This window comes from Strongylocentrotus purpuratus, unplaced genomic scaffold (assembly GCF_000002235.5).
Source record: "Strongylocentrotus purpuratus isolate Spur 01 unplaced genomic scaffold, Spur_5.0 spur5_scaffold_1, whole genome shotgun sequence".
NCBI lineage: Eukaryota > Metazoa > Echinodermata > Echinoidea > Camarodonta > Strongylocentrotidae > Strongylocentrotus > Strongylocentrotus purpuratus.
In genome coordinates this window covers 502,163-610,994 of record NW_022145594.1, presented here as the reverse complement: position 1 = coordinate 610,994, position 108,832 = coordinate 502,163, and the positions used below count along the sequence as shown (strand labels likewise).

Below are 108,832 nucleotides of genomic sequence, written 5' to 3'. Positions count from 1 at the left end.
GCTCTTAGAAAAATTTATATTAAGTGCTTTATTAATGTTATTGATATTATTATCATTATCTTTATCATCATCAATATTGATATTTGTAATATTATTACCATTATTATCATTAACCTATGGGCCTATTACTACTATTATTCTTATTACCATTATTACTAGAACCATTATCATCATCATCATATTGATTATTTTTATCGTTGTTACGGTTGCTCTTATAATTTTATGCATGTACACATATTTCTATTTTATCATCATCATTACCATCATCACCAAAATACAAACTGAACTCACATGCGGAATAAAAAAGCGCAAATCAAAATACATTGAGATAAGTTTCCATGATTAAACATGTTTCTAGGTGGCCGAGTAAAGCTCGGTGAAGGGGAATCTTTCACCATCGAATCGACCTCTGACCTTTGGGGTAAGTATGCTGGTGATCAGGATATATTGTGGAGAGTGAAGGTCCCTGAATCATGTGATGTTCTCATCGTATTCGAGTACTTCATCACAGAGACTTATATGGATTATCTGTTCATTGGAAATGGAACGAAGAAATCAGATTCTCCGGTAAGAATCAAAACTATTGTATTCAAAATTGTCCGTGCAACCATCTATACTCTAAATATATATATATATATATATATATATATAACGAAAATAATAGTAAACCTAGTTACAGTAATGCAGATGTGATAATGATGATGATGATGATGGTAACAATGATAATATTTGAAATAACATTTTTAATAATAATAAAACATAATAACAACTAGACATCGAATTCGACAATTGTCACTGCGACAAATCTGCCTCGAACGAGACATAACACATGTATAAACTCAATGGGTGGATGATTTGGTCTTTAGGACTATTTGCTGGGAGAGGATATAAAACATATTGCATAATAGACTCTGTCACTCTGATAATTCTTTTTTTTAAAGTTAAAGTTTGTAACTTTTATTCTTGCGATTAATTTTGTCAAGCATAGCATAAGCCTTGTTTTCATTTTCACATAAATATGCATATATTTATTTGATAAGACAGCGCAATTCAACCTTGTTTTTAACTCGAGATCTCCCTTACAACATTTTAACAAGAACAAAGAACTGTCTCTGTCTCTCTTCGTCGTTCTTTCCCGATTTCGATTTCAGCCATTTGTTTTATTTATTTTCTGCTTTTGTCATTCCAACGGCATTTGAAAGACAATACTAATTTAGAACTTCCCTCAAAACGAAAGGGCTTAGATATGGCTTTTTAGTGGGAAAATAACGATAATTAGTTGTCGAATCGCCTTAAGTGATTGCTGGCAATCACTCGACCCAAGAAATATTCTGATTTCAGACCCTTTAACCGAATGGTCGTAAATTTTGTGCTGCACAATCAGTTTAAATTTGGCCCTTACGAGTATTGGGTTATTGATGTTATTGAATAAAGCAGTTAAAGATAAACTCCAGTACTGGTAAAAAAAATAAATAATAATTCTCACGGAATCAAACGAAACTTACACTGAATGTTCAAGATTACAAATAAATGACATGTGCCAAACAATTTTGGAAGAAAATGTATACTGGCTAAGTAATGAGCATAGAAAGACAAGGAAATCAAGGTAGTACTAGCCCCGACACCATGTGTGTTGTCCCATATATAGCTTTCTATGTGAGTGCTTGTTACTTTACCAAGACTCGGTCAAATTTATTATGATTTTGAGGACTCCAGAACCTCGCAGTGCACACCAATACTTACATGCTACATGATCAACTGTTTCTGATCCTTTCCACACCTTTTCTTTCACAATGCAATCGCGTTACCAGTACTAAAGTTTATCTTTAACCGTTACGGACAAATCTCACGTTAACTAATAGCCGGGTCACTTCAACTGCGATTCTGCAATCACTATAATATCATAGTATAACAGATCTGTTATTTCCTGTTGTTCCTGATGTTATAGACATGGGCTTTATCTGGATACGCCGCGCCATCTCAGATCAGGATGAATTTCTCTGCAGTATGGATCAGGTTTAGTACATCAAAAAGACAAGAAAAACTCGGATTCAGAGCCAACATAACACCTAAATGCAGTCAAGGTAACATACTGCTTCAATAGCGTCGCTAAATGGAAGGGTAACGGGGTCACTACCCCCCCCCAACCCCCCACTTCCTTTGATCTTCGAAAAGGAAGACAAGGGAAGAAAAGAAGGAAAAATTAAAAGGAGAGGAACGGAAACGGGGGGGGGGGGAATACTTAGATTTTCAAGATTTCAAATTTATTCATGTTTCCAATAAAATATTACAAATGAATTATAAGCATTTAAAACAAATATAAGAAATACATGTTGGAAACCCCTAATTAGTAGCTTTATGTGACATGTGCGTCCCAGAAAAAACGAAACCGATAGCTATCGATGTTTTATCATAACTATTAAAGTTACAATTATAATTAATAAACGACACATATTTGTAAGGCTTAGATCCTCCTCTTTCATTTGATGCAACTCATATGATACACATTTCACGCATGGGGGATTAAAATAAATTTGAAGAGAGGAAACCAAAAAGTCATTTGGCGGACGGTATCTGAATTTCAACGAGAAAATGTCATATGAGTAGTATCAAAAGAAAGAGGAGGATCTAAGCTTTTAATATGTGTCATTTATCAATTATAATTGTGATCAAGTTATGATAAAACATCGATAATTCTCGGTTTCGTTTTTTTTTGGGACGCACTGTATATTAGGATTTGTCATTTTTAATTGACTGGGGAGCGTTTCTTGAAACCGTCATGATTCCAAGTTCGCCGGCAACTAACTGAGATGCGTGTATTAAATATAACTCGTGTTTCAATAGGATGTCGGTGTAGTTTTACTTTTCATGAAACGAAGTAGTATTTTAGAAAATATTCCTAAGCTTGTTATCTAAATGGTTCAAACAAACAGTCTTCATGACAGACTCACATCGGATGCAAACTCATTTCCGTCCAAACTGCAATGTCATACCGGGGTTCAAGATTAATCATTTTTACCGACATTAACATTGATCTACAAGGCTCCTCCTTTCAATCATTATTCATTTTTCTATTTTAAATCTACGCATTGATTGATGCAATATTTTAGTTATAAGGCCGAGGTCAATGCTACTAAAAACCTAAATTTCTAATACTATATTTTCCTTTGTTTCGTAGATAGTACATCAGTCGACACGGTGGGTAAGTTATTGAACTATACTTGTTTTCATGCTTATCGGCATTGGCCTATTTAAGCCGCACAAAGGGTAGTCTGCACGCCCCTGTAAACGTAACAACCAATACAATATAATCCCTCACTGTCTTTGCATAAATCATTGCAAGATACATAATCTTAAAGCAACAAAGCTTTCCTGCTCGTCCTTAAAGAAATCACATCAAACTATGTAATATGTTGAGCAATACCTGCATAAGTTTATAGATGATTATTCTAACCCTAAAATCAAAAGTTTGATAAAATGCAAAGTAATACAGATAACTATACACTCTGGAATGTAAAGTTATTTTGACAGACATGAGCGTTTTATAAGGACCCACTTATTATCAGTATCACTTGCTATTATTATCATTATTATCATTAATGATTTACTAGGTTCTGGATTTCAGGCATTGGATGGAGAGACGTATCAGATCGCTTCACCGAACTATCCAAACAACTATCCTCCAAATATAACATTAACATGGGGCTTTCAGCTACCAGACCCACGAGATTGTAGAATCTATGTCACCTTCTTAGACTTTGAAACTGAACAAGATAATGATCAGGTAATACCTTATAGCATTTGATCTGCATTATACCAACTGTCTTCTAGATCACATTTAATAATTACTTTCGATAATACAGAATTGTCTTGTACTTATCAGAGTAATATGCAATGATGGAGAGAAATCCAAATCAACTGGGAACTAAAGGAGAGCTCTTCGTTAATTTCTAACTTTGTATTAAACGTATGTCGTTAAAACAGATTTTAGAATCTTTACTAGGAATTCTAGAAATTTAGAAAATCGTGATTGATGAAAAAAAATTATGATGACAACCAAAACAATGTATCATCAGATCACTCTGGTTCAACATTCGTCCTAGGGGTAAGTAAAGTACTGTAAAGGATGGATAATTTTGATCTATATGTTCATATGTAGTTCCGGTGGAGAAAAGGATGAGTATATGATCATTCAACCTGTTTATTCTCTGAGGGTGGGGCATGGGGTGTGTGTGTGGTGCGCAGGGGCGGCGATTTATTTTCTTGACCGAAATGCGAGGGACGAGGGAGCAGTGGCGTAATGAGCAAAACATGTTTGGGGGAGGGGGGGGGGGCAGAAAAAAATTCGCATCACCACCACTCTTAGATGTTACGCAGGCCCTGGAACGTTTTTCAAAGTGGGGGGAGGGGTGGGGGGGGGGGCGGGCTAACGTATTTTCGATCAGATAGAGCAAGGCAAAGCAAAGTGGAACATAAATTGGCGTGGGGTCCAGGGGCAAAGCCTCGGCGGGTGTCAAGGGGCGGAGCCTCATGGAGCTCAGGGGTTTTAGGCATTTAATTACGGTAAGATGAGCATATTTTGATACCTCCACTGGAATGCAGGTCCCTAACAGGAGTGGGGTCCAGGGGGCAGGGCCCCCAGAAGCTCAGGGACTTTAGGCATTAAAATACGATCAGATGAACATCTAGGGGCCGCCATAGCGCTCCTTGGTGGGGTCCAGGGGGGGGGGGCAGAGCCCCTGGAAGCTCAGGCTTTTAAGGCATTTAATTACGGTCAGATGACCAACCAGGGGACCGCCTTAGTGCCCTTGGTGGGGTCCAGGGGGCAGAGCCCCTGGAAGCTTAGGGGAAAATCATGCCATTTTATCAACATTTGTAAATCACTGGTATCGTCTTAGAAATAAAAACACGTTTGAATTTCATTGGGAGGGATTTGCTCCCCCCCCCCCCCCACATCAGTACGCAAGTGCGAGGGTGCATAGTGAATGAGAGGGTGAAGTTGACGGAAGTGACTATCCCCTCACATGCTTTTGAAGTTAAGTTGCATTAACAAATTACATTCCTTAGCAAAACTATAGTATAAAAAACAAGCAATATAATTTGTTCATACTTTTATTTTCTTGGTATGTACTTGAATATTTTTAAGGATATTATACGAGGGAGCGTAGCTACCGAGAGAGAATTTTTTTTCATTATTATTTGTCTAAACGCTGCCCTCTTGGGCCCTCCAGAGCCTAAAAATGTGTTGCAGTCTTTAATCAGAATTTGCTATACATTTTTTGTTTGCATTTTATCTAATTCTGAGGGAGGGGGGGGGGGGGAGAACGATAACCCTACAAAAATGAGGGGGGACGTGTCCCCCCCTCCCCCCCCCCCCCCCCCCAGAATCGCCACCCGGGTGGTGCGTGTGTGTAAACAAAAGGATGTCTGTGTGCATGTAATAATAATAATACAGCATTTATTTTGCGCCATCGATCTAGTAAACTATTCTTAGGCGCAGAGGGATAGAATTAGAATGAGATAAATAGAGAAATATGCGTGTGCGTGTGGGCGCGCGTGTGTGTATGTGTGTGTGCGTGTGTGTGTGTGTGTGTGTGAGTATGTATGTGTGTTTGCGGGATGACATACTAAACAGTGCTCTTCGGAATTGGTAGGTTGTTCAATATTTAACATCTCAAACAATCTTTGAAAAGTTACGTAAACTTGCTTTTCCCCAAGCTTGTGTGCCTGTGGGCGGGTGTGGGTGTGGATGAAAGTACGTCTTATCATATCCATGATCTTATCGACTACTCATAATAGAAGCATCAACTAGACCCCATTCCAGAAATTGATAACTATATTGTCTTTAATTTCTGAATCATCTTTAGGTTATTATGGGTACTACACCCAGAACTTTTGGTAGTGCAATCAAAGAAACATTTTCAGGAGTGGGCGTTCCCCTCAATCACCCTATTCTCGTGCAACCAGAATACTATTCGACGTACGCTTATATTCGGTTTACATCATTAGAAACATCGTCCACGGCTCGTGGTTTTATGGCTAACGTCACAGCAGACTGCGAACCAGGTTAGTTTATTGATTAATTTTTTTTTTTTTTATTTATTTATTTTTTTTTATTTTTAATCTACGTTTAACTAGACCACAGCATCACAAGGGGGCCATTCATTTAAAATAAGTAAGATATGCCAGAAAATAGCACATGTTCTAGTCTGACATAACCCCCTCACAGCACTCTGGTCATTAAACTTTGAAGAAAAAAACAATTGTTGTAGAATTTCCCGTAGAACTGAGTCGTATTTAAGGGATCGTTTAACAAAGTTAAATCTGAGATACACGGTCCTATGTGTTATCAGTGTCTGTGATATGGTGTAATATTGAAGCCCTAAAAAAATTGCGCTTCAAAATGATCAAGAAGTGCCTCAAAAAAGTAAAAAATCTTTGAGTTACCGGTTTTACCATACTCGTTTTCCCCAATAGACTGTAGTGTTATGAAAACCGTCAGGCGAACGTTTTTCACAATTTGTAATTCCAATCATAAATATCTTGATAATCAGACAAGCGATCGGCTTGTAAAAGTCATGGGGTTCCTGACTGACCTTAAGGTTTATAATTATCATTGCATCATGAGCTAAATCCAAAATTTTATTTCAGAATCTGAGACAAAGTCACCGGATCCCTTTTAAGGTAATGCAAAGTTTTGGGAAATTTTGAAAATTGGATGATAGCAATTCTTTAAAATGTTGACATATATGGATGCCCCTGTGGATGAATTATAAGCACTAGAAAAGTTAGCCCCTAAAACACCTTTGCTTTCGAGAATTGAATAATCTAAAATTTACCGGTGATCCTGGTAAATTTCGAATATTTCAAAAAGCTCCTAAGGCCATTCCAATGTAGCTGCGACCATGAAAATATCAGAATATGCTGTTCTGATATATAATTTCCAAACGGGAATAACAAATTGGTCGATTGTAGTCAATAAATATTGTTTTGAAGCTAAAGTAATATCAGTATTTAGAGGGTGCTATACAACATAAAGAGTTTATTATTTACAATCTCACCACTTTAAACTCGTTTTCAACCACAAACAAGATCATTGAATAAAATCGCATTTGCTTCCGATATGTTTATTTGAACCACATTCATGACCCATACCAAGACTTTGTATTATCTTTAATACAAAATTTGAACTGCAGACAAATAACTATACAATCTCTCAAATGTACTTTGAGGCAGATAGCAGTAAATCGCGTTTGAACAAGGGTCACTATACGAATTTCAACCCAGTTATAACACCTATCGGCTATGATGTCTTTTTCAGCCTGCTTTTCGCCCTCTTTCCGTCTTTTTTTTTTTTTTTGCTTGAAATTCTGCAGTGATAGTCAGAATCACAATACGCGGAGCACCTCGAAGGCGTTTTTTTTCTTCAAAATCTGTCAAGAGGGCCATATTAGACGCCATGTTTTACTCTGTATAATATGTTAGTATCGGCGGGCGGCTGTTAGTGCCACAGCACGTGCCATCACGTGTTCTTCATTTACTGCAGTGCTTGCGAGCCTTTTAGGTCCCACAATCTATCCAAATTTAGTTCGAATTTCGTAGGCGTAGTCTCTAGCATCCCATCAAGGATACTGTGTTCTTCGTTCTATGAAATCACTCGTGCGCCACCGTTTTTGACGCCTTTCTTTCGCCCTACCTATCTCCACTATTACAGAAGCTACAGACTTTTACAAGTTGCTCTGGATAGTGAAGTTATTTCGTTTGATACGCAGAAAGACGGGCCGCATATTGCACTCAGAGGCGGTCCTCCGGGGAAGGGGGGGGGTGGGGACAGTGCTCCCCCACTTTTTCAAGCACCCGAAAAGTGCTCCTTTTTACATAGAAAAATTGCCCCTTTGACTTTTTAAGAAGTGCCCCTTTTTCTACATAGCAATAGTGCCCCTTTTAATTTTACAAGCGCCCCTTTTCCTTCGACAAGTTCCCATTTTCCTTTGCAATAAGTGCCTCTTTTCACTTCTGATAAGTGCCCCCTTCACCTCTGATAATTGTCCTATTTAAATCTGAGAGATACGTGCCTCTTTTCCTTTGTAAGAAGTGTCCCTTGCCCTTTTATAACTACACCCTTTTTAACTCGGATAAGCGCACCTTATATTTTCACATGTGCCCTTTTCCCTTTCTAATAAGTGCCCATTTTCCTAATGATAAGTGCCCAATTAAAAAAGGGCCCCTACCCCCCTCTCATAAGTGCCCCCCTCTCTCTCTCTCTGGTTAATGACTCTTTTCAGGTACGAGAAGTTACTCATTTTCACTTCAGATAAGTGCCTCCTTCACCTCCGATAAATGCCCTTTTAAAATCTGATCTCGGTGTCCATTTTCTTTTAAATAATGCACATTTTCCTTTAATACAAGTGCCCCTTTTTTATTCACATAAATGCCCCTATCAACATCTGATGAGGGCCCCTTTTCCGTCGACAAATGCCCATTTCCTACTCAACTCACAACATGTTTTCATATCATTGTCTTCTAGGTGTTTCAACTACTACGACCACTGGGCTGCCAAATGAGGGAACCACTACCCCTACCTTCAAGGCTACAACACCGGTCCCATATACACCATCTGCAGTAGTTCCCATACAGCAGAAAGTAACGAATGGTACAACGGGTGAGCTTCTTCGCCGCTCCTACGCCATCACAGACCGAGGAATGGTGCAGATGTTCCGTGGGTGGGTCGATGTACAGGGCCAGGGCGCCCCCAACGATTTCTGCAGGTAAGTCATAATCAGTGATTATTATTTGTCTCGCCCTTTCAATTATTTTTGCCGGTTGCATTATATATAGGGTTGTTGGAATAGACTGTGGCTTTGTCAATCCAGATCTAATTGAATTCAAATTGATTTTCTAAGCTTCGATATCCGATCAGCATTACATACAATGACACATGCTGTACATCATTACTCCTGTTATCTTCCTCATTGATTCACAGGCATGCGTAGAAGTGGGCAACAATTTCTTGTACATGAATCCATGTAGGGTCTTGTGCACTTAGGTTATTAAACTTTAAGGGTTATGTTATTTTTACTCAATCTTCTTGTATAGGGTCGTGCGCACCGATGGAAAGCCATTCTTTTCATGTCTTCTCGCTGGATCTGAAGAAGATGATTTACTAGCCTATACTTCACCCAACCCTTCAGAAGAATGGTTTGATCCAGGTTATTCCAATACATGGTACATGAAAGACGAGGATAATGATGGGCGAGACGACTATTGCAGGTAAGTTTTATATTCTCATTTGTCTCTATTTTTCATTCATTGTCTTGGGTAAAATGTTTGCATTGTACAAACAGTTACCATCGAAAATTTCGCAATTTTTGCAGTTTAAGATGTCACTTGACAGAGTCAGAGACATAAATGAGAACAGTTTGTTGTGACATAATGATCCAGTGATTCTTGGACTTTCATTGAATGACATTATTCATCTCCCTCCAATATTTTTCATCGAGTTCAATTCATCTTTCTGAGACTTTTTTTCAAGAACATCTAAATTACATTTATATCCGTGTTTCCATATGATTATGTCATTGTACATTTGCTACGGTGTATTATCTATGTGCTTATGTAATACCAACAACCAAATTTCCAAATGGACCAATAAAATTAATCTGAATCTGAATCTGTATCTGTTTCTGAATATTCAATACCGATAGCGCCAATGGTTATTGGCCTATTGTCGTTGTTTTTGTCGACTGGCTTGAGCATTTATCGTAGGCCTATCCTTGTTAATGTATAACTTATGAATTATCTGCCTTTCAAGGTGACACTCGTATCGGTTTCAAATTACAAAGATGTACTATTCATACTTCATAGTTTCATAAGATTTGGTTAATGATAATGAATACTTGCCATGGTAATCAGACATTGGTGCCCAAAAGACACTATCGAACTGTCAAAGACCAGTGCAATGCTCTATAAAGGCCTACAGAGGTCTATCCATGTAAGGGCTCATATCTAAAATAATGATGTCTATCACAAGCGGGTGTTAAATGGAGATTGAATAGGAAATAACACCAGCTACCATTATTAACAATCTTTTTCTCTTTACAGATGTATTGGTGGTGTGCCCTCTACGTTGGTCGTCTGTTTGAAAGCTGGAGCAAATGGATTTGAGGGACCTGGCAGTGATTTCTTACCTCCTAACTCCCCTGAAGCATGTCTCTTCCACCAAGCCGATCCTTTCTTTGGCTTCTAATCGTCTCCTCATCGATCCAATGCTAACATTGTTGGTATATTAGATCTGATAACGAACTGAAAATTGCAAGCATTAAGTGCGATAAAGAACGAGAGTGATTGCTCTATAGGAAAGCACTGTACGGGTTCATCTTCTTTACCTCTAATTAATCTAACAACATAGATAGTGAAATGAATCGGGGAGGGGTTCACCGTGCACTGCCCCCCCCCAAAAAAAAACAAACATATACTCCTGACTTGAGTGTACATGTATATACAGTACAAGCGTGATTCGTCAGTTGTATTAGATTTCTATCACATGAAAAACAAGATTATCCGACATTATAATGCCTTAACATGTTACACGTCTATTTACTTTAGACTACTGATAATAAGATGTTTATGAAATACGAGACCATAATAAAGGCTTTATACTGAAGAAAAAAAAAATGTTATCATTGTCTTAATGTTATGCAAGTCATTATATATAAAAGGAAAGGACTTATTGAACTCAGAATCAAATATATCAACAGATACACGACAGTTTCCAGGTAGGCCTATATAATGGCTTTAACAGTTCCATCTAATGCGAAATTTGAGAAAGAAAGAACTTTGAGAAATGATCGGGAGCCAGATCGATAGAGAGAGGTAGAGAGAGAGAGAGAGGAAAAGAGAGAGAGAGAGAGAGAGAGAGGGGGGAGGGGAGGGAAAGAGAGAGAGAGTGAGGTAGAGTAGAAGGAAGAGAGAGTGTGAGACGGGTAAACTGGGGCTCACTGGAGAGAGAGAGAGAGGGGGAGATGGGGGTAGTTCTTGCTAAGAGTGAACATAATCCTTTGAAAGGTTTTACACTTGAATTCTAATACTAATGTTATCATACACCACCTGCATAGAATCGTGTTTGACAACAATATTTCGGAACAGGAATATCAAGTAGAAGTTTTAGTAGGGTTTCCCTGTTTTGTATCACACGAGCCTCATCTTTGCCAAATAAAAGAACATTCCATTGCCCCGTGAGGATCTATGGCCAACTTGGTTTTAGTCTGTCACATCATGACGTTTATTCTTCTATTTGTGCTTGCCAAACAAAGCATTCACCATAAATTGCCCACCTCGAACCTAGTTAGTAAAGTCTCCAAATCAATATACCGGTTTTCTAACAGTTCAACTTTATGGAGATTCATTTCTTGGGTACCTATATTGACGAGTTACTCCATTGAACTGTTATTAATGAATAAAATATCATACTTAGAATTCATTCTGCATACGTTACTTGTTGTTATGTCAAGCATGCCTTGGACAAGCTTCCAGGTTATCAAGAAAAACCTTTGTATAAAAGGTATGCACAAAATTTAAATATTTTAGTAAACCAATTCCATTCCTTGTCTTTCAGTTCAATAGCGCCTCCTCATAACAAAGGCTTGATAATAAAAATATAAAAAATCGATATGCGTGAAACGTATATATAGCCATAATTCATTTTGTGATGTATCGGTGGTGGAGTATCCCTGTGGACCAACAGCCTTTGATACCAGCATATTTATAAGGTCTACGAGACAGACAAACTATAAGAAATAGGAGTAGAAGATAAAGTCATATTTCTTTTTAAATGGTGAACATCACGAATCTGAGAAGAGGACCAAAAAAAGCGAATACAAGAAATAAGGAAATAACAGAAGGGTGAAACAGGGAAACACATAACCTAAGCAGATAAAAAGAAGAGTAAAATCACAGAAATTCATAGGGAGAGATACAAGTAAGACAATGTCAGTCTCCTGGGGCCGGTCGGTCCAGTGAACCTATCACACACACCCTCAAGTGTTGGTGCTAAAACGAAAATCATCCCCAGATAATGTTTTCATTACATTGTAGGGGTGTATACAATGTCTAAATATTGTAATTTTACGCTTTAAGTTGACCCATTCTAGGTTATCCCTTTCTTCCCCAGAAAGTGCCCTGTTTTGCTGATGTGTCCCCACTTTGAAAGACGCCCCGCTGACTCTGCCACAAAACCAGTCTGGATCTCGTTAGTTGTAGCTCCCCCCCCCTGTTCTGGTCATCTGATGACTATCAGGAAGAGGGAAGAGGGAATTGTCTTCGAGTTTATTCATAACTATAATAGTTTGTCCATTGAGGTAATCTATTATTCGATTTGCATCACTGTGTAGTGTGGGAAGTTTCAGATGGTCAGTTATTTTGTCATGTTAGACCTTTTTAGTCTTTTATTATATTCTTCACATTACACTGCATATTGACCAGTATTCAAAATACCCCTGGACATGTTGGCATTCAATCGGTTAATGCAGAAGGTAATTAGATCAAAGTGTCAAAGGTGTGCATGAGCCGGCTATCCGTTCACAAACTGACCTGAATCCTCCGGATATTATTTTTACCGTGATCGAGGTTAAATGAGCGACATGTACTTCGAGGTTCCCATCAAATCTCTACTGATTGATTCGTCTTGTTTGTCAAATTATTTTCTCTTCGCTAAGTTCATAGCGCTTATGCCGTTCATAATGCATAAACACCCCCGCTGTTTTGACATTTAAAGATACGATGTCCCTTTTGCAGCCAACATCAAATTACTGTATGTAGAACTTTGCAGGAATTATGAATATGTCATGTATGTCCTATCTGTGAAATTTAAACGTTAGCAGTGTCCTAGTATTCAAAATATGCAAGGAAAACTGTGTACTGTCTATACTTCCCTGTCAGACACTATTGAGTGACTGACTGACATCATTCTTCTTTGGTAATCACATGCAAAAAAAATGAGCTGTAACAGGTACATAAGCATTTGTCTACATCAATAACCCACCATGTATAATGGCCAAAATTAAACGGATTGAATCTTTGTGCAGCACAAAATATACGACCATTCGGTACATGGGACTATTACTCAGGGGATTGCTATCATGTATGTATATTCGACAACTAAAGTTCGTTATTTTCAAACCCTTTCGTTTTGAGGGAAGTTCTAAATAAGTATTGTCTTTCAAATGCCTTTGAAATGTAACCTTTTCATTTTGTTGACCTGCAAATGAAACATAGTACATTTAAAGTTGAGTTCTGGTCATGCGATTGCATTGTGTACTGCAAGATTCTGGAATCATCAAAATGATAAGAAATTGAGCCCAGTCTTGGTAAAGTTACAAGCAATATACACATACAGATGTATATGAGGCTAAACGAACTTGTTGCATAAAAAGCCGTCCATATTTTATGATGTTGAATGCCATATTTAGAATATTACGGCATTTGAAGAGCGATGCTTTTCAAGGAACATTTTTTTATCTGATGTTCTTCCACACTTGCATAATACAATGATAACGCCCACAAATTATTTCTCACCTCTTCCCAGAACTCAAAAAAAATGAGCAATCCTCGAAAGGTCCTCAAAGTATTTCGCTAAATAAAGCCTTGTTGACTTCCAATCTTTTTTTGTTTTTGTTTTTTGGTTTGTAATGCAAGGTATATGGAAAGAACATACGTCAGCCCCGCCCCCGGAAACTGGGCTACTCCCCCTAATAGTGCACATATACAATGTGTTTTGTCTTTTACGAAGAATTGGCCAATCATGACTCGACAATGAATAATACAATATGACGTATACATCCCACTCCCCCCCCCCCCCCCCGCCCAACTCGCCACCATCACTAAAAATGTTGTCAAATCTAGTTTAACCAATCATATCTTTTGGATTACTGGATTATAATCATTTAATTCAGTGCCAAGAGAGAATCTCTTTATTTGCCTCTCAATAATGTTGGCGGAATATAAGGGTTATTTAAACTTGCATAATAGCACATGAGAGCGATAAGTAACGGAGCTCGAAGCTGAGACTAATAGTTTAGGAGTCGTATCTGGACAAGGTTTGTATGTCATTGTGATTGAGGAACTCATTGACCATGGACAGACTGAACCGTCTGGTGAAGCGGATCTCTATCATCATGCTATGGGCAATAATCATCATGGTGGCAGGTAAGAGTTCTATATCATTTTTTTTGTTCTTCATTTCATTTATTTTTTATATTTCTCATATAACATAATACATTTTTGTTTGTTTGTACTGAAATTACAATCAATGTTACATAAATAAATAACATAAAGATAAGTGGTCAATATAAAGTACTGATTTAACTTAGAGAAATATGATGGGACCTACATGAAAGCAAGCTTGTAAATCTGTAGGCCTAGGTGAAATGATTTGTGGTAATGATTGGAGGACGAGTTTGAATAATAACCTATCCAAATAAATTAAAAATTAAAAATTGGAAGAAAAAGAAACACGCGGTTATGTTGTTTATATTTTCCTTCCTTTTCGTACGATTTAGACAAATGAACATCTACGGTTCAGCTAGTAAACGAACATTTCAGATAATAATATAATGACTACATTTGTACATATATTCACTGTATAGATACACACATACAAAATGACGAAGTTAGCAAGCGCATTGTGTCAGCCGGATATAAAAAGAAAGGGTGATTTTTTTTTTTTTTAATGTAGACGTATTTCCGAAAGCACGACAGCCAAACCCAAAAACGCTTGCAAGTAAAAGTTGTACATTGATATCAACTACACTGTCGCTCATATAGTTGAAATATTTTTTTAACCTCAATTTATGGAATTATTTTGACAATGATTTATTCCTAAAAGATCTAGATAATAGTATACATTCTCAGATTTTATTGAATAATATTTTGCCAGTGTTTTTTTGCGTGATTGCTAAATCATGTGTACGCTACTATGCTTATCAACTAGGGGACCTACGCCATTTATTCATAACTGACAGTAATGAGGATTAATGCCCCACAAAAGGACACTAATATAGCACATCGACACGGTTTTGATACTGGGGCCTCACAGTAACGAGGCCATTGCTTTGCCACTGAACCATGACTGTACGCAGCGGGGGCTAGGATAGGGTGCAGTTCCCACAAATAAAGCAAACAAAGAAAATGCAATAATTTCCCCCGGTCCCCAACATAAAAAAATATTCTGTGTGCCCATGCCTTGAGCCATAATGCATGGCCTTAAGCCACAATGCACGGCCTTACAGAGGATTGTTTTTCTTTACATCCGAAAGAGCACCCAAGCTCATGATAGAACCAATAGTTTTATTTCAAAAAAGAAAGAAAAAAAAAACTGAGTGAAAAATGCGTTGACTATAGAATACAGTAGTTGATACTTTTTTCATATTCTCATTGTTCCATACTTTTACATACTTTTTCACAAAATTATAACTTTCTTATTAGTTATCCGATTTTGCTCAAACTTTTTTTGATTGGTTTGTCTGATTTTTTTGCTTCTATTGAAATTAATTTATTTTGGTCCTTTAAAATGACGATCCTTATACTTAAGCCAATGAAACTTGACAGACACATGTATCCAAGCACATGACAAATGTTTGCCACATTTGGTAGAATTTGACGCAGATGACAAGACACCCTACCGTCCCCCCCCCCCTTTTTTTTTGCAAGCGTATTCTGGTTGGCCAAATGCAGGGCATCTCGAAGCCGGATGTTTCTAATTTGTCAGGGGGTTGGGCATTTTACACGCCCTTTTATACTCTGCATAAATGTTAGTATGGACGGCTGTTATAGTGCCGCAGCGCGCGTCACGACGTGTTCTTCATGTACCGAAGTCCCATTGCTTTACACGCAGTGCTTGCGAGCCCTTTCCAGTTCCCTTCCTCTATTCCAATTCCTTTCAAACTTCTTAGGCGTAGTCTCTAGCATCCTATCAAGGTCACTAAATTCTTCGTTCTCCAAAATCACACATGTGTGACCTTTAAGGCGCCATTTTGTCCGTTTCGGGCTGTTTTGGGGGCCTTTCTTTCGGCCTACCTATCTCCACTATCGCAGCAAGTACAGACTAAATGCATCCGCATCGTTCTGATACGATTGCAGTAATTGTTTTTTGTTCTTCATGTGTTTTTTTGTTGCCATATTCTAAAAGTAACGCAAATTTGTGTAAATAACACACATTCATTCAAATGATGTAAATTTGTTATATTATTAAAGTGAATTTGCCTCTAACATTGTCTTTTTTAAAATACGAATTCTTTTACACTTAGTGTAGTGTAGTCTTTCAATTCAATGCCTTCAAACAAATTGATATGAACTACTCATTTGATTGATTATGTCTCTGTTAATAATATCCACGTTTACTTTTACAATTTACTTTGTGAAATTACTGCAAAATGTTAAATATATGTGAAATGTGAAAAATAAAGTGAAACTAGAACTGAATTTATAGATCAACGTGACTTGCTGTAAAATTGACCCTCTTTTAAAGTGACTCGGTAACATTGTTGAAGGTTGATGAAAAAACTGCGTAATTTGTGTATGAAATGTTACTCATTATATTCCTTATATTGTACTATTAGCATGCACACAGTCCTGAAAAAAAATCTCAAATCACAAAGATTTTCATTTTTTGTAAAGGTGTCACTGGTCAACATCCTTTAACAGTAAATTCTCCCAACAATTTTTGAATTTTCCCAACCGTTTTTCCATGAAAATAAGACATAAGACAGGGTTTAAAAAATCTTTCAACACTTAAATTTCTGGAATGGTATAAAGAGCCAATTCATAGATTTGTTACGATTTACATTCACCTAAAATGTAATTAAATTGTAATGTAATCTCTCTTTCTCCTTCCCTTCTCTTGTGTGAGTGTGCGTGTGTGTGTGTGTTGGATGTGTCCGCTTGTGATTATTTTCAATGTTTTACTTATAATTTGTTAATTTTGTAAAAGGGGTACCAGTCCACAAGATCCTTTTTGGTTGCCCCTAACGATATGTTAATTTTATACATGTATATGATTATGTCAATATGTTTTATTGTATTGTACTATTTTGTTTTTATATCGTTGAATAAAGATGAATTGAATTAATATAGTTGGGAGAATTAAGGAATCGATCAGATCAGTTTTCCCAATTTTAATCATTAATAACGGTTTGTTTTCACTCAAACTTTCAGATTATCTTTAATTTTACATCTAGCATTGAAGTCATTACAGTAGCACTATTTGCTCTCATCTGAACAATGTGCCCAAGTCCCTTTGATGATACATTCATCTCTATTCTCTAGTGAGAAACAGATGGGAAACATCCATTTTCAATTCAATTTAATTCAATTTCAATTCAATTTTTTCAGCCAATAATTAAAAAAAAAAATGTAATCACACTGGTAATGGTACAATTATTATATGATGACAGGCTATGGACCCCCTGAGAAGCAAAGCTGGTAAATGGGGCCCATCAACATACAATTACATACAAATATAATAAAACAATACTATAACAAACAAAACAAAAAAGAGTTTACAACAGACTTAACTCCGTTTCGTTGACAATCAGCCATGCATGAAGTCTTTCGTTTACGAATATAATAAAAACAGGCGCGGATCCAGGATTTTCCAATAGAGGGGGCCGGAAATAGAAAATTGCGCAGACCGTTTTTTCAACTCAACATACCAATACTGACAAGGTCATATAAGAAGCACCATACCCAATTTTTGAAATTTTCATCGGGGGAAGGGGGGGGGGGGCTATAGCCATCTTGCCCGAAAAGGTATTTTTTTTGTTTCACAATTCGGTTAGTGAGCGAAGCGAGCGAGAAAAAAATTGAGCATAATATGTATTTTGTGAAAGTGTTATTTATCACCAAAATAAACGAGAAAAGATATCAAAATTCATATTCGGGCAGGTCGCTGTCCCCCCCCCCTACCACCACCCATTACGCACGAAGCGCAGAAGCTTTGATGTTTCAGGAAATTATTAGAGAAAGAAGAGGATTCGTTGTACCATTCTCGACTCTTAATCCTAATTGTCTGAATTCAGTTCCTCCCACCTCCCGCGCAAAACGCGGAAGCTTTGACCTTTCAGTAATTATTAGAGAAAGAAGATGATTTGTTGAAACATTCTCGACTCGTATTCCTTGTCTGAATTCAGTTTTCCCTCTCCCGCGCGAAGCGCGGAAGCTTTGATTTTTCATAGTTTAATGAATTCAGTCTCCCCCCTTGAAGCTTGAACTTTCATAGTTTAATGAAATTATCAGAGAAAGAAGATAATTCGTTGTTTCATTCTCGACTCTTAATCCTTCTCTGAATTCAGTTTCTCCCCTCCCGCGCCAAGCGCAGAAGCTTAAGGTTTCATTAAATCATTAGAGAATGAAAACAATTCGTTGCACCGTTCTCGACTCTTCAATCCTTGTCCCCCCCCCCCCCCCCCCCCCCCATCGCGCGAAGCGCGGAAGCTTTGACGTTTCATTAAATTATTAAGGAAAAGAAGACATTCGTTGTACCATTCTCGACTCTTAATCCTTGTTTGAATGCAGTTTTTCCCCTCCCGCGCGAAGCGTGGTAGCTTTGATGTTTCATAAAATTATTAGAGAAAGAAGACGCTTCGTTGTACCGTTCTCAACTTGTCAGAATTTTCAAAAATGTTTCTTTGTCTGCTCCTTTTTGTCCTCTTACTGCCCCTACCGCCCCTGGCTACGCGCCTGCTTTAAAGGGAAAATGAAACAATTATGATTGTGATAGAAGCAATAATGTAGAAATGAAAGAAGTTTTGTGCTATCGGGCGAGGGCCGGGGCGTAGCGACCGAGCGAGATTTTGCAATGTTGAATGCTGAAATTAAGCATTCTAGAAAATCCCTAAGCCCAATATGTACGTTCTTTCCGCTATATTTCTAAATTTCCAGGGGACGTGTCCCTATCGGGCCCAAGATTGCCGCCCCTGTCCATGATTACTACCAACATGAGTTCAAATACAAGTACAAGCGAGGGGGGGGGGGGGGGGCTTTCTTCTTTTTCTTTTCTCCTTTTGTTTCTTTTCTCTTCTTTCTTTTCTCTTCTTTCTTTTCTCTTCTCTTTTTTTTTCCTCTTCTCCTTTTCTTCTTCTCTTCTCCTTTCTTTTTTCTCTCTTCTTTTCTTCCTCTTTTTTTTCCCCCCTGGATCCGCCACTGAAAAACATACTATAACAAACAAAACAAAAAAAACATATTTGTATATTCATACTTATTACAAAACACTTAAAAATATCTTGCAAACACACTCAGCCACACTCACTCACTCACACACAATGCACTTTAAAGCATATCATAAAAGAGAGACAGAGAAATAGTGAGATAGAGAGAGAGAGTAGAATATTAAAAAGAAAAAAGGAAGAAGAGAAAGCACATGAACAAAGCGAAACATGATATTAAAATGTATAGTCCTACCTAGTTTTACAAATTAATAAATACTTCCCTTTTGCACATAACTTTAAATCTAGACAAACTTGATCTTATGTCCTCGTTAAATAATTTAATTTGCTTATTCCCACATTTCAAAATGATTTCAATGCATGGGTTGGACGTACAGGGGTTTGTGTAATAACATTTTTTGCCTTGTGTTATGTGAATGAACAGATGAATTACTAATAAACATGTTTTGACAAATGTGCGGAAGATTACCAGTGTGGAAATGATACATAAATATACAAGTATTAAATAATAATAGGTGGACAAGAAGAACCCTCATTCAGGTCGAGGGTTCGAATCCCGACATGGCACTAATATCCTTTGTCAATATATCAACCTGCACTTGCTACATACCACTCATATGTTAAATGGGTACCCGGTAGGATGCGGCCGTCAATGTTCGTCAAACAGTTTTTGGGCGTCAAGTAACACCTGGCTGGAATGCTCCCCAGGGAGTGGAGATTGTGCACACAGCGTGTGCGGGTAAGCACTGAATCCAATGACCGGGGTAATAGTATATTTTTAAAGCGCTAAAAGACTTTTGTATTAAGCGCTATATAAAACCTAATTATTATTATTATTTTTATTTTTTTTAATTATTATTATTATTATTATTATTATTATTATTATTATTATTATTATTTTTCTGCTAAATCATACTTTCGTATGAGAACAATACGTTGAATATGTTGAAATTCGAATCGCCTTCTTTTCAAGTATTTTCATTTGTTTTCGATGAGACGAATATGAATTTCCCCACACTTTATTTCAGTAAGACAAATGGGGTAATACTATTGAGTTGTATAATAACATTAGCACATTTCGGGGAACGGTTAAATATAATTTTGATAATACCCCAATAGATACTTTCAAAGTTACATCTTTAATGTGGGTTTTCCAATCCAGGAATTCGTCTACAGTAACTATAGTATTTTGAAATGTGAAATATAGTAAATAGTAAATAGTAAATTTAAGTAAGTGTTATTAAATCTTATGAGGACGACTCTTTCAATGCAAAGGAGTAGGAATTTACATTCAGCACTTTTAGCAGTATGTCAGGAATCACTTCTGGTGCCAGTAGAATCAGCTGCCCCCTACGGCTCCCACTGGCCGTCCAAAAGGCCCACTGGTCTATTATCTTCATTATTATGCAGAGAGGATATTACGATTAGTTTGTTTTACCTGACTTCTAAAAAAGTATGTTTGTGCTTGTAAGTAAGCAACCAAGGGGCGGACGATTTCAAGTCCTCCCAGGGGGATTCGGTAAGGAGGTTTAATACCTTACCAAAGAGCGCTGGCGCATCGACCTGGTTTCGAATCCGAGACCTCCCGGTTACGAGCCATTGCGCCAACTAATCAATCATTTTGATAACGTAAAATAATCTGATGTTTTATTTCAATTAGGACTAACGTCTGGAACCAAGGCTGCGTCTGCCGGAAGTCAGACAGGTAATGACTGTCATTTCATTTGATACTGCTTCCGTTTATTCCAAGCTTTTCAAACTTTTTAGGTCGAGCATGTAAAGAGCAATGCATGAACCCGACCTCAGAAAAAGCCTTTCGGGATACGTTCGAATTTTGAATTTTGAATTTTATTATAGACATCATAAGAATCAAACTTGATGGATATTGTGACAGAAGCGCTTGTGCTACTGTTATTTATGAAAGTATACTGCTATTACTACTTATTTTCCCCTACTACTACTATTTATGATAATAATAATAATACTATTACTACTACTACTACTACTACTACTACTACTTCTTCTACCACTATTACTGTTACTACTTCTACGAAGTACTAATACTACTACTACTACTTCTACTACTACTACTACTACTACTACTACTACTACTACTGTAATACCACTTCTACTAATAGGCCTACTACAATTAACATACAAAAACAAATACTACTACTATACTTCTACTTCTACTTTAATACTTCTAATACTATCTCTACTATAATACTACTACTACTAATAATAATGTTACTACTACTACTACTACTACTACTACTACTATAATACCACTTCTACTATTATTATACAAAACAAATACTGCTACTACTACTTCTACTACTACTATTATTACTACTACTTATAATACTATACTACAACAACAACTACTACTACTACTACTACACTACTACTACTACTACCACTACTACTACTACTACTACTACTACTACTACTACTACTACTACAACAGCTACTATTAATTATACTTTTAATACTATAATACTAATACTGATACTACTACTAATATTCCAAGTTTCCAAAGGTCTGAATTCTACTATTACTATTATCATTAATTGTATCATTATTGTTATCACTATTGCTAAAATAATTGTTATTTTTATTATTATTAAAATTCTTATTCTGATTATCATCCTCAATATTATCATTATTATCGTTGTCAGAGTGGTTGTTTATATCTTAATGTATATCTATTACTATTCTACCGTCATCAATGTGGAATGAAAAAAGCGCGAATCACAATACAATGAGATAAGTTTCCATGACTAATTGTTGGTGTGATTATGTTGAACATGTTTCTAGGTGGTAAAGTAACGCTTGATGAAGGGGAATCTTTCACCATCGAAACGGCAACTAACCGCTTCGGTAATTATGATGACAATCTGGATATATTGTGGAAAGTGAAAGTCCCTGAATCATGTGATGTTCTCATCGTATTCGAGTACTTCACAACACAGTTTAGACAGGATTTTTTGTATATTGGAAATGGAACGAAGAAAACAAAATATCCGGTAAGAACCGTCATTACTGTATTCAAAATGTTCCGTTCAATCATCCTTACCATATATACATGTATAACATAAATAATAGTAAACCTAGTAACAATAATGAAGATCTTGATGATAATGATACACATAATAGTAATAATAATATTAATAATATGAATAATGATAATTAAAATGATAATAATACTGATAATGAAAATGATAATAATACTGATAAACATAAAAATAATGATAATAATAAGAAGGATGATATTAAGAGGAATACAAGTGCTGATGATAATAACTGTTTCTTATATTTCGCCTAAACGTGACCGACAGATCTCATGTTAAATATAAACCGGGTCACTTCAACTACGATTCTACACACACCTTTATTTCATAGTATAACAAATATTTCATTTCATGTTCTTCCTAATAATATAGACATGGGCTTTATTTGGGAGTACCATACCATCTCAGATCAGGATGAATTTCTCTGCAGTATGGATCAGGTTTAGCACATCAGATTTTGCAGGATATCGTGGATTCAGAGCTAGCATCACACCTCAATGCAGTCAAGGTAACATACTTATACAGTGACGTAGCTACAGGGAAGGGGCACGAGGTCACATGCACATACCCCGAAAAGAAGAAAACAAGGGGAAAACCCCGAGAAAAGAGAGGAACGGGAAGGAGAGTGGGGGGTGGGGACGATACTAGATACCTATCACCACCTTCCACCCCCGTCCTCCTAATCAGTACCTTTGTAAATTACAATTTCATTTTCCAAAGAACTTCTGGATCATGTCATTTGTATTTACTTTGTTTTGATTTGTACTACTTCTCGTGAAGAAATAAAACATTTCATGAAACAAAATATTCAATGAGCGCTGCACTCACTCCATGTGACATGTAAATTTGGAGTTGTGATTTTCCTTTGACTTGGGCAGTGTTTCATTAAACCGTCATGATTCCAAGTTCGCCGACGACTCACTGAGATGCGTGTATTATATTTAACACATGTTTCAATAGGTTTTGGGTAAAATTTTCCGAATTTGTTATCTAGTGGTTCATACAGTCTTCACTACCCCCAATGGATGCAAACCAGTTCCACCCAAACTGCAATGTCATTCCGGAGTTCAAGATTAATCAATTTTACCGACATTAAAATAGGTCTACATGCTTTGGTGCAATGTCCCTCTTTTTTAATTTTAATTTTTAAGTTTAAGTCTACGCATTGATTGACGTAATATATTAATTATTAGGCCAAGGAATGCTACTAAAATCCTGAATTTATAATACTATATTTACGTTTGTTTCGTAGATAATACAACAGTCGACACGGTGGGTAAGTTCTTGAAATGTAATTGTTTTTTTGTACTTATCAACATTGGCCTATATAAAAAGCACAAAGGATAATTTGCTCACCCCTGGAAAAAATACCAATTGAGAAAATAGAACACCTCACTTTTCAGTTAAGTGAGGAAATCGTTGCCAGATACATAATCCTCAAATTGATATTTATACCTTATACACCAAGGACATTTCATGAAACATTTCCTGCTCGTCTTTAAAGGTAAAGACCAGTATTGGAAACGCACCAATTTCAAAAAATGAAATGGAAGCTCTCGTTACCAATCATGTGAAAGAATATGTTTTGACTAATACATGATGATAAAAAAATTTGCAGGGAAACCGCCTACTTATTCATAGATTTGGTAAATTTGTTTCTCTCATGGACTGTGAGAGATATAGGTTAGTCCCATATACATCTTTCTGTGTGTAGTGCTTGTAACTTTACAAAGAATGGGCCAAATTTCTTATCATTTTGATGATTCCAGAACCTTGCAGATGCTAGATGCTAGATGATCAACCTTTTCTGATCGATTCCACAACGTTTCTTTCACAATGCAATCGCATGACCATAACTGGTCTTTACCTTTAAAACAGTCATGAGAAATACCTGCATAAGTTCATAAATGAATACTCTAATCATGAAATTAAAAGTTTTGCTAAAAAGTAAGGTAATAAAGATATACACGCTGGAATATAGTTATAGTTGTTATTACATTTATTTCATTGTAGAGTGTCAGGAGTATCAATTGTTCAGACATTAGCACTATAGTGGGAACTCATTACTATTATTAGTATTATTATTATTATTATTATTATTATTATTATTATTATTATTATTATTGTTATTATTATTATTATTATTATTATCATTATTATTATTATTATTATTATAATTGTTGTTATTATTATTATTAATATTAATATAATTATTATATTAATGATTTTTTAAAAATTATTATTACTATTATTATTATTATTACGGTAACTGGTGTATAATTATACTAGGATTCTCCATACCTCTAATAATGTTGGATCTCTTCACGTCTAATTTGATTAATTTCTTAGGTTCTGGATTTCAGGCATTCGATGGAGAGACGTATCAGATCGCTTCACCGAACTATCCAAACAACTATCCTCCAAATACAAGATTAACATGGGCCTTTCAGCTACCAAACCCACAAGAGTGTAGAATCTATGTCACCTTCTTAGACTTTGAAACTGAACAAGATAATGATCAGGTAATAGTTAAATAGCATTTGATCTGCGATATACCAAATTTGTTCTACATCACATTAAAGAATATCTTTGAATAATACAAAATTGCATTGTACTTATCGGAGTAATTTGAAATGATGAAGTAGAAGCGAAAATCAACTGGGAACTAAATGAGAGCTTTTCGTTAATTTCATACCATTTACTTTATCTTTACTAATAGATTTTAGGAAGTTTACTAGGAATTTTAGAAATTTCTCTGATCATAATTGATGAAAATATAATGACAAACAAAACAATGTCCCATCAAAGCACGGTTCATTGAGTGTCTGTCAGTCGATAGTATGTTCAAATGTAGTTCAGATGGAGAAAAAAGAGGATGGGGCATGAGAGTAGTGTATATGAGTGCGTTCATGTGTATTTGTGTGTTGTGCGTGTGTGTGTGTGGGGGTGGATGTGTTTGTTTATGCGAGTGTGTGTGGGTGTGGGGGGGTGGGTGGATGTGTTTGTTTGTTTGTGCGTGTACGTGTGTATGTGCGTGTGTGCGTCTGTGTATGTGTGCGTTGAGTTTGTATAGGGGGCACTCAACAATTTACCTTTTCCCCAGCTTGTGTGCCTGTGGGCGGGTGTAGATGTGGGTGAAGGTAGGTCTTATCGCCTACTCATAAAGGAAGCTTTAATTAGACCCCATTCCAGAAATCAATCATTATATTCTCTTTGTTGCTGTTCTTCAGGTGATTATTGGTACACAGGGTGTTAGAGTCAAAGAAACATTTTCAGGAAGGGGCGTACTGCTGAACTATCCTTTCCTGGTGCAATCAGAAGACTCTTCGACCCACGCTTATGTTCAGTTTATATCATCGGAAACATCGCCCACGGCTCGTGGTTTTATGGCTAACGTCACAGCAGATTGCGAACCAGGTTGGTTAATTGATTGATCGGTTAATTGATTGATTGATAGTTTTTTTTATTGACTTACGTTTATCTAGACCACAGCATCGAATGAGTTCTATTCAAATTATAATAAGTAAAATGGGCAAGATAAAAGCATGACCCCCTCACAGCACTCTGGTCATAAGACCTTAGAAATTGATTTTGTCGTAGAATTTCACGTAGAACTGAATCGGATTAATAAAACATTTCAGATGCAGACGAATAAATATGCCATCTCGCAGTACACGAGATGAATATTTTGTTCTTATTATTGTTCTTTTATTATTCATCTGTTCATCCATTTTTTGTTTTGTTTTAGGATACCACCTAGACTTGAAGCGCAATGAGACATATCAGCTGAAGACGTCGAACTATCCTCTCTATTACGCGACAGATAGTGACGAGTCTTGGGTGATAAAGGTTCCACAAAGCTGTGACATTCTCGTAGAAATCGTTCGATTCGATACACAACTCAACCAAGATGGTCTTCATATCGGAAAGGGATATAATATGTCTGCTGATGAAGTAGGTTCACATCAAACACATTGCGATGGGATGGGTGTTGGAAAAAGCCACTTTCGAACATGCTTTAAAAACAATTATAAGTGATCTTATATTTCTTTTAACTATTTGACAGCACAATTTGTTTAAATTAGGAATATTTCATAAGATTCATGCATACAGTACATTGTATACATTTCACTAAGAGTTCCTTAACATGTTCGATATCATGTGGAGACAAATGGTACATAGAGTGAAATGAAGACTGCAAACTTTTTCATTGGACTCCCGATGCATGCACTAACTGCCCTCCTAATCTTAATTCCTGCAGGTTCAATAACGATATCGAAATGATGTCACGTGTGCAACTGGCTTTTGAATATTTTGGGGCTTGAAATTGTTCATTTGTGAGATTGAAACGATTTAATATATCTCTTTACATTATATTTTTCAGCTGTTTTTCTTGTCTGGAAACTCGGTGCCGAGATACCTTGAGGTAAAGTCTAACCTGGCTTGGGTTAGATTCACATCAGATCAGGATGATAGCTCCAGACATCACGGCTTCGATGCTCACGTCACATCTACTTGTAGAAATGGTTAGTCTCTTGTAGCACTGGCGTAGCGTCAGTAGTGCCATGAAGGGGCACTGGCGCAATTGGGAGGCGGGGGGGGGAACGTAAATATTTGGTACATAATTAATCAATTTATCAGGGGAGGGTCGAGTTATCCTTTCCTTACATTGTCTGTCCCTTCTCCTCTCTATCCCCACCCTTCTTGACCTTCATAGTGAAGGGGACGTGCCTCTGCTCGCACCCCTCCCCGGTAAGTCAGCCACCGTCATTGGGTGTCATATAGGTTTTAATTATTTGATTATTGCTTTAGAGGTAATTGTGAAGTCTTCTTATGAAGATACCAAGATAATCTTTGTCATTAGTTTTAAACCTAACATTAGTCGTCCTTATCCACTGTATGAAGATAGGTGTCAACTGGTGGCATCAAGGCTATAGAGCAACTTCCAATCCTCCTTGTTAGAACAGTATGTAGTTGGTTATCGGCATAGCTTGAAAGCTGATATAAGCCTTATATATATATATATATATATATATAAACGAATAATTGACAGATATAGCTTTCGAGCTACCATTATCTCTGCTTGCAATAAACGGTATGCATTTATATTCCAAATACTCTTTGACTGATAAGGTTTTCTTGTTCTTGTCTTTGTACAGATGCCGCGATCGAGCATAGTTTTGATACGAGAGGTAAGTGCACGCTGTAAACCTTTGTTATATATTTGGATTTCATACGCTTGCCTTGAAGGTAAAAGCTTGCCAGAGGTTTATCCAACCTAGTGTTATATACCATGTATGTCACCTGCCTTCTCTTTTACAGATAGTAATAGACGACTTAGATATTTCATTACTAGCTACATGTCGCAGAAGTATCCATTAATTTGAATGCATTAATACTCTGCCAATTAAACACCAGTCGGCTAGGCTTACCGCATAGCCCTGATAATTGTCTGGCCCTACGATGCATTATCTCACCTCCAATTTCCGTTGACACACATTAAAGGTAATACAAAGTTTTGGGAAATTTATAAATTGGGTGGATAGTGATTCTTTACCATTTTGATATATTTGGATGCCCCTGTGGATGTTTTATAAGCACTAGAAAAATTAGGCCCTAAAACACTTCTGCTTTCGAGAAAAATTGAATATACAAATTTACCGGTGCTCCCGGTAAATTTTGATAAATTGCCATTAGCGCCTATACGGCCATACAATATAAGCTGCGACCATGAAAATCTCATAATATGTAGTTGTGATATATAATTTACGAAAGGGAAGAGCTAATCGGTCGATTTTAGTCAAGAAACACTGTCTTATAGCTTAATTAATATCTTGACCTTGAGAGGGAGCTATACAGCATAAAGAGTTTATTATTTACAATTTCAAAACTTTAGACTCGTTTTCAACCGCGACAACGATCAGTTAATATTGTAGAATCGCATTTGCTTCCATTATTTTCATTTGAACCAAATTCATGACCACATACCAAAACTTTGTATTACCTTTAATAATACGTTTTCCCTCAATGTATTCAGGCACTGCTGTAGCACTGTCTAACGGTGATATTTATTCCATATCATCACCCAACTATCCAAATGATTATGGGAACCAACAACACATAGCATGGATGTTCAGGATACCAGATAACTGTCAGCTTAATATCGTTATGAATGACTTCCAAACAGACGGCACTGATGACAAGGTTTGATTCGATTTCATTAAACTTATCTTTTTATTTATGATTCCTTGAAACCTTGAAATGATATTCCCTTTCAGCAGCTCCTAGAAGCTTCTTGGGGATGAGGACATGATGTCCGTCAGTTTGAGATGCCATGGTAAACGATAGCTCTATCACATAATTATGTAGATTCAAATGAGTCTTCGTTTGTTCGTTTGTTTGTTTTACCTGACTGCTTTAATGTATGCTTGTAAGTAACCAACAAATAGAACGACGGCGTTAAGTCCTTTCTGAGGGACTTGGGAATGAGAACTTTTTTTTTTACCAAAGAGCACGAGCGGTTAAGAGGCCACTACTCTACCAATGAGCTCTGCCATTGTTTTACCACTGAGCCATCGCGCGTCTGAGTGTGCACCGAGCGTCTGAGTCTGCACCGAGCGTTTGCCTCTGTGTTTATTGCATTTGGGATCGGACAGGAGGCTGCATCACATGAATGACTGTATGGAGTGCAGCCTCTCTTGATACATAAGTAGAAGGTTCCAGGCTCTTACACAATATGTTTGTGTAAAAGCCCGACAAGTGTTTCTGGCATGGTGACAATTGGAAGTGGTTTGTTTCATTGGCAGTACCAAAGCTCTCAATTTACATGAAGGAAACAAATATGCACAACGTTGAAAAGAAATCGGAATGCGGCTAACGGAAGAGTAGTTACAATGTTATGCAATCGCACGCACAATTTTGATAACGTTTTGTCCAAAACAAACTGAGCATGAATAACCAGAGTTGAGCAAAGAATGTTTAAAAAAATGTTGTACATGATTTAGAAATAAAGTCATATAATATGTTAGTCGGTTTGACAGTTACTAGCATTGTAACACGATTTTGAAGGTCTCATGGTATAGCGGTTCATTCACTTGCCCCCAAATCCAAGGGTTGAGGGTTTAAATGCAAGCCCAACATAAGCGTCCTTTAGCAAGATATTAATCCACATTTGTAATTGGACACGCTGCCTTAGATTGACTTAAAGGGATAGTTGAGTTCTTGTTTCAGACCGCAAATGCCTTCAAAGTACATGGTTATTGCTCTTATTCTTATTTATGACATTTCTGGTGCTCTTTTAGGACCTAAAATTGCTATGAAAGTAATTTTTTACACCAAAATTTGTGATCTTTAGCCAATACGATTGTACTAATTCAGCTCGACTTAAAAAAAAAATACGGTGACTGTTAATTAACTAATTAATTAATAATAACAATACACGAGCCGACTGGATGTGCTCATTACAACCAACACGAAAAAGCCAACAAAAATCCAACATCGGCCTTGGTTGGAGTAAAACGTATAAGGCGCTCTTCTGTTTTTTCAACGGCTGGTTCAAATTATCGAATATTGTGGGGCACCGCAAAATATTAAGAGAATCTTAGTGGCCATGTTCTGTATGAATGGTTGCGAGTAATTTTCAATTTCACGTTTTAGGTTACAATCAGGACACCGGAATCTGTGGTCAGTGAGTTTAATGGTGACGCCATACCCGAACCAAGCTTCATCAATTCTACGGTGACAATCGTTAAATTCGACAGCGGTTTTAGTGGTACGTCTAGAGGATTTCAAGCTGATATCTCTCCTATATGTGACAGTAAGTATAAACAATCTGTGTTGGTGTCGGGGCTAACTCTGCACTATAGTACCAACCATGCCAGCGGCAATTCTGGGACAGTTGGTATTTTATTTGTAAGGGACGGTGGAGGTGTTGTCATCATAATTGATAACTGATAAGGTCCTAGAATGTTTGTTTGTTGTGTTTCTAAGGTAGGGAATTTATCTAATAAAAATCAAAAGCCTTCTTATTAATTTATATGCAAATTATTCCATTTTTTTTAAATCTTTAAACATCTCAAACATGTTTGTATAGTTAAACAAAAATAATGACGACACTAATGCTCGCCCCTTTTTTTTTCTTCTCTCTCTCTTCCTTTGTCTTCTCAAAGTCATTACTACAGAGACACCTTCAACAAGTAAGTTTATGCTGGATTATTTCGTTTCAAGCTTCATTCTTAGTAGAATGAAGCCTGTCCCAAAAGCGTAACCCGTCAAGCCTATTTATACGAACCCGTTGATTTACATGATTTAGAACTGACCATCTAGATAGTTCACACATAAAAGAGGTATGAAGCTTAATGATAGAGGTGAGTTCTAGTCATCCGATTGCATTGTGAAAGAAAAGGTGTGGAATGTATCAGAAACAGTTGATCATGTAGAATGTAAGTATTGGTGTGTACTGCAAAGTTCTGGAGTCATCATAATCATAATAAATTTGGCCCAGTCTTGGTAAAGTAACAAGCAATGTACTCAGACATATTTATATGGGACTACACAAATAGTGTCAGGGCTACTAACCTTGACTTACTAATCTTTCTATGGTCATTACTCAGCCAGTATACATTTTCTACTAAAATTGTTTGGCACTGTATGACTTTTATTTGTAATATTGAGCCATTCAGTGTAAGTTTCGTTAGATTCTGTGAGAATTTTTTTTCCCTTTGTTTTTTAAAAAACAAAACTCACCTTTATCTTTAACCGAACACCCCTTACCCATTCAGATCTCCTGAAAGCAATGCTCTGGATCTAAAAGACATTTGTTATGTTTGACCCTTAATGATTCAATAGTGCTTGATTTAAAGGGATAGTTTAGTTATCGTTTCAGACCGTAAATGCCTTCAAAGTACATGGTTATTGCTCTTATTCCTATTTGCTGGTGCTCTTTTACGACCTTAAATTGCTATGAAGATAAGTATAGACCCCAAAATGTATGAAATTTATCCAATACAATTATACTAATTCAGCCCCACTTTAAACAAAAATATGGTGACCGTTAATGAATTGATTAATTAATAATAACAATATACGTTTAGGCGAGGCGTCAAAAATAAATATACCAGCCAGCGGCAGCTAACTGCACTTGTGCGTCCTGGCTGCATTTTTTAAATTAGCTCAGCCGGCTACCGCTGGCGGTAGGGAATGGCGTTCAAAAGCATACTCCGGCTGCCGCCTTTCGAATGGAAACCGAGCCTCAGATCCCAGCCTGGCGCAAGCCGGCTGGGCTAACAAAAGAAAAATAATTGCCCCAGCCAGGCTTCGGCCGTAATTGCAGCCTCGATGCGCCAATACGTGAGGCGGCAGCCTGCTGGTATCGATATTTTTGACGCCTCGCCTTAATACATAAATGATATTTATGCTAAATATGTTTCCACCAAATCCAGGACCCCTTTTTTCAGGATTAATACATGTAACCAAAACATAGTATTGTTTTGATGAAGTTTACATTTTAAGGGTAAATGCTTCTTTCCTCCACATAGTTTCTCCGGTCATTCAACCAATCGAACCCCTCACCGTTCTACGAGGTCAACCGACTCGTGTTATGTGTACTGTAATACTCGGTGACCTCCCTATTCACTTCCGCTGGCTAAAAGATGGAGATGTTATTCCTCTTGGAGTTGGAGTTGAGTTTGTAAATGGTGCTTTCTCTAGTTCCTTGTTAATAGCTGATGCTTCTACTGTACATGATGGTCGTTACACATGTGAAGCAAGTAACTTAGCTGCTGCAGCCAACTATACAACAGCTCTTACTGTACAAGGTGGGCCTAATTTTCAATATTTAAAAATTGGGGGAAACAGTTACAAATTACATAATATATAAAAAATAAAAGAGGCATTTCGGCGAATATTCTGGTTTGGTAGGATGGATGAATTAACCAGCAATGTGAGACTTAAAACCACTCTGAGTGCTGGGAGCCCACCCCCCCACACACACACACATACACCCACACACATTAGAGGTAAAAAAAAAAAATCTTTGAGTGACCGGTTTTACCATACCTGTGTTACCCAGTAGACTGTAGTGTTATGAAAACCGCTTGGCAAACGGTTTTCAAAATTTGTCAAAAATATCTTGATAATCAGACAGGCGAACGGCTTGTAAAAGTAAAGAAGTTCCTGACTGACCTTAAGGTTTATAATTATCATTGCAGTAGAGCTAAATCCTTGATTTTGTTTCAGAATCTGAGACAAATTTACCGGATCCTTTGAAGGAAGACGTTATTTTATTTGTTGTTACAGAAAACCTGGTCGAACTGGGACGTGGCGATTCGTTGTTCGTCAAGACACCTCAATATATATGGGCATATTTTGGGGACGTAGTAGGTTCCTATACCTGGATTGTCAAAGCTCCGCAGAACTGTACTGTCCGGATTGAATTTCGTGGCCTTACAGCGACGGTACCCGGAGATGTTCTGGAGATCGGATCAGGATACAATATATCTACAAATCATGTAAATAAACTTATTTGTTTATTTCTTTTTCCAGGTAGATAGTGAAAATGTATAACAATGTGTAGGGATCATGGGTGTCGATACTTACGTAATACCTATTCATCAGGGGGGGGGGGGGATGAATGAATAGATCATCCCCCCTGATGAATATGTATCAGTGACAGATCGACACCCATGGAAGGGATACAAATAATGTTCAACTAAAAAAATATCTGAATGCAATCACGCAGTGCCGTACCATTACACAGTATCATTGGAAAGCGTACCTAACACTCTACCTGAAGTATTAAAAATCCCGTGGGGGTTTAATTGTGTGGGGTTGGTTTTTTTTTTATTTGACCCCACACAGTTCGTTAAAACATCAAGTTATTGGCAAAATGGTAGTCAGGTACAGGAGGGAAAGAAAAGTAATTAAAAAAAATAACAACAATTCTCGTATTAATGATGCAGTGTAGTCTAATGTATGTGTCACTGTTTTCTGTGAAATTATCCTATTTTCGGAAACGAAAAACTAAGTGCAATGTTCTTCTGGCAATTTTGTTTCCTCATCTTTACTTTTCAACCTTTGTTCTTGTTTTTCTCTATTGATATTGCCTAAGGAACAGTAATTGCTATCGTGTTATTGGTCCATTATAGATTTGGAACTTGACTGGAACTGGGGCAAACATCCCGACGTGGTTCGATATAGATTCAAACGTTGTGTGGATGTGGTTTCGACCAAACGACCACAAGATTCCTGCATCATCTGGATTCAGTGCCGTTCTAAGGCCTACGTGTGATCAAGGTATGTTAATATACTGGTTTGAAATGCTAGAGCGCCATATGGCATACATGTGTACCACCACAAATATTAGATATTTTGACATATTTGAAGAAAAAAACCGTTGAAAAAAACGAAATAACGCATTCTACGTCGTATTTATGCCAATGCCGATGTTGGCTTTTTGTGTTGCTTATAATTATTACGCACAACCAGCCGGCCCATGTATTGTTATTTTTAATCAAATAATTAATCAACGGTCACCGTGTTTTCTTTAAAGTGGAGCTGAATTGGTATGATTGTATTGGCTAAATTTCACACATTTTGGGGTTTAAAATTCCCTTCATAGCAATTTTAGGTTCCAAAAGGGCACTAGAAATGTCATAGATAAGAACAAGAGCAATGACCATGCACTTTGAAGGCATTTGCTGTTTGAAAACAGAACTCAACTATCCCTTAATGATTAGGTATAAAATAACACGTAGTTGCTTTAATAGAAGGAATTTTCTGCGTCATAGTTTAAATTAAATTTGTATTTGAATTACAGTTGACTGATATACCTTTTTTCTTGGCATCACAAACCAACGTAACTCTTTACTTCTTTCCTAATTTTTCTCTCAGATGTAAACGCCCAGTCATACATTGACACGAGAGGTAAATATACAGATTATCAAGCTTTATTTCCCAGGATATTTAGTTCTTACATATCTAGAAATTAATCTATTAAAGTTGATTCGTATGCAGTAAAAATTGTTGTGTGAACCAGCGACTTGTAATAAATCAAACCTTATTAATAAGAATCTGGATAAAAAATTTGCTGAAGACGCTCAACTGTTAAATTAAATCCCTACTGCACTACTTATAGCTACTTGCGCCCTCTATACAGCCGAAAATGCCTAAGCGGTACCCATTGATCCCCCATGATGCCCTTTTTCTTATGTTAATTGAGAGCTTATTTGATGAGATAACCAACTGCAATTGACCTCGCAGGGATGTCTTATCCCTCCATGCCATACATGTGCAGAGGGGCTTTAAGAAAGTATTCAACCGATAGACGCAATGAAAGAAGTAATAAGATAGACCTACAGTAAAACTGATAAAACGGTTATATTCAATTTGTACATGGCCTCTTAAAAAAGAAACAGTCGAAACACTGAGAGATCAACGCTAATAATATGATGAGACATGCATGAAACTAAAGGTTTCCTTCTTTTTTGTGAAAGACCTTTACAACAAATCATTGTAGAAAGCTAACGTATGTCTCATTCTTTTATCCAGGCTCTGGTGTATCACTATCAAACGGGGATTCCTATACCATAGCTTCACCTAACTTCCCTCAGAACCATCCTACTTACACGAGTACAATCTGGCTTATCAAACTCCCTCAACCTGATTGTCAACTTACCATCGATTTTGACAATTTTACAACAAGATCGGTAGATGACATGGTAAACTATTCATTCATCCTGCGTATTACTGAATGGTTATCTGGGGCAATGTCGTAGCATGAGTCTTGGTATGGGAGGGCGGAACGGGAAGGGGGTGTACCGGCCTGAAAGATTCTCTTATGCCCTCTTCCTAAACCGAATCTTTCATCATGGACTGAATTAGTAGTCTGAGTGTATTTTTTTGGTTTGAATTTAAATATCAGGAAGACATTTGGCTATGTTAAGCGGGACTGCAGTACTTGTAGCTAATTGCGCCCATCTATATAGCCAACAATGCCTAAGCAGTACCTGTCGATTCCCCATGGTCCCCTTTTTCTTATGTTAATTGAGAGTTGATTTGATGAGATAGATACCTGCCAGTGACCACGCAGGGAGGTCTAATCCCTCCTGGCCAAACTAGTGCAGATAGGCTATAATATCTTCTAAAAACTTCATGATTTGAGAGATAAAGAAAGGGAAAGGATATTGGGGGATGGGGTTTCATTTTATGTCTGGATGGGCGCTGCTTACCAATAATCGCTTTTTTGTGTAAATGGGGGCATCATCCCCTGCCCTTGCCTAAACCGTATTATTTTAATTAAAATGTTGAAGACTTTTTTTTTTACTATGTGGTTAAGTTAAGAACTCTTTAGAGCGAAGGTAAATCGCACTTACTTAAGCTCATGGAATGTAGTTATACTAATTATTGCGAATGAGATCCATTTATTTAACCTTTTTCTTTACAACCTCTTCATTCATTCACATAGCTTCAGATCAGTCCATCTGCTTCATTAGACACCGTTCGTGCTACCTTATATGGTGACGTCATACCGGAACCAATAACCTTCACTTCAGCCTATGTTCTCATTCGGTTCAGCAGCAGATCGTACTATGGCTCTGATATCACCTTAGGATTCAAAGCTCATCTATACGCTGACTGTGAATCAGGTAATCGATCAGATACGATACAATGATATCGTCTGTTCAGAGCTCGAAGGGCCGCTGTGTAAATGTATTTTTTGAACTTTTCTTGCTCTAAACAGACGATATAATGTTCTAGAGTAATCTACCATGATTGAAATTCGACCGGGTTGTAAAATTATAGCTAGTCACCTATTATAATATTAACTTGGATTGTCGCGGTATACGTGACTGTTATATACAGTATAACAAAGCATGATGCGATTGGATAGAATGCCTAAAGTCAATACTAATAATAGATAACTAGATGTTATAACAAGCAACACGGACTAAGGACTGTACTGCAACCATGAGAGGCTGGATAATCCTTGGTAACATAATGCAAAATATGATCAATTCCGAGGTGTCAGCAGGCTATTAAGCCAAAATTTCCAGAGGCCCGATGTGTACCTAAGGCAACTATACGTGGGGCTCACTAATACCTTTACAATACCATTCTCAGAGACATCCACTCTCTGGATGAACTTATACATGAGATTACGTTATACAGCCGAACAGACTGGAACATTCAACTCAGCAAACATTTGACTGGCACTAAAGTATCTAGGTACCCTAAGAAGCATTCTTATGGCATCATTATAGGCCACAGTAAGCCTGTGCAAACTGCTCTTCTTAAATTTACTCCACAGATGCGCAGTATACAAAGGTGTACAGTATGCCCTAAATAATGCCACCTTCACATCCGGAGAACACATATGAAATTGCCTAACGAGCATATTACCTTGAGCATATAATTTACGACACTGTCGACTAATATCTTTATCATCACAAAGGTCCTCAGTAAAGAAATGACCAAGATACATGACCTCTGTACACTCATTGAGTTTAGCTCCACATAAATAAAAATCCGGGAATACAAATCTACGGTGTTCCTTACATCTAATTATCATAACATGACTCTTTTTTTCATTATATTTGACATCATTATCATATCCATAATCAGAACAAACCTTGAGCAAACTCTGCAACCCAGCAGTTGACGGGCTAATAATAACGAGGTCATCTGCATACATTAAATGATTGACTACTATACTGCCAACTATACAGCCTTTTTTTACAAGCATTCAAATTGACGGAAAGACCATCCATGATAGGTTAAAGAGAAAGGGAGAAAGAATACTTACCTGTCTAAAACCACTGACATGGAATGGTTCAGACACACTACTTTCCCATCTAGCCATCATTGTTTGATGGGTTTACCAAAACACGAGTATCCTAATCAGGTTCTTAGGAACAGTGGCAGATCCAGGGGGGCGAGGGGCCCAGGCCCCCTCCTCCCCCTGGAAAAAAGTGTATTTTTACATTTGTTAACGTTAATTTTACCTTTTTGTGAAGACGAACCGCCCCCCCCCCTCCCTGGCGCTCGAGGGGGGGGTGCAAATTTTTAAATTTGCGAGGCCCCCCCCCCCCCAAAAAAAAAAAAAAAAATAAAAAAAAAAATAGTGCTCACTACCCCCCCCCCCTCCCCTACGATAACTTGCAATAAAAACTTTCAAATACGCACATGTCAGTGCCATGTTTGGCTTTAAAACCGAACTGGTTAAGAGCTAAGGGTCCATTCTCCATTCTCATACATGTATGTGCCCTTTTTTATCTTCAGTATCCTCTTAGGTACTTTTTGAATAAATGCTCTTTTTCCTTCTTATAAGTGCCCCTTCCTTTTCTCATAGTGACCCCTTTTCATCTCTAATGAAAGTTCCCTGTTTATTCTAACATGTGCCTCGTTTTCTTCATAATAAGAGCCATTTTCCGCTTTTCATAAAATCCCACTATCCCCTTTTCATTAAAGCCCCCTTTCACCTCCGATAAATGCTTCTATTAAAACCCGATCGGTGCCACTTTTTTTCAACTAATGCATAATTTTCTTTATTATAAGTGCCTATTTCATATCTGTTCAGTGCCCATTTTCAGGTGCGATAAGTGCCCTTTCTCACCTCTGATATTTTCACTTTTAAAATTGATACGTGCCACTTTTCTAATAAGGAAACTATCCTCTTTTCATAAATGTCTCTTTCCACCTCTCATAAATGCCCCTATTAAAATTTAATGGGTGCCCCTTTTCTGTCGACAAATGCCTATTTCCCATTCTCCTACATGTAAGTGCCTTTTATTATCTCTGTTGAGTGCCTCTTATTAATAATAATAATTCTAATACAAACGGCGCTTATAAAGCGCTTATCACCGAAGTCTCTTAGCGCTCTTCTTGTAGGTGTGTCTGTGTGTATGTGCGTGTAATTGGGTTTTTACAGACGTGTATCAATCATATATGATAATTTACGTCATGGGAGCGGCCTTTAACGTCACCATCCGAAAGGCGTGGCTCAGTTTCGAATCGAGGTCGTCTGAGCCAGATTGTAGGCGAAGACAGACAGCTGACTAAGAGAGCGTGCCGCTAGTCCAACTGAAATTGCAAAGGTGTAAGAATATTACCATTTGTACTTTGACGCGTGCTCTTTTTCTTTTCTAATAAGTGTCTTATCCCTTTTGATTATTGTCCCCTTTTCCTCTCATCATTAAACGCGCCCCTAATTTCAAAGGACTAAGAGCAATTTCCCCAAAAAAGCTCGCTCGCTACGCTCGCTCGCATTTATATATGATGATATTATTATCAAAGGTGTTTCAGTCTTTTACGCTCACTCGCATTTATATATGATATTTGTATGATACTTACCAAAGGTCTTTACAGTCTTCAAATATGAGAAAGTGCTTATAACCCCATCAGGATTCGGGTTTGTCCTCTTTATAAGATGTAATATTTTGCACTGCAACTTCATAAATCTTAAAATCTTTCCTAGCTCGCATTGCCCTCTAACAAATGAAATTTCAGACCATCAAGCCTAAATGCAAAGTATGATGCTTAATAAAAGCAATATCTGTTATGATGTATAAAGAAAAAACATGATCGTCGTAGGGTATATACCAATGTTTAAAAAAAAAACTGATATTTTCGCTTTGAGATTGTTCTTTGTAGGTGCCCTTTTTTTCTCTTCAGAAAGTGCCCTTCTTTTTTTTGGTCCCCCTCCCCCTCCAACACTTTAGAAGTCGCTTTACCACCCCTGGATAAATGGTTAAACTATTCTTACCATTTTCATAATAACTCTTAAGATTTGGACGGTAAAACTTCCATATGAATGTTTTGTATATCAATACATAACTATGCGTAAATAAACACGCACACATATACACACACAGATAAAGTAACACTTCTAGAAGAAGTTTTATATATCAATTTATTTCGAGTCTCATGAAATATGAGGCAAGTAAAAGTATGAAGATCACTATTTTGACATGTTTGATAAATATCCGTCTCCTGAGAGAGTTAGCAAGAAGTATAATATTACATTCGTATTGAAATTATATATATATATATATATATATATATATAACAACTTATACGAAAAGGCTCCTTTCTAACCAACTCATTTTTATCTCTTCAGAAACGAATGATACTCAGCCGTATGTTGATGTAATCGGTAAGTAAAACAGTACTTCTACATATCTCAATGCTCCTATTGTGTAAATGAGTTGAATGTTAAAAGTAAATTTTGTGAATGATTTAGTCTTTGCATACGCATATGAAGGATAGTCTATTATCTTTGAGACATCACAGTTGTAGTTATTGTTTTGTGAGTGCCATTGATGGAATTCCATGAAGAGTGTTTTACCTACGCCCGCTAGTGATAATGTACATATAAAACTAATCCATGTGCATGAGTTTATCTAGGCTTTATTGACATTCACAAAATAATCCCAAATTATGGAATAACTGCGCGTTCTAATAGATGAACACTAGTGTATTGAGGAAAGAAGACATATATATATATCAGTGCGGACTGATGATGCCCACTTTGCGACCTTAATACTTTTAGTTTCATAGCTATTTGAAGATTTGTGTTTCTTGTTTACTTTCCCTGTCGGAGTGATGACTTAATATCACCGTATCTTTGCGTAATTAGGATAAACATATAGGCAGATAAGATTACTTTTTCCCTAGCGAATACATTTATGTTAAATGCATTTAAATAAAATCTCCTTTATTATAAAGTTGTTTGAAATGCTTTCACTCATATAGGTTCCAACGTAACTATGTCGAGTGGAGAAACATATTACATCTCTTCACTCAGCTATCCATACTAAAGTTTTGTCAACTTATTTTGTTTAGGTCGTAACATCAGCCCCCTCTGCTTGTGACAAAATATTCCATCGCTTCCCCAACTATCCTTTGTGAGGTAGCAAGAGAGAGAGAGAGAGCCATCTAAAGAGAATGTTTAATACAGATACCTCGACACAACCTATTGTTATACAGGTGGTGACATCAGCCTCGCTGATGGTGACAGGTACTCCATCGCTTCACCCAACTACCCTTTGTGAGGTAGCAAAAAATAGAGAGAGAGCGAGAAAGAGAGAGAGAGAGAGAGAGAGAGAGAAGAGAGAGAGAGAGAGCCATCTAAAGAGAATGTTTAATGCAGATACTTCCAAACAACCTATCTTTGTACAGGTGGTAACATCAGCCTCTCTGATGATGGCAGGTACTCCATCGCTTCACCCAACTACCCGTATGGTAAATACCCGGCCAGACAAGATATCACGTGGCATATCTATCTAACGCATCCACGATGTCAACTCAGCATCACATTTCAAGTTTTCCAAACGGAAAGATATTTTGACAAGGTCAGGATGTTATATCAACAAGATTGATCTAGTTTGTTTCAAAATAACGTTTATTTTCCTTCATAAATTATTATGTTAAGTATGCTAATTATACAAGTTACCCATGGTAACGAGTGTACTTTAAAACCATCATAATACGGAAATGCTGGCCTATTGCCTGACGCAGGAACTCGTGTTAGGTAAGCCTAAGTTCACAATACGAAATAAATCGATTTACTAACTCTTCATCTTGCCTTTCATCTTGCCTTTCAATTATTGTAAATGAATCATGAAAACCCAAACATCCAATTCAATTTTCATAAGAAATATCAAACTCAATCGGTTTTTTCCAATGGGTACGTATAAAGTTGAGACAATTTAGAAGCAGGAGTAATTTTACCATTCCTTTTCTTTTAATTTTTGATTACTTCATTCGAAATATTTATACTGAATCAAACTTATAGATGTATGTCAAAGGTTTCACCTTAAACGAGGTTTAATTTAGAAGGTAAAACATACATTTCTCAACTTGCGACCTCACACTTTGAACCGATTTCGTGTCATAACTTTCACATATCAAGTTTGTGTTGTTGTTTTTTATAAAGAGAGTAATATTACTGAATACAGGTTTACATCAGTACGCAGGGCAGAGAGCGCATCTATTATGGTGACGTCATTCCCGCCCCTTTAATCGTCACATCATACTATGTTGTCATCCGTTTTACCAGTGACGGTCTCACAGGATATGGAGGGTTTAGAGCGAACCTCCTAGCGCAATGCGAAGAAGGTATGAGATTCAAAACATAACTAATGCAAGGGTTTTAAAAAACAATTAAATGAAAACTAGAGTTATTATTGTATGTGTTCATCAAGATAAATAAAGTAGCAATTCGGTCAAGCAAGAAAGCAACAACAACACAAAAAAGAATAAGAGGGGAAAAACCAATATTTTCAAATGTTTTTACAGAGTCGTAATGGAAAAATTGTTAACATATTTCAACTTATACACATTTTCTTTAATTATAAGTGCCCCTTTTTCATTCTTATAAGTGCCCCGTTTCATAACTGGTCAGTGCCCCTTTTCAGGTGCGATAATTTTCCTTTTGACAATGATACGTGCGCCTTTTACTTTTTAATAGGGGACCTATCCCCTTTATATAAATGCCCCTTTCCACCTCTCATAAATGCCCCTATCAAAATCTCATGGGTGCTCTTTTCCTGTCGACAATAACTTTTTCCCATTCTCATATTAAGTTCCCTTTTTTTCATCCCTGGTCAATGCCTCTTTTTGTAGGTGTAATAAGTGCCATATTTTTCAACTCTGATAATTACCCTTTGATACTTTGACACGGGGTCGTGCTCCTTTGTTTTTGAAATAAGTATCCATTTCGATGTCCTCTCATCATTAAACGCGCCCATAATTTCAAGCGACTAAGAGCAATTTCCCACAAAGCTCGCTCGCTACACTCGCTTGCATTTATAGATAATAGAATTATGATACTTATGAAAGGTCTTTTCAATGATTATAACCCCATCAAGATTTGATTTTTCCTCTTCATGTGATATTTTTTTTCTCGCACGGCGACCTTAACATTTTTTCCACGCTCTTAAAAGAATTTTCAGAATATCACGCCCAACTGCAAAGTATGATGCTTATTAAAGCAACATCTTGTATGGTGAATAGAAAGAAGCAAAAAAAGTCAAATCATCCCTGATCATGAAATCAAAATATAGGCGCCGGAAGTGGGGTAGAAGGGGGGAGGGGGCAGTTGCCCCCTCCCCCCACCAAAAACGTGGGGGGGGGGGGCAAAATGCATTTCTGCCCTCCCCCTTAAAAAAAGCAGTAAAGAAGTAAAGATGGTTTTTATTTTTAACCTAAAAGAACATAACAATTAAAAGAACCTGAATTAAATAACATATAAAATTCCATTCAAAGAAAAGGAAAGTTTAGCAGGAATTATATTTCCTAAACATTGAGCATGTCAACTATATTTATCAATGGAGGTTTTTATAATAGCGATACGCGCACATCGTGGACATATTGTGAGAGAATGAGAAAGCGTGTGTGTTTTTTGTTATAGGGGTGAGGAAGACATGAGCCCCTGAACGCTGGCGTACTGATGGGGGTGGTTATTTCTTTTTCGATACCAGTGATTTACAAATGTCGCTGAAATAACATGATTTTCCGGTATATTTTCTCAATTATTTTGTAAGTCATACCTTTTCATGCGTTTGTTGGAAATTAGATATTCCCAAATTTACAGTCGGGCGAAAAATATGCTTTTTTTTATAAGCCTTTATGTCATGGCCTGCAAAACGGCTGGGCTCGGGGATTTTTTGAAAAAGTATGTCAGAGAGAAAAAGAAAGAAAGAGAGAAGAAAAAAATAAGTGACCTGCCAATGTCACAAATGAGGTATCAAAATATGCTTATCTGACCGTAATTAAATGCCTAAAGCCCCTGAGCTTACGGGAGCTCTGCCCCCTAGACCCCACCAATGGCCCTAAGGCGGTCCCCTGGATGCTCATCTAACCGTAATTACATACCTAAAAACCCCGAGCTCCCGGGGTCTCTGCCCGCTGGACCCCACAAAGGGCCCTAAGGTGGGGCCCTGTGTGCTCATCTGACCGTAATTAAATACCTAAAAACCCTGAGCTTCCGGGGGCTCTGCCCCCTGGACCGCACCAAGGGCCCTAATTAAAGGCGGCCCCTGGATGCTCATCTGACCGTAGTTAAATATTAAAACATATGAGCTTCCGGGGGCTGTGCCCTTGACTCTCCGCCAATTAGTGACCTGCCAGTGTCACAAATATCAGGTATCTACATGTGCTTATCTGACCGTAATTTAATGCCTAAAAACTCTGATCTTCCAGGGGCTCATGCCCTGGACCCTACGCCAACTCACGCTCTACCTGATCGTTAATACTCCACTTTGAAAAACGTTCCGCGGGGCCTGCATGTAACGTGTAAGAGTGGTGGTGATGCAGATTTTTCTTCTGCCCCCCCCTCCTAACGTGTTTGCTCATTGCGTCACTGCCCTTGGAAGGTAAGCCCCTTTGAATTATTGCCCCCCCCCCCATCCAAAACTCCTTCCGGTGCGCCTGAATTACAATGTAGATTCATAATACTGTACCAATGTCTACAAAATTGTACATTTTCGCTTTCAGATTTCCCTTTATTTCTGCAGAAAGTGCCTTTTTTTCTTGGTGCCCCCCCCCCTCCACTTTGGAAGTCAACCCGCCACCCCCTGGCTTCAGTAATATGTTTCCATGCACTATTCGCTTGCATCTGTTTTACACCCTATCACACTCATACTGCGACTCAAATACTAGTTAGTCGCGGATGTAGGTCTTGTTTTGCACATCCATAAGAGTCATTTATCGACGCACAACTTTTGTATGAGTGACTAGCGCGTATCTTAAGACAGCATGCCAATGTGACATCGTACATACCGTGACTGCAAAACGAACTAAAACTCTAAACATTCCTTTAAAGGTAAAGACCAGTATTGGAAACGCTCCAATTTCAAAAAATGAAACGGAAGCTCTCATTACCAATCATGTGAAAGAATATGTTTTGACTGATACATGATGATACAAAATTTGCCGGGAAACCGCTTACTAATTCATATATTTGGTAAATTTGTTTCTCTCATGGACTGTGAGAGATATAGGGTAGTCCCATATACATCTTTTTGTGTATAGTGCTTGTAACTTTACCAAGAATGGGCCAAATTTCTTATCATTTTGATGATTCCAGAACCTTGCAGATGCTAGATGCTAGATGATCAACCTTTTCTGATCGACTCCACAACGTTTCTTTCACAATGCAATCGCATGACCATAACTGGTCTTTACCTTTAAATGGCGCATGCACATGTTTCCTTCTCTGGCTTGATTAGGCCTAGATTATGACCCAATTGAAATGACGACTCGTGTGCGCTATTCAAACCGGGGACACGCTTTAGTATGCCACATACCCCCGATAGTTCAAAGTATTGTTACGCTATTCATTTTACCTTCAATTTTTGTCCCTTGGATCCTTTTATAGCGCTTTAAACATCGAACCATTTGTTGATGCAGACATAATTATATGTCATCAAAATGACGCTGAAGGGCGTCATTGGTCAATGAACTCTTACACAGCTAATATAATCGAGAACTCACATGTTTTATCATTGTCTTTTAGGTGTTTCAACGACTATGACCCCCGGGCAGCCAAACGAGGGAACCACTACCCCTCAGACAACTACCTTCAGGGCTACAACACCCGTTTCATCTACACCATCTGCAGTAGTTCCCATACAGCAGAATGTAACGAATGTTACAACGGGTGAGCTTCTCCGCCGCTCCTACGCCATCACAGACCGGGGAATGGTGCAGATGTTCCGTGGGTGGGTCGATGTACAGGGCCAGGGCGCCCCTAACGATTTCTGCAGGTAAGTCATCATCAGTGATCATCAATTGTCTCTCCCCTTTTAATTATATTAGCCGGTTGCATTACATGGTTTCTAAAAATAGACTGGCTTTGTAAATCCAGATCTAATTGAATCCAAACATATTGATTAACAATTTTTTTTTGTATATGAGTTTGATAAAAGATCTACATGATTGTTTTAAGCTTTCGATATCAGCATTGCATAAAATGACGCTCACGTGATTAACTACTGTACACCATTACTCCTCAGTAATATCTTCCTCATTGATACTCAGGTATGCGTAGAAGTGGGCAACAATTTCTGGTACACGACTCCATGTAGGGTGTTGTGTACTTCGGTTATTAAACTTAAATCATTTAGGGTCGTGTGCAAAAAGTTGTTTTTACTTAATCTTCTTGTATAGGGTCGTGCGCACCGATGGAAAGCCATTTCTTTCATGTCTTCTCGCTGGATCTGAAGAAGATGATTTACTCGCCTTTACTTCACCCAACCCCTCCGTAGAATGGTTTGATCCAGGTTATTCCAATACATGGTACATGAAGGATGAGGATAATAATGGGCGAGACGACTATTGCAGGTAGGTTTTATATTCTTATTCGTATCTCTTCTCTTCATTTATTGTCTGGATTACAACATTTGCATTATATTAATATTTTTACTATCCAACATCGAAAAGTTTCTGATATCACTGGACAGATATAAAAATGAGAAGAGTTTGTTGTGACATAATGATCAAGTGATTGTTGAACTTTCATTAAATGACATTATTCATTATCTCCAATATTTATCAAAAGGTTCACTTCTTCTTTTTGATGAGTTTTTTCCAAGAACATCTTAATTACCTAGAAGACACTGTCGAACTCTCAAAGACCGGTACAATGCTCTTAATAGGCCTACAGAGGTCGATCCCTTTAAGGGCTTATATCTAAAACAATGATGTCCATCACAAGCGGGTACTAAATGGAGATTGAATAGGAAATAACACCAGCTACCATTATTATCAATCTTTTTTTCTTTACAGATGTATTGGTAGTGTGCGCTCTACATTGGTTGTCTGTATGAAAGCTGGAGCAAATGGATTTGAGGGACCTGGCAGTGATTTCTTACCTCCTAACTCCCCTGAGGAATGTCTCTTCCACCAAGCCGATCCTTTCTTTGGCTTCTAATCGTCTCATCATCCAATGTTAACGTTGCTCTTTATACTCTAGCTACCAGGGAAACTTCTTCTACAACGTTTGTTACCATACGTTAGCTCACAAGTGTTTGGCTGTTTGTATATTGATCTGATAACGAACCGGAAATTGCAAGCATTAAGTGTGATAAAGAATGAGAACGACTGCCCTATGTGAAAGCACTTTACGAGTTCATCTTCTTTACTTCTTATTAATGTAATCAAATATACAGTTAAATGAATAAATTGGTACAAATATTTAATATTTTGTAGACAATGTTGGAAGATTCGATACCACTAAAAAGACTGTCGGTTCTCCATTTAAACTTGTATGAGTGTCGTTAATGTAGATTTTTTGTTGTTGATAATGTTGATAATAGTCTAAAACCTAAATGTAAAAAACCAATAGTATCCAATGTATGCCTATGTACTTTGTTTCTTGAATGGAAAAGGGAAACTTTTTACCTACCTCTAAAGAGAGAAAAGAACGAAACTGTATTGGTGATATTATATTATATCAGCATACAATGATCCTTAAATAGACCCCAAACCAAGTAAATACGACATTGCACCGATTCCTGCTGTGAACTATCACCATTATAGTAATGTGTTTCAATACCGTTTGTCCATCTGGATGACCTTTTTACAGTAAACATACATGTGAATCATTTTCAAAAGTGATTGCAGGTTTATATAGAATGAAGCTTTATCCTTCTCCAAACTAAAAGGCTCGATTTTCGTATCTTTTTCTAAAGATGTGTAAATAGATAACAATGAACGTTCATGTACGCTAGCTGTATTATCATGTGACTAATAAAGAGATAGCGCAGACTGGTAATAACGCAATACAGAAATTGCGACTTCTTTCTATGTATTGCGTCACTCAACTTGTATTAAAGTTCATGTACGTGTATGTCATGCTTGTGCCATCGAAGGGTAGTTGAATGTGTTCTCAGCTCAGTGACATCAAAGAGAGAGATAGAACAAAACAAGGAAGATCGAGGGAGGGTGGATGGGGGAGAGAGGGAAAAACAGAGACGGAAATATTAATCCAATGAAGAGAAAGACAAAGGAGACGAGGAAAGTGTGTATGAAAGAGTTACATGTGAAATGAGAGGAGTATTAGAGACGGGAATACAGTGGAACCTCGTTATAACGAGGTCCTTAGGACCCAGTGGCGGATCCAGGGGGGGGGCTGGTGGTCCAGGCCCTTCCTGTGGCGACTGAGCGACTTTTCGGCCGGCGGGATTTTCAAATTTTCGGGAGCAAAAAAAAAATTGTGCTCACTACCCCCCCCCCCCCCCCCCCCCCCCCTCCCTTCCTCCCGCCCGCTGTAGCCACAGGGTGAAAATATAAAAGATACATGATTCTATTTCATGTTCGGATCCTTGGGATTATGAACCTCAATTAATTTTCAGAATATTGAATTCTATTTCATTTTCGGAAATACGAACCTTCGCAATAATGAACTTTCGGAGTAACGAAGCTTCGGAATTACAAACACTCGGAGTAACGAAGTTCCGGATTTTTCCACGTCTTTGTATGACGTTAAAAATTGCTTTACCCTGAATTAAATCGAATGCTGATATCAAAAATCGGAATGCCATTAACTGGAATAATTTTGCCGATTAATTAGTTCGGATGTTCATGAATCAATGTTTGCGTCTCCAATTGGATTCCTATGCACGGACCTTAAATATGAAAGACCGACATCAATCTACAATGCACCTTGATCGAATTGAGGGCCAAAAATAAGAAATTGGGCGGGAAAACCATGTTTGAATATTTCTTACGATTATTCCAATCCTCCTTGCTTTCTCTTTTAAGTCATCCAATCTTTTTCTCATTTTCAAAAAGATTTTTTTTTCTTCATCACATCAATTAATCTATTCCGTCTTCTCCAGACTTCTGCTACCTCCTTCTGCTTCTTATGCCATTCTCTTTTTCTCTTCTCCGTCTGTTAATTTCATCTGTCATGTCAGTGATCTCGTTTTCATTTGCCTTATTTAAGTTACGGCCCCTACGTTGTACAATTGTGTACCTCTACATCTCTCTTTTGATCCCAAATACTACCTTTCATTCTCTTTAAATGAACAGTTATTTTAACAAGCTTATATAAATTGATAGAAGCATTACAGTAACACATCATCTGTATTCAATCATATTCAACAAAAAATCGTAAAGGTAAACATTACATCAACATCATTAACGTAAAGACTATGAAAAAGAAAACAACTACGCAAGTAATAAAGTAAACTTGGTATAAATAGTCAGAAAACGAAGACAACACATTTTAATTAATTGATAGTTCACGGGCTCATATCTAAACAGTCATATATATATATTTGATATAAAATGAAGCATTTATATAACAAATTCACCATTAAAGTATACAGAGTTATGCACGGAAAACATATTTACATCGAATGCAACGAAATATACAAGGAGAATCCGTCAAGGAACAAGGAATCATTGCCGACCTATGAACTGAAATGTTATTGAAACAGTTGTATATGATATTGAGCATATTACCTTTACAGCAAAAAAGGCTTGATCAGATGTGGAACGTTTTTTGTAACGTGTAAATAAATAACAACTGCGCAACAAAGGACTTGCGCGTATTCACTGAGCTCTGTATTTTCAAGTATACAACTGCTACGTCATCATAATAAGCGCCCAGGTTTTGCCCTGTTGAAGTGTTGCGTTTTTCTGAAAATGTCTGTCTTGATTATACGCACAATAGTTTACAGATATCCAAGAAACAATGTACCGAATTATGGACACACATCCAATTTTGTTAAAAGCCTACAGATGTCGGAAAATATATTTGCAACACGAGAATCAACACAAACTTTGCAGACTCTTGCAGAAGAATGCAAATCAGTAGCGATCAACATGTTTACTACGTATATAAATTAAAGATATGGTGCAGAACCCTGAAAGGAAATATTTCAAAAGATGGATATGGTATGGAGCGAAGAATATTACATTAAAGGCTTCGCTTAGTTATGGGCGCCTTATTCTCTGTCACAGCTAATTCACGATGGAAATTCAAAATCATAGTTTTGTGAAGACATTTGTATTCTGTAAAATTCTATATTCAAAATCAATCAAATACAAAATATAGGAGAAACAAATGATTGAAATTGTGCAGTGCTCTGAATCGAAAGGTGTTAAAGATGGAAATGATATAATAGAAACAATACGTGGAAATGTGCAGACTTATGCACACAAATCCATTCTCAGTATGATAATACATGAAAAATATACGCAATATGACATTCACCATTATCATGTGTTAAAGATGGAAATGATATAATAGAAACAATACGAGGAAATGTGCAGACTTATGCACACAAATCCATTCTCAGTATGATAATACATGAAAAATATACGCAATATGACATTCACCATTATCATGTGTAAAATTGTGGATACAAATCCAATCTCAGTATGATAATACATGAAATATATATATCCATTGTACATTTACCATTAAAATGTGCAGACTTATGCACGAAAATCCAATCTCGGTATGATATTACATGACATATATATGCAATGGACGTTGACCATTATAATGTGCAGACTTATGCACGAAAATCCAATCTCAGTATGATAATACATGAAATATATATGCAATGGACGTTGACCATTATAATGTGCAGACTTATGCACGAAAATCCAATCTCATTATGATAAAACATGAAATATATATATCCATTGTACATTCACCAGTATAATGTGCAGACTTAGGCACGAAAATCCAGTCTCAGTATGATATCACATGACATATAAATGCAATTGACATTCACCATTATAATGTGCAGACTTATGCACGAAAATCCAACATCAGTGTGATAATACATGTAATATATATATATATCCATTGTAAATTCACCATTATAATGTGCAGACTTATGCACGAAAATTCAGTCTCAGTATGATATTACATGACATATATATGCAATTGACATTCGCCATTATAATGTGCAGACTTATGCACGAAAATCCAATCTCAGTGTGATAATACATGTCATATATATGCAATGGACATTCACCATTATAATGTGCAGACTTATGCACGAAAATCCAATCTCAGTGTGATATTACATGACATATATATGCAATGGACGTTGACCATTATAATGTGCAGACTTATGCACGAAAATCCAATCTCAGTATGATAATACATGAAATATATAAGCAATGGATGTTGACCATTATAATGTGCAGACTTATGCACGAAAATCCAATCTCATTATGATAAAACATGAAATATATATATCCATTGTACATTCACCAGTATAATGTGCAGACTTATGCACGAAAATCCAGTCTCAGTATGATATTACATGACATATAAATGCAATTGACATTCGCCATTATAATACTTGATGAAGTAATCCCTGAAGCAGCTTTTCCAAGCTATACTGGGATGGGATGTGTTGTGACAGCAGGTGCAGGTGCAAACAACAAAAGGGTGTATAATTTCTTTATACAGTAAAACAGTGACGTGCGAGTAAAAAATCATGCTGCTATATGGTTTACAGCATTCTGGAACCTACAGGAGGTTCCAACCCTCTGATGACAGGGAGGGCGATCATCTGGAAAGCAGCAACTGTTGGGGTAGTAACTGCTGTGGCTGGTAGTTGATTCCAGATGCGAATGGTGCGGGGGTAAAATGAGTACTTGTAGGAGTCTATTGTTGCCACAGGAACAGAGAGCTTGAGTGTGTGGTCTCTTCTGCTGATGTATGTAGCTTTAGTTATGAGGTGAGGAAGACAAATGTTGACTAGCTGGTGGTGTATTTTAAAGAGCATGGTGCTTTGTGCTAGAAGACGACGTGTGTGCAGTTTATCCCATCCCAGCTGGGAAACAAGCCCTGTAGCCGACGTGGATCTTCGGTAGTCGCGGAAGACAAAACGAGCAGCTGTTTTCTGTACTCTTTCCAGACCTTCGGCAGCACCAGAAGTGTGGGGGTTCCAGGCTTCAGCGCCATACTCTAGCTGCGGTCGAACCAGGGCTGTGTACGCTCTTGACTTCACATCCTTGGTGCATGGTGACAGGGTTCTCCGCAGCAACCCAAGGGTTTTGTTGGCCTTGTTCAGTAGGAGTTGGCAATGTGCAGACTTATGCACGAAAATCCAATCTCGGTATGATAATACATGTAATATATATGCAATGGACATTCACCATTATAATGTGCAGACTTATGCACGAAAATCCAATCTCAGTGTGATAATACATGTAATATATATTCATTGTACATTCACCATTATAATGTGCAGACTTATTCACACAAATCCAATCTCAGTGTGATAATACATGTAATATATATGCAATGGACATTGACCATTATAATGTGCAGACTTATGCACGAAAATCCAATCTCAATATGATAATACATGTATTATATGCAATGGACATTGACCATTATAATGTGCAGACTTATGCACGAAAATCCAATTTCAGTATGATATTACATGAAATATATATATCCATTGTACATTCACCATTATAATGTGCAGACTTATGCACGAAAATCGAATTTCAGTATGATATTACATGAAATATATATCCATTGTACATTCACCATTATAATGTGCAGACTTATGCACGAAAATCCAATCTCAGTATGATATTACATGACATATATATGCAATTGACATTCACCATTATAATGTGCAGACTTATGCACGAAAATCCAATCTCAGTATAAGAATACATGAAATATATTTATATCCATTGTACATTCCCTATATAATGTGCAGACTTATGCACACAAATCAAATCTCAGTATGATAATACATGAAATATATATATTCATTGTACATTTATCATTAAAATGTGAAGACTTATCCACGAAAATCCAATCTCGGTATGATATTACATGACATATATATATCCATTGTACATTCACCATTATAATGTGCAGACTTATGCACGAAAATCCAATCTCAGTATAATAATACATGAAATATATATATATCCATTGTACATTCCCTATATAATGTGCAGACTTATGCACACAAATCAAATCTCAGTATGATAATACATGAAATATATATATATATATCCATTGTACATTGATCATTAAAATGTGAAGACTTATGCACGAAAATCCAATCTCAGTATGATAATCCATGACATATATATGCAATGGACGTTGACCATTATAATGTGCAGACTTATGCACGGAAATCCAATCTCAGTATGATATTACATGACATATATATGCAATGGACGTTGACCATTATAATGTGCAGACTTATGCACGAAAATCCAATCTCAGTATGATATTATATGACATATAAATGCAATTGACATTCACCATTATAATGTGCAGACTTATGCACGAAAATCCAATCTCAGTATGATATTACATGACATATAAATGCAATGGACATTCACCATTATAATGTGCAGACTTATGCACGAAAATCCAATCTCAGTAGGATAAAACATGGAATATATATATATATATATCCATTGTAAATTCACTCTTATAATGTGCAGACTTATGCACGAAAATCCAGTCTCAGTATGATATTACATGACATATATATGCAATTGACATTCGCCATTATAATGTGCAGACTTATGCACGAAAATCCAATCTCAGTGTGATAATACATGTAATATATAAGCAATGGACATTCACCATTATAATGTGCAGACTTATGCACGAAAATCCAATCTCAGTATGATAATACATGTATTATATGCAATGGACGTTGACCATTTTAATGTGCAGACTTATGCACACAAATCAAATCTCAGTATGATAATACATGAAATATATATATTCATTGTACATTCACCATTATAATGTGCAGACTTATGCACGAAAATCCAATCTCAGTACGATATTACATGACATATATATATGCAATTGACATTCACTATTATAATGTTCAAACTTATGCACGAAGATCCAATCTTAGTATGATAATGCATTAAATATATATATCCATTGTACATTCACCATTATAATGTGCAGACTTATGCACGAAAATACAATCTCAGTATGATATTACAAGAAATATATATATCCATTGTACATTCACCATTATAATGTGCAGACTTATGCACAAGAGTTAAATTTCAGTATTATAATACATGAAATATATAAACATTGGAAAGTAAACATTCTTGTCTGCAGATGTATGCACATAAATCCAATCTCATAGAAATGCATTTGACATTCGCTTATATCATATGCAGACTTATGCATAACAAAATCCAATCCCAGTATGATATTACGTGAAATATATATAAACATAGGAAATTAAACAGTCTGGTATGCAGACTTATGCACACGAATCCCATCTTAGCATGAAAATACATAAATTATAAATTTATTTGACATTTACCATTATAATATGCAGACTTATGCACACTTATCTGATCTCTGTAAGATATTACATGAACAATATATGCATTTGACATTCGCCATTATAATGTGCGGACTTATGAATAAAAATCCAATCTCAGTATAATATAACATGAAATATAGCCTATATAAACATTAAACATCAAAGATACTATGTCCCTTTTGCAGCCAACATCAAATTCTGTAGAACTTTGCAGGACTATGAATATGTCATGTACGTCCTATCTCCGAAATTTAAACATTAGCAGTGTCCTAATATTCAAATTATGCAAGGAAACCCGTTTCCTTGCTAGACTTCACTGTCAGACATTATTGAGTGACTGACTGGCTTTTTTTTCTTCTCTGGTAATAACATACATAACATGAGCTTTAAAGGGTACATGAGCATTTGTCTACAACAATAACCCACTTCTTGTAATGGCCAAAATTAAACTGATTGAATCTTTGGCGCAGCATATAACGTACGACCATTCAATACAATGGTCTGAAAATCAGATTATTACTTTTGGGCCCTAAAGCTCTTAAGTCTATTTGACAACTAATAGTGGTTATTTTTCCACTTCATTTTCAAGCCCCCTTTTTTTAGGGATTTTCTAAATTAGTTTTATCTTTCAAATGCCGTTGGAATTTAACCTTTTCATTTTTGGGGCCTGCAAATGGGACATAATACCTTTAAACATTATGGTATGCAGACATACGAACAAAAATCCAAAATCAGTATGATAATACATGAAATATATATGCAATTAACATACGCCATTATAATGTGCGGACTTATGCACACAGATCCGATCTCAGTATGATATAACATAAAATATATATGCATTTGACATTTACCATTATAATGTGCAGATTTATGCATGAAAATGTTATCTCAGTATGATATTACATGAAATATATATGCATTTAACATTTACCATTATCATGTGCAGACTTATGCACAAAAATCCAATCTCAGTATAATATTACATACAATATATATGCATATGGCATTCACCATTACAATGTGCAGTCTTATGCACGAAAATCCAATATTAGTCTGATATTATATAACAAATATAAACATTTGACATTACAAATTATGGCGTACATGAAATAAATATGCAAATATATATTCACCTTTGTATTGTGCAGACTTATGCACTCATATTTTTTAGCTCAACAGAGAGAGATATATCATATGAAATACATATACATTGAATATTAAACATCGCGTACAGACTTATGCACAGAAATCCACATTAAACATCAAGATATGATTTTTAGGGTATCTATATTAATTGGACGTTTACCATTGTAATGTCCAGACCTATACATACAAATCCAATCTAATCGAGGAGGTATGATATCATATTAATTATACTTAAATAGGGCATTCATCATGACAATGGGCAGACTAATGCAGCAAAAATATATATTCCAAACAGAGAGTTTCATTTGACCGGAAGCACAATTACAATGTGAAGACGTATACACGCAAATATAATCATAACAGTGAGTTATGATATCGTGTATTAACAATGGAAGTTATGTGCAGATTTATGCCCTAAAATCTAAAGTCCATTGAGGTGTGATAATATGAAATATACATTGAATATTCGATATTATTTCATTACTTATGCAACCAAATATAATAATCTGATGACCAAGATAATATATTATACAAGTTCTAAATACATGTACATTGGACATTCCACATGTGCAGACTTTTACACACGACAAATGCGACTGCGTCTTCTTTACGCCTCCGCCCTATATTCAGTATTGGAAATAGATGAAAATATTAATGACATATCACAATGAAAACAAAGAGTCTATAATTTAATGCAATCTTACGACGGAGATCTTGACCTACTAGTCCCAAAATTTAATTAAATTATCTTATTTTTGTCTGGTAAAAATATTGATAGATTATGTTCTACTATTAATACGCAACTTTAAAAAATTGATACATGGTTTAAAGCAAATAAATTAAAATTGAATGCACAAAAAAACATGCTGTATGTTATTTCTACCAAAAAACCAAAATATTAATACATCGGGATAAAAAATAAGTATCAACCAACAAATAATATCGATAGTAAATTTTACAAATTTTTCAGGAGTAAGAATTGACAACAAACTGACTTGGAAAGAATACGTACACTATGTATCATGTAAAATATCTAAAGCTATTTGTGCAAGGAACAGAATTGAACAAATTGTACCTTTTAATATCCTTCTTAATCTTTATAATACCATGATTCTACCCTATGTTATCTACTGTAATATAGTGTAGGGAGATTGTGCCAAAACCCATTTAAATCGAATTTTAATTCTTCAGAAACGGTCAATACGAATTATGTTTAACTTCCTTCTCTCACACTGCTCCTATATTTAAAAAACATAGTATTTTAACAATTTATGATATACATAAGCAACAGATTGGCATCTTTATGTTTTCTTACTCTAAAAATATACTTCCAAAGTTTCTAGATGATTGTTTTATTTGTAACAGAAATGTGACTAATTATGAAACTCATCAATCAAATCTTTTTCACCTGCTAATGTTTACTTATGATTTCTCAAGAACAACAATTATTTATGCCGGACCAAAATAATGGAACAGTTTGCCCCAAGAACTTCATATATGCTCAACAGTTACAATTTTCAAAAGAAAGCTCAAGAAATATCTCGTAAATGAATTTTGTATAACTAGGATTATTTGTTTACATGAATGCTTTTCCTTTCCTTTTTCTGTTGTTGTAATGGATTTGTCTGGTTTAATTCAGTATATTGATACTTTGTGTTATTTTAATCTCTGTATTTCTATCTCGTTTTTAGTACATTCAAGAAACTTTTTATGTAAACTTTATTATCTTTGGGAAAAACCTTGATAGGCCATTGGCCTTTGTTTTTCACCACCACATTATGATTTAAATTGAAGATGTTTCATTTTAACGTTTTTTAATGTATATATATGCATATAAATTGTACTTGTGTTTTTTTTAAATCAGATGTGGAAACAAAACTTGAACTTGAACTCCTATAGAACTACTGTCAACATGTTTAGATATTGCAATAGCAATGCTAAAATCCTTTACTTTTAGAAATTGACCTCTGTCACCTTCGACCTACCAATCTTAGATATAATGATACTGTCAGATCATCTTTCTATATTTATCGCCAATTTTGAGCCTCATATCTCTAGTGGTTCTAGATAACGAGGCAAATAGTTGGAATTTCAGAAGTTGACCTCAGTGACCTTTGACCTACTAACCCAAAATCTTATCAGATCGTCTACCTATGTTGATACATATTATCATTAACTTTGAAGTTCTTAACGTAAGTGGTTCTTGAGATATCGCGATAGGAGGAAGCGGGACGGGCGGTCGACGGACAACCCTCAAATATAAATCCTACTGCACCACCTTCGGTCGGCGGATGCATCAATAATGATATTGCAATTCATGCATGACCACCTTCTCAAAATAATTCACAACATATTTCATTTTCAAAGAATACTCCATTGGCATTCATACATGGCTACCTCATTACATCATTATATAAATATCTTAAAGAAGCCCTATGGGGTAGAGATTGTGTTCACCTACATTCATACCAACAGGGTTTTTTATTCTAGTTTTGGGGTCTAATACATAACTTTTCCCTCGCAAAACATGATATTCTCTTATATATATACGTATACACTGTATAAAAGGAGATCACGATAGCGGGTGCGTTTGTTGGCCAACCATATTCCCCACTTGGCTTACCTTTTTTTATTGTTGTTAATTACAGTGAAAAAATTAAACCCCCAAGTTCGGCTTCTCTCAAAACATCATGTAAGTCAGCCACACTACGAGTTGATCTATCCCTCCATTTCGCAATGCATTCCCTTGTTGCCTTCTCATAGTCGCTGTTATACTTAACCACAATGTTCCTGGCCTGGTTTTGCTCGATTCCAAGCTTTTCGCTAAACGTTTCGTAGGCGTAGCTTGGAATGTATCCTGCCAACGTATTTACCATTGCGTCGCTCACTTCCCTGTTTAGATATAAAAAAATATATACAGACAGAGGTGAAAAAAGGTTCAGATGTCGGAATGTCAGAGTTAAAGTATCAGAGTAAAAGTGTGAGAGGTAAGAATGATAGAGGTAGGTACTCTACATAATCAATTGACATGGTCACATTTACTTTTACCTTTCCTTTTCCTCGATCATTTAGATCAACTTATTCAGCTTCATGAATGCCATAAAGCAGTTATAAGATATACATAATGAGTGGCTTGATAATATATTTCGATGCCTGAGAAGGGGGGTCTAGGGGCTTTTAGCTATTCCAAACTGGAGTGACCAAGATGATTTCATCTCCGCCTCGCCCTTTTAAAAAATGTTGGACCTTATTACGCTAATGGCAGTTGTTTGGAAGAGGTATAATCATTATTATATACCAATTCCAACGTGTTTCACATATACATAAGTATGGTACCAGATCATCTGAAAAAATCTATATTCCTAAACACCATAAACGTATTTCTCAAAATAATATCCGTTTCACCGGTCCTAAGCTTTGGAACGATTTACCTGAACCATGAGGAAATATGTTAAACAATGTATCATTTTAAATTACAATACATTAGTATTATCCCTATACCCAATTAGGTTGACGAGTGTGTATTTATATTGTATAAGGGATGTGTATGGGTGTATAAGTATATATATATATATATATATGTGTGTGTGTGTTGTATGCATGTGTATAATTATGTAAACATACATGTATGTATGTATAGGCCTATGTTGTATAAATGCATGTACTTGTAACGAAGTAAATATATATGTATATATATATATATATATGTATATATATATATAAATATTTAATATATATATAAATATTTCAACACTATACTCTTCACCTATATCTTGCCATTATGTTGTTTATGCATGCCATACACTCCATTGATACTATGTTGCAGTCCTCTTCTTTTCCTCTCTTCTTTTCTCTTTCTCCAAGCTCTCTATCCTCCTCTCCTCTTTGCCTATCCCTTTCTTCCTTTCTTCCTTTCTCCCATTTATAATGTATAATTGTATTTATGTATTCGGGCGTACCCACTACAAGCTATACTTTTCGGGTTTCGCGCCTTGTTCCTTGTAATATAAGTTCTTTAATTATATTTATGTTCCTACTTATACATTTTATTGTTTGGAAGAAAATAAATGTTCATTTGAATTGAATTAAATACTCGTATGAATTTCGTTTCATTTATAAAGAACGTCAGCGACCTGTGCTTTTCTCAGCAACATGATATTCCGTTCCATAAATTTGTTTTATTTCATGTTACGAAACTCATCCCTTTCATTATTGGATGAGATCATTATTTGCTTTCCATCACAATATATATTGAGTATAGAGCAGAGTGATGGTGGAAGAAAGTTGTTATTGAAAGTTAAAATGTGAACTTTTTTTATTGACAATGGTAAATGTATGTGCATCAACTAAGAAAAAGCAAAGAGAACGTTTTTTTTTTTAAGTAATAATATATTTTATAAGGATAGCAACTTCAGTTATGAAACTGTTCTTCCAAGGGGCCCTGCATAACATGATATGTTATTACTACCCTTCTCCAATCTAATATGCTGAGCGCCAAGCTAGAAGTCTTTGGTATGACTCGGCCGGAGTTCGAACCCACGACCTCCCGTTCATGAGGCGGGCCCTCTAACCACTGAGCCACCATGCCCGGTTTCGCCCGGTTTCGCACAGTCTCTCCCCGCACTCACATCTTTTCTCGCGCATAAAAAAAGCCCATGAAAAAATCTCAACTCCTTGTCAAACAACTCCTAAACATCAGCATTCGATGCCATTGGTGAAGTTTGTATTTGAGTGGTCATATCATATCATGCAAGTCCACTTTAAATCACAATGTACAAGCAAGACCTTTTTAATATTAAACCATATATCGGTTTCAATGTTCTTACTTTCATTCTTTTCTCTTTTCAACAACATACATGCATGTATGGACTATGAAGTTCTACTTTATTAGCCTCTTCAATAAATAAAACCCCATCTGCTTGAGATGCGACTGGGAATCAAAACCTTGGTATAATTATAATCCTCATAACCTGAAGTTATAATAACAAACAAACAACTGTAAATAAAAAGCCTGATGTGTCATTGGTGTGTATGTGCGTGTGGGAGTGTGCGTGCGTGTGTGTGTGTGGACCACAAAGCAACCATCCTCTTACGGATGTTCTTTCGTTCATCAGATTGTCATCGTTTCACTGGGGGAAAATGTGTTTATGAGTCATGGGTAAATTTGTTTTTAAATAAATTAATCATTATTTTTTTTCTAGAATGTTTGTTTATAATATGGTGCTAGAAATGATATAATACGTTCCCAGAAAAGAAAAAAACATGGCTCAGAAGCAGCCTATGCTTTGTTAATGAAATTGGAAAAAAGGGAATGTTACAAATGCATATTAGCATAAATGCTTAGTCGTATTGTTATAATTTCCATAAGCAGCTCTACATTCATTTAGGTAGAAGTATTCTGATAATTTCATTTTTAAAGCTTGATTTGTCATAGGAGATTTAGTCAATTATATTTCAATTCTCTTTATGTTTTGGTATATACTCTTTTCTAAGCTCTCAAGGCCTTTAGAGCGTTCATCCTTCAGGTGTTTTATCAAATGCTTCCTCTCTTCGAATGTTTGAAGCCTTGTAAAGCAATATTTTTTAATTGTATTGATTTATCTATATATTACATGTTATTATCATCATATTGATCTATTTATTTTCTTTTTTTAATTATATTGTCATCATTACCATGAGTATTCATTTACTTCATTATTTTCTCCTTTTTGGGGGTGGGGCTGAACGTAATCTAAAGGCCAAATTTTACATATTGGTGTGATTTTGCGTTTTTATACTGAGTTATCAACAATGTTAAGTATACGTGTGAAAATGGACGATCCAATTTCTTCAAATTCGGAAAATATTATTCTATTCTATACTTGTTTCCCCTTTTTGTTTCTTAAGGGGGATATAATCATACACCTTTCAATACAAGTCTGAATTGTAGCCATATTAGTTGTTGATAAAGACAGTGCAAAATCGTTGTATCAGAACGCAAACATATCTCGTTTGTACACTTTTGATCTACGCTTGCTATAGTTTATATCTAAGAACATTTTACGGAAGGAATATTATTTCCTAAGTTTTATCCTATCCTATCAATGACATCTTGATCAAGAATGATCAAAAAGCCATTATTTAGCCATTTAGCCATTAGGAAGGAATTCTAACCTGGCTATAGCAGTAGAAACATCTCCGGTTTCTGCTAATGCATCTTGAACAGGAGTAGCGGCTGAAGTAGATGGCGACGGTCTCGGGCTTGTGGAAACGGTGTCTCCTAGTGATGTCTCGGTTATTTCTGATTGTAAGAAAAGGAAATTTTGTTGACTTCGTAAAAATATTTATTCATTATGATCGTGTTATTAGTTGTAAAATCAGGTTGCATTAGACATTTATTTGCGATTTAATCACAAAGCATAATCATGTTTCAAAGAATAAATCTTGTTACCTCATATTGTTATTATTTTGTTGTTATCCGCTAACGATCAACATTGATGTTGGTGACTTCAAGTTTTAATCTAAAATATTTGTAGTGATTAATGTAAGCGAAATCCCTACATCTCACCTAAGCATCTTTCTTAAAATTGGAGGGGGAAGGAAAAGTAAGACATAATATAGATTAAACAAAAAGTACAACGCAAACAGTAGGTGAGTTTTCATCGTAAATCGATCCGGTTCATTGTGTGTGCATGGAGAGTGAAAGGCTAAAGTTATCTTTTTGCGATTACAGATTTTGTCTATGCTGTACATGCAAAACCGCATAATTATCATGATTATGTTATCTATTTCATTTAAAAACTCGCTTTCTAAATACATGTTTTGTGTAAATAATAAGAAAAATCTAAATTAAACAAAAAAGTACAGAACGCACAATAGGCATGCCTTTTCTTAATCTAAAATCGTTAAGTTAATGTCTGCCAATGACACTCATAATATACGTCCATGACAAAGAGTTTACACATCTGTAACAAAAGACGGTGCATGGTTTAAAATTCAAACAATGTGATGAGGAAAACAACTTCCTTAAAAAAAAGTGCCGTTGAAAGTAAATACCGATGGCAATTGCTTTTTTAATAGATAGAGAAGTCAAGATTCCCGCTTCAATCTCATCCGTCAATGACGAGGGACATTTCATTTATTCTATATTCAGGAGGTAACCATTGCAATCAAATGTTATGAAGTTTCAACACCTTTGGTGATACCTTTGAAAGTAAAATATAAACAGGTCCATAAGATGTATCGGTTTTTTCTACATACCCTCAACCTTTCAAGACTAAAGTGTTCGCCGCTGACAGATTAAATGAATGGCCAACATTTGTGGATTTCTCGATCGCTTTGAATCTATTTGATGTAATTTACCTGTTAAGTGCATGGGTACCAAGAGCTCCTTTGTTGTTCTTTGTTCCAAGATGACCTGTAATATCACTTTCTTCTTTTTAGTTGTTCGTGTATCCACTTGGAACATCACTTTTTGCTCTGTCAGATGGCAAATCTCACTTTCCTGTAGAGTCTACAAAAAAATCATATATATATATATATATGTATATCTGCATACGTGTGTGTACATATGTATTCATATATGTGCGTGCGTTTATGTGTGAGGTTGTGTGTTTGTGTGTGTGGGTATTCATTTATGAATATATTATTTAAGAATAACCTAGACATACCCGTCAGACCTAAATGCTACTATTTTATATTGCGAAAATAAATATTGTAACATATTTAAGGGTTGATTCGTATACAGCAAAATTACAATATTTCCATAATAAATTTGTATTTAACAAATCCAATATAAATGGTGCGTGGCAAAAACGTCATTCCTTCACAAGAGAAAACAAAATATTCACTAAAATTGGTCCTTGCTTTTTAACAGAGAAAATCCCTAATACCCTGACAGATTACCGTTGTTTTTTAAGTATTTGAATGACCCACATACTGACTGGCCCTCTTTATCTCTTTTCTAGCTACTTCTAAAATGAATTTGTATCGTAGTTAGATCTCTTCTAAACAAAAAGATGTGGGATATGAAAAAGTTCCAAGAGCCATTTAATTTATCAAAATATATTGTAGATCATTTTGGTAATTTAATTTATGTTATTTCTATTAGTAATATTAGTAATATTGATTTTTCTTGAAGTAATCTTGATTTGTGTACAGCGCTTTGAAGCATTTATGTCACAAGCGATATATATATATTGTTCGTACTATTATTATTATTATTATTATTATTATTATTATTATTATTATTATTATTCTGCATACATTCAAATTTCCATTACTAAAAATAATTTGAGCAAAAAAATGACTATAATTGGGTAGCGTACTGTCCACTGTATTTAAGTTTAAACGTAACCAACTGATTTGGACAATTGAAATGCTAAGTGGTTAGGGCAAAAGAAATTGCAAAAACAGAATGTAACCAACCATAAATTGCCTAACTCTCGAATCGACAAATTATGGTTATCATTATGTGACAAAGTGATAAATATCTCAATTAACTGATGCTCAGAAAAATATCATTCGATTCTATAACTGGACATTTATTGAGTACATATAGGCCTAATTGCGAAGAAGGCATTTTTCCAACTCTATAAACAAAATATATATATATATTGGGCATTAATTGTCTTACTTCCATTAACTCAACCGATACTTAGCATTCCAAATATAAGAAAACGTTGCATAGGTTGATTTAAACTGCTCGTTTGAATGTTACCTTTGCCTTGTCTTTCATGGTGCTTTCTAGGCAAGTAATCTTCAACCCTCCAGAACGCCACCTAACTAAGAATTGCTCTCCCGTGATCGGAGCCATGTATCCAGGCTGCACCTTAAAAGTTAAGAAAAGGTTTTCAATAGTTCAAGTTCAAATGTGTTTCCAATAAAGTGTAAACTATAATTTATATGGAGGGAGAGAGTATGAAGAAAAAAGGAAAAACAATGAAAGGGTATTGACACATGAACATATAAATTCAGAACTACAGAAGTTTAGAATTCAAAAGATTAGAAGAGGATCTAGTGAAAACAAAAATCTGTAAACATCACAAGAGATATTTATATCAACGATCATACAAATATTTAATTAATAATAATGATAATAATATTGAAAATAATAATAATACGTAAAGTGATAGTTATAACAGTAGTCATAATAACAATGATTAGTATTGTTTCTTAAAAAATCCTTTTATTGATCAAACGTGCCCAACAAGGACACGAAATAGCCCAGTAGAGAACTAATTTTTTAGAAGACGCAATGTATTTAAAAGATATATAATAATTGGGTCTTATAAACCCAGGGTAAGTACATCAGTATTGATGCTTCTCTTTCTGCGGGCCCTCCACTAATTATTACATCACCATTGCCAGGTACCCGTTTGCACCTGGATGAAGATTGGAACATGTGGATTAATGTCTTGTCACAGGACCTCAGTGCCTGACTGTGATTCGAACCCCCACCTTTTTGATTGAAAGTTAAGTGAATGGCCAACTTTACCACCATGACACCTCTATGTCATCTGTTTACTCTTGAATCGATGAATACTTACGACCGTCCGTGACTAAAGTAGGGATATTATGAAGGCAAATTAAGAAGATAATGATTAAGGGCAAAGAAGAAGAAAATAAGAGAAATTGAGACGAGAAAACAACCAACCTCTTTTTCAATGTTTGCATTCCTTACATGGACAAACAACACGTGTTCAGCATTTCTCGGAGTTGACACTGGAATGTACGGTGTACAAATAACACGTTTTCCGATGAATACCCATGTGATGATAGCTACAATCCAGAATTCGGAGAAGTGGTTTATGTGGACATCTAGGTCGCGATGTCTTACAGCACATCGTGGGCTACCGTTGGAAGAAGGAATCGCTGTAAAACTTTCAGAAGCTAGTCATGCAAAATATCAAGAAAGAAAATCTAGTAAACGTAGGTTTACCAATACTTTAGCACAACTTTAGAATAAGAAAATGTTATACTTTAATGTCAAAAACTATATGTTCCGCAATAAGCATTTCATTTGTTTTACATTATATCACAGAATGTCAGCATCAATGTATTTTCCTCTCTAAACACTAACCATTAATGATATTTCTACCCTCTTTTCCCCAATCTTAACCAATACTACCTCATATCTTAGGGTTTAAAGGGTTTTTTTGTTTAGGGGGTGGAAGAACAAATTAATTTTTGTTTAATGAATGGGACAGATAGGAGAGAGAGAGAGACAATGAGAAAGACCAGACATTACCACTCTTTCGATAATAAGTGACGACTTTTGCAGCCTCTGGCTTTGTGAATATACCACAATGGGGCATCGTTACTGTCACCGGATTGTCAAAGGTTGCATCGGAGGGCGACATTCTCAAGCCAAAGGAAATAATAGCTTCCGTTTCCTTCAGCACCAACTCAGGTGGAATGTCAAAGATTGGTTCGACGGTGACATCTTTTGCGCTGTAAGCTCCATTTGGTGGAATTCTTACTTCAATACCATGCTTCTCTAGTCGGATCACGTCAGTATCCTCACTCAAATCATCCCTGCATTCAGGATTTTGAACTGGGCTTTCTTCCTGGGGGGCGCTCGGTGAAGAGATTTGGTGAAAAGACTCTGTCATCTGACCCTCGTCATCTGTAGGTTGTGAAGTGTACTCATGCGGTCTGAAATCCGCCGGCTTTGCTCTTTGTCCAGCTTCCATCCATGCGAAAATGGCTCGCTTGGAACGCTCTTTTTCTGTAAATGATTTTGGGTACACTACTCGTAATTATTACTGGATTTGTATAGTGCCTTTTTTCAGAAATAAAATAGTACTTCTGAACAGAATTAGCAACGTTTGAGGTAGTTGGACTTTTTAAACACTGATTTTACAATAAGAATAAATAATAATACATAAAACGTAAAGTTATACATTATAAACTTGCATTTCATTTTTAATTAATAGGGGTCTTAATATCGATTCATTGACATTGTATGAAGGCGAACATGTAAAAATTATTCAATTGCTGCGCTTTGAAATATGATCCATTCTGTAAAAATATTACAGATATAAAGGGGATGCCTACCTTCATCTTCATGATGCTCGTCAATACTCAAAACTCTAAAAATGAAAGACCAAAATTGTAGGAAAATGTTAAGCAATATCCAGGTACAGACAAAAGATACGCTTCATCTATAGCAATCTAAGATTCTATTATTAACACGAGATTCATTTGATCGTCATGTTGACGTTTTATATAACTATCCAGTATTTGCTTTTGAAAATGATATCCAAAAAGGTGTAGAAGTTGTCAACATAAATAAAGTGATTATTACACACAAGTCATATCCCAACCTGGCTGGGGATTTACCCTTGACTAGGCCTCGGCCTTTGCTAATCACTCCACATATACTCAATTATTGTGTTATGTATCGTTCTGTACTGCATGTTTTTATTTCGAACGTAATATTTTGATTTTTTTTCTGCTCTGTTTTACATATTTTACTGTCTTTTTTAGTTTTGTGGTAATAAACAAATTGAATTCATTTTTCGCAATTCTTATTACATGTAATTTAGGGTTAGCCCATTGGAAACAAGGAAAAAGCAGACAATATACCTATGAGCTCTGTCAGGTATGTGTTTAGAAGTTGAGGAGGTTCGTCTACGTGCACGAACTGAACGGGGAATGTATTCGCCATCTGAAATGAACATTAAAGAAGTGAACGTTATTATAAATATCTGTCCGAGACTCAACAAATATATTTAAACTCGACACAAAATACTAAAAATGATCTTGTGTCTCCTTGCAAGAACCTTATAATTAACTCACAAACTACCTTTGAATGCTGAAATGGCATATAATAGCAGGATACGTGAAGCGGGCCCACCTAATGCTTTTGAGAAATACTTCCCAATTGATTAAATTGACTTAAGTATTAATAAACAACTAGGGTATTTACACCCTTTTTACTCTATGTTATTTAAACATTAGAAGAAGAACTTTAGTAGGAGACAGGGCAACTTACAACGTTTCGGAAAGCGAACCTCCTTCTCCTCCTCTAGCAACGTGCTGTAACTGTACGATGATAATAATAATAACATCAACAATACTACTAATACTACTACTACTACTCCTAATAATAATAATAATAAAAATAATAATAGTAATAATAACAATTATAATAATAATAACAATAATAATAATAATAAAAATAAAAATAATAATAATGATAATGTAACCATAACAATAATGGTAATATTGATCATAATAATGATAACGATAATTATGATAATAATGATAATAAAACTGTTGTTCACCCATGAAAGCTTCATCAGCCTCATTGCTATTTTTCCTGAGGTCCTGCAATTATATTTACTTATGATTTTTTTATCCGAACGTATTTTGTTTTTAGTCTCGGGTCACAGGGAGAGAGTTTTATCGCAAATTACAATAAACGCCAAATTCATCCTGGATCTGTAAAAATGTTTCCTTAAAGTGTGTTTAATTTGCACTGTTGTAAAGGTAAAAACATTGTGTTTTTGGCAAAAGGCTATAACGCCTTTATAATTCTTCTGTACCTGATAGAAGCTAAAAACTAATGATACCCTTTGAAACGCATTTCAAAGTCATGTTATACCTGCTTGAGGAGTCGCTTCTGACACTGGGAGTGTTAGGTCGCTTATGATCAAGCCTCTCCGCCCAGTGCCCCCTTGCTCCTGGAATCTGTGGAGGGGGAAAAATCATCGCCAGTTGTCGAAAAGGCAAGGTGTTGCAAATATGAGATATGGTTTCCAAATCATTAGCAATGATCACAACAATGTAATGTTATAGCCCAATAATCAAACGATAATATGAGACTATTATATTGTTTTTCGATATTTTTTTTCCATGAACTTCAGAAATACATTATTGAAAATATGTTTGTCTTCGGTTAACTCAATAGATCAGCAAATATTTGTTTCTTGAGAGGTACATTTATTTATATTATGAATTTAAATTACCTTAGATATATGTTTGTTAATGTGTTGCAAATGAAAATCAATAAAATCCCTGTGGAGGGAAAAATAATGAAGAAAAAAAATAACTGAATTACAGCAATACTATAGGGTAACATTATTTTTTTCTCAAAATAAAGTTTGTAATCAATATTTCCCAAATCATAAACAAGTTTAAGCAAATTTACAAAATGAAAGATACATACCTTTGACAAAGATAAGTACAATGAGACGGAGAGAAAGAGAGGTTCTTTTGAATTTCTGTGACATATTAAAGAATGATTATTCATTACAATTTTCTCTACGATGCTCCCTTTGCTGTTTCTCCTATTTAAGTTATAGATTAGACACCTTCTATGTTATTTGGGACAGATTAGTGTCAAACGCATTTATAGAGTATACATGTTCCCAACTATTATATCATCAAATTCATTGACTCGAATTCAAATTCAGTGTCTATACTAGATCCACATCTACATGAGTGCAAGATAAACTAATAGTAGATCACGAACCATCAAGGCTCCTACCTAAATCGGAGATTATCTTTCTGCCCTGTCAGATGTAGGGTCACGTTTGGTCACATATTCTGCGGCGCCCGGGAGGAGCCCGGAGAAAATTGATCGGGTGAAATGCAAGGCGCCCGTAAGGGTGCCGGCAGGGTGCCGGCCGAGTGCGGGCCGGTAACCTTACGGGCTCCGTCCGATGAGCAGGTGTACCGATGGCTCCCGGAAGGTGCCCTGCCGGGGCCCGGCCGGGTGCCGTGCGGTGCACTGAACAACAGAGTGAGTCAGAAAAAGTGTCACACTTTTCAAAATTTGTATTGTTTGAAGTATGAATATTTAATCATGGGTTTTATGATATATCGTGATAGAGTTATCCTCCCAGTACATTTAGGTACCATTTTCATTTGAATCTCTGCATGCACTGAATATCAGACAATCTTTTCAAGACTGCCAGATCTCACTTGCGCCAAATTACTGGGTGAGGAATAAAACAGTGCATTGAACAAAGACAGTCAGACACGCTCACACGCACGCACACACACAACACAACACACACGGTGACAATTGTTTCATAATTACCCCTTTTCTGATTGAGCATTGATTTTTATCAAGATCGCTTAATGTTTAAGTGGCATAACCCTAAAAATCTTTCCCTTTTGTACACATTCAGTACCACCATCATGTCATCATCATCATCATCATTATCATCATATCCATAAGCACAACATCCGCCAATATGCACCAAGAGGACAGCGGCCACTCAACTTTGCGTACGATAAGAAGAATTCCCGAGTAACAGTTTGGGTGGGCCTTGTCGGGAATCAGGCGCGTACACAGGGGGATTTTGAGGTTAACCCCCCCCCCCCTTTGAGTTTGTTTTTATTTTATTTTTCTAAATAAACGAAAAAAAAAATTAAAATTCAATGGCTGAAATTTAAAAAAAGGTGACCTTCCCCCCCCCCCCCCCCTCCCCCTAACGGAACAAAATGGTAATTTTTTTCAAATTTCGAGACCAAAAAATAAATAAATAGTGTCCTCTTACCCCCCCCCCCCCCTTTACGGAACAAAATGTCAATTTTTCAAATTTCGAGACCAAACAAAAAATAAAAAGTGCCCTCTTACTATGTGAAAGCCCTATTATGGGGCTTTCACATATACACTCCGGGGCCCGTACGGCGATTAAAAACAGACATTTTGGGAATTTTCGGCCGGTGTCCGGCCGGTTGCCGTAAAGTTCCTACGGGCGCCGGGACAGTTTGTTAAGCCGTACGGGCGTCGTGGTGCTGAGTTGGCTGCTCCCAATTCTCCCGGCGTTTTTATCAGACCGTTAGACCGTAGAAAGCCCGTAAAGGGCCCGTAGGGCACCTTACGGGTCCCATGCGGGCCCCTCGCGATTTTGGGGGTCAATTCTCATGAAAAATCTTTACGGGCGCTTTGCGGTGCTCAAGGGTTCCGTACGTGTACCCTACGGCGCCCTCACGGGCCACTCGAGAGCCCCGGGTGATATGCACAACAACAGGCGTCTGCCGGCCGGGGCCATTTAAAATGAATATTGGCTGTGCGGATCCCTCACGGAATGAAAATGGTACCTAAATGTACTGGGAGGATAACTCTATCTTGATATATCATGAAACCCATGAATAAATATTTATACTTCAAACATTACAACTTTTAAAAAGTGTGACATTTTTTCTGACTCACTCTGTAGTTCAGTGCACCTCAAGGCACCCGACCGGGCCCCGGCAGGGCACCTTCTGGGAGCCATCGGTACACCTGCTCATCGGACGGAGCCCGTAAGGTTACTGGCCGGCACTCGGCCGGCATCCTGCCGGCACCCTTACGTGCGCTTGCATTTCACTCGACCAATTTTCTCCGGGCAACCTTCCGGGCGCCGTAGAATATGTGACCAAACATGCCGTAGAAATGAAAATCGGACGGTTCCCGTACGGTCTCTAAATCCACGGCAAGCCGCCGGGTAGGGAAAATCGTACGGGGCCCGGTTTATATGTGACCTAGGCATAAGCAGGCCTATGTATGCACAACATACAAATTGGTAACGACGAGTCCACGAATAAGTGGTAAAGATATTGGCCCCGTTTCATAAAGCCTACCATTTGTGGTGATTTTGCAATTAATGGTAAATTCCAGGGAAATCTTGATTTGATTGGCTGTTGAGTTATGTTGCCATGTTAGTTAATACTGATGGCAAACTTACCACCAGTGGTATACGTTTTATTCAAAGGGACCCTGGTTTGGAAGTACATGCTACGTTTCTGGAAATATTAACGACAGACACCTACCGCGTAGAAACACTCACCTCTACCTTATTAGCATGTAGGCCTACAGTCAGAGCGGTCCTTGATTCTTTACGAGGGAATTCTCCTTCAAAGACATCTTCCAAAATGTTGTCAGGTTCATTTTCTTTATAGAGAAGGTAAAAAAACGGAGACCGTGTAGAAATGTTTTTTAACCATATTGATCAATTGGATTCGAGTAATAAACTTGATTTTATGATCCCTCAATGTTTAAGGTTCTATTTATTCCCAGGATTGTTTTAGGATGTGTTTAATTGTGTTTCAATATTTAGCGCGTTCTTACCCGATCTTCGTCCTTGTTCCAAAACAGGGATTGAATGTCTTGAATCGCTCACAGACTTCCACACTTCTCTTAGAGGATCGTCTTTTATGGAGACAGAGTGCTGCAAGCATTTCCAATAGCGGATCATGAAGATAGCAGCTTTTTGATTTTTGGTATAAACCCCAGACTCCTCATGCTGTCTGCTTCTGAACTGTATGCCGTCAAGTGTCTGGTAGGACAAACCCAATGCTAGACCAAGTTGGTAGTACTGATCAGTGTTCATCTCTTTTGTGATGAAATCCTCACTCTGAATTTCCTCAGCGTTGCTTTAAATGGGAATGCAGGGAGAAGAGAGAAAAGGCCCTGATTTAATTTATTAGTAAGGCTAGATAATTTCATTTTCTAGCATCCCAGATTTTTGTATTTTTCCTCTATTGGTTCTTTCAATAAAACATAATGCATTGTATTTTATCTCGTGTAAAGGGGTTCATATTGTTCAGCTGACACAAACGACATTAAAAAATCATTAATAGTAAACAAAAATAATAATGATTAAGAGCGGGCCATGTAGGGGACAAGGCATAGTAGTAATAATAATGAGCAAAATAGAATTGGCACAAAAAGTAAAACAAATATGTTTTCTTAGAGTAATTTTACCTAAGGTCAGTATTTGATCCGGGGACAATCTCATCTAGGCTTGAGTGTATGTCGGTGGAGAATCCTTGGAGAAAATGACAAAATGTTCTAGTTAACCCACTTTTCATATTGGAACAAGAGTAGTTTCGATTGATGATAATGTGGCATGACACGTGCGTAAACATAACAAATACATGATATTCAAGAATCTATTTCATTCTTTGTTCTTGAAGGTACCGTGCAATATGTTTTGTTGTACTACTACTATAAAATCACCCACGGATAAGTTTTCGTCAAGTTTACAAATTGATACATCTTAGAATATAACATAAATGAAAAATATGCAGTGATCCTGGATGCCATAAAAATGATAGAATTGAAACATTTTAAGCTATAAATACTGTTGTTTATAGTATAGTTTAAAAAGGACGAGAAATAGGAGAAAAGAAGGAAGGAATTAAAAGAAGATGAAGTAGAAGAAATATTAGATGGAGAATTTGACAAAGAAGAAGAAGAAAGAGAGAGAGAGAGAGAAGGAGAAGAATGATGAGGAGAAGAAGAAGAAGATTGACAAACCAGTCCGTATAGCCATGAACGCCATGCTGGTATTTGGTTGGTTGGTACTTGTTGCTGAAATCGAAATGTTAATCATCTGCATTCTGGCATTGGTTTCCGTCGTAATTGGCATCGGAACTAGTGTCTTCTGCTGGTTGAATAATTCTGTCGCAGATACGATCTGATAAAATATTATATTTACATTATTTAGTGTTGTTTACTCCCAACAGAATTGGGGCAATGCTAAAGACGCCGTGATTACTCCACAACACTTATCGAATTTAGCCCTGTGGGCTAAAAGTAAAACAAAATATAACCCTAATATTTGCCCTATACCTAACCAAATCCCAAATGCCACCCTGACACTTACCCTATACTTTTGCTTTAAGCCAGTAGCGAATGCAGCGCAAAACAAACATCCTGATTTAAAAAACTACTTTTGTTTGTGATACGCACGTGCATATATATATAGTATACACTCACGAACATAGCCTAAAATAGAGGCATAGCCTGATTGAAGTTTACTGAGAGTTAACTCGGCATGAGCAGGCCGTTAACAGTAGCACTGAGGAAGTTTCTTTGTATTTAATGCCTTGTACCAAGCACATCTTTAAATGAAATTTCGAATGTTGAAAAACTAACCTAAGAATAGTTTTTACCTTTTTTCTCCGATTGCATTCGAGCTCTAGATCACTTGACTCAGGTTCAAGTGCAAAACATCTTCCAGGATGTACTTGACGGTAAAGAAAATTTTCCTCTTCTTCCTGAATTTTCTGTTTTAAAAAAAATACACAAAAACAGTAACAGCACATTTTATAAATGTAATGATTGAAATACATAAAGTTATAATGTAATTGTAAATACATAAAGTTATAATGTAATTGTAAATACATAAAGTTATAATGTAATTGTGAACCTACACTGTTGGTCATAATGGTGGAATTATTATTTTTACCCCAATTTATTGAATGATTTTGACAATGATTTATTCCTAATAGAACTAGATAATAGTATACATTCTCAGATTGTATTGAATGAAAATAGGGGAGTGTTTGTTTTTGCCTGACTGGCTAAAGCATGTGGGTGCTACTATGCTAATCAACTAGGGGACCTACGTCCTTAACTCATAACTGACAGTAATGGGGATTTATGCCTCATAAAAGGGCACTAATATAGCACATCGACACGGTTTTGATCCTGGGGGCTCACAGTAACGAGGCCATTGCTTAGCCAATAAATCATGAATGTACGCAACGGGCGCTAGGGTACGTCGACGCCCCCACACACAAAAAAAAGAAAAGAAAATGCAATAAATTTTCAATAATTCATTGCATTTCCCCGGCAGTCCTCAACAGGAAAAATTCCTGCATTATGGTCCAAGGCACGCCCACATAGAAGATTTGTTTATGTTGGGGGTCGGGGCAAAATGCAATTAATTATTGAAAATTTATTGCATTTTCTTCGTTTTTTGTTTATGAGGGGGCGTGGACGTACCCTAGCGCCCGCTGCGTACATTCATGATTTATTGGCTAAGCAATGGCCTCGTCACTGTGAGCCCCCAGGATCAAAACCGTGTCGATGTGCTATATCAGTGCCCTTTTATAAGGCATTAATCCCCATTACTCTCAGTTATGACTGGACGTAGGTCCCCTAGTTGATTAGCATAGTAGCACCCACATGCTTTAGCAGTCACGCAAAACAAACACTCCCCAATTGTCATTCAATAAAATCTGAGAATGTATACTATTATCTAGATCTATTAGGAATAAATCATTGTCAAAATCATTCAATAAATTGGGGTAAAAATAATTATTCCACCATTATGACCAACAGTGTACTACGATTGTTGAATTAGATTAAAGTATGTTGCATTTGATAGAAATCTGTTAAACAGTTCTAAAATATTTACTTCGAAATGTTTCACACGTTTAAGTTAATGAAACTGTTTTTTTTATTATTAACTATCTAGATTAAAAAATATCTTCAGGGTCTCCACCAAAATCTTGTCTGAATCTGGATCACTATTCACATGTTAATAGAATGAGTTTTGCTTTATAATGTGGCTTTCTTGATGTATCATACTGTACTCAAAGGAATTTCCTTCTTGTCTGGACAAAAAATTATAATGAATTTCAAAACGATACGATATATGTCTTTTAAACACCATGAAATAGGTGATTTTAAAGGTTATTTGTACGAAAGGATAGTCTTGAAATTGGAGTTCAAATACATAAAGAGACCGTTGTTAAACATTTCTATTTTTTAGACCGATACTAATACTGGGTGCAACTTTGCAAGAGAGACAATTGTACTATAAAAGTAAACAATCTGACAATTATGAAATATTGTTTTTTTAATTATTATAAAATATATGTAACAATTTCCAGCTAAACATTTTAAGTAACCATTTACAAAATTGAATGAAAAACAAGACTTAAAGACAATGAAAGACTATGCATTCTGTGACACATTTAAGGTACAACACATTTCTTCCATGATAACCGTGCTGACAATGTAGCTCACTAAGCGGTTTCATTGGAACATTTTTGTTTTAATAGAGAGTGTGTACTCACTTTGGTCGGATATTTCGTCTATCACGGTTAAAGAAATAGTAAATAAAACAGTTTAAATAAAGATCCTCGATATATATGTGTGTATATATATATATATATATATATATATATATTTCCTCATATTACCTGAACAATGTAAGGTATGTCTTCATGTATGTATATCCGGAGTGTGATGTCTTCCCCATGTGCCATGTCAACGGGAAGGAAAGGGGTGCATGCCATTCGTTTACCATGAGCATGATGAAGCTCTATCGGTATCCATAGCTGTACCTTGTCCTTAATGACAGATTTGGCATCTATGATGAGGTTGATTTCCCTTTCTTTAATGATACATTGCGTTTCACTTCCATCAAATGATTCATTACGGTTAACTGTAAGTAATTGCATATTGGAAGAAAAAAAATCAGATATTAATCTATTTCAAAATAGGTAAGGGTTTGCTTTCTTTTGTAAGACCCTAATTGATGTGATGGCTTTGAACATTCTTCAATATGTTGCAAATTTTCTAGTTTACAACATTTACGCTAATAAGTAGGCTATTAATACAATTGAGAAAATTATGATATAAATGGAGTTTCGATGAAATATATAACTAGCTGAGTGAGCAATGTATGCGAAATAATTTGTAAAAGTTGTTAAAAACATATTATTATGAATTAACTGTTTCACTGCGCCACTTATGGGGGCCACTTGAATCTCACGTGGCGAGTCTTGAAAAGTGGTATTTTGTATTAATAACAACTCCCTTGCATCCTCCTATTGACAACTAACCTGAAGTTGATTCAGTTTGTTTCCAGATGATCCCAGCATGAACATCGTTTGACTCCAGCAATGTTGCGGCATGAGGGAGACTTAACGTTATAGGCTGGTTCGTAGAATAGCGCCACTGTGCAGGGAATGTGATGCCAATGCCATAGCCTGTAAGAAACTCTCTCTCTCGGATAGGTGGGGGATCATCAATGACTAGAGCTATTGATACATCGTGGCAAGAGCCAGCCTGCACTCTCCTTGGTGGAATCGACATTGTGACGTCACAACTATCCAAACGTAGAATCCCTCCTTCACAGCCAATACTGCGATGACTTTCAGTAGATCTTGCAATCGGCAGATCTAAACAAACAAAAAAAAAGGGGGGGGGGAAGAAACAAGGAAAAAAAAAAGATGAATGGTATGAGGTATTGACAGCTCAATGATTACTCATTCCTTATTACTCTTATGGATAGCCTAAAAAGGACATCGTTTTGTCAACGCTGTACGGTTGATAAGTTAACGAATCGTCAAATCGAATTCGATTGCAGAATAACGCCGCACTATCATATCCAAAAGAGGATATTACATATGTATTTTGGTTTTGTATAAACAAAGAGCGCATAAACTATTGTTTTTGTTTTTACTTTGGCGATGTGCATAAAACGGGTACAGGTGGGGTAGCATTTTCCTTTAATGACCCTTGAAAACAATCTTAGTGAGTAGTAAAACAATTCAAAATTAGATGAAATACGTACCCCGGAATATATGAACATCATCTTCGGATAAGCTGCCAAAGAACCAAAAATATATTGTATGAGTATATTTAGAAATGTGATGTTTAACCTAAGATACATCCACGTTTTACGCCGTAGTAAATAATGTTTTATATTACAGTCATGCATCAACATTGTTTTGATTTATGTGATGATGCACAATTATAATTCTATAACGACTGCTGTTTGCAGCAAAATAAAATATGAGGCCGACAAATCTTATGAAAATTAAAATCGAATCTTTCAGAGAACCTGAATTTGAATCATACAAGAATGTTATACAAAATGTAAACATTTATTACCCAGATAATTTCCGCAAGTTTATTGATTCATTTTTGAATAATTAAATCTTGAATCATATTTTACAGAGCCTGGTAAACTAATTGTTATAATTGTCTTACCTCCGGAATACCATTTGCCTAATGCGCTCCTCTCTGGCATACTGTACCGGAGTAAAACCTTTGTTATCTTTGATGTCGATCTTGGATCCTTGATTTATTAGGAATTGTATCAGAGCCTCCGCAGGTGATAAGTCATCCTCACTCTCTTGTTGTATCTATTTCGTTAATGAGAACGGTAAAAGAACTAGAATATTTTGAATAAAACAATAATACAAAAATAGAATGTCTCGATTAAATGTTTTTTCTACACTCCTACCGGTAACAGGGGATAAGATCCTTATATTTGCAGCAATCTATTCACATGGCACTATCGGCTTTTAATATGAAATTATAATGATGATAATAATGGTAGTGATAATGGTAATAATAATGATATTGATAGGCCTAATACTACTACTGCTACTATTACTACTACTAATAATGGATCAACATATACAGACTAAACGCAACTAAGCCACCCCCTCCATCCACAACCCCCCCCCCCCCCTCCTCCCCAACCTTCGTTCTATGGCCGCTCCCACACATTTACTCACGCGCACATCACACACATTCACAAAAGTTTCATTGCATCAGTTGGTGAAAAGATCGTTAAAAAATATGTATCAAATAAAACAAACGGATAGGGTATTTATTTTATAAATTACATATCAACAAATATTTATAACGTTCACTATTAAGGACCTTGTCCTTCCCATATTCAGATATTCATTTAGATACACTAACAGTTCTCACTTAAAGAGAAACTAAATCAAGAAAAACGTAACCTGCTTCAAAGCTGTCGTCACTTCAACCTGTCTTTTCTTACAGTGGCATAGTCTGATGGCAACATGTAAGGGCGTCTGGCCATCGTATGACTGAGGATTTAAACCAGCACCTACTGATATCAACTTCTCAATGATTGATGTTAGCCCGCTTATAGTAGCAAGGTGAATGGGTGTTAGACCAGCACTGTCGCTGTGATGTAAAGATGATACATCCTGTGAAAAAAAAAATAACTGATGGAATTTAGATATTGTCATGCAATGGTGATGTGCCTTTTATGAATTTTGATTTTTGTCTGTATAATCATATGAACACATATATAAACTTCATATTAAACGCCATCCATAATATAAAGTCGAAGATATACAAATAATGACACTAGATAGATAAAACATTGTCGAACATTCATTACTATCATTATCATTATATAATAATGTGATATACATTTACTATTGACTTGTTATAACCATCATAAAAGAGAAGATACTTATTTAGGATTACTATCAGCAGGTCTAATAGCAGAACTGTATAGTAATCAAAACTATTGTTGATGAAGTGTAACGGTAATTGGAGGTATAGTATAGGTGACGGTGGTACTGGTAGTAATGCATCAGCTATATGACATAAGTCATTAGTATAAACAACACAAGCTGAATGAGTTACAGCTACATGTACCTTATCAAGAAGAATCCGTGCAGTGTCAACATTGCCACATCTCAGTGCAATACTTATTGGTGATTGACCTCTTCTGGAAAGTCTCGTGCTCATAATTGCTTTCTGATCCAGTAAATCCTTCATTATTGATTCATTTCCACTTTATTAAAAACAAAAAAACATCTTGAACATTTATTTATTATTTAAATATACATGTACTGTAAATCTGCTTTATTATGGGGATCTTTTCTCATTTTCTCTTTTTTTCACCCCCCCCCCCTTCTCTCTCTTCCTTTCTTTTCTCTTCTCTCGCGCTGCTTTTCTTTCGTTCCCCTTCCATTTTCCGCCCATTTCTAGTCCTTTCCTTTGTTTTGGTATTCTCGCGCATCTCTACCTCATTCTTCTTTTATTTCTAGTTTTCTCTGTTTCGTCATGTTTTTCTTTCTAACAAACTTATCCTCTTTATTTTGTGAGCTGTACTCACTTAGCAACGGTTACGCCTCATTTTCACTTTTTGAAATAAATCTGAATATATTTGTAATTCCTTGACAAAGGGTTAACGCCTTCAATTCGTATATTTTGTAGCTCTTACGGGTTTTTTTTCTTCTCCATTTGTCTTTTTTCGTTAACCATCGGAGAACTATTTTCATTTTAAACTGTATTCTTATATATATTACTAACATTTGGAATCTAAGATCGCTTCTTTAGGTACAAAGTATTTATTAGCCTTGTAAATGTTCTGTTTATAATTAACCATAGCATGATTCTCAAATTATGGACGAAATTATATTTGCTTTCAAAGTTACCTATTTTTACATCATATTTTTTCGGAATCATACTGCATAACTAAGTATCAATAAAAGGTAATTTAATTGTAGCTGAAATTTAGGTTGTATCTCATACATTTTCTATTCTGCGTGTCCTTTGAAAGCGCTAATAAACCTTCGTTAAAATGGGATCCAAAGAAATAACATATTAAGCACCATTTCAAGAAAACTAAGAAAAAATGTTTTGCATGAATAAAAAGGATGAATGTTTTTATCGAATGCAACAACATTACATTTCAACCCTAGTAGTATTTTGTGATACAGTCGAGGAGAAGATTAGAACTATTATTAAATTATGAACATGTTGTTGAAACGGTTCACCTTGCTGCAGCATAATGGAGGACTGTCCATCCCTCTGCATCTTCTTTCTCAATATCTGCATTGTTTTCGAGCAGCAGACGTACACAGTCCAGATGTCCTCCCCTGGCGGCAACCATTAGTGGCGTGACACCTTCTAAGGTCTGTAAGATAAATAATATTGGTACGCTGCTTACATTTGTTAAGTAGGTCTAAAATACGATACATATGTAGTCCTACTCTAAATGTATCGATTAATATAGTTTGCCCTACATAAGAGACAATCAGGGAGAATATGGAATGCTTATGACTTTGATGATCATTGTGTTGATAGAATAGCATCTTTTCCTTTTTTTAATGTATTTATTCGACAGTGATTATATTTCTTTTAACGCATACCTTCAGCACTGCTAGAACAATTATTTCGTTACAATGCGATTTAAGAAGCTCTGTGCAAAAAAAAGGGATAGGACACTTGTAAGATCCTTTAGCCATTCCGAATTCCAAATGTTTTGTTTAATATGCATAACCGTAAACCTTGTACAATGTCCTCCCATTTTTTTTTCTCGCTGGTCATTTCCTTTCGTATTGTTCTTCTTTTTTTTTAAACACGTGTTTGTGTTTTCTATAGGGGGAAATCAAAACGTGTCCCTCTCATTATGATTTTCAAAATTTCAGGCTTTCTCAATTAAAGATTTAAAGCGAATTAATGAAAGATTGTGAAAAGTTTAGAATCGCTTAGCTTCTCTTGCTCAATTCGAGAATCTTCTTTATAGTTCTCTACATAATCTCAAATAAATAGTGAATTTATAACACCAATATTATTTCTTCCAATACGATTTGTATTATTATTCTGATTTCCACTCTTCCCAATTTTATACACCCTAATTCATAACTCGGTCATAACTTAAGATCAATAACACCAGGGGGGTGTTTCACAAAGATCCTAAGTAGAACTTAACTCTAAGTTGGACTTAAAAATTATGGACAGCCATTGGAGTCTTAAAATGAAATATTCAAAAGCAGAAATTCAAGTATTTTAGACTTTTTATGAATTCCACATCCAGAACATGAAATCTCCTTGATGATAATAGACAATATGGATGATTTGAATAAACAATTAATGCCTTTCAAAATAACTTTTACAAAATATTTTCAAAGATGCTAATGGCTTTCCATAATTTTTAAGTCCAACTTAGAGATAAGTTCAACTTAGAATCTTTGTGAAACACCCCCCAGGGATGACGACACCATGATAATTATCATGCCTGGGACAATTACCTCCCACTTACGTGACGCGGGTAGTTGTAAGTGACTGCAGTAATGTCTCATCAACAGGCCTATTATTTAAAGAAAACAAAATAAAACCGTTGGGACAGTAAAACGGTTCGACAAGTTGTGTGTGTGAGGTTCAATATTAAGGAATATTTAAATTTTCTCAGCTACATTCTTTCATTAGTATACTTTAAATCTTTACTCGTATATCTCAAAGCCTGAAATTGGGTAACTCATCCCTAAGGACCCGTCTATAATTTTCAATCTGATACAGCACACTTAAAAACACCACACAAATATGGGTGGTTAAATAAATTACGGCCAGCGCGACACGATTCGACTATTTAGTAAGACAAAGAGCCGGTTGAATTGAGTAACCCACCTGAAGTCCAACCTTAAGAGCGATGAGACTATATCCCGATGAACTGGTGGAGTTATTTCTCAGGAAATATTTCAAACATTCGAAATGACCATTATCTGCCAAAAAATGAAAAACTGTCCAACCGTCATTATTATGTGCCTCGACATTTGCTCCTTTCGTAATGAGATATTTTATAACGTCAAGATGACCCATACGAGCGGCAGCATGGAGGGGTAGATCACCATCATTTGCTGCTTTGTTCACCTCTGCTCCTTTGTTCACTAGATATTGTACAACATCGTGATGACCCTCCTGTGAAGCATCATATAGAGGTGTATAGCCATCGTTATCACCCATTTCTTTATCTGCCCCTTGACTGATAAGATACTTGACAACTGCAAGATGGCCATTGAAAGATGCAAAAACTAGAGGCGTATTGCCGTTATAACCTCTCTTATCAATATCTGCTCCTTTGCTAATCAGATAATTCATTATGTCTAGATGACCTTTTTGAGATGCGGCATGCAGAGGTGTGGAATCACTCTTTACTGCTTTGTTCACCTCTGCTCCTTCGTTCACTAGATATTGTACAACATCGTAATGACCCTCCTGTGAAGCATCACATAGAGGTGTATAGCCATTTGTATCACCCATGTCTTTATCTGCTCTTTGACTGATGAGATACTTGACAACTTCAAGATGGCCAGAGAATGATGCGACACCAAGAGGCGTTTTACCGTTATAACCTCTACTCTCAATATCTGCTCCTTTGTCAATCAGATGTTTCACTATGTCTAGATGACCTATATGAGTTGCTTTCCACAGAGGTGTCCGTCCATTCTTTGCTGCTTTGTTCACCTCTGCTCCTTCGTTCACTAGATATTGTACAACATCATGATGACCCTCCTTTGAAGCAACATATAGAGGTGTATGGCCTATGTTGTCACCCATGTCTTTATCTGCTCCTTGACTGATCAGATACTTCACTATGTCTAGATGACCCCGACGAGAGGCATGATGGAGGGGTATATTACCATCATTTGCTCCTTTGTTCACCTCTGCTCCTTCGTTCACTAGATATTGTACAACATCCTGATGACCCTCCTGTGAAGCAGCATATAGAGGTGTATAGCCATCTTTATCACCCATGTCTTTATCTGCTCCTTGACTGATCAGATACTTCACTATGTCTAGATGACCCCGACGAGAGGCAGCATGGAGGGGTATATTACCATCATTTGCTCCTTTGTTCACCTCTGCTCCTTCGTTCACAAGATATTGTACAACATCATGATGACCCTCTTGTGAAGCAGCATCTAGAGGTGTATCTCCATTTTTTTTACCAGAATTCGGATTTGCTCTTTGAGAAATAAGATACTTCACTATTTCTAGATGACCTTGATAAGCTGCTGCATAAAGAGATGTATAACCATCATTTGTTTCTTTGTTCACCTCTGCTCCTTCGTTCACAAGATATTGTACAACATCATGATGACCCTCTTGTGAAGCAGCATCTAGAGGTGTATCTCCATTGTTTTTACCAGAATTCGGATTTGCTCTTTGAGAAATCAGATCCTTCACTATGTCTAGATGCCCTTTACAAGATGCTGAATAGAGAGGTGTATAACCTTTCTTTGATGCTTTATTCACCTCTGCTCCTTCGTTCAGTAGATATAGTACAACATCGTGATGACCCTTCTGTGAAGCACAATACAGAGGTGTATGGCCATTGTTATCACCCATGTCTTTATCTGCTCCTTGACTGATAAGATACTTGACAACTGCAAGATGGCCATGGAATGATGCGACACCTAGAGGCGTATTGCCGTTATAACCTTTCCTATCAATATCTGCTCCTTTGTTAATCAGATACTTCACTATGTCTAGATGACCCAGACCAGCGGCAACATGGAGGGGTACATCACCACCATTTGCTCCTTTGTTCACCTCTACTCCTTCGTTCACTAGATATTGTACAACATCATGATGACCCGCCTGTGAAGCATCATATAGAGGTGTATAGCCATTTGTATCACCCATGTCTTTATCTGCTCCTTGACTGATAAGATACTTGACAACTGCAAGATGGCCAAGTAATGATGATAAATGAAGAGGCGTCTTACCGTTATAACCTCTCCTAACAATATCTGCTCCTTTGTCAATCAGATACTTCACTATGTCTAGATGACCCAGACGAGCGGCAAAATGGAGGGAAAGATCACCATAATTTGCTGCCTTGTTCACCTCTGCTCCTTCGTTCACTAGATATTGTACAACATCGTAATGACCCTCCTGTGAAGCATCATATAGAGGTGTATAGCCATTTGTATCACCCATGTCTTTATCTGCTCTTTGACTGATAATATATTTGACAACTGCAAGATGGCCAAAGAATGATGCGACACCAAGAGGCGTCTTGCCGTTATTACCTCTACTATTAATATCTGCTCCTCTTGTAATCAGATACTTCACTATGTCTAGATGACCCCGACGAGAGGCAGTATGGAGGGATAGATTACCACTATTTGCTGCTTTGTTCACCTCTGCTCCTTCGTTCACTAGATAGTGTACAACATCGAAATGACCCGCCTGTGAAGCATCATATAGAGGTGTATAGCCATTTATATCACCCATGTCTTTATCTGCCCCTTGACTGATAAGATACTTGACAACTGCAAGATGGCCAAGTAATGATGATAAATGAAGAGGCGTCTTACCGTTATAACCTCTCCTAACAATATCTGCTCCTTTGTCAATCAGATACTTCACTATGTCTAGATGACCCAGACGAGCGGCAAAATGGAGGGAAAGATCACCATCATTTGCTGCCTTGTTCACCTCTGCTCCTTCGTTCACTAGATATTGTACAACATCGTAATGACCCTCCTGTGAAGCATCATATAGAGGTGTATAGCCATTTTTATCACCCATGTCTTTATCTGCTCCTTGACTAATAAGATACTTGACAGCTGCAAGATGACCTTCATGAGATGCTACATGCAGAGGTGTAGAACCACTCTTTGCTGCTTTGTTCACCTCTGCTCCTTCGTTCACTAGATATTGTACAACATCGTGATGACCCTTCTTTGAAGCAGCATATAGAGGTGTACATCCATCGTTATCACCCATGTCTTTATCTGCTCTTTGACTGGTAAGATACTTGACAACTGCAAGATGGCCATAAATTGATGCGACACCTAGGGGCGTCTGTCCGTTATAACCTCTCCTATCAATATCTGCTCCTCTTGTAATCAGATACTTCACTATGTCTAGATGACCTTTATTAGATGCTGCATACATAGGGGTCCATTCATTTTTTGCTTTTTTATTTACATCTGCTCCTGCATCTACCAGACATTCAACAACAGTAAGGTGACCCTCCAGTGAGGCGAGATGCAAAGGTGTATAGCCATCATCGCCATCTCTGTCAATTTCGGCTCCTTCACTGATGAGACATTTAACAACGTCCAGGTAACCATTTTCTGATGCGACATGAAGTGGCGAATCATCATTTATCAATCGGTTCACATCTGCTCCTGCATCTACCAGAAATTTATCTAAGGCGAGATGTCCCTCCTGTAAAGCGCTATATAGACTTGTATAGCCACCACCACTATCTCTGTCAATTTCGACTCCTTTAGTTATGAGATATTTCACAACATCAAGGTGACCCTTACTTGCTGAAGTATAAATGGGTGTAGAACCATTATATGAAGCTTTGTTTACATCTGCTCCAGAATCGACTAAACATTCAACAACACCAAAATTACCCTTCTCCGAAGCAAGATAGATAGGTGTATAGCCATTGCTATCACCAATATTGATATCTGCTCCTTTACCGATGAGATATTGAGCAACATCCTGGTGACCACTCCGAGACGCGAGGTGAAGAGGGGCGTCACCGCTTCTACTTCGATTTTCTAGATCCGCCCCCAAATCAATCAAATAGGTCACGAGGTCAATATGCCCTTCTTCCGAAGCGATGTGAAGGGATGTATTTCCATCAGGATCCACACTGTGCAGTACGACTAGCTTGGCATCACTTGTCTCGTCTTCTAGAATAGACCTTGTCTTTACAAGATCGCCTTCCTTCACCGCTGTAAAAAGCGCCATGTTCATTCTGTCTTCCTTCTCGGTATGTGTATTGTCTGTCGCCATAGGAAGGAATTATGTATTTATATCGGGCAGAAAAGTTGACTGGAAAATTAACCAATCCATAACAATTCAGTATTTAAATTTGAATGAACCAGGGTAACATAGGATATCGAAAGATGTACTATACATGGTACTGCAGATTAAAAAAATGATTGGTAGTACGAAATCGAGGGAAAGCACTAAATACTGACATTATGCTTTCACATATTTTTAAAGCACTAAAGACATGAAAGGATGGCTTATCTGAATGTGTTCATCTTCAAGATCCGTCGTATTGGTTTCCTGCATTCCATGATGTTTCGAAAAGAGCGTTTATCCTATCCGGCGACGTTAAAGTTCAGTAAGGCTTTCTCTCCTATCGCTTTAAAAGGGCGTTTATCCTATCAGGCGAAGTAAAAGTTCAGTAAGGCTCTCTCTCCAATCGCTTTAAAAGGGCGTTTATCCTATCAGGCGAAGTAAAAGTTCAGTAAAGCTCACTCTCCTATCGCTTTAAAAGGGCGTTTATCCTATCCGGCGACGTAAAAGTTCAGTAAGGCTTTCTCTCCTATCGCTTTAAAAGGGCGTTTATCCTATCCGGCGACGTGAAAGTTCAGTAAAGCTCTCTCTTCTATCGCTGTAAAAGAGCGTTTATCCTATCAGGCGATGTTAAAGTTCAGTAAGGCTTTCTCTCCTATCGCTTTAAAAGGGCGTTTATCCTATCAGGCGAAGTAAAAGTTCAGTAAAGCTCACTCTCCTATCGCTTTAAAAGGGCGTTTATCCTATCCGGCGACGTAAAAGTTCAGTAAGGCTTTCTCTCCTATCGCTTTAAAAGGGCGTTTATCCTATCCGGCGACGTGAAAGTTCAGTAAAGCTCTCTCTCCTATCGCTGTAAGAGAGCGTTTATTCTATCAGGCGACGTAAAAGTTCAGTAAGGCTTTCTCTCCTATCGCTTTAAAAGGGCGTTTATCCTATCAGGCGAAGTAAAAGTTCAGTAAAGCTCACTCTCCTATCGCTTTAAAAGGGCGTTTATCCTATCAGGCGACGTAAAAGTTCAGTAAGGCTTTCTCTCCTATCGCTTTAAAAGGGCGTTTATCCTATCCGGCGACGTGAAAGTTCAGTAAGGCTTTCTCTCCTATCGCTTTAAAAAGGGCGTTTATCCTATCAGGTGGCGTACAAGTTCAGTAAGGCTTTCTCTCCTATCCTTTTAAAAGAGCGTTTATCCTATCCGGCGACGTTAAAGTTCAGTAAGGCTCTCTCTCCTATCGCTTTAAAAGGGCGTTTATCCTATCAGGCGACGTAAAAGTTCAGTAAGGCTCTCTCTCCTATCGCTTTAAAAGGGCGTTTATCCTATCAGGCGACGTAAAAGTTCAGTAAGGCTCTCTCTTCAATCGCTTTAAAAGAGCGTTTATCCTATCAGGCGACGTTAAAGTTCAGTAAGGCTTTCTCTCCTATCGCTTTAAAAGAGCGTTTATCCTATCCAGCGACGTGCAGTAGGGATCTCTCTCTCTCTTTCTCTCTCTCTCTCTCTCTCTCTCTCTCTCTTCTCTCTCTCTCTCTCTCTCTCTCTCTCCCTATCGCTCCAAAAGAGTATACATCCGCTTTGGAGTCCATTTCTTCACATCAAAAAGCCATCCACAGTCTCGTACACAGCATGCGATCTTCCCGGCCTACATCCTAACGTAATATCCACTCTGTAGACAAACATCTGATTCCTGTCGAATCTGAGTAAGAGACCACTTCGCTTTATCTTAACTTCTATTGACATGAGGATAAATAATCGTCGCACAATTCTAAAGAAAAATGAGACACGATAGCAATCATGTATTGACCCGTTTCTAATAAAATTTAAACCCAGAGTTGAATCTAAAGTCGCGTCATGAAAAGTTTTAGGGCAATACGAACAAAAAGTCAGCCTCCATATTTTGTATGCAGACAGTTTATGGACTAGTGAACATCAATAGTGCAAGGGTTTGGCCTCTTCCATTACGCGTGGTGAGGGGTGTCCCGTGCAATGAACAGAGGGGTCTTCCTTTGTCGATATTACAGTCCCCACTGTTTGTCTGTATCGCTCTCATTCATGCTATATAGATATAGGTATACAAACTGCACAAATGCACACACACTGGGACATGCACCAACACACACACACATCCAATACATGTGTACATATTAAATTTCACATTTCTCTCGCTCTCTCACTCTCTATCTCTCTCTCTCTCTCTCTCTCTCCTCCCCTCTCCCCTCTCACCCATCTCTCCCTCTCTCTCTCTCTCTCTCTCTCTCTATATATATATATATTTCCCTCTCTCTCTCTCTCTCTCTCTCTCGCTCCTCCCAACGTTTATCAGAGATTTACAAGTACACATAGTCCAGCACAGAACATGAATGAAATTGGCATGCAAAATCTTTTGGGTATTTTTTCTTCGAAATTTGAGAATTGTTTTTAATGTTAAAAATGTTAACAAAAACAACGTCAGCTTCCAGACTAAACTAGCTTACTTTATTCAAAGACATATGAACACCCATGAGATAAAAAATACATTTAATAGAGATGAAGGAATAAACGATAATAACAAGTCATAAATTGAAAATGTAACTACATGTAAATACAAAGCTAAGAACACGTTTACATGTGAAACAAGTTATAAAGACAACTGATGCACCTTACTTTGGCTTGTAACACTCCATGCAACAGACACGAATTTTCGAGCTACTATAAAATATGGCAAAAGGGGTTCACACATCATACAAAAACAAAAATCATATCCCAACAATGATAGGCTGGAAAAGCATGCAAATGGTTAGTGAGTTGATAATGAATAAGGCTTTATAATGAACTGGTAGTGGTTGACAAATGTGTAATATGTTGATACACTGAGGAGCTTCAAACGTCCCGCTTTCAGAAGAATATGCATCCGATAATGCAGATGTTAAACAGAATATACTGTACTACACCTGTACACACCCATTATATGGAAATTGCAATGCACGTTTGTAAACATTGCCAAGATATATTGCTTTAAAAATCGTACAAGAGATTATATAACTATATTTATTATAATGGAATAACCAATACATTTTTTTTGATTGATTGAGAGAGCATAATAGCTCTCATTTATTTCTTCCAATATGTACAATTAAAAAAAAAAAAAGTTAACAATATGTCATGCATAATTTCATGTTTACATCAAGATAACAGAGTAGTACATACATAACAGCTAGTAATACAAATAAATGAAAGAAAAGGGTGTCCAGAAAAAAGCCTCAAGGGCTTGTAAGGAGGGGATCACCAGAGTAAACAAAAAAAACAAAAAACAAAAAAAAGAATAGTTGTATACAAATGAATCATGAATAATGTCCTTGTCGTATGGCATGAACTAACCAAAACACATTCTGGAAGCACACAAAACTGTAAATTCACACACTTGAACTGGAAGAGTTGAAAATATTTGGCACGCATTATGATACAAGTCATGTACATGACAATAAAGTTGTAATACTGCAAAAGAAACATGTTTTTGAATTAGCAATATTCAATAATCTCAATTTCAAACGCAATGATATCTTCCAGATGACATATAAACGTAAATAATGCAGTACGCATACATGTATATCACTGTAATACAAGTAACACCCCCCTCTATACAGAACCACCCCCTCTATACAGAAAAACCAGTATCCTCTTAACATTTGTGATAGACCTCAAGGAGGTAACCGTCACTGGTAGCACTCAGTGTGAGGGGACGACCGACTTGTGTGGATACAGGTAAACGTCCTGGTTCTCCTTTTCGCCGGTGGGGGTGACTAGCTGACAATCAAATTTGCCAGCTACGAACGAACTAGGGTGGCTAGGAGAGGATTGACTCATCCGCCTAGCTAGTTTAGAGCGAAACTACTTCATGATGGAAAGCCATAAAAGCACCAGGGTTAAAGCCCCTGCCTCTACTAATTTGCCACTTCTTTCCGGGGGCCTACAGAGAGTAGTGCAGCATGATGTGCCAACTCCAAAGCCAAATGGAAGAGATGGTGTTGATAAACCAAGGAAAAGAGATGCTTTACTAACAACAACAAATACAATTGGAATAGCAACCTGGAATGTGAGAACGTTACATCAACCAGGGAACCTTGAAATCCTACTTCACCAACTGAACGACTTTAAATGGGAGATAGTAGGTGTATCAGAAACACATTGGACTGACAAGGGAGAGTTTACCTCAGAAGGGTACAAAATACTAAGCTCAGGAAATGAAACTCTACACAGAGGGGGTGTAGCACTGATTCTGAACAAAACAGCCCAGAACTCACTCCTAGGATATCATCCTATTTCATCCAGATTGATCACTGCCAGATTCCAGACTCAAGCAGGTGCCATCACAGTGATCCAAGTTTATGCCCCAAATACAGCTGATAATGAAGAACTAGTAGACGAATTCTATGACCAACTTCAAGAAGCAATCAATTCTGCACCAAAGAAACACATTCTGATAGTGATGGGGGATCTAAATGCAAAAGTGGGAGACGATTACTCACAATTGAAACAAGTTCTAGGCAAACATGGGTATGGAAAGGTAAATGCCAGAGGAGAGAAACTACTCAATTTGTGTGCAGCGAATGATCTTGTTATCACCAATACCATGTTTAAACAAGCAAAAACAAGTAGAAAATGGACATGGGAATCACCTGACCAAAAGACTCACAACAAGATAGACTTTATAATGATTAACAGCAAATGGAAAAGCTCAATCAACAACTCCAGGAGTTTCCCTAGTGCTGACATAGGTTCAGATCACCAGTTAGTCATTGCAAACTTACGACTGAGATTTAAAGTTAGAGTAAAACCCAAGTTTCTAAAGCGATATGATGTCTTCAAACTCAAAGAAGCAGATGTCCGCTCAAATTATGAAATAGATATTGGAAGAAGGTTTGGCCCACTTCTCAATGATGAAAACACAGATGTGAAAAATCTATGGGAAGGCATCAAGTCGGCATACAGCGAGACATCGACCAAACTTCTCGGAAACAGAAAGAGTCAACCTCAGGACCCTTGGATAAGCGAGAAGGTGCTCCAACTAAGTGACCAAAGGAAAAGGATTAAGCAGGAGAAGTTAAGTGATCCCACAAAGAGAGCCCACTATAATTTCCTAAACAGGGAAATAAAGAGAAAGACAAAAGGATGTAAGGACAGATGGATTCAAGATCTATGTAAAAAAGTTGATAAGGCACACCAAGCAGCTAAGTCCAAAGAAGTCTACTCAACAATCAAGAAACTCACTAGGAAACCAAATATCAAGATGCAAACAGTAAAGAGCAAAGATGGACAAGTACTGACAGAGATAGAGGATTAAAACGGAGATGGAAAGAAAGTTATGAAGAACTTTATAACAACCAGAATCCCATCAACAAGGATGCAACTGAGGGAATTGCACAGATGTCTAGTATGGAGGAAGAGCCTAAAATACTCAAAGAGGAAGTCATTAGTGCCATCAAAAAGATGTCAGATGGAAAGGCCCCAGGCTATGATAGTATAACAGCAGAGGAGTTAAAAGCATCCGGAGAGAGTGGAACTGACATCCTTCACAAACTCTGCAACCTAATCTGGAGTCAAGAATCTTTCCCAACTGATTGGGCCAGAGCCATTATAACACCCGTATTCAAGAAGAAGGATACGCTTGATTGCGGAAACTACCGGGGAATCAGCTTGCTTAGCCATGCAGGAAAGATATTTGCATCAATCCTTCAACGAAGAATCTTGAAGAAGACAGAGGATATTTTATCAGAGTCCCAGGCAGGTTTCAGACCAGGGAGATCAACCATAGACCAATTGTTTACGCTAAGACAAATTGCAGAAAAGCACCTTGAAAAGAACAGAAGTCTGTTTTGCTGTTATATAGACTACGAGAAAGCGTTCGATTCGATATGGCAGGAAGGACTCTGGAAAGCTATGAGATTCTTTGGCTACTGAAATAAGCACATCCGTCTCCTAAAAGCACTATATAAAATCTCTTCTAGTGCAGTCAAGGTAAATGGAGAACTTACAGACTGGTTTCCAACAACTGTGGGGGTACGCCAGGGCTGTGTATTATCTCCACAGCTATTCAACATCATCCTAGAAATGGTTATGTTACATGCCACCTATGACACCACTATTGGAACAAACATCCAAGGCCATCTGATCAACAACCTCCGCTTCGCTGACGACATAGTTCTTCTTGCATGCAACGAAATAGATATCCAGTCCATCGTAGATTGTGTACACCAGTGGAGCTCAAACTTTGGCCTCAAAATCAATATTGCCGAACCAGAGGTCCAGGTCATCAGTAGACAGCAGCAAGACATTAACATCAACATAGGTGGAACTGCTACAGGTGGAAAAGTTTGTTTACCTGGGAGGTACCATCACTCAATCAGGGAAATGTACAGAGGACATACAGAATAGGATCGGAAAAGCCCTGGGTGCTGTTCAAAGTCTTCACAGCATATTGACAGCCAAAGACATTAGAGATGTTACAAAACTTCAACTATATAAGTTACTCATCCTATCCATCCTTATGTATGGATCAGAAACATGGACACTGAAAAAATAAGATGAGAACAGGCTCCTTACCTTCGAAATGATCTGCCTCCGAAAAATCTTAGGTGTAACCAGACTAGACAGAATAAGGAATACAACAATTCGGAAGACTCTAGGACTGGATGAAACCATTCTGGACAAAATTGCCAAAAAACGGCTGCGATTCTTTGGCCACGTTAACAGGATGAGACCATCACGATACCCAATGATACTCCTAACTTCTAATATCCATGGTGATAGACCCCGGGGCAGACCAGCCAAGAAATGGTTAGATCGTGTAAAGGCTGATTGTGCTAGTAGATGTCTGGGATCCCTCACAGAAGCGACCAGAACGTCACAAGATAGGAAGATGTGGCTTGAGGTCATGAAGCAGAAGCCATCACACATCTCCCAGATGGTGTGGAAGGCTTAGGTCAAGGTCAAGTAATGTATATATGTAAATGTATTACATGTACAATAAAGCAATGAATGAATCAGACTCTCAGAAGTAGGAATCTTCAGGTGAGGAAAAGTTACACCACACAATCTCAAGTTCTTGCACATACACATGTCATATCACATGTACATTATGATTTTTCCAAAGAAAAGAAGTCAGTCACTCACTCAAAAGTGCCTGGCAGTAAGTTCTAGAAAGTAAACGGGTTTCCTTTCATAATTTGAATACTAGGACACTGCTAACGTTTAAATTTCACAGATAGGACATACATGATATATTCATAATTCCTGCAAGTTCTACAGAATTTGCTGTTGGCTGCAAATGGGACATAGTACCTTTAAAGAGGAGGTTGAGTTCTAGGGAGGGGTGGAAATTCTTTTTGAGCGTTTTCATTGTTATTATTCAAGTGTGGAAGAACATCATAGACAAAATGTTCCCTGAAGAGCATGGCTCTTCAAATGCCTTCATATTCTAAATATATGTAACAGCATAAAAACGAGGCCCACATTTTTAAGCCACATGTTTGTGTACACACAGTCCCATATACATCTTTCTATGTACAGTGCGTGGTACTTTTACAAAGACTGGGCCAAATGTCTTATCCTTTTGATGATTCCAGAACCTTCCAGTACACGTACACCAATACGTATATGCTACATTATCAACTTTCCGATCGACTCCACACCGTTTCTTTCACGATGCAATCATGACCAGAACTCAACGTTATCTTTAAATCATAAAAACCTGTCATGTATACAATCATGTAGATAGGCCTCCATGTACATTGTCTGTTTGGAACCACGAGGGCGCCAACACAAGAGTTTTAAAACTACAAACAAACAATGTGTAAATGGACACTGTACATGTACTGTATGTGGACTAAACCTGTTTTAAAAAAGGAAATAGGCCAAATTTGACTGAACATATGGTTTTAAGACTTATTATTTTAAAAAAATATTACGCTTTACATGGTCAAAAATCATGAACGGTATCCTGGGAGAGAAATAAGTGAGATTCTGAAATCTTGGCTATCATGGCCATCTTAAACACTGTGTTTGCATCTTATCAGGAGGAAAAATACTCTAATCACATTTTGTCTGAATAATAGACTATTTCCAAACCATAGTGTCTATGAATGCTTCAGTTTAGAGAGTCTGTAGTCTGCTATACACGCTTTATATGTTGATGCATGAGAGATTTTCATTTTGTCTGAAGTAAAGCCTTTTTAATTATTGTTAGTTTACGTAGTTCAGACACTGTGTCAAGTGCTTTGACTGACAATGGTTCGTGTGTCTACTTAGATTGCTCAGGGAGGTCCTTCCCACCTCCCTGGACTGCTGTGGTTTTATTTTGTTATTTCAAAAGAAAATGGACTGGTCTTAACTACAGAGAGGTTAGAACAATGGTACATAACAGAAAACGATGGAGGTGCATAGCAGCCAACCCCTTCCGAAGGGACGGCACTAATGATGTCTACTGCAGTCCGGTTTGAATGTCAAGCCTGAATCAGTTTTGAAAGGATCCAATAGAAAGGCTTAGCCAATATAAGTTAGTCTTTAGTATGTACGTAATACAGACCCTCAGCTGAAATTCCTGTACATTTACATGACATTGTAGAGTAGGTCTTCTTTACTTACATGTACTGTATGACGAGATATTAAATGTAAGTTCCTTTTACAAGTAAGAATACATGTAGTTATTGATGACTATTTGGAACTTTTTTAAAATTCAGAATCGTGGAATTTTTTTAAAAGTTAAACAATTGCCTACTTGTATCCCATCATCCTGTGTGTAATGGTTAACAAGTCCCTGTTTTGTGACACATTGTACATTTAGAGTATATCTAGACTGACTGACCCCATTCTTAGGGGTTATTTACGGGGCATAATTAAGTAACACTGAGGTTAATGACAACGCAACCGTTATTATTGTCCATAAAACGGCTTACTTGAATCACAGAAGAGTAGCTTAATATATTTTAAGATTGTGTATAAAAAATGGCGTCAATAATGCCCGCCTTGACACATTTTCAAAATCCGGCTCCGAGATGCCCTGCGTTTGGCAACCCAGAATATGCCTTTAAAACTTCAAAGAAATACAAGAGCAAAAAGGGGGCGAGTGGATGGCGTTCTGAAAATTGACGTCATAGCCAATACGTATTATAATAATATTGTGCGGGAACCCATAAGTACGACTTTGTGTTACCTTTGACGGCATTTAGAGGTAATGCAAAATACTAAAACATATTTTGTTACTTGAAACGAGTTAAATTTTAATCATAATATAAGAAACATCTGAAGTTATCAGATGCTTACTATTTGTTTCATAATCGTAATTCCCCAAAATTCCAATATTTCTTGATTCGTTTTCATAACAACGGCAGCGCTCACATTCATCACCTACCTTATGGCACCCATGCATGCAGTCAGATTTATTGACGCTACATACAAATGGTACCAGCTAGAGTGCGGTCTTTTGTCATCAAATATTGTTCAAATAGCACTGTATTGTATTCACTGCTATTTCTCTCTGCCAAATAATCCGACAATAGATTCAACCGAGCGGAATCAACTGTTAAACAAATTTATGATGAGTCCTGAAATATGAATTTGTTACTGCTTGGACTTGGGATAATGGAAGGCACATAACTAGGGCTTACAAGTCCTGCGTGCAAAACGAATGGGATTTTGGTGAATGCGGAACACGATTTGAAGCTTGCCGTGTGGCACAAATGACCGTCCATACTAATATAGTCATCCCAGGCATTAAATGGCGTTTACAATTCGCCCCTTGAAAGATTTTTAAAATTCGGGTTTGCGATGACCTGCGTTTGGTCACCTAGACTGCTCTTGCAAAATTTCAAGGGAAAAAAAAGGGTTGAAAGGGGGGCGAAACGAGGTTATACCATAGCCACTACGTGTTATAATTAGGCGGAAACTCAGCGGAATTCGTATAGTGACCCTTGTTCAAATGCTATATACTCAACATTTTCTGCGATAACATAATTATTTGGTATCATTCAAAAGGGCATTTAAATGAGGTCAGTTTGACTCTATGGTCATCTGTGTGCAATGTACTGCAAGCAATTAACGGGCTGTTACGTAATGCATAATAAAGTCACCATTTTAGGCGATAACTTTGCGATGACGTCATCAATTGTATATAACTTGGCAGACAGTTGTCACGTGTATGGATACATAATGTCTGCCAAGTTTTATTGGACATAGGTAATGTTAGAGGAAGGTATTACATTGACAGATGTTATTTAGCAATTTTCTTGAAAAGTGCAAATTTAGAGGGCATATATCACAAAGCCAGTCAATGAGAGGGTATGCATTTTTGTATTTGGCCCGGAAAGGGCATATCTTCAAGTATCTAATTCCAAAAGAGGGTACGGATAGACCACATAGCTGTAAAATACATGTATGTGGTTTAGCCAGGCACAATGGAGCTACAGCCACAGAAAGGAGGCCATTTTCAGAACTTTAGAGGGCGCTGTTTATATCGTTCATCAAAGGGGCTCAACTCCGCTTCTGCATTAGTTCAGTTTATGGTCGTTTTATTCTGTCAACCTTTCCCAATCAGCAGGAGAGAAATTGGGAGAGAGAGAGAGAGAGAGGGGGGAAGAGAGAGAGAGAGAGAGAGGAAGATAGAGAGATGAAATGATGAGAGAGAGGGAAATAGGAAGTTTTAACAATCCAATATCTACATTCAATACATAATAACGATAGCAAGTGACTTAGGCATGGATTAAAGGGCATATCAAAAGTAACAAATCAACAGTTAAAAGAGACAGATATTCAACTCTTTTAATGATAAAAAGATGGTGCAGAGAGGAGAATACATCGAGTATAAAATAATCAGTAAGACATGCAACAGTAAACAAAATATTACGGTCGATATTATTTTTGCTGTTTGAGTGTGAGAGAGACAGAGGAAGGAAGAGAGAAGGGAAGAGAAAATAAGAAAGAGAGATAGAAGAGAGAGACATTGAGAGACAGAGAGGGGAGAGGCAGAAGAGAAAGAGAGAGCGATAAAAGAACGATAGAGAGAGAGAGAGAGACAGAGGAAGGAAGAGAAAGGGGAAGAGAAAATAAGAAAGAGAGATAGAAGAGAGAGACGGAGAGACAGAGAGTGGAGAGGCAGAAGAGAAAGAGAGAGCGATAAAAGAACGAGAGAGAGAGAGAAAGAGAGAGATGAAGTTTTGACAATACAATGTCTACATTCAATACATAATAACGACAGCAAGTGACTTAGGCATGGATTGAAGGGCATATCAATACTATTAAATCCACATTAAAAAGAGACACGTATTCAATTTTGTTTCAGATTATACATAGCACTACAGATTTTCGATATAAAAAATGGGAACGTGGGTTGAAACATTATTGAGCAAAAAGAATCGTAAACAATACGCTCCACATTGCCCAGAAATAGTATTGCACATTATCATTGATCATTCAGTAGACGTATCAGGTGTTTTGCACTTTATTTATGTGTGATTATGTTTATTTCGCAAATTTAGACCATCAGCTGCCATTCTTTTGGAGGCTCCTAATGAGGCTTTCACATATACACTCCGGGGCCCGAGTAAAAACAGACATTTGGGAATTTTCGGCCAGTTGGTCGGTTGCCGTAAAGGTACGGGCGACGGGACAGTTTTTTAAGCCGTACGGGCGCCGTGGTGCTGAGTTGACTGCTCCCAATTCTCCCGGCGTTTTTATCTGACCGTTAGGCCGTAGGAAGACCGTAAAGAGCCCGTATAGGGCACCTCACGGGTCCGATGCGGGCTCCGGACGGTGCCCGGACGGCCCCTCACGATTTTGGGGGTCAATTCTCATGAAAAATCTTTACGGGCGCCTTGCGGTGCTCAAGGGTTCCGTACGTGTACCCTACGGCGCCCTGACGGGCCCCTGAAGAGCACTGGGGGATATGCACAATAGGTGTCTGCCGTTCGGGGGGGGGGGGGCATTTAAAATGAATATTGCCCGTGCGGGTCCCCCACGGCGGCATCTTGAAAATGTACAACGCAGTTTTAAATACAGGAGGTGCGGATACCAGAGGACACATACAGAGTGAGTCAGAAAAATATCCCACTTTTTAAAAGTTGTATTGTTTGAAGTATAAATATTTAATCATGAGTTTCATGATATGTCTTGATAGAGTTATCCTCCCAGGACATTTAGGAACCATTTTCATTTGAATCTCTGCATGCATCACTGAATATCAGACAATCTTTACAAGACTGCCAGATCATACTTGCGCCAATTGCTAGGTGAGGAATAAAATAATGTTTTGAACAAAGAAAGTTTTTTTTCTTCAATTATCCAATTAGCCAGACAGACAAAAACACATAGACACACGCACACAGACACACACACACACGCACACACACACACACATATATATATATATATATATATGCACACACACACACACACACACACCCACCCGCGCACGCACACACACGAACACACAGCACACACAACACACATGGTGACCATTGTTTCAAAATTACCCCTTTTCTGATTGAGCATTGATTTTTTTATCAAGATCGCTGAATGTTTAAGTGACATCACCCTAATAATCTTTCCCTTTTGCACACATTCAATACCACCATCATGTCATCATCATCTTAATCTTCATCATCATCATCACCATCATCATTATCATGAAGCACAACATCCGCCAATACGCACCAAAAGGACAGCGGCCACTCAACTTTTCGTACGATAAGAAGAATTCCCCTTGTCGGGAATGGAATGCTCATTTGTGTGCGTGTGCCTGTACATGTGCGTGTGTGTGTGTGTGTGTGTGTGTGTGTGTGTGTGTGTGCGTGTGTGTGCGTGCGTGTGTGTGTGCGTGTGTGTTCGTGTGCGTGTTCGCGTGTCTGACTGTCTTTGTTCAATGCACTGTTTTTATTCCTCACCCAGTAATTTTGTCACCGACTATTTTCCAGGCCTGTGATTGGTCAAATTTAGTCAGCGCCGACTAAATTGTCGGTGAACATGATAGTCGGTGAAAACCACCGACTAATTGTTTCATGAAACACCCCCCGGGACTCGCGCCTTCTTCCTTGTAATACAAATTCTTGATTTATTTGTATGGTCCTCCGTATAAATTGTATTATTTGAACAGATGTCAAATATGTTGTCAAATTGAATGGAAGAAAATAAATGTTCACTTGAATTGAAAATTGAATATGACAGCTCTCCTGCAGAACGTCAACCCAAAACTACTACGTCACCATCGTCACAGACAGACAAAGCAACGCCCGAAAGATAACGACAATGGAAGACTATACCTTTACATCCCCTCCTACCTCCAGGAAAATTACTCTGAACAACCAGGGAACTGTCCCATCTATAGGAGAAAAAGGCCTACCTATGTGATTGTAGATGTCCAGGGTATATCCTAGAAAAAGTGGTCTCTACTTACATTCCCCTATTTTTTTATGGGTTCCGTTTATCAATATTCGATATCGGATTTAGTGTTCTGATAAATGCAAGACTAACAGCTTCAGTATGTACCTTCCAAGCTACCAAACCCCGTACTAACCCCCCCCCCTCCCCCCCCCCCCCCCCCTCCCCCCCCCCCCCCCCCCCTCCCCCCGCGTATTCGCCGGCTAATTTGCCGATAAATATTTTCTAACGAAAAAGAAAATTAAGTGCTCATTACCCCCTCGCAATGTCTCACTCTCACCTCTGGCTCAAAGTTGGCAACCCTAAGACCCCCCCCCCCCTCCTCCCCCACACACTTGAAAAAAGCTTGTACGGTTTTGTACCCCCCCCCCCCCCTCCGCCACCACCACCACCAGAAAGGGTGGTGGATTCGTGTTCTTGTACAACAATTTTCGACTTTCATAATTTATCAGTAGTATTTAGCAACAATTGGCCATGGGTTATCTGCTCTAGCGGCCATTAACGCTCTAAGCATTATGATACGGTAGGTGCATGATTGTGTTTGGTCAAGGAGCCTATCCTACCTCCTTGGTTTGGCTTAGGGTTAAAGCTGGTAAAGAACAGTGACGATGGAGCAAGTGCAGCAGGGGTTGACGACCGTGGGGCACAGCTCATGGAGGGGGAGGGGGCACCGTGTACCCCCCCCCCCCCCACCCCCACAAACACCCAGCATACGCATTATACTCTAAATGACTTTAAATGTTCATTTGTATACAGTTGAGCTAGATTAGTCAGTTGTATTAGATTTCTACCATATTATGAAAACAAGATTATCCGACATTATGATGGAGTAACATGTTACACGTCGATATACTTTAGACTACTGATAATAATATGTTTATGAAATACGTGACCAGAATAAAGGCTTTATACTGACACAAAACAATTTGATATCATTGTCTGATTGTTGAATGATTGCAAAATTCGGATTCGTTTAGCTTTAAACAAACTGGTCGTTGAGAGCAAGAAACGCGAAAACAACAACAATATGTATGGCCGCGTGAGCAGCTTATAGGGGAGATTTTACAGTTTAAATGGTTTCATTATGTTTTATTATATACCTCACTTAAGAAATCCAGCCATCTGATTGGTCGAATTGCATTCATAAACTTCAACTGTTCCTGTAAAATTCCCGGTAACCATGCATAAAACATTTCAATATTTTTAATAACCATGGTTATTAAAAAAATAGGTCAGTCTCCATGGTTACCCCATAGGTTTACATGTTAAAAAATGGTTTGAGCGATGGAGGATACCATACGTGTGCGAAAAATTGGTCGGCAATTTCAATACAATTGAATCTCGATCGATCTTACCGACAATTTTATCTTGCATTGTTGACATGAAGACGAAAATTAACTCTCAAAAACAAAAAAACAACATCTGCCGATAGATCTTGATCTAAGTTCGTGCCAATATGCATTGCAAAAGTAAAAGAAGAGTCCGTATATGGAGCTTTTGCGAAGCATTCATCACACGCGAAGCCGGTTTCAATCCATTTTAATGTATATATCGTACAAAACTGCATAGCGCGCGATGGCCGAGAGGTCTGAGGCGCTGACTGAATATATAACACCTTTTGTACTCAAGAGTTCGAATCTCATCTTCGACCAAAAAAAAAGGATTTTTTATTTTTTATTTTTTAGTCTATTTTTTTTCGGCATATAAAAGTATTAATGACTGCTTTAATATTCGAGAAATAGTTGTTTTCATACGCTCTCGGGAAGGTTACAATTGGGCTATTCCCCTCGGCAAGCCTCGGGAATAGCACAATTCTAACCTTCCCTTGAGCGTAATAAAACAACTATTTCTCTCAAAGCAGTCATTAATACTATAATAGTGGACAGACTGAGAGACCGTCTCCTCCGTTACTGTGGTCATTACTGGAGGAGCAAGAATGAAATCATTTCACAAAATAATTATGCTCTTCTGGGAGCCCTCAAGGGGCAAACGCACTCGGAGGGCGCCCAGCAATGTCTTACATATAGACCAGTTAGAAAAAAGACACCTGTCTACCAAGGCAGGGACTCCCAAAGATCATGGAGAATAGCACCGAATGGAAATAAGCTTGTCAAATCAGTGCGAGTTCGCTCGACCTATATTTGTTCATAATTCTGAGTTCCGTAAGTCATTTCCTTTCATACCTCAAATGACTTGCATAAAATTGACATTAATACTTAATTGCTAGTAAGCCGATAGCCTTTAATCGAACGTGTGTGTATACATTTCACATAGTCGGGTCTCGACGTCAGAGCGAACAATGCAAGCTAGAATGGGGCTAGGTCTTTACGTCATGCATGATATCAATTTCAGTTTCATAAATTAATTATATGTACCTTCGAGAGGATCTCTATATTGAATTGAGCGCCCTCTTGTTCTCGCATGTAACACAGAATGACTGTGACCCCCGTGACCGGGATTTTCAAGCATTTGAGAAAGTACGAAATTATTATCACTGATCTCTTTTTTTTTTTTAGCTTGGCATTGCAGCTTCCATTTCACGCCATTTCACTCCGAGCCTTGCCAAATTACTTCAAGTGCCAAAATCACCATTTATACAGGTCGATGAGCATGAGCGTATGCACAATGGCTGACTGCTTCATGCATGTGTCATGAAAAAAAAATAAGATAACCATCTAAAAACTTTTAATCAAACTTCATGGTATATTTATACAAACTTATCAAAGAATTCTCTGTGTAAAATTTGATGAAAGAAAGCAGACATACTCATAATAACAACGCTATATAATTCACTAGCATCATTGTATTAACCTGGCATGGTAAAATATTTTCTTTTTCGTCGGGGGTAGGGTGATGGGGTGATGGGGGTGAAGGGTTACACGATATTTTGTTATGATATCAAAATGTAATAAGAAACAGTCGGATAGTAATGACATGACATAACGTTCTCTTCTTTATATAGGTCTAATTGTCGTCGTTAAACAAAACAAAACAAGAAAAAACACATAAATATCTTACTTTTCCTATTTCCTGAACTTGTTAACAAGTATTTCCTGATGATTGTCAATGCGCCTATATGGCTTAACCTCCTCTCGCCATTTAAAGATAAGGATAAGGTTGAGTTCTGGGAAGAGGTGAAAAATATTTTGTGAGAGTTATCATTCTTATTATGCAAGTGTGGAAGAACATCAGATAAAACATGTTCCCTGAAAAGCATGGCTCTTCAAATGCCTTCATATTCTAAATATGTCATGTAACATCGTACAAATCCGGGTAGGAATTTTACCCCATGTGCTTTTTTCTGTGTAACTTTACCAAGACTTGGCCAAATTTCTTATCATTTTGATGATTCCAGAACCATGCAATACACACAAATTCTTATATGCTAGATGATCAACCCGGGGATCAACCTTTTCTGGTCGATTCCACAACGTTTCTTTCACAATGCAATCGCATGACCAGAACTCAACTTTATCTTTAACTATTTATATCTTCCAATGAGAGTAAGAATCCGTCATATAGGGTTTTAATGTCCATTAGTCAATGTTATTATATGATCTGTAATAGTATATTTTATATGAACCTTTTATGATGTGATGATAAGGTACTTAGACTGACCATTAGCCCATTTCAAACTGGTCGAGAAAGATACTCCGTATTTATTACGGGTTGTTGTATGTTTATATACCTCGACATTCATACGACATGCATACAGGAAGAATAGTCCTTGACATGGGCGGATCCATGGGGGCGCGGGGCGCACGCCTTTTCTTCCTTCCCTCCAAAAAATCAAATGAATGTTCAGTATTCAGAAATGCCTCAAAATGTATCATAGAGCATCTTAAGGTTCAAAAGGGGTGGCGTTATATAGCTTCGACGGTAGTCAAGTTAATGCATTAGTTGTTTATCATTTATAGATACCAGGCGCGTACGCAGGGGTGGTTTTGGGGGTTGAACCCTCTCCTCCCCCCCCCCCCCCCCATCAATTTTCTGTTGTGTTTTGGAGGAACCCCCCCCCCCTCATTGTTTTTTAATACAAAAATAAATAAATAAAATTAAAAAAAATATTAACAACTGTGTTAAATGGTGACCAAAAAAGGTGACCTTACCCCCCCCCCCCCCCCCCTCAACGGAACGAATGATATCGATAGGTCAAATTTTCGGCACAAAAAAATGTGCTCTTATGATAATCATCATATACCCAAGTGGCGTAGCGTGTCTCCAGTCATCTAGGGGCACTTGCATCATGGGGGGGGGGCTCCAGTGTTTCACGAGGTTGGAAATGGTGGCCATTATCATGAGAGGTTTGGGGGTCGTCATCTTTTTTTCTTCTTCTTACGTTTCCTTTTCCTCTCTTTCTTCCATTCTTTTGTCTTCATTCTTCCCTTCCTCCCCTACCCGGTCTCTTGTGTTCCGATTCCCGACTGAGCACCTGCCCCCGTACCCTCATGGCATGTACGACACACTGCGCTAACGAAAGATCTTGTGATATTTTTGGTTCTAACGCACTTTTTGTTTTCATAAGCAATATAAATGTTTTTCTACATTGCATTATTGTTTTACCTCCAACCGAGACCAGTTATATGATATCTTTCAGTTTTATGATATCTACCAGGAATCGAATGACTATAGATCAAAACTTAAAGGTTGATGTTGGGTTAAGATTGAAAAATGGGGGTAAAAGTGTATCCGATCAACTTCCACATGGTTCCTATTTATTGTAAATAAACAATGAACACATTTATTCAACAATATTTTCATTGAGTATAATGTTTGTCACAAAATGATTATAAAAAAAGAAGAATTAAAGCAAAATATATAAATTTAAACTGGAAAACTGCACCTATAAACTGCTCACGGCCATATAGGGCGTTTCAATGCCAACCCATATAATTATTTCATATTGTGTTTTTTCGCTTTTCTGACGATCAGTTTGTTTAAAAGCTAACGAATCCTGATTTCATCAATCTTGCAATCATTCAACAATCAGACAATGATATCAAATTGTTTTGTGTCAGTATATAAAGCCTTTATTGATTCAGTGTCGTGTGTTACCATAAACATTTCATTATCAGAAGTCTTAAGTATATTGACATGTAAACAGGGGAGTCGCTAGAACTTTTTCTGTGGGGGGGGGGGGGGGGGTGTAGAGCACACCGTTTACCGACAAAACTAGCCACCAATTACCGACAGATATATGCCAATGTCTACAAATTTAACCCTTAAACCCGGGGCCGGGGGCTAATTTCCCTACGAACTATCTATACCTCCGCATGCGCACATGGTCATTTTCCTTGAGGGTTTATTTCATCAAGACTAGACAGCAGGGGCGGCGATTTCTTTTCATGACCTGGGGGGACGAAATGCGAGGAACGAGGGAGGAGTGACGTAATGAGCCAAAACGTTTTTCTGAGGGGGAAGAAAAAACTCCGCATCATCATCGCTCTTACATGTTACCTGCAGGCCCCGCGGAACCGTTTTTCAAAGTTGGAGGGGGGGGGGGGGATAAAGTATTTGCGATCAGATAGAGCAAAGCAATTAAGTTGGATGTAACTTTGGCGTGGGGTCCAGGGGCAAAGCCCCGGCGGGGGTAATAGGGAGGAGCCCCATGAAGCTCAGAATTTTTAGGCATTTAATAAGGGTCAGATGAGCATATTTCGATACCTTATTTGTGACACTTGCATGCAGGTCACTAATCGTACTGGGGTCCAGGGGGTGAAGCCCCCAGAAGCTCAGCGGTTTTAGGCATTTAATTACGATCAGATGAGCATCCAGGGGCCGCCTTATAGGGCCCTTGGTGGGGTTAAGTGGGCGGAGCCCCCGTAAGCTCAGGGTTTTAGGCTTTTGAATATGGTCAGATGACCATCCAGAGGCCCGCTTAGGGCCCTAGTGGGGTCCAGGGGGCGGAGCCCCCGGAAGCTCAGGTGTTTTAGGAATTTAATTATGGTCAGCTGAGTAACCAGGGACAAGCCTTAGGGCCCTTAGTGGGGTCCAGGGGGCAGAGCCCCCGGAAGCTTGGGGAAAATCATGCCATATCAGTAACATTTGTAAATTAGTAACTGGTATCGAATTAGAAATAAACCACGTTTGATTTTTATCAGGGGGGGGGGGGACTGCCCAAAGCACGAGTGAGTGAGCATAGTGAACGAGAGGGGTCAAGGTAATTATATTCCTTAGCAAAACTATAGTATGAAAACAAACAAAATACCTGTTTCACACTTCACTTTTCTACAATATTAATTGTACATTTTGAAGGATATTATGCGAGGGAGCATAGCTCTCGAGCCAGAAGATTATTGCATTTTTATTTGTCTAAACGCTGCACTCTTGCTTGGGTCCTCCAAAGTCTAATAGTGTGTTGCAGTCTTTAGTCAGTATTTGCTGTACATTATTTTTGTGTACTTTTTCAAATCTTCCGGGGGGACGATCCCCCCTACAAAAATCGAGGGGAGGGGGAAGTGTCCCCCCCCCCCCCCCCCCCCCGGGATCGCCGCCCCTGCTAGACAGCCTCGTAGCTATCATGGGTTAAAAATGTGCAACAATGGTGATACGGTGTGACGTGATCAGAAAGAGCGCTGCGTTTGTACACAACATACTCTTCCGGGTTCTGAGCTCAGTGCATGCGGGGCGACTTATGAACCCCTTTTTGTTTGTTGCTGATCATAGGTTGACAATATGACATTTGACAATGATTTTTAATGATTGCTGGTGAAACTTCGAGAAAATACAAGTGTTATAGTTGTAGTCTCTCTCGAAGTCGTCTCAGCGGATAAAAAGTCACAGTTCGATCGCAGGAAGAAAAAAAATTGCCGGCCGACCGACATTATACATCTCACGGAGCTTGTGCATTAATACGCGAGGATCGAGCGAGAATACCGACACAGCTGGCCCGACACGGCAACATAATTATGCGTATCTGTCTTTCTCCCTCGACGAGATGACTCCACCTCCCCCCCCCCCCCCCCCTCTCTCTCTCTCTCTCTTTCTCTCTCTCTCCTACTCCCACCAATCCTCTCTCATGATCTTACCCCCGTCAGTCTCTCCTCTCTGTTACCCCCTCCCCCCCCCCATTTTTTTTGTTTCGTTTTCTCTTCCCCCCCCCCCCTTTTTCTCCTTTTCTCCTTTTCCTTCTTTTCTTTCTTTTCTCTCTCTTCTTTTCTTTTCCTTTCTTTTCTTTCTTTCCCTTTCATTTTTCCCTCCCCTTTTTTTCATGTTCCCGAGGGCAGCGCAATTTCACCGACAATTATCCTGATAGGTGGGGGAGGGGTGTCCCACCCACTGAGACCGACGCCCCTGCATGTAAATGGTACTGCATTATAATGTATTTTAATCTTGTTTTTCATGAATCAAGCTTGTACTCATTGTATACGTACACTCAAGTCAGGAGTATATGCGTATATGTTGGGTGTGTGTGTGGGGGGGGGGGAGGGGGTGGGGGGCACGGTACCCCCGATCTCTGCCCTATCGTGAACGCCTGCTATACACTAATTCTTGCTCCATCGTCAATGCTCTTTTCCGTAGCTTTAAAGGTACATACTGAATGTGTATAATCTTGCGTTCATCAGAACAGAAATCCGAAATCAAAGATACAAGGAATCCAAAACAAAATAGGGGAATGTACGGAGAGACCACTATAATATCTAGGATTATAGCCGTACATCAAACAGATATCATAGTTCTCTGGCTGTTCAAAGCAAGTTCCCTCATGTGAGAAAGAGTCCTGGAAGATCATGCCATTTTAGAAACATTTGTAAATCACTGGTATCGAATTAGAAATAAAGTTTAACCACGTTTAAACTTGATTGGCAACTGCCCCACCCCAAGCCGCCCCCCCCTATCGGTAGGCCAGTGATGGTGAGGTAGTTTTGGGTTGATGTCTTGCAGAAGATCTGTCCTATAGATCCTAGTTTTGTCTCCGTGTAACTATTAGGGTTCCCTGTCCTTAATTTGCCAATGTCCTTATAGTTTTGTAGGATAAATGTCTCAAGAGAAGATTCTGGGAATGAACGGCTGTATAGCTACATACTCTTTTAGTTCTTACTAAGTAGCATCGAGATTATCCATTTAATAGCATGCTCCCCCTTTTTTGGAAAGAATAATGTACTTACAAATTAAAGAGTTCGTAAATAACAATAATTTTAAACGAAACGCTATATTTTCATCTACAGCATAGTTCTGAAAATCATAAGAGCCTGTAAAAGTCAAATCAGGAATTTTAGAAAACATTGATTTTTTATCAATATTTATCCTGGCTATAGAATTATAATTTGTTGGTTGTTTTTTTCTAAATCGGAATTGCAGGCAGCCAGCATTGATAACAAGGCATTTCCTTCAAATCCTGTGAAGAAATATCCGGGTGTTTATCCAGAATTGCCTTGAAAGAAGGGTGGGGGCGCAAATTACAGTGCAAAATGTTTGACAAAGGCGATATGGCCTGGTTTTTTCTTCTCCCCCTCCGATATATATATTATATATATATATAGGGCTTTAAATTAGCTCCCATGGGGAGAGAGCAAGAGAGCAAGAAAGAAAGAGGCAGAGAGAGCGGGAGAGATAATGGTGGAGAGGGAGGGGTGCAAAGATTCCCCCCACGGCATGATTATTTACAGACCGCCATCATTCTTAAGGCGGCCTCCTCGACTTGCCTTCACCATCCGGAGGATCCAGATGCCTTGTGTCATTGGAGACGATTAGGGGGAGGGGGGGGGGGGGGGGGGGGGGGGGGGGGGGGGGGGGGGTGGGGGGGGGGGAGGGGGGAGGGCAAGGGTATCATGACATGTCATTCAGGTTCAAGCTTTACTGATTTCAATCCAAACAGATAGGATCATGCTCAATTTGTGTACATCTTCGCTCGAAGATGTCGTTGACGAAGCTGTTCATGATGACCATGGCCCGACTGGAGATGCCGGTATCTGGATGAACCTGCTTGAGGAGGAGGAGTCAAGAAAGCGAAGAAGCCAGTGAAGAAAACGACTGAGAAGAAAGAGAAGAAGAAGAATTTAATGTCAAGGTTATAGTGAAACTTCTTATTTCAACAGCTATCGGTTGCCTGTGTGTGTTTCAGGGCAGGAGGGTGGGGGGGGGGCCCTTATTGTCACCTCTTCCTTCTTTATAATAATAATAATAATAGTTTATTTTTTATAAAGCGCTTAATACAAATGCAAATACAAAAGTGCTTTACAAACATACTATTACCCCGGTCATTGGATTCAGTGCTTGCCCGCACACACTCTATGTACAATCTCCACTCCCTGGGGAGCATTCCAGCCAGGATTTACTTGACGCTCAGAAACTGTTTGACCAACAATGACGGTCGCATCCTACCGGGTATCCATTTGACACCTGGGTGGAGAGTAGCAAGTGAAGGTTAATATAATTTGCCAAAGGATATTGTCGTCGGTCGGGAGTCGAACCCTCGACCTTCGCATCTCCAGTCCAGCGCCCACGACACTCTCTTTATTCCTCTCTCTGTTTCTCTTTCCATGATTCGAAAGAGGGCACGTACCCCTGTGCCCCTTGTCTACGCCATTGCCTGGTGTCACATGAAGGCTACTGATGTGAGATGTCTAATAATCTTCTGATCACGATAGATAATAATTATCTGTCTAAACACGATTTAGGACAAACTTCCTATATACTGTCGCTTCATTCTCATCAAACTGTAATTGATTTCCGGCCAACCTTTTCTCCAGTGTTCCTAAATTGACCTTCCACCAAACAAGAATTTGCTACAATTAATTGAAGAGATCATGACGTTATTTCTTGTCAAAATCAATGGCGGATACAGAAGGCTGCCGAATCGGCCGCCCCCCCTTTTTTTTTTGCCTAAAAAGGGGCAGAGAGAGCGACGGGAAAAGAGAAGAAGGGAGGAAAAGGAGAGAGAGAGAGAGAGAGAGAGAGAGAGAGAGAGGTGGATATGATAGGAGAGAGAGAGAGAGAGAGAGAGAGAGAGAAACAGGAAGAACATGAAACTTAAATTTACAAATGACTTTTGTATACAGATTACACTTTTGGCTCGACGTGCATGCCTCTGGTGGGTTGGCGGACGAAAGAAGAACTGCAGTAGGCCTACTCAAGGCGGCTATCTTGAAGGCTCTGAATTGCTAAAACTCGAGAGCCTCCAGGGCCTCCGTCCGACAAGCTAGGGCACCGTCCCTTCAACCCATCAGCCGGCTCTAAGGTGGGCCCCCGGCCGCGTTATTTTCTTCTGCGGCATAGATTGGGGCTTTTTTTTTAAACGGGGTCTTAATTTAACCCTAATCCTAACCCTAACCCTAACCCTAACCCTAAACTTTCCCATAGGCTCAACACGCACCTAACCCCAATCTGTGCCGCCGAAAAAATAACGCCCCCCCCCCCCCCCCCGGCTGGACCTAATTCGTAAAGGTACAAGTGGTTCCAAAGACAACTCTCTGTCGTTTAAAAATTAAATATTATTAATATCGGTTCTAAATGGCTAAAAACTCGAGACCGTCAGGAGCTCTACCCCAGAACACCCACCCTTTTAGGAAAATACTGGATCCACGGCAGCTCGAATTGCTAATAAAACTCAATTTCATATTTCGCTTTAGGCGGTCTCATAAAATGACAGTTTTCATAATGTTGTGTGCAGGGGTGGTAATTTATTG

The 108,832-nt window shown here is 37.6% G+C and overlaps 4 protein-coding genes across 4 annotated transcripts; 1 reads left to right on the top strand and 3 right to left on the bottom strand.

The window, feature by feature from the left end:
- The first annotated feature begins 253 nt into the window (after nucleotides 1-253).
- On the top strand, nucleotides 254-46,664 carry LOC105437453 (cubilin-like). Its single transcript, XM_030977138.1, has 24 exons — nucleotides 254-567; nucleotides 1,949-2,016; nucleotides 22,729-22,796; nucleotides 23,541-23,564; nucleotides 24,638-24,810; nucleotides 25,519-25,705; nucleotides 26,037-26,242; nucleotides 26,673-26,814; nucleotides 27,448-27,480; nucleotides 28,326-28,492; nucleotides 29,945-30,104; nucleotides 30,457-30,483; nucleotides 31,825-32,103; nucleotides 32,585-32,796; nucleotides 33,433-33,580; nucleotides 34,178-34,210; nucleotides 34,835-35,004; nucleotides 35,751-35,931; nucleotides 39,402-39,437; nucleotides 40,463-40,635; nucleotides 41,242-41,401; nucleotides 44,802-45,051; nucleotides 45,455-45,628; nucleotides 46,073-46,664. The coding sequence occupies exons 1-24, from the start codon at nucleotides 349-351 to the stop codon at nucleotides 46,215-46,217; spliced, it is 3,435 nt and encodes a 1,144-aa protein (XP_030832998.1). The 5' UTR covers nucleotides 254-348; the 3' UTR covers nucleotides 46,218-46,664.
- A 4,105-nt stretch (nucleotides 46,665-50,769) lies between these two features.
- LOC105444171 lies at nucleotides 50,770-65,819 on the bottom strand. Its single transcript, XM_030977127.1, has 4 exons — nucleotides 65,788-65,819; nucleotides 64,979-65,458; nucleotides 64,385-64,620; nucleotides 50,770-51,324 (listed from the first exon to the last, which is right to left on the bottom strand). Exons 2-4 carry the CDS (start codon nucleotides 65,421-65,423, stop codon nucleotides 50,770-50,772), a joined length of 1,236 nt encoding a protein of 411 aa, XP_030832987.1. The 5' UTR covers nucleotides 65,424-65,458; nucleotides 65,788-65,819.
- Nucleotides 65,820-72,633: 6,814 nt separating this feature from the next.
- Nucleotides 72,634-78,057, bottom strand: LOC105444173 (ankyrin-3-like). Its single transcript, XM_030978944.1, has 6 exons — nucleotides 77,903-78,057; nucleotides 77,230-77,442; nucleotides 76,466-76,620; nucleotides 76,047-76,078; nucleotides 75,313-75,651; nucleotides 72,634-72,741 (listed from the first exon to the last, which is right to left on the bottom strand). Exons 1-6 carry the CDS (start codon nucleotides 78,023-78,025, stop codon nucleotides 72,674-72,676), a joined length of 930 nt encoding a protein of 309 aa, XP_030834804.1. The 5' UTR covers nucleotides 78,026-78,057; the 3' UTR covers nucleotides 72,634-72,673.
- A 968-nt stretch (nucleotides 78,058-79,025) lies between these two features.
- On the bottom strand, nucleotides 79,026-84,754 carry LOC764589 (serine/threonine-protein phosphatase 6 regulatory ankyrin repeat subunit B-like). The gene is made up of 2 exons (XM_030977120.1): nucleotides 80,840-84,754; nucleotides 79,026-79,169 (listed from the first exon to the last, which is right to left on the bottom strand). Exons 1-2 carry the CDS (start codon nucleotides 84,752-84,754, stop codon nucleotides 79,026-79,028), a joined length of 4,059 nt encoding a protein of 1,352 aa, XP_030832980.1.
- Between the last annotated feature and the right edge of the window lie 24,078 nt (nucleotides 84,755-108,832).

Excerpts from the sequence above, each read along its gene's own strand:
- LOC105437453 (XM_030977138.1), top strand. The coding sequence starts at position 349 with ATGTTTCTAGGTGGCCGAGTAAAGCTCGGTGAAGGGGAATCTTTCACC. Across the intron at positions 28,493-29,944 it reads CAGACGGCACTGATGACAAG|GTTACAATCAGGACACCGGA; the intron begins GTTTGATTCGAT and ends TTCACGTTTTAG. Across the intron at positions 35,932-39,401 it reads ATACGCTGACTGTGAATCAG|AAACGAATGATACTCAGCCG; the intron begins GTAATCGATCAG and ends TTATCTCTTCAG.
- LOC105444171 (XM_030977127.1), bottom strand. The coding sequence starts at position 65,423 with ATGGAAGCTGGACAAAGAGCAAAGCCGGCGGATTTCAGACCGCATGAG. Across the intron at positions 64,621-64,978 it reads CACTTATTATCGAAAGAGTG|CTTCTGAAAGTTTTACAGCG; the intron begins GTAATGTCTGGT and ends TTGCATGACTAG. Across the intron at positions 51,325-64,384 it reads ATGCAAACATTGAAAAAGAG|GCCAACAAAACCCTTGGGTT; the intron begins GTTGGTTGTTTT and ends CTACTGAACAAG.
- LOC105444173 (XM_030978944.1), bottom strand. The coding sequence starts at position 78,025 with ATGAAGGATTTACTGGATCAGAAAGCAATTATGAGCACGAGACTTTCC. Across the intron at positions 76,079-76,465 it reads AGGCAAATGGTATTCCGGAG|CTTATCCGAAGATGATGTTC; the intron begins GTAAGACAATTA and ends GTTCTTTGGCAG. Across the intron at positions 72,742-75,312 it reads ACAAACTGAATCAACTTCAG|AAAATTCAGGAAGAAGAGGA; the intron begins GTTAGTTGTCAA and ends TTTTTAAAACAG.
- LOC764589 (XM_030977120.1), bottom strand. The coding sequence starts at position 84,754 with ATGGCGCTTTTTACAGCGGTGAAGGAAGGCGATCTTGTAAAGACAAGG. Across the intron at positions 79,170-80,839 it reads CTCGTATGGGTCATCTTGAC|ACCTTAGAAGGTGTCACGCC; the intron begins GTTATAAAATAT and ends TTTATCTTACAG.